Source organism: Chionomys nivalis, chromosome 6 (assembly GCF_950005125.1).
Source record: "Chionomys nivalis chromosome 6, mChiNiv1.1, whole genome shotgun sequence".
In the NCBI taxonomy this organism is placed as follows: Eukaryota; Metazoa; Chordata; class Mammalia; order Rodentia; family Cricetidae; genus Chionomys; species Chionomys nivalis.
The window spans coordinates 101116067-101260245 of record NC_080091.1 but is presented as its reverse complement, the minus strand read 5'-3'; the positions used below and the strand labels follow the sequence as shown (position 1 = coordinate 101260245).

General features: G+C 43.7%; 1 protein-coding gene across 19 annotated transcripts; it reads right to left on the bottom strand.

The window, feature by feature from the left end:
* Positions 1-49398: 49398 nt before the first annotated feature.
* Znf644 (zinc finger protein 644) lies at positions 49399-120739 on the bottom strand. 19 transcript variants are annotated; one of them, XM_057771987.1, is made up of 9 exons: positions 120469-120739; positions 120155-120258; positions 108017-108124; positions 92094-92154; positions 66006-69001; positions 65224-65829; positions 63355-63477; positions 52086-52188; positions 49399-50996 (listed from the first exon to the last, which is right to left on the bottom strand). In XM_057771987.1, the coding sequence occupies exons 4-9, from the start codon at positions 92135-92137 to the stop codon at positions 50804-50806; spliced, it is 4065 nt and encodes a 1354-aa protein (XP_057627970.1). In that variant the 5' UTR covers positions 92138-92154; positions 108017-108124; positions 120155-120258; positions 120469-120739; the 3' UTR covers positions 49399-50803. The 19 variants fall into 19 exon arrangements, with proteins under 19 accessions (XP_057627970.1, XP_057627968.1, XP_057627972.1 ...); XM_057771985.1 differs by lacking the exon at positions 120155-120258 and adding an exon at positions 119396-119623; XM_057771989.1 differs by lacking the exon at positions 120469-120739 and adding an exon at positions 119396-119623 and having other exon boundaries at positions 120155-120260.
* Positions 120740-144179: the final 23440 nt, after the last annotated feature.

Genomic DNA, 144179 nt, shown 5'->3' with positions numbered 1-144179 from the left:
TGGAGATAGGGTTCTACCCACGGACTCTTCTGGAGACAGGGTTCTACCCATGGACTATTCTGGAGGGTCTGCTATGGTGGCATGGATGTCATAAATAGAAAATCAATGCAGCCCCATAAAATCTTCCATTAAAAAGTAGGGAATCTTTGCTTTTCCCCACTTCGTCCCTCAGGTCAGGCCCCTGATAGCTTTATGTTTCTAGAAGAGTGGATGGGGACCGTGAGGAGCTGGACGCAAGCATCCTGTTTGCACCTTCCTCTGCCCTGCACCATGTGCCTTCTTTCTTCCTTCCCCTGAAGATGACCTCAGTGAACTCAGAAGATGGGTCCCAAGTCCACCCCATTGCCCTCGCTCAGCAACAGCCGGACTGAACCAGCTTGGTTTGCCTGTGATCTCACAGCCCACGTTTTCTTTGTCACCTGCCTCCTTCCTGCGCTTGTCAACCGCGGCACAAAATGCCCTTCTCACATATCTCCCAAGGCACAGTCATGCACCTCAGGGCACGATGCTGCCCTGGCAGGTAAACGAGAGGCTATTAAAGGCCAGGTGATCAGCAGTAGGTCAGGCTACTCTTTCCTATTAACCGCAGTTAGGATTTCCTAATACCTTAAAAACTGAAGTCTGTATAACAGCACAATTTTTTTTAGAAGTATAATTATCCAACCTTGTATTCTCTCACCACAAAACTAGTATGGACCCAAAACAAAACAGCAGGGACAGAATACAAAACAATAAATACAAAGCACATTAGAACCCCTAGTATGGACCCAAAACAAAACAGCAGGGAGAGAATACGAAACAATAAACACAAAGCACATTAGAACTCCTATTTCCTCAGTTTGTGTTTTCAATTAATTCATTTCTTAACTCCTGAGAGAAAATGGGATTTTATCATCCAATTACATTAACACCAAATAAAAACATCAAAGTTGCTGGGGTGGGTCCTCTCCTGTTTATTCCAATGTATCTTTTATAACAACACTAACCTTCAACTTCTGACTATTATAGTTGATTTTTCTCATGTCTTCCTTGAAGCTGAGATACACAGACTCTCAGTCTGAACAGCAGAAAGGGGGAAGGGGCTTATTACATGGTTTTTTAAAAGGTGAAAACTACAGGGTTTATTTGGAATCTATAGCTTTCTACCTGCTGTAGTGCCTAAATACTAAGTAAGCTCAATTTCCCACAGTTACAGAGATATTCTAGTTTTATTCTGAACAATTGACACTAAACGTAAACAGATCGACCCTACTACCCTACAACACACTGCTGGTCCCTGAACAGCACAGCAGTTTAAGGTGTGGTAACCCTGACCCTAGCCTATCTAGACCCAGAAGACAACACGTGTGCGTGTGCGCAGGAAGAACTCCTTCCGACTACCGAGGTGAACTATTCCCAACTTTATTTATTTGAAAGCACTGATGGTTCTGGTTGGCTATTTGCAGCTGCTCCAAGCCCTCTTCCACCCCTTAGGCAGCCACTCATCTGTCTGGTTGATCTTCCACTACATTCCTACAGGAGACGGTGCAGCTTTTTAAGAGCAGCTCTCCTTGTCCCTTGGAAGCATCACATGAACTAGTTTACTGAAGGTATCAGGCACCATGTCACTATGTCCAAACACTCTCCCCTATAATCCCTTCAGTTTAATGGGACAGGCACAACTGTATCCCTAAGGCTACAGGACCTGAATCTCAAAAGTAGGTCTCAGCACTGACCTAGGCCCCTTTGGATGATGAGCCTGGCTTAAGAGCTGGTACTCTCCACTCTGGCTCTACAGAACACTGTGCTGTGTTCTGGTCACTCCTTCTGGTTGCTAGCTACAGTGCCCCTCACTTCCACGCTGTAAGGCTGAGCTCAAACCTTACACAAACTCAGACAGTCCCGTATCTGCCTTGACACCCTGGACTACCACACAAACTCAGACAGTCCCGTATCTGCCTTGATACCCTGGACTATCACTCTGCTCCTTGGCCAACTACTGACCTCTTCAACATCTACAAGGCATCACGTGGCACCACAGTTTGCTGCCTGTGTTGTTGGTTTTCTTTTAAACAGACTCCTCCAACCACAGCATAACCTTTCTGAGGAGGAGACTTGGATATCTGTGAGATAGCGCCCCACTGTCCACAGATTATAACAGTTCTTCTGTCAATCATTCACTTGGTGCACACACTTGAAGTACACACTGTCATTGTTACCAGTTTGTACACAAAATGAGGCTCAAAGAGATTAAGGAATTCACCAAAGGGCTGGAGCGACGGTTCAGTGTTAGAAGCTCAGTTCCCAGCACCTGCATGTCAGCTCCTCATCTCTCACACCTCTAGCTCCAGGGCACCCCACACCGTCTTCTGGGCTCATGGGCTGCAGGCACACATGTGGGACACAAACACAAAGCATCCATACACACAAGACAGGATCCTCTGAAGCCATTCAGCTAGAGAGCAGAACATTTCACATCCAAACAGGAAGCGTCTGATGCGCCCCTGCTGTAGTTACTACACCGTGCTGGCTCAAACACACCACAGTGTGAGCTGCTGGAATGTTACTGTCGCAGGGCACTGGCCAACTTTAGAAAATACCGTGTTGGGCAGGACCTCCAACTGACAATGGGTGCTGCTTTTATTGTGCAGTGCATCCGATCCTGAAGCTCACAAAGGGTAGGTGTAGACCAAGACATTCCAGGACATTCTGTCCTCCCCGCTTTCCTAGGATCCTCCTCGCATCTGTACTGTGCTTCTATGGGACACTGGAAAGGGACTATTCCCATTGCATCATCGGTGTCTTCTCAGTACCCGGAAGAAAAGAAGAGAAAACGAAAGCAGAAGATAAGACGTTGTGGGGTGGTTGGCTTTGCTCCATTATGGTGTTTGTTTTCTTTTTTGGTTTTTTGAGATGGTTTCTCTGTCGCTTTGGAGCCTGTCCTGGAACTAACTCTGTAGACCAGGCTGTCCTTGAACTCACAGAGATCCACCTGCCTCTGCCTCCCAGAGGCCTCCCAAGTGCTGGGATAAAAGGAGTGTGCCACCACCACCCGGTTCATTTTGTTTTTGAGACAAGGTCTCATGTAGCTCCAGGCTTGACTTCAATTTGGCATTTAGCTGTTTTAAAATATTTACTAATACTGTGTGAAGACATGTCACTGTGATTGGTTTAATAAAAAGCTGATTGGCCAATAGCTGGGAAGGAGAGATCGTCGGGCTTCCCAGGGAGAGAGAGGAAGAGGAGGTGGAATCTAGGCACACGAATTACACCAAGGAGGCACAGTGAGACCTTTCTTTCTCTACCTCAGGGTGTGGCAGCAGGGCTTAAAAGACTTGCTGAGGAGAATAACCTTCAACAAGAAAAGAACAAGATCTAGACATCTCAACAGCTCTCTCTAGGAGATGGTTCCTTCAGCACTGACATCTCAACAGCTCTCTCTAGGAGATGGTTCCTTTACTACTGCTACAGATCTGGACTTTAGGTATTAAGGAAGCTCTTTGTTTTCCTTTTATGTAGCAGGTCTTTAGAAAATGTGTAAAAATAAATAAATAAATAAAACAAACCACCCTCTCAATATGACAAGCTATTGTGAGCCCGAGAAAGGAAGTACAATGACTGTCTTATGTTAGTCACTTGGCTCTAGAGTCCTTGATAAAATTAGTCTAGTCTCCTAAGTTCCTAAGGATGGTTCATCTTCTATATTTTCTTTTGAACACCTGGGTAAACAAACCTTATCTCGACTTACAAAGACTGTGTTTCAGCACACAATTCTGCCCGTCCACAGCACTTAATAAACTAAGTAGTTCTGTTCGCTTCCTCTCACAGGAGGAATAGACGATGGATATTACTACTGTATACATTTTGTCTTTCGGGGAAATCAGAATATGCCTCTGGCATTAGAACTGGGACATGATAAGACCAGTCTTCACTGCTGAACCAGGACTTTCTTACACCTGGTATTTTGCATTTCTTAGGGCTCACTTATTTAGGATCTACATGTGAATTTTGTAAACTTAAAGTCAGTAACTCCTCCATGAGAAAGAGATGGATTTCAAGCTATTCCTACTGAGTTTATTACCTTACCTATAAGTAATAGAAAGTACAACATTTAATATTTAAAAGCATTTGGTTGACTCTTAAATCTTAAAAAAAAAAGGCAGACATAATTCTCAGGGTATCTGAGAAGACTAAGGTCTCACACCTCCCATATGAGGTGGGGGTGCCAGTTCTTCCCCGTTACTGCTAAAAAGGCTGTTTTTTTTCTTAGCAGGTAAACAACACATGGAAGTCCCACAGAGAAGAATTTAGAATTGGCCTCTCAGGTACACATTCCTCCTATGTGGACCAGGGTGGTCCATTTCCTAGCAGATACAGAGAAAAGTTCTGACTTTCACACGGAGATGAAATAAGGATATTCCTTTAGTCTAAATCATGTTCGGAGAATCCTTAGCTCCATCTGACTTTGGGCACTTACTTGTCCTTTCTCTGTTGACCAGTCTTCCCAGGGATAGGGCACCAGCATTTGCAACACTCTGTTTAAGCAGAGAAGTTCCTTCATCTTTGTCCAGTGCCCTCAACCCTCCCTGGTCACTGGATGTGGTGGTTTGAAATAGAATGACCCCTCATAGGCTCATAGTTTGAATGCTTGGTCCTCAGTTAGTGTGACTGTTTGGGAAGGATTAGGAGGTGTGGCTTTGTTGAAGGTGTTTCACTGGAGATGGGCTTTGAGGTTCCAAAAGTCCATACCAGGCCCAATCTCTCTCCCTCAGCCCCACCTGCAACTTGCTGATCATGATCAGATGGAAGCTCTTAGTTACTGCTCCACTGCCACACCTACCTGCCTGCCTGCCTGCCTGCCTGCCTGCCTGTCTGTCCTGCCTGCCCTGCCTGCCTGCCTGCCTGCCTGTCTGCCTGTCTGTCTGCCCTGCCTGCCCTGCCTGCCTGCCTGACTGCCTGCCTGTCTGCCTGTCTGTCTGCCCTGCCTGCCTGCCTGTCTGCCCTGCCTGTCTGTCTGCCCTGTCTGCCTGTCTGTCTGCCCTATCTGCCTGTCTGCCTGCCCTGCCTGCCTGTCTACCATGCTCTTCACCAAGATGATCATGGACAAAACTTCTAAAGCTGCAAGGGAGCCCTGAGTTTGATGTTTCCTTTAATAAGTTGCATTGGTCATGGTATTTCATCACAGCAAAAGAACAGTAATTAAGACATTGATATTGGCACTAATCACTCATAAGCTCATAGCCCTCTCTATAATACTAAATAAAAGTACTGGACCTGAACTCATAAATATTCTTACTCAGCTAATTATATTTTTTCTTCTAATTATATTTGTATGCTTTTTTTGATCTCCCAGTCTCAGGCGGAGTTGAATATGACTTATTTATACAACTTCTAAATTTATCCCTGGGGTTTGGAAGAGCAATTCTAAGTCCTTCCTTCAAAGGAACTAAACTCCTTCAAAGCCCTGACCACACACCTCTTTTCCTTTCCCTGATTCTCTTTTCCTGTGCTTCCTCTACCCCATCATCCACACTCTGGTCTTGAAGATCCTCAGGGTTTAAAGTCAGCAGGTTAGGAGTTGCATGCTTCTGTGTTTTTTTGTAGTAGGATGCTATTAGTTATAGCAATATATAGTTATTACTACATACATATTTTATGGTTTATATTATTCATAACAAACTTAAAAATTACAAATGGTTTAGTTCACAGTTTAGATCTACTTACAGTCTAAGGATGGCTGGGGATTTTTTTACTCTTCTTCTTTTATAGTTCAAGGAATGTATAATACCAATTTAATGTGACATTACAGTGCAACCTTATTTTAGCTAGGAGATCATGATTTAAAAAAAAAAAACTCAACCACATATTATAGTTTAAAAAATCATGCCAGAATTATGAACTCTTATAAAAATACAAAATCAATTAACCAGTCTTTTTTTATTTATTTTCTACTTTTTGAAGATAGGTTCTCACTGCATAACCAGGAACTCACTGTGTAGACCAGGCTAGCCCCAAACTCACACAGATCCGCTGTTCTGCCTCCAAAGTGCTAGGGTTAAAGGTGTGTGTCACTACGTCTGGCCCAACCAAAGTCTTCATAGTACAGCTTTCTGATGTAATCTGTCTCTACAGTGTATGGCAATGTACTGCTCTACATGTACACGACTCATAAATGAACACTTCACTGACATTGAAGACAACTTATATTCCAGATGAGAGCTTCCCTTCAAACTGCCCCTTGGTAACTACTCTCATGCCAAGGATGGCGCCATTCTTCAAACCGTATTGGTAAACTAACCGTAGAACTAAGTTAAAAGCCACCCAAGAAAGCAATCCAATTCTTTCAGTTTGTTTTGGACTCAGATGGCTCTACTCTGGTTTGGTTGTACACTTTCCCCTTCAGGCGCTAAAGGAAGAAATAAGTGACTTCTCAAAGTCTTTTAAAACAAGATGTGTTCGTGGGTGCCAGTGGAGAGCTGCAGAAGATGTCTGAGTGACAGAAGCATCGTTCTAACATGGCGGCTTCCAGCGCAGTTAGCTGAACAAGAGCACACTAAACTATGCATGCACATTGTACCTTAGTTACAGACTTTCAGCTCGATAGCACAGGATTGGGAATAAAATCATCCCTAACTCCTTTCATTACTGAACTTAACAAAATTTTACATTAAGTACATCCTTCAGATTTCACACAAAATGTTTTGATAATCCAGGGTGACATTACTGGTGAGAATGATTTCAAGCATTATCTAAGAAAAATTATAACTAAAGATCAAAGGAGCAAATATCCTGAGTATGCTTCCTATTTCTGCTAAACCAGTTCATTTTAATCAGGTGTGTGCATGACTAGCTAGGATGTGTTTTAGTTGCATGACTTAATTGTATGCAATTCTTATTTGGAGTTGGGCTTAGAAAACAAAGCTAAGTGGCTTCAATTTTAACTAAAGATTTAGAGCTTTCATTTACATATAGCTAAGCAGTCTAGCAGACCATATAAGAAAATTGCATTCTAAAATAGCTAATGGAATATTATAAGCCCATAAGTCAGGTACATCTATTAAACTTTGTTTATGAAGTTTGAGAAAGCAAAACTCACAATGCTGTGACAAGGACACAGTTGGAGAGAATTTTCTGACTCCTAATAAGTTTTATTCCTTTAGTGCGCATAAATTTCCCATCGGTATAAATGAGAGATCACAGGGTTTAGTTCTTTAATAATAATGTTCCTTGTTTTTTTTGTAACCAGGAAATAATGTTACATTTTAACAACTATTAAACGATCATTGGCGAAGCTGAGTAAAGAGTGTAAGGCCACTTAAAGAATAGCGTAGGGGAGTGTTCGTAGAGTTCACTGCAACAGTAATCCCACCATTGGCATTCCCCAGGATTTGGTCCATGGAAATACCACTCTGACAAACAGGTCTTAAATCTGAGTTTAAATGTTCCGGCTTTTCCAGTTTTAGAAAGCATTTGGTATCCTAGAACTTTCTTAACTTCCTGTGGACTGTTCAAGAGGCCACATGACGTTATACCCGCCTGCTCCTTACTTGATATGAATGGAAGAAAGGCTCCTTCCTATGCGGCTCCAGTGAGTACACAGATAAACACTTACAAAATGGTAAGTGTTCCTACTTCCTTCAACAACTCGGAAGATGTCGACCAAGCACAAAATACTTTTAGTGTGTGAACTAAAATCTCCTCTGACTGATAGCCTCAGATGTTTCCTTATGAGATTCTGTGTCGAAACTGGTTTATATATTATCTGTCTTTCCAGAACACATTGATATCACATTTCATAATAGCTTGCTATGATGACATCTCTGTCCTAGAGTGATGTACTGTATTAGCATGACGGTATCTAAAACAACAGAACAAAACCGAGCACCTGGTGAGAGGGCCGGTTTGGAGCGCAGAGGTAGACTGAGGGACAGCTAGGGGAGCCTAAGGGACTCCTTGCTTCTTGCAGAGCGCCTCCTGGAAGGTGCCGGGGACCGTCGAGGGTTCGCGACCGGAGGAGGACAGCAGGTTTCCCCAATTCCAGCCCCATCCAGCAGGTCTACTCCACCGTCACCACGTAACGGTCCACACGCGAGCTGGGGTGGCTCAGCGGGCGACCCCGCGGTGACCGGGGTCAAGCGCCCGAGGTGCAGGGACCGTAGTTCCGCCTGGGCCGACCAGGGTGGGTCCCGAGGCGGCTGAGGGCCCGGCATCCCCGAGGCAGCGCTCGCACCCACGCGCTTTCCCGCCCGCGAGCCCGCGTCCGCGACGCCCTGCTCCCCAGACCGCACGCGGGGCTCAGGTTGGGCGAGCCCCGCGTGCGAGCACCCGCCCCAAGCAGGGCCCCGGGGACCACGCTCACCTCCGACACCCGGCGCCGCCGCCGCCTGCAGCGGGAGACAGCGGCCGGGGAGCGCCGCGCCCGGCCGGCCGGCCGTGCGGGGACCTCGCCGGGCAGCCGAGCTCAGCCGGCGCCGTCTCCCCGGAAGGGAGGCCTCTGCTGTCGGGCCCCGGAGCTGCAGCGGGCGAGCGAGCGACGCCGTCCAGGCCCCGCCCGCTCAGAGGCCACGCCCCTGTCACGCCCCCTCGCTGCCTAGACTCCGCCCACCAGCTGCCTCCACGCGGGTGCCGCCCCCTCCCTGCTTCTCAACCCGCCGGGTGTAATCGGCCCTCTTCCGGAGATGAACGCGAAGCGACGTGGAAAGCCTTCCACCAAAATGAGCTGTGATATCCTTTTGATGGCTATAATTTATTCCAAATAGTCCCTGGACCGAAACGATCAATTAGCAGCCCGAAACGCACTGTGAAGTAAATTGTCACACTCTCTATTACAGGGTGGTTATCATATATTTATAAGGTGTGTTTTCTGCAATCAGAACCAACAAGGTGTTGAGCGATCAGTCATAAACTCACTTCTTAAAAAAAAAAAAAAGGAGAGAGCGAAAGAGGGAGAGAGGCATTGTGTGGCAGGGGAGAAAAATCCTTATGACAGTTATCCCTCCCTCCCCTCCTGACGCTTCTCTTGGCAACTGGAAAGAGCAGCAAGGACTCTGCTCTGACTTCTCTGAGACACACGCCACCCGGGGAGCAGTTGGGGCTGCGGGCTAGCAGGATGGTATCCCGGACCAGAGGTTTCCGTACTGCGGACACTGCAGGCCAGGCATAAGGATTATTCTTCCCATTCTCTCCCATCCCTAACCTCTTTCCAAGCGACCGACCGGCAGAATGGTTGCATTCCAACCACAAGCGTTCCTTCTTCCTCAGGCCTCCAGGTCCTTTAGGGGTGCTCAGGGCGATGTGGAGTTCCCACTATGGGAAACATGGTATCCTGAATTGAAGTTATCATCAGCCATGAACAACCATGGCAAACAGTTCTAGGAAAATCATAAGAAATGCTGGTTCCGTCTGGTGGGCTGTCGGCACTGGCCCAAACCGTGGAGGTACTGCTATTTTCCTCATCGTCATTCTGACTTGTTAGAAATCTACACCCACACATTCTGAATGTCCTTTAGCAAGCTTTCCAGCAGGGGTTCAGGAGCAAACTATAATCCTTTTTGGAAGGATTCTGGTTTGTATCGAAATAATATTCTTTTTGCTTGGAAAACAACTCTAGGCATTCCTGTTGACAAGGTACCCCATCCCAACACTACTCAGTTATGGGACAAAGGCGGCCTCCAACCCTCAGGAGCCAGTGACCTGCTACCATGACTGCAGGGCCCAGCCTTTCAGGTAATGCTTTGGGGGTGTCAGAGCCCCGACAGTCTTGAATGCTCATGCTTTTCACCCCAACAACAGACCAAAAACTTAAAACAATAATGGTCATTGATTGATCTTTTCTTTTTTCTTGAGTTCATGGGTGTCATCTTCCTGCCTCACCCTTTCCAGTGCTGAGATTAAAGGTATGTACTGCCTAGAAAAAAAATTAAAATTTTAATTTAGTGGATTTTTTGTGTTTGGTTTTTGTTTTTGTTTTTTACCAAAACTGTTTTAGTGGGCTATGATAAAGAAAGCTGGGCATGGTAGCTCATACTTATAATCCCAGCACCTTGGGACAGGTAGAGTTAGTAGCCAGTCTGGACATTCTAGTGAGTTCCAGGATAGCCTGAGACACCTCCCCCCCTTTTTTTTGGAAGGGGGGTGATTTGCAAGAAAAAGCCCCAGTGGGAATTCCCTGATCTGGGAATATCATCTCTTCTTTCTTCCCAAATCCAGAATCTCTTTTTCAGGGTTAGTGCCTGAAGTTCACCCACACTGTTTAGTCAAGGTCAGTGGTGGGGGAGAGATGAGTAGTGGGGGGAGGGGGGTAGTGGTGGGGGAGGGAGGATAGTGGGGAGGGAGGAGCAGTGGGGGGAGGAGAGATAGTGGGGGGAGGGGAGGGGAAGTAGTGGGGAGGAAGGGGAGTAGTGGGGGAGGGAATAATAGGGAAGAGGGGGCAAGAATAGAGAAAAGAGGGGAGGAATGGAGGGGGGATGGGGAGGAGAGGGAGAAGGGGGAGGAATGGGGAAGAGAGGGAGGCATGAGAAAGGGATGGTGTAAATGGGGAGGATAGGGGAGAGCCTATAAAACTCCAGAACTGCCTTCTTGGGAGAAGCCTTAAGTGGAAGGCAGAGGCCAGAGGCCCTTGTCCCAGACACCCAGCTCTGAGAGTGAAACGTGGCTTCCTAATGAACTTTAAATTACCAACATCGCTAAACTCTCCCTTAATAGACTTGTAAAGATCTGCTTGCTACCTTCCCCCTTCATGTAGAATTTGTAATCAAGAGCCCAATTTTGTCATTTGGAAATACTAATTATCTAATCACGGCATGCTGCATAACGTACTTGTCTGCCCAATTAGCTAGGACAATTATTAAAATTCAGAGGCCTAATTATGTCTCAATTTAATGCTGGCAAACTTGCATACAGAGGAGTAATTAAAATCCTCTCTCTGCCTCTGCCTTTAGGGCACGGGATGATTAGGCCCTGTCAGGGGGTGGACTGAACCAAACCAGTGAAGCGTATTGTGCCGCGTGACCCTGCATTGTTAAGTGTGTCAACATATTAACCTGAATTCCCTTCAGCCCCCACATAATCACATTTGGTGCAGGAAGAAAGGAGCTAAAACATGAAGCATTTTATTAAAAAAACATAAATTCTTTTTAATTAATGCGATGAGGGTTCTAGTGAATTCCATGCTTCCAAGTGCTGGAAGACATAAGACTGGCTCATCTAATTACTGGCAAATTTGCTCTTGTTAAAACTCCTTAAAAAAAAAAAGAAAGAAAGAAAAAGAGAACCCTCATTTAATGAAAATGATTTTGGGGTAGAATATATCGGGAGGGGGAACCAGCTAGTTCAGTAGCACAGTTGAATACTAGCTTTGATGAGAGAACACAAGTAAATGTTGACTTCCAAATGGTTCAGCCCAAGACTGCAGGCATCGAGGGGCTATACTTTAATGGTTGAAAGACGTTAATAAGAGTGGAAAATTAAAAATCATAATATTGAAACAAATTCAAAATATTTATCTTTGGGATTCCTAAAGTTTGATATCTGAAAGCCAACCAGCACGAGGGGCCTTCACGCTGAAAAAGTCTACAATGCTTTGGAAGCCCCTCAGTGTCTGAATCCCGGACGGCACAGCCTGTCCCCTCTGCTGTCTTTATATACCCTCCTCTACAAATTAAGGAGACATGCAAAGCCTACTGAGACTTCTGAGCTTCCTCCTGAATTCTGGGTTTCATTCATGGTGGCTTTTCTTTTTAAGCTCATTTTTATATTAAACAAATGAAGGTCAATGATCAATCTAGCCCCAGAATAGCTAATTTACTACAAGGATTTTTTTTTCAGTTGCTTCCAAACTTTTCAACACAAGATAGTTTCTAGAGAGTAAGACAGAGAGACAGACAGACCGATACGCACACACCCAATGGCGGATTGACTGAGAGGTGTCCTCAGTCTTTGGCATTTGAACACTTGGTCCAGAGTTGGTGGCACCATTTGGGATGTTTAGATGGCGCAGCCTTGATGAAGGAAGTGCCATTGGGAGCAGGCTTTGAGATCACTCCTGATTCATGCCTGTTAGGATGTGAGCTCTCAGCTTCCTGCTCCTTGCTGTCATTCTCCCTTGATTAATGAGATCTTACCCCTCTAGAACTGGAAGCCCAAATAAACCCTTCGTTCTATAAGTAGCTGTTGGTCATGGTATTTTATCACAGCAACAGAAGTGTAAGGAACAGGCAGCCTTACTTGCATCTTACAACCGTGTGATGCAGTAGGCTTGGCAGGGAAGCCTCTATTTGACTGCATAAGGCAGCTAAGAGACTTGTCCCACGCTTACCACCCTATGTCCCACTTCTGAATCACAGCAAGGCAAGACTAACCTAGCCATCCTGGCCATCCTGCCTCCCATTGCTTCAGACAGAGGGCTAGAGATTCAGACACTGGGCAGGCCTGTTAGTTTGGTTAACTATCTCCTGTTGAGACTAAAGTATGGATGATGTTAAGAGTATCCAATAGATAGAGCAGATGCAGCAGGCTTGAGGCCCCTCTGTCCTCAGTCAATACCCCTTTGTAACATGCTTACTCAGGTTGGCTAGACAGGTCTGTTTTCTCCCTTTTACCTAGTAAAAGCATTTTGTGTACATGTGGATGCATGTGTACAGATTCGTGTGTGCACATGTGTGTGCACATGTGTGCGTGCATACGTGCATGTGTGCATGCGTGTGTGTGCGAGTATGTGTGCATGTGAGTGTGTGTGCATGTGTGTGTATGTGTGTGTGTGAGTGTGTGTGTGTGAGAGAGTGTCTTCTATCACTCCCCACCCTACTTTTTGAAACAAGGTTTCCTACTGAACCTGGCATTTATGGAGTCATTAAGAATAGTGTGGGCTGCAGAGATGGCTCAGCAGTTAAGAGCACTGACTGCTCTTGCAGAGGACCCAAGTTCAGTTCCCAGCACCCACGTGACAGCTCACAGCCATCTGAAACTCCAGTTCCAAGGGACTTACCACCATTTTCTGGGCACACACATAATATATGTGGGTATGACACACACATAATATAGTTACATACATGTAGGCAAAACACTCAGGCACATACAAAATTAAACCAGACTTTAACAAGACAGACAGACAGAAAAGCTGGCCAGTGTGTTCCCATGATCCTCCTGTTTCTGCCACTCCAGCACTAGGATTTCAGGTGTTCACCCCCACACCTGGCTTTTAGAGCCTCATGCTAGCACAGTAAGCGCCCCCCCCCCCGTCCTTACCCACTGAACATCTCGCCAGCCGTCTTCTTTTCAATTTTTGTATTCTGCAACTATGTGCAGATTCATCACACTCAGCAACAGAGGGTGCTTTCCCCGGTCTTGCTCTGGATGCTGTGTGGTCTGTTCCGAGACAGTTCTGGCTGGTTCCTTCACCTTCTAACAAAGGTACTGACTACAGAGAAGTCATTACGGAAGCCAAGTGTCCAGAGCCAGAGCAGGCCCTTAGGTGCTTGTGCTAGCAAACCAGGGGGCTTAGGCTGGCCCCAGACCTCCCAAGGAGTGTGCCCTACGTCTTGACAATGTCCTTGCTCTGAATCTCCTCGGATAGCAGGCTGAAGTGCAAATCTGTGTTCTGACTTGTCCCCGTGCCTGTCAGCATGTTTTCCTCCTGTCAGCAGCAATTGACTGGTCAGGCTCACCCCTGTACAGCAATTGTAGCAGCTCATTGACAGACCAGTGACCCAGCTGGACCTGATAATGGAAAACTATTGATTTTCGTGGGTTCCACGAATCTCAAATGAACGACCGATGTAATGTCATCAATTGTCTCAGACTCTTGATAACCCAGGGGGAAAAGTTTCAGGGCTGCCTGGATTTCCTGACAACAGTGCATTGGGAAGAAGCAGCCGGTATCCTGCGTGGTTCCCCTGGATGATCCTCGATTAATCCATCAGAGCATCGGCCCCAAGGCTGAGACATATATTGTCAAAAGGGGAGTAGCGGAGAAATAGTGGAACCGAAACCTTACACCTCACCCAGTAGACACCTGTGGAGAGACCAAGGGAGGACTGTGTTTAAAACAGGTGTTTGTTTGGCTATGAGAAGAACGCAGGGCCTCCCACAGGTAAGTGTCTTACTGATGAACCACGCCATCAGCCCCACCCACTTGTTACAAACCTGACTGGGCTGTGGTGGGGAGGAGAAGCTGAGGGAAACTGAAACTATATTGCCTCTCCATGGTCCTGATGTACGAAACCGGGACAGAATTATTGCCTCTGCTTGCCTTTGCTGATGTGCTTGGGGTAGAAAGGACATCTCGACAATTGCACAGCTGTGCATTTAAATGCCTTGTGTGAGTGATGGGAAACCATTGTTTCGATTTTCAAAACTTCCTTCTTTTATCATTTTAAACCCATCCAATAGACTGGAAAGCTGCCTGAGCCATCAAGAGCACCTGCTGTTCTTGCAGAGGACCCCCGTTCAATTCCCAGCATGTTGGCGGCTCACAGCTATCTGTAACTCCAGATCCAGGGAGTCCCACACCCTACTCTGACCCCTCGGGCACCAGGCGTGCACACAACACACAGACATACATGCAAGCAAAACACACATACATAAAATAAATCAACTTTTTTAAAAAAGCAAAAATAAAAACTGTCAAACATTGCCTTGTGCATTTCAAAGAGTTATTTCTTTTAAAGCCAAATTAGCAATTTTTTCCCAGTAGAAAAACGGTGACAACTCTGTCTTGTATGCTGAGTTCTGATGGACAGAATGTCCATTAATGGCCTCTGTCAAAAGGAACTTCCTTTGAAAAGAAGAAAAGCGGGAAAGCTATTGAAGCCATTGAGCCTCCGTGTTGACCCAATGCACTGAGTTCACAGTCTACTTGTCGTGAGGACATAACCATCTCATGGTCCTGATCAAATTGAGACACCATAAGAAGATGGTTCTAGGGGAGCTAGAGGAGCAGATCAGAGGGTGCGGAGATCACAGGCTCACCTCCCTGGCTGTGGCTCAAAGCCTGCTGGAGAGAGAAGTCACAGCAGGGAGGCGGAAAAGACAGACCTCAGGGTGATGAGCCCACGCCTGGCAGGGTCTTGTTCACACTCTGCTGTAATGGTCTCTCTTCTGATTAGCTTCACCCCTAAAACACCACACCTGGTCTTCCAGCGCCACCGAAGCCAACACTGCTCACTGTCTGTCACTCTGTGAAGGCCTACAGGAGGAGGCCTGGGAAGAAATGAAGGCAGACAAAACAAACTCCTGCCACCTGGGCTGCTCTCAGCCACACAGTCACCTGGCCGAAGGAGACAATTATCTGCTGTTGTGACAGGAGGTCAGAGGTCGAGGCTGGGCTTTTTAGGGCAGCACCAAGGGTGGACAGTAGGATCAGGAGCCAGAGAGACCTTGCTTTTAAATTGTTTGACTTCTATGGAGTTTGTTCTTTGGCAATTTCATACACAGACAAAATGCATTCAGGGGAATTCTTAGGATGGGCCTTTTTTTAAAAAAAAAAACAAAAAAAAAAAAACATGTCCCAGGAATTTGTTCTGATTTTACTCCCAGCTTTATCTGGGGCTGTGCCCCAAGCCTATTCCTAAAGCAGTTGCAGGCAAGAGGAAAAGACTGTATAACTCTGACTTGGTTATTGGATCTCTGCGCATCGTCTGAGAGTAGGAGACATAGGGGCCTTTCCCAGACCACACCACACCTAAAGATCATCCCTGGGTCACCGTGTGACAGTGATCAGAAGCGATGATGAGCAAGCCTGCACCACACAGGGAAGCACTGACATGCCAGCCACTGCCTTGAGACCTGACTGGACCTTCCATCTCTGCTACAGATAGATGGCAAAGGCCACACCAATGGCCACAATCAAAGACCAGAATTGCTCATCCAAGCCCTGACATTTTTTAACCAAAGATTCTTAAGAGATAGTGCTGGGCACAGTGGCTCACAATGCTAATCTCAGCACTTGGGAGGCAGAGGCAGGCAAATCTCTGAATTCGAGGACAATTCCAGGGCAGCCAGGACTATGCAGAGAGACCCACCCATCTCAAAATACAAAGAAATACCAACAAAAAAGATCTTAAGAGATTGGTGGTTGTTTTAAGGTTCTGAGATTTGGAGTAGCTTAGTTATTACAATACCTGTATGATGTTGAATTCCCCTCTGAGGGTGTGAATATGCTGTATTACCATTGGTTAATAAAGAAGCTGATTTGAGTCTATGGCAGGGCAGAATATAGCCAGGCAGGAAATCAGAACAGAGATATATATAGAGAGAGTAGATGAAGTCAAAGGGACACCATGTAGCTGCCAAAGGACACAGCCATTGGAACTTTACCAGGTAAGCCACAGCCTTGTGGCGATACACAGAATAATAGAAATGGGCTAATTTAAGATATAAGAGTTAGTTAATAAGAATCCCAAGCTAATAGGCCAAGCAATGTTCTAATTAATAGAGTTTCTGTGTGATTATTTCGGGTCTGAGTGGCCGGGAAACAAATGTGCAGTCTCTGCTTACACCACAAGCATCTTAAACATACCAAGATGTGGGGCTAGATCAGGACAGTTTCTATACAGAGGCACTACTGGGTTTGGTGTTCAAGCCTTCCTGATGCTGAGACCCTCAATACCTTTCCTCATATTGTGGTGACCTCTCAACCATAAAACTATTTCTGTTGCTACTTCATAACCACAATTTTGCTACTGTATAAATCATAATGTAAATATCTGTGCTTTCGATGATCTTGGGTGACCCCAGGGAAACTGTCATTTGACCCCCCCACAGGTGGGGACCCACAGGTTGAGAACTGCTGGTTTAGACGAAAAGGCAGGGAAAGGGAGGTTATACAAGCAGCAAGCATGTGACAAGTAAAATTGGTACCTTAATATCAGATGAAAATAAACTTTTAGACCAACACCTTAGTAATGTGTCCATAATAATAAAAGGGGTAAATCCAAGAGAGATTTTACAGCTGTGTATCAAAATTAGAGTTTCAAAACACACCATGCAATAAGTGCTACAATGGAAGAGAAATAGAACATTTAGATTTTAATGAGAGATTTAGTAATGTCTTACAAGTAGGCCCTGCCCAAGTCGTTAAGAATGCAGGAGAAATGGATGGTACCATCAAGCCGTCCAGACGTGACTGACATCCACACAACACCGCACACAGCAGCAGAGTCTGCGCTGTTTCCAAGGACCCATAATGCTCACCGTGAAAGACCATAAAATATGTCTCAATAAATGTGAATAGACTGGAGTCATACAAAGTAAGTTTCTTGAGTAAAATTAGAAATCTAAGATCTTTTTCAAAGGTCGCAATATTTAGAAATTAAATGGCAAACAGCTGATCCTTTGTATTAGGGTGTGTGTGTCTTGGAGTCAACCAGCCGAGGTTTCAAAACATTTCAAGGACTTTGCACGTGGGCCGAACACACGAGAGAGACTGGGGTGGAGTTCAGCCGCTAGAGTCCTTGCCTAGCATTCATGAAGCCATGGGTTCTGTCCTTAGCACTTCATACACTGGGCAGTGGCATCACAGTACCACACCTGGAGATCTGAGACAGGAGGATCAGAGTCTGAGGCATCTTCGCTTACAGAGCGAGGAATATGGGTGATGTGCAAATACCACAGCATTCCATATTTTGAGCAAATGATGTACTATGGCTTCCGTTTTTTTTTTTAAGATTTATTTTTGGTTTTATTTATGTGTGTGTTTGTATTGTGCCACATCAGCGCAGTATCCTTACAGGTCATAAGAGGAAATCTGTCCCCTGCAGCTGGAGAAATGGGTAGTTGCGAGTTAATGCTGCTGGATGAACTCAGTCCCCAGGAAGAGCAGTGGGACTCTCAACTGCTGAGACCTCTCTCCAGCCCGTCTGTAACGTGTGTTTTAACAGAGTGACCGGACTGAGCTGTTGGGAATAGGCCAAAAGGAAACAAGAAGAAAGAACCGCAGCTTATAAAGCCAATTAGCGCATGACAGTGATTTCCAACAGGAGGTTAAGAGTGAAGGCAGCAAGGAAGAACTGTATTCTAAAGGCTTCCCCCTAGACTTTATGGAGAGGTAATCTGTACACATAGCAGAGCCCGTTAACCACGTATCTGAGTTTCTGGATGAAGTTGTGCACACCACGCTCAGCACCCGAGAACCTCCCTGGCATCCTTTGCAGTCAGTGAACTCCATTCCGCCCCAGGCTATTACTGGAATGCTTTCTGCTCTTAGGTTCTCTCTCTCTCTCTTCTCACATGTGTTAGTAGCTTACCTTCCCCAAATGCGATTCCATTGTTTGTGTGAGCCACAATTTGTTTATTTGCAACTGTTAGTGACTATCTAGGTCATTTACAAGTTTGAATTTCTAAGAATAAACCAACTGTGCACATGTGCACAGGTTTTTGTGCAGACACGTTGCCTATGAAGGTGACTATTATGGGATGTCACGAGTCATGGTAAGATGTTTAAATTAACCTGACAAAGGTGGCTGTGTTATTTAACATTCTTATCAGTAGTGGGAGTTCAACTGTTCTTTATCTTTTTTATTCCAGCCACGGTGATGAGTGTGGTTTGAAACGACACACCCAGGACGTTCCCTAACAGATCCTTCTCTAATTCCCTGTCCTTTCCATACAAGTTGAATACCTCGACTCACTTTTAACTTTATCTCTGCAGTCTTGTACATACGCAGGACTGCTGGGTGTTACTTTGGTGTATGCACAGATCGCATTTGTCTAGATCCCCATTGGTGTCTCTTAGGTCGCACAAGTTTCGGGCTATTATGAGAAAGGCTATTGTGAAAAATTCATCTACAATGTTCTTTGTGAGTTTATTTCCAGTTCTTTCTCTTCAAGGAACTAACAAATTGTTTTCTGAAGTGGAATTTTTCCTTTTACTCCTACCACCAATATGTGAGGCTTCCAGGTGTTCCACATCCTTGCCAACACCTTTATTATCTTTTTAAAAAGTTTAATGTTTTTAAATTGTGTGCGTGTTCATGTGAGCATATGCCTCGCTACACAAATAGAACTTGCTTGCAGGGGACATTTTTGGGGGGAGAGGTTTGAGTCTCTCCTCTACCATTTGGTCCTAGGATCAAACTCAGATGGTCAGGCTTAGCAGCAAGTACCTTTACCCTGAGTCATCTCACATTGGTTTTTAATAATTTTAATCCACTTTCCATTGTGGCGTATAATCTTATATACTGCTCAATTTTTGCAAGTATTTTGCTGAGATGTATAGGAGATATTGGTGGGTGATTTTCATAATATCTTTAGAATGAGTTATAAAGTGTTACTCCTCTCCTTCTCCTTGTGACGATTGATGATCACCATCAATTATCTTTAATGTTTGGAAGAATTCACCAGTGAAGCCATCTGGTCCTAGGCTGAAATTGTTGACATTGTTTTGATATTAATAAACAAATATGCTTAATTTATTCAGGAGCTCAACTAGAAACAGGACTGTAAGCATCATGGTAGATGGTGCTTTCAGGTACGCAAAGGGAGATGGGGGATTTTTAGGTAAAATGAAGGGGTGGCAGGAGCTGTTTGGAGCAGTGATCCATCCAGTAAGGACATGCAGTCTCCAGGCAGATGTCCTCACAGAAGCAACTGTTGTGCAAGGCCAGGCTCTGTCAATCTTGTTATCGCCATGTCTGCTCATGATGCAGGATCAGTAGCAGTGATGTTTCTCTCATCGCTGATTGTACTGACTGGGCCCTGTTATCACCAGGTCCTCTCGTGATGCAGGATCAGTAGCAGTGATCTTTCTCTCATGGCTGATTGTACTGACTTGGCCTTCTCTACTATTGCTACCTACAATTTTGATGATGTTTTAGATTTAATTTTAGGCGTGTTGATTTTCTTTGAGCCAAGAGTGATTACAGTTGTATTGACTTCCACATATTTGTGAATTTCCCAATTTTCTCTTGCTCTGCTCCTTTGTTGTTGGAGAATAAACTTTGTGTGACCTGTTGAGATATTTTCTGACCCAACACATGGTCTGTCTGTCCTGGGGGAGGCTCTTGTGCACTTCAGAATAACATGTATCCTTTGTTGAGCAAAGGAGCATTTGGTTTGCCTGCTTTTGTGTTTTGAAAGCAGTTCTTTGTAGGTGAAGACTGCTCGTTCATTTCCCAGTCACCCAAACTCAAATAATCTCACAGAAACTATATTAATTACAACACTGCTTGGCCAACAGTTTAGGCATATGCCTAGCTAGCTCTTACATTTTAAATTGGCCCATTTCTATTATTTTGCATTTTACCACAAGGCTTGTGGTTTGTTAACTCTTGCTTCTTGGGCAGCTATGTGGTGTTTGTCTCCTTTGGAAGCTACATGACATCTCTTTAATTCTGCCTACTCTTTCTCTGTATCTCTTCCAACCTGGCTATAGTCTTCCCTGTCATAGGCCAAAGAAGTTTTATATATTAGCCAATAAAAGCAACACATATGCAGAAGGGCATCCCACATCAGCTCTCAGTGCGTAGCTCTGGCTGGCCTAGAACTCACTCTGTAGACCTGATGGCTTCAAGTCACTGAGATCCACTTGCTGCCCCTAGGTCCTGGAATTACAGGCATGTGTCCATGTTTGGCTTTAGTAAAGTATCCTATAGACCTGTCAACTCAGTGCTGCTCAAATCTCCCATTTCCTTGTCGATGTTTTATCTTGCTGTTTGTTCTGATTTTGGAATGTGAGGTACTAGAAGTTTACAATTACTACTTTATTTTTTCCTTCTGTTCAGTTTCTGTCTCATGAATTTTGAGATCCTGTTACATATGACCATGTTGTTTGTGTTCACAACTGTTACTCATTCTTGATGGCTTGACCTCTTACTCTGCTTTGCCCCCATTAACGAGTTGTTGTCTTTAAGTTTACCATGTGACATTAGTGTATGCTCCCCAGATATGTTTTAGTTGTTGCTCCCAAAGTCTACTGTCCAGAGGGCTTAAGTGCATACCATGGGAAGTATATAGTCTTTTTATCTGCTCTGTGAAAGGTCTTCCTTTAGCGTTTCCTATTCAGTCTGAAAGCAATATAGTCCCTGTTTATCCAAGATTGTCCTCATCTCCCCTTTTGTTCATTACTTGTGTGTCTGTGTAAGCCTGTGTTAGTGCGTGTGCATCATACGTGTCCAGGAGCCTATAGAAACCAGGAGGGGTGACATCTTTTGGAACTGGAGTTTAAGATGCTTGCAAGCCACCATGTGGGTTCTGGGAACTGAAGCTGGGTCCTCTGTAAGAGTAGAAAGTGCTCGTAACCACTGAGCCATATTTATTTATTTGTTGTATATGTGTGAACGCCTGTATGTATGTATGTGAACCACGTGCATATCTGGTGCCGAAGGAAGCCAGAAGAGGGAGTTGGATCTCCTGGAACTGTAGTTATAGGCAGTTGTGAACCACCTGATGTAAGAGCTGGGAACCTAACCCCTTCTGCCAGATACAGAATTCTTAGGCTCTCTCTGTCACCGCACTGCTCCTGACCTCCAGTGTTTCTGAGGACATATCAGATATTAGCGTGATGGGGACCCCTTACATGTGATGAGTCACCTTTATCCACCTTTTCGGTAACGAGTTGCTTCGAATTTACAGCTTTAAGAATCGTTCTTGTGCTGTTTGATAGAGAAAAAATATATATTTCTTTAGTGTGGTAGACAAAGTCAGACCTTGGGGAACTTAGATTATTTACTATGGTCATTTTATTCATATGTGTGTATTGCTGGAGATCAAACCCAGAACCTTATGCATGTCAGGCAAGTGCTCTACTGCTGAGCTATATCCCAGCCATGGTAATTTTAGTAGTATTTTCATTTGCATGAATTCTTTTGTTTTGTTTTGTTTTCTTTTAGAGCAATTCTGCATTATCTTATTTTAGTCTCACAGAAAAAAAAAAAGAATCGCTCTTGTGGATAATGATGTGTATCTGTGATGTGTATGTCCATGAAGGGTCTGTTGTGTGGGTCTATGTGAATGTCTGTGATGTTTGTGTTTGTGATGTGTGTGCCCATGAAGTGTCTGTGATGCTTGTGTTTGTGGTGTGTGTGTCCATGATGTGTTTGTGATGCATGTATCTATGTGAGTGTCTGTGATGTGTGTGTCTTTTTGGGTTTAGACAACTTGGGATTTTTTAACTTTTTAAATGCAGAGGCTAAATTTTCTCCTATCAGTTCTGTCCTTTCTGTCTTTCCTCCTCCTTTCTGAATTCCACGACACTTTTAACAGCATCTTTACAGTGCCCCTGCAGCATGTTCAACAGAACCCCTTAAGTTTCTGAGGCTCCTTTCATTTTCTTAATTTTTAAAAACAAATTTCCTTCCTCAGCTTCCTTAGCTGATCTATTTGCTGATTCTCTACCTCAATCCTATCATTGAGTTCTTTCATTGAAATTTTTGTTTTGGTTACTGTACTTTTCAAGTATAGCATTTGTGTGTTTACTTTTAACTTATTCTCTTTGGTTATACACTCTGCGTCTAAGACAAGTTCTTACACGTTTAAAACATTCTTTGGAAATGGTTACCTGTGAATGTATTTAAAGTAACTGATATGAAATTTCTGTCTAGAAAGTTCAATGTTTCCGCTTCTTGTGGACATTTCCTATTATTAATGTAAGCACGAGTCTTTTCTTTTCTGCTTCTTTGCATGCTTTGGAAATTTGTTGCTGAAGACTCGACAAGCTGGATAATGGAAGTTAGAGAAGCTAGTCCCCTTTTCTTCATTGGCTGATTATGTGGTTGGTGCTCATGGCTTTCTGAACTAAGCCATGAAGCAGCATCTCTGTTGTTGGAAACGGCTACAGTCTTTTCTTTGTTTAGGGCTCAGCCGCTGTGGGATGATCTTTTTGTACACTGAGAAGATGTATCTTTGCCAAGGAACCTTCTGATTGGTTTAATAAACAACTAAATGGCCAATAGCTAGGCAGGAGGTACAGGCAGGTGTGGAACAAACCGGATACACAGAATGGAAGAGAGGTATAAGTCATGTGGTAGAACATAGATTAATAAAAAATATGGGCTAATTTAAGTTATAGGAGCTAATTAAGAAGAAGCTTAAGCTGTAGGCTGAGCTTCCATAATTAATAAGAAGTGTCCATGTCAATATTTGGGGGATGATGATCCAAAGATAGCCCAACAAGAAAGCTTGCTACAGTCAACACTAAGATTTTCTTAACTATCTGGAACAAAAGCTCACCTATCTTTGCTGAGGGAGCTGGGATTTACGATTGTGTTTAGTTCATGTTGAGACACCACTCCCATGCTCAGTCAGTTATACCTTCTGACTCGGGACTGAAGAGATGGCTCAGTGCACGGCTGCTCTCCCAGAGGACCAGAGCTCAGGTACCAGCACCGCATCAGGCAGCTCACAACTGTCTATAACTCCTGCTCCATCTAGTGAAATAAACCGTTCGGACGCTTGGACAGGAAGTAGGCCCAGAAATACACTCTGCGGCCTCATTTAGCAATTGCTTTGTCTGCGATGTGACAAAATACCCCAGCAAAAACAACCCAAGGGGTTCATTTGTCTCAGTTTGAGGGTGCGGTTCTTCATGGTGAAGAAGCCCTGGAGGCAGGGGGCAAGCATCAGGTCACGTGGTTTCCAGACAGCCCAGGCAGGAAGCAGAGAAGAATGGTGTGGACAGCTAGCTCTCTCTTCCCACCTTGACAATCTAATCTAGTAAACCCTCCCAAGTGATCCTGTCAGGCTGACAGTATTAACTGTCACTCTCACCACCTCTTGAGAAGATGACAGAGAGCCTAGGAGAAGCCAGGGACTATAATTCCCACACAGTGACATTCAGCTCTGGTTTAGGACTTGGTTCGTGACGGATTTCACAGTAGATGGGACAATGGCTTTTGTATGGCTGTTTCTCCTTCCTGAATGACTTGTTCTGGAGTGCCGTTCTGTCCCACACCTGTAGAATGGTGAGTGCAGAGAAGAGCAGTTTGAGTTCGTGTGTGTCTTCAGGTGACTTGTTTCTGAGTTGCTTGGAGGGCTCTCGCTTGGAGTCAGACTCAGGTGGTAACTTCTTGACTTTGAGCGGAACCCCGATGCCGATATCTGTAGGGGCTTTAGGGGCGCTGTGGGGACAGGTGAGGGTATTTAGGAATGTAGGTGACCCACAGTGTGGTTGCAGTTGATGTTTTGATATGCTCGCCTTCCTCTACAGAATAGCACAGGATGCTGACACATTACTTCCAGCTCTGACACTAGAAGAGAAGTGAAACACTTTCTTTTTTTCGCTTTTTTGAAACAGGGTTTCTCTGTGTTGCTTTGGAGCCTGTCCTGGAACTCAATCTGTAGACCATCTGCCTGCCTCTGCCTCCTGAGTGCTGGGATTAAAGGTGTGTACCACCACTGCTCAGCAGAACACTTTCTTTAATATATATATTCATATATATTTTAATATAAATATACATTTTATATATTTAATATATATGAATATATATTAACATATTCATTTTACATACCAACCACAGTTCCTCCTACCCCCTTACTCCCCAACCACTCCTCAGAGAGGGTAAGGGCCTCCCATGGGGAGGCAACAAGCCTGGCATATCAAGTTGGCAGGACCAAGCCCCTCACCCCTGTATCAAGGCTGAGCAAGGTATCCCACCAAAGGGAATGGGCTACAAAATGCCATCTCATGTACCAGGGATAAATCCTGGTCCCACTGCCAGGGGCCCCACAAAAAGACCAAGCCACACAAATGTCACCCACAGGCAGAGGGCTCAGTTCTGTCCCATGCAGCCTCCCCAGCGGTCAGTCCAGAGTCCATGAACTCTCACTAGCCGTCTCTGTGGGTTTCACCATCATGATCTTGACCCCCACCCCACCCCTGCCCTGCTCATATGATTCCTTCCTCCTTCTCTTTGACTGGACTCCAAGAGCTCAGCCCAGTGCTTGACTGTGGATCTCTGCATCTTCTTCCATCAGTTACTGGATGAAGGTTCTATGAGGACAAATAGGGTAGTCACCAGCCTCATTACAGGAGAAGGCCAGTTCAGATAGCCACTCCACTATTGCTAGACATCCTTGTGGATTCCTGGTGGTTTCTCTGTGTAGCCCTGGTTGTACTGGAACTCGCTCTATGGACCAGAATGGTCTTGAACTCCCGAGTGCTGGGGTTAAAGTCATGCACCACCACCGCCCGAAGGAACACTTTCTAACTAGTTGTGACTGTTGGGGTGCCTGACTCTTGGAGCCTAGCAGTGCTGAGGGGATTTGGGTTCTGGCGAGGTGATGTGAAAACGGGCCCCCAGTTTCAGCTATCCTCCCAGCCAACAGCTACCAGCAACTGCCAAGCAGAGCAAACGGGGCTGCAGACAGTCCCAGCCCTGAGTCCAAGAGATCCGGGCTGGAGCCACGGGGAGCAGAGGTGGGCTATGCCCAAGGCCACCCCAGTTGGCAGAGATACATGAAAAAAACATATTGTCATTTTAAGCTGCCACGTTTTGGGCTGGTTTGTCACATAACGCTAGCTAATTGGAATAAGATGGTGGCATTAATTTGCATCTCCCCGATGGCTGATGATGCTGCTCCCTCTCATATGCCAACTGGCCCCTTAAATCTTTCCTGGTGAAGCAACTATTCACATTTTTGCACATTTTAATTAAACACTTCGTTTTTTAGTTAGTTGTAAGAATTCTTTATTATTCTGGATTCAAGTCATTTAAAAATGTCTCTAAGACAGTCTGATTTTCTTCCTTCCTACCTGCCCTTTTTTCTTTCCTTCTCCTCCTCTTCCTCTTCGAGACAAGTTGTCACTATGTCCCCTCTGCTGACTTCAAATCCCAGTCCTCCTGACCCCACTGTGATGAGATTATGAGAGTATGCTACCAAACTTGGCTTAGAATTTCTATTTATTTTTTTACTTATTATCTATCATATATCTATTTAATATTTTATAAGAAAACAGATTTTAATAGTTTTATATATATTTCATTTTAGTTGATCCTCCTCTCCTCTCCCTGCCCCCTTCCTTGCTTTATTCTTTTGCCCCAATCCCCTTTTCTACTTGGCCCTGTTGTCTTCTTAACCCCTCCTTTACAGTCTCTTTGCTCCAACCACATGGGCCTCTTCTCATTTCCTGGCTTGTATATGTGTTTATATATATTTACAGCCAGAGGCTGGGATCCACACATGTGACAATTATAGTATTTATACTTCTGAGCACATGTTACCTCACTTAAAATAAGGTTTTGCAGTTCCACATATTAATTTCAAATTTTAATAATTTCATTTTTTTACAGCTGAATAAAGGTCCATTGTGTATATGTACATTTTCATTATCCATTCATCTTTTGTTGGACATCAAGCTGATTTCACTTCCTTGCTATTATGAAAAGAGTCACGTAACATTCAGTTTTTAAAGTTTTGAAAGTGCAAACAATGAAACCACTTGGGAAGAGAATCACCGTGGGGACCTGTCTGGATCAAGTTGGCCTGTGGGCATGTCTGTGAGGGTTATATCAATTATGTTAATGAAAGTAGGAAAGCCGCCCACTGTGGGTGGCTCTATTCCCTAGGCAGACCACAAGTATGCGCGTATCACCTTATTCCTGCTTGGGACTGTGGGTGCAATGTTCTCTCACATTCCTGCTGCTGTGAGTTCTCTAACAAGATGAACTGCAACCTGGAATTGCAAGCTAAAATACTTTCTCCCTCAAGTTACTTTTTGCCAGGATGTTTGATCACAGCAATGGGAAATGAAATTGATAATTATAGACATGTAACTGTCTCTACAGTAGGATCCTTCTGATCTATGCCCAGGAGTCATACTGCTGAGGTACATGGTAATTTGACTTGCTGTTTTTTTTTTTTTTTTAGAACTTTCCAGACTGATTTCCATAGGTAGCCATAGTATACACACACACACACTTTCCCCACATCCTTGCCAGCATTTGTTGTCATTTGTTTCTCTAGTGACCATTACTTTGCATTTCTCTGATGAGTAAAGATGTTGAAGACTTCTAAAAACACGCAATGACCCCTTGCATTCCTTCCTCTGAAAGCGGTGCAGATCTCTGAGCCACTTGCTGACCGGAAGCTTTGTTTCTTGATTTCTGCAGCTCCTTTATGCATCGTGGATATCAATCCGCCTGCAGACTGCCCGCTTATCTGCTTCTGTGCACCAGTTTTCAATTTCATACAGCCCACTTGGGGCTGTTTCCTGTGCTGGCTTTGACTCAGAAACTTGCCTATTCTTACGCATCAAGTATCTGGTTCATTGTGAATTGATGTTTGTGCAGGGTGAGGAAATGGGTGGAACGCCACTCTCCTGCAGGGGGATACCCGGTTTTGCCAGGAGCACTTACTGAAAAGGCCTTTCCCCCTAGTGCTGGTTTTCAGTGCACTTTCTTGACACCGACTTTTGAAAGGCAGAAAGTCTTAATGCTCTTATAAAGCAAAATTCAGCAATTTTTAATATCTGTTGGCAAATACAGAAAACTGGTCGTATGAATGCTTAGGGTTGACCTCGCGGAGGTAACAGAGAATGAGGAAACAACAGATACACAGATAAAGCTGGGATCGGCGGGTTGTGAGCTCTGGTTAGATGCACCGACAACAGTGGCGATGCAGACACAGGGCACACTTATTGCATGTGTCTGAACCAATGAGGCAGGTTTACTGCACAGACCAGAGTTGGCAGGCAGGTTAGCTGGTCTCAGGAGGCCTCTATGGGGAGCAGCGTCGGGTTGCAGCAATCCAGAAGGGGAAGCCCTGCTTGATAATTTCTGTACACTCATTCATCATTCCTACTGGGACAAGGAAAAGGTCTAACCATGTCCCTGGGTCTGAAGCATTAGTGTCCTTGACAAGCTGTGCCCTGTCAATAACGCACCTCCATCCACCCCACCCTCCCAGGCTCACACGATGAACCCTAGTAGGAGTGATATGACCTGCTCAGGCAAAGGTCACAGCTGTCAGGCGGTGGGGTACGGATGCCATCCTGTGCCAGGTGTCACTGTGTCAGGAGACTGACACTCGCGGAGACTTTAGAGTCGGCTTTCTCCAGATTCTTCAGTCGGCAGCGCTGCATGGGGACAAATTTCTTCTTGGTTAATAGGAGACTTGTTTTCTTTCTAAACTTTCTCAAATCGTTCCTGGGTGTATGGATAGTAATTTGAATTAAAGATCATAGCCATTTGAGGTTAGTGAGTTGACTATATAGGCTTGATTTTTTCTTTAAAATTATTATCATTGGATAAACCCATAATGCATATGTGGGTCCACACGCCACAGCTCAGGAGTAGAGGTCAGAGGACAACTCTGTGCAGACAGGAACCTGTGTGGGGCAACCATGTTTAGCCATTAAGCCATTGTCTTAGTCAGGGTTTCTGTTGTTATGAAGAGACACCATATCCATGGCAAGTCTTAACAGGAGAAACATTTAGTTGGGGTGGTTAGCTTACACTTCAAAGATGTAGTCATTATCACCATGGTGGGAAGCAAGGCAGCATGCAGGCAGACATGGTGCTGGAGAAGGAGTTGAAAGTTATTACGTTTTCTTGAGGCAACAGGAAGTGGCCTGAGACACTGGGTGTGGCTTGAGAATATGAGATCTCAAAGCCCGCCCCCGCAGTGACACACTTCCTCCAACAAGGTCATACTTCCTAATAAGTGCAACTTTCAAACCACAACAGCCATCAAGTCAGTACTACATTGGTTTAAAAACAATTTTTCATAAAAATTATTTATTTTTATTTCCTTTGTATGAAAGTTTTGTCTGCATATATGTATGTACATCACCTGTGTGCAGGGACTGAGAGCAGAGAAGAGTAAGTCAGAGCTCTTGGAACTGGAGCTACTGCCATTGTAAGCTGCTATATGGGTGCTGAGAATCAAACATGGGTCCTCTGCAAGAACAGGAAGTGCTCATAACTGCTGAGCCATTTCTCCAGCTACTGTGTACTGCATTTCCCCACCGTTCTGCTACTGTTAAGTCAAGGGATGACTGTGATTTCACGCTGTTAAGTTTCAAAGCTGGGCCTGGCCTGCAGCTCCTCCTAGCATCCCTCAGTCCCTGCCTGGCATAGGGTATGACCGGCATACCCCGCCCCTACCCTGAACTCCACAGACCAGAGCCTGGACCACTCTTCCCCCAGAGACTCTTTCCTATAGAACCCAGCCATTTCAGTTATCTGCCCCCTTTGTACCTTTGGCCTACTGGCTGCTGCACCTGCTTCCCCTCTCCCCCTCACCTCCATGGCTCAGGGTCGCGGCCACTCTGGACTCTCTGGGGGGGGGCGCCCCTGACTCTGGCTGTGCTCCCTTCTCTCTGCTATGAACGCTCTCCTCCACCATCCTAGGAGTAGTTATGTCCCTTGCTTTCCTTTTTATTCCCTTTTTCCACTCTATATTCCAAGTTCCTATGGTTTCTAGATTAAAAAATTGGTATATATTCATTGTAAAAATAGGTTTCATAATGACATTTTAATTCAAGTCTGCCATGTACTCTGACCATATTCACTCTCCACTGTCTCTTTATCCGTGAGTTTCTCTCAACACACACTCCACACACACACACATACACTCCATACATACACACATATACTCCATACACACACACTCCATACATACACGCATACACTCCATACACACACTCTCCATACACACACACACACACTCCATACATACACTCCATACACACACACACACTCCATACACACACTCTCCATACACACACACACACTCCATACATACACACATATACTCCATACACACACACTCCATACATACACACATATACTCCATACACACACACTCCATACACACATACACACTCCACACACACACACTACACACACGTTATGGCAGAACAAAGCCATCACACACACACACACACCATATTTTCTTAGCCTGTTTGTCTATTGATGGGCACTTTAGCTTTGGTACATTGCCTGCTGTGAATTGGTGCTGCCATAAACAAGAATGTTGCAGGAGTGTCTGTGGTGTGCTTAGATTATTTAGACATTATACCGTAGGTGATAAGGTTGGCATGGCTTTCTATCTTTAGGGGGTGTGGTGGTATGGCCCCCATAGACTCATGTGGGAGTCTATATATAGGGAGAGGCATATTAGGAGGTGTGACCTTGTTGGAGGAAGTGTGTCATTGTGGGGGCGGGGTTTGAGGTCCCACACATGCCCGAGCTATGCCTAGTGTGGGACACAGTTCACTTCTGTTACCTGTGGATCAGGATGAAAAGTCTCAGCTCGTTTCCAGCAGCGAGTCTGCCTGTGTGTCATCATGTCTCTACCATGACAGCAATGGACTACACCTCTGAAACCACAGGCCAGAACTAATTAAATGTTTTCTTTGTAAGAACTGCTGTGGTTGTGGTGTCTCTTCACAGCAGTAGAAACCCTAACTAAGATGGGTGTTTTATTTTTGTGTTTTAGTGTGTGTTTGGAATTTCTATACTTGCTGAAGTAACTTCCACTCGCAGTCTATGAGGGGTGTCTTCCCCTATGTTATTGCCAATATTGGTTATTGTTTAGTTTCTTAATGACAGTCATTCACTCTAGGGCGAAAAAGAATCTCAAAGTAGTTCTGATTTGATTTGCATTTCCATAGTGGCCACACACACACACACACACACACACACAGAGAGAGAGAGAGAGAGAGAGAGAGAGAGAGAGAGAGAGAGAGAGAGAGAACAGTGCTTTGTCCATCTTATATATGGGCACCATGTATGCGCCTGGTACCCACAGAAGTAAGAGAGGGCATTGGATCCCCTGGAACTAGAGCTATGGGTGGTTGTGAGCCACCGAATGAGTGCTAGGAACAGGCCTGGGCCCTCTGCATGCTCAACAAGAGATCTCACCTGTGCAGCCATCTCTCGAGCTCCTGGTGGTGGTGGTGGTGGTGTTTTGTTTTGGCCTCAGATCTGCAGTTACCTGCCTGCTTCTGCCCAAGTTCTGGCACCTGCTTTTGTTTACCCCTGTACTTGGCCTTTTGAGATCTACCCCCTTCTTCACTCACCTGCTGACTTGGTGGAAGCACACAACACCCCCTTCTGCTTCCGATGCATTTCTGACGTCTTCTCGTCCTGGCAGGCTAATCTTCATTACAGCTTGATGGGTTTGGAGTGAGCATGAAAATGCAACTCTGGATGTGCATATGAGGGTGGGGTCCAGTTCTGAATGGAAAGAAGAAAGCAAGCTCATTTCCCATTGCTTCCTGTGGGCCCCACGTGAGCAGCCTCCCTCGGAGTTCTGCCACCACACCTTCCCAGTCCTGCTGAACTGCATCCTCAAACTGAGACAGAATAAATCCTTCCTTCCTGGAGTTGCTTTTCAGGCAGGGATTTTGTCAAAACAAGGAAATAGTAATAGTTAGACCAGCTTAATATTTTTTCATTAAGATTTACCCCAGCCTCTTTCCCCCCGACAGTTCAATGATTATTTCAGTCTCTCTTTGAGATCATTACATCTTAGTTTCTGAAAGATCCAGTCATGTTCCGGATCACACTTGCCAAGCCTACAATGGCCGTAACCATTTACTCTCAAGCTGTTTAAGGAAGTGGGCTTGGGAGATGGCTCTAATGCTGGCCTGAAACTGTGAAAAATATGGACTGCTAGAACCCACAGAAAAGTAGGGTGGTGGCCACCTGTAAACTCAGGAGGCACAGGCAGCATTCCCAGGGCAAGCTGGCCTGTTAGACTAGCTGGCATTGGCAAGCTCCAGGTTCAATCAGAGACATTGCCTCAATAAAGGAGAAACTGAAAAAGACATCTTACACCAGCTTTGGGCTTGTGTACACATGTGTGCATGCACACACAGAGACCAGACAGACGAGAGTGCATACACACACATACACAGAGACAAGATAGAGAAATGGGAGCGCATATGCACACACAGAAACAAGAGACAGACAGACATAGAGAAAGTGCACACACATGCCAAAAAAAAAAAAAAACCAAAACAAAACAAAACAAACCCTACCTTTTGTGAACTAAGGTAAGGAACACACACCTTGGAAGGGGTATAAATGCTTTCTTAGTCCACACATACCGCCATCTGGTGGTTCTACACCCAACCATGCCGTTTCCTCTGGCCTCCATTTGTAAAATTTGGGATATGAGAAACAGAATTACAGCTCCAGATTTGGCTGCATTGTGTTTGGGAAGAATATTCCTACAACAACTTTCCCTGGCAGTGGCCCACCCAACCATGCATTCTAGAATGTGGAACCCTCCAGGGAGGCAATGTCTTTGTGTGATTTAAAAAAAAAAAATTGTATGTGTTTACCTTTGTGATTTCATGTGCACCACATGTAAGCAGGGGCCCTTGAAGGCCAGAATAGGGCACTGGGTCTGCTAGACATGGAATTACAGGTAGTTGTGAGGCACTGTGTGTGAGAGAACTGACCTCAAGTGCCACACAAAAGAAGAAAGCACTCTTCCCTGCTGAGCCTTCTCTCCAGCCCAGGACTTAATAGAACTCTTCTTAACAATGTCTACCACTGAGGATTAAGAGCGGATAAGAATTGAAGACACTGAGGTCGTCAGTACACCCTTGACACCAAGGAGAGCCAAAGAATAAAAAACATCACCCTACCCTAACACCAAAATTGTTAATTTTATTTGGGCACAAATCCTTCTTAGTGGGAAAGAGAATTTCAGGTCGTCTAATGTGTGTATTTAACTCCTGCCCAGCCTAAGTCAAACACCCCTCACCACAGGAAGCACTGATCTACATGAAAATGTCTGGACACTGGTTGAGCATTGTGCTGTGCAGTCAGAGAATGCAGAAGAAAATCCAGTATGAGCTGGCACTGGATTTGGACCTCTGTTCTCCTAAGCCTTTCTCCTGATCTCAAAATGTCATCTGAGGATTATTAAAATCAGTGCACAAACATGGCGATGTGTTAGTATCGACATTATCAGTAACTCATCAGTGGGGATATCGTGGTGATCATGTTCTCAAAATTCATTGCTTTCTCCTCTAAAGTTCAGGGGGAGGTTTTTGCAGCCACTGAATTTTTTTTTTTTAAATCAAACTACAGACATTAAGAGTTCAAAAGTACATGCATATGCCTGCTAGCTTTATGTAACTTGACACAGGACAGTCATTTCAGAAGAAAGGACCTCAATTAAGAAAAGTCCTACCAGAGTAGCTTGTGGACAAGCCTGTAATGCATTTTCTCGACTGAGAATGTGGGCGGGTTCATGCCATGGAGGGAGGTGCCGCTCTGAGCCCACGGTCCTGGATGGTATGAGAAAGTGGTTAGTTAATCCATGAGCCCACGGTCCTGGATGGTATGAGAGAGTAGTTAGTTAATCCAGACACGAGCACCAAGCCAGTAAGCAGTGCTCCTTCATGGCCTCTGCATCAGGTGTTGCCTTGAGTTCCTGCCATGACTTCTCTGGACAGACCACAAGTTGTGACGTGAAACATATTCTTTCTTCCCCAAGTTGCTTTTGTAGAAGAAGGCCATAGAAAAGATAACTGGGAATTCTCAATCTTACAGGAATGATTTGTAGGTAGGAGCTCAAGCCATTGGGCCTTCCAGCATTAGGGAAATTGCAAGTGATATCTCTGCAAGCCGACAACCAGCTCTGCCATACTTAAAATAGATACATTCCCAACCGGCCACTAAATGTGTTTCCAGATAGGCTTTTAATCAGGGCAGTGTTGATTAGTGTGCTATGACTCTTTTAAACACCAGCATTTTAAAATAAAAATAAAACATGCTTTCAAACCTCTCTTTATAAGATGGGGAGGTCTCCCTGTGCTGTAATGGGAGGTTTCTCTCCCGCCCGTCAGTTCATGAATAACCACTCTGAGGCTTACTAATTAATTACAAACTGTTTAGCCTATTAACTCAGGCTTATTACTAACTAGTTCTTACAACTTAAATTAACCCATTTCTATTCTGTATTATACCATCAGGCTCGTGACTTGTTACGTCACACTTGTTTCTCCAGTGACTGCTGGCACTGCCCAAATTCCAACTTCTTTTGCCCTTTATCTCTGCTTGGATTTCCCGACTGGTTCTATTCTGCCTGGGATTTGGCCAAATCATCATCTTTATTAACCAATGGTAATCAAGCATATTCACAGCATACAACAAAAACAGTTATCAAGCAAAAATTACAGTTACCATATTTGGTCTATTTGTATTTGATGAAATTAAAGAAAATACTCTGTTCTATCTTTGTAAGTCTAAAGTTTCATATCCAATTATCATTTACCATAATAAAAAGCTACAAATATAACTATCTAGTCTTCATCTCCAGAAGGATATAATATTACCTAAGTAACCAAGAAGTGCATGGTAAGCAATTTCCAAAACTCTAGAAATGGCAGAGATATCTGGCTGCCTGAACAGTCACCCAAAGATCTTCTGTAATATTGGGGTATACATCCTCAGCCTAGAAGCCTGGAGTGTCTGGCAGATTTTTCAGTGAAGCAGGAAATTCAAAGGACTGTCCTGTCTATTTTGGCAAAATCCATCAGTAGCTTTCTTTCCATGAAGCAGGAACCCTGGAGGACTGTTCCATCTTCTTTTAGCAAGTTCAGTAGCCATTTTCCCATGGGTTCTGCATGTTAACTTTATACAGCATATAGTCAAGCAGTACAGGCAAGAGCAGTTTCTTGCCCAAATGGCTAGTCTCACCACACTGAAAGCAAATTCCATAAGGAGTCTCTTCAATGTCCATCATCCTCTGAAGTAATTGGTGCTGTCAGGAGCAGAAATCTCACGTCCAAAGAATATAAGTTATTAAAACATTTTAAATGCCATATTCTGTAAGTATTTGAAGTGTTTGAAGATTATCTACCCCATTTGAAATATGTATCTGCATATCTAGAAAATCTAACTAACATGACAATAAGCTTGACTATTATAGATGACTATTAATTTGTATTTTAACTATATATTACATTTCTAAATAAGCCGCATAAACATAATACCTTAAACAAGAGTAGAAATAAACATATAGTATAAAACTGACTTTAAATTTTTATCAGTAAACCAAAATCCATACCAGTGTGATATATTTTGAGATTAAGAGCTGTTTTTGAATTAAAGTAGATTTAATAATCTACTCTTTATCATTTCTATATCATATCCTCCTTTTTTATTTAGAAAAATTGACTATGACCATGAACCATTTTTAACCAACCCCGTTTAAATGATAACAAACATTCATAAACAATATTTTGGGAATTTGGGCATAGTTCTCTAGACTACTTCCTGCTGACTGGGGGTGCTGATAATCTAATGGGAAACCTGATAAAATTTGGAATTATGGTTAAATCTTGGCTGTAGTAGCCTGTAAAGCTGCACTGTCTCAGCCAGTTGCCCTGAAGCTGTTCCAGATATTGGGTCATCTGGGCCATGGCTCACATAGGAGACCTCTCAGGGGGTCATACTTGATCAAACCATATTAGCCTGGAAGGAATTCACAGATTCTCATCTTCCTTGAAGCAAAAACATAACCTCTTTTCCAAAGTAACACATGCTTAGACCCAAATTTTGAAGTCAAGACACTTTTGTTGGCTTAGCTTAGCAGCCCCCACAATCAAATGTCTCTCTTCAGTTAGCTCATTAACAGTAAAAAAAAAAAAAAAAAATTAAAACACAATAACATACATAATCCAGGTTCTGTGAATTTTCCATTTTATGTGGCTAATTATAATTTTTTTTACTTTCTTTTTTAAGTACCCCAGTTTATCTTTAGTCTATGATTCTATCTGTCCTTCATTCTCTCTCCCAAGCTATGCAGATTTATCAAACACATTGTGACCAGTTTAGAGCCTTTTTCCCCCTGAATCTGTTCTTATTGAGCATCTGTAATCCTTTTTTGACCAGGAGAGGTTTTTTAAATGCTAAGCAGGCATGGTTAGAACCAACTCAGAGGCTTTGGTTGTTGGCTCTGCCCCATTTAGCTTTCCACCAGCTCTGGGAGCCATGTTTACTGCTTCAACTCTGGGAAGCAGTGAATCCATGCCACCACCAAGCAGCTTATACTATGCTGCCCATAAACCCGTTTTGTTTGTATGAGTAAAAGCTAAATCCACTGTGTAGTGCACAAACTGTGTTGTGCTTGCTCTTCAGCATGCTGCTGTGCTCTCAAGCCTGCAGGCAGAAGCTGGGAGCCTCTTTACAGCAGCCTGTGTAAGAAACTGTGGGAACCACCATGCAGCTCAGCCCATGGAGGTTGGCAGCTGGCTCCATTTCTTGGGCAGTTGTCCAGAGATGCATCTGTGCCATGGCCAGCATGAGAGGTTAGGAAGCACAGTGTGGCTCTGTTTCTCTGTGCTTAAGAACCTTTTTAAAGTTTTTGTTAGGCCTTATGTGGAGCTATAGCAAATGGTGGGTACCATTTGTAACTGGAAGATTCTCTCCTTCCCACCAGTTCCCAAACGACTGTTTGACATATTAGCTCAGGCTTATTATTAAACTAGCTCTTACAACTTAAATTAACCCACTTCTATTATTCTATATCTTACCCTGAGACTCATGGCTTGTTACCTCACATCTTTTTTTTTTTTTTTTTTGGTTTTTCGACACAGGGTTTCTCTGTGGTTTTGGAGCCTGTCCTGGAACTAGCTCTTGTAGACCAGGCTGGTCTCGAACTCACAGAGATTCGCCTGCCTCTGCCTCCCAAGTGCTGGGATTACCTCACATCTTGCTTCCCCAGTGGCTACTGGTGTCTGGCTTCATCTTCTTTGTTCTGATGTCTCTGTTTGAATTTCCTGCCTGGCTATTGGCCAAATCAGCTTCTTTACTAACCAATGGTAATAAAGCATATTCATTGCATATGGAGAGACCTAAGCTGACCTCATACTGTGGATTCAAGGAATCCCCCTGCCTCAGCCTAAGTACTTACTGTTCCTAAGCATCAGATCTTTTGATTTGTAAAGTCAAAAGGTTTCATTTTCCTCAGTCAGACATGGTAAGGGCTTAGCTGACATCACTACAAGGAGTAGCATGAAGGACCAGCCCCTCCGTAGAGCTGTTAGGATTTAACAAGCAGACCTCTGAGAGCCACACCCCTGCCTTGCATCTGCAGCTTTGTCATAGGATGAAGGAGAAGTTTCACTGCTGATGCTGATGCTTCTCAAGTTCGACACTCCGTGTTCATGTGACAAAGGACCCTGGGGAACTGCAGCAATGAGCGCTGAACCTGCACAACCCAGAACGAAACCTTGAGTGGTTTCATGTCTGTGTCTTATAATCAGTCGCAGTGAGATTTACACTACTAAAATCGGCAAGCTCTACAAACCAGGTACCCGTAACCACATGAGAGCACCAGATGGGAAAGCACACATTAAGTATTTACTAGCACACCACTGCACAGGACTGAAGTCTCCTGACACTATTATCATACTGAATTAGTGATTCTGTAGACAGGGTTTCTTTGTGTTGTCCTGGCTTCCCTGGAACCTACTCTGTAGACCAGACTGGCTTTGAACATACAAGAGATCCACCTGCCTGAGTACTGGGATTAAAGCATGCACCACCACTGCCCGACTAAATTAGTGATTTCTAAATTAGAAAAGGGCATAGATTGCTTGTATGATACCTGTGATTCTAACCGAGTGGACATTCTATGAAAAGTACAGTTTAGGGGGAAATCTAGTAAAGAAGAAATAAAATTTGTAGGTAACTGCAGTTCTCACCTTCATCAAAGAAGCTTTCTGTGCAGTTGGTGGAGACCATTACAGAAAGTCACACTGGTCAGAATGCAGAACTGACCACAGGGAGCCCATCCCCAGGGGATACATCTACAGCACAAACCCTACACTTAAGGCTCAGGGAACACTGTGGAGAAGGAGGTAGAAGGATGATAAGAGCCATCTTTTACCACCGGGATCAGGGAGTCTTCTGCAAGATTTCTGTAAGATAGCGGCACCCGTGAAATCTAACAATATGGCTGCCTTAAACAAAACCTGAACAGTGACGGCATCAGTTGCCATGCCCACGTGGATGGAGGAAATCCCACAAGGCCCTGCTCTAAGGGAGCAACAGGCAATGACTGCTGAGAGGAAGAGTCCTGGATGAGACCCTACTCAGACCGATACCAATGGTCACCTCTGAACACATCACACAAGCAGACACAGCAGGCTGTATTTATGTCTATGTGGGTCTGTGTAACAATTATCAATATTAAGAGGCCCTCAATTTGAGAGGGAATGGGGGTGCACAGGAGTTGGAAGAGGAAGGGAAATAATTCTCAAGAACAACTTCTATTGATGCCAGTGTCTGTTTAGAAACAGTCTGCAGGAGAAAGTTGCTCACAAGCAGTGCAGATAGATGCCAATGAGAATGATTTCATTCAAAACTGTGTTAACCAAGAAAGTCAAAAGTGAAGACTCTGATGCTCTCCAGAAGCAGTTTCCCAAGAAGCTAATTAGCTAAATGCCAGTCTTAGGCTAACGCCAAATGCTCCCCCTCCTTCACTCTTACCTGGTGTCTGTGCTGACTGGCCAGGCTACACATTTTCTTTCTGTATTACTTACCATCCCTTCCAATAGGGTTCCCATGTCAAAATAAGACAGTATGTGTTTTAAGGGATAGAATGTTCTTTAAAAGATTTTTAAAAAACTTACTTCAGTCACTAATATTCTTCCAATTCTTGGCCCAAATCCCTCATACAAAGCACACATTCAGTCTTATTGTTTGGAGCTCAGGGGAGATAGAGAACAGCTGGTCACCGTCTTCTGCATAATGCCCTTCACATTTCTATCTGAGTGGGGTTTACATTCACGGCAGAAGCCTTGGGGCTCTATTCAAAACTATCACCCAGTCTCTTGCTCTTGAATTTTCAATGTGTTATGAATTTTGCCCCCTACACCAATGTCAGTGGGTCCCACGGCCAAGTGATGTTGCACGAGTCTCTCCTGCCATCTCCACTCACCTCATCAGCTGGTACCTTTTGACTCCAGTTATTTGGGTTAATTCTTTCTGCACAGTAGACGAGGCAAGCTATCCACGCAGTTCCGAAGTGGCCCAGCTTATGAAGTCGTTCTTCAGGATTCTGTCCTATTTGCTTCATTAGTCACGAGCCTCATTGCTGTTTTCTAATCAACAATTCATATAAAGTAAATGGCAGTCAACCCAGAAGTTGTTTTCCTATATTGGTTTCTGCCTCTCGTGGCAATTTTCTTTGAGTCTGCTGAACTTACAGAATGTAGTTTATATTTTCCCGTTTCTGTTAACTGCAGCTCAGCTCCCAAATAAGGCTTCATTCTATTCCAACAAAGGGTCAGATGCATACGACCTCATACAACAGCATGGTTCATCTTTCCCCTCAGTGTGCATATACTCCTACATCTATGGCATCTATCTTGTCAGGAAGGTAACACAGACCATGGAAAGGTGTCTTTAGGATTAACTAGGGATCTGCAAGACTAGGGGGGGCTTCTTAAATCATAGGTAGACAATATATTCAGTTTCACTCCTTCCAGCAATCAGGAAATATTTAGTGGTCTGACAGGACCATCGCTGCTCCTGACATGCAGTACTTCCAAAATAACCTGAAGGAAGTCCAGAGAATCCACTGAGGGACTGAGTCTGGGCGCGAGAGCCACCCCTGCAGAGGACACCTGAGACCAGGTCATGGTGCCACAAGGGAAGCTCAAATGAAGGTGGTGACAATCTCAGCACTCTTCTCAGGAAGATGCTGCAGTGAGCCAAACACTGAAACCGTTTTGCCATAAAATTTTCTTCTATATTTTACCTCACAGAGGACAGGCTTTCCGGCAAATGTAAGAGCGCTGAATGTTCACAGGTTGATCACAAGTCTTTTTGGTCAGTGTTGTCTTAATCCCCACAACAAAGTTTGCAGAAAATCGGGGCGATGCTCACACCTGGTAGTGGGAGGAAGATGCGCTCATATTTAAGCATACTTGGTGCATCCCACCGGGGTGTGGGCCACTCGGTGAGACGTGTTCTTGAATGGGGACAGATGGTGGCCGTGGTCATCTCGTGCTAAAATACACTTCCATAGAGGATGATGTCGTATTCAGCTCGGGGTCCAGGCTGACACTGACTGCAACTCAGTCACGGTATTTAAATCACATTAAGACGCTCTTTTGTTTATGGCTTGCCTTGTGATTTTGTCTGGCTTTTAAAAAAATACCTGCCAGCCTCCATGTGGCGATTATGACGTGCTAACAGCGAGGCTTTTTATTTTTGCCAAAATGAACTCTGCACCTCTTTCAGAAGTACTGTGTCCAAAAAAGTTACATAAATGAACTATAATTAAATGTGAACAATTTCAATTAGACCTAAGTTTAATGAAAAGATCCCTTTTCATAAGCCATTTTAAATACTCTTGACGCTGTTACGCTGGCCTAATTTTAGAGGAGGGACGAGAAGACACGTGGAACATGCCCCAGCTTGAGAAAAACTAACTGCAGAGTGAACTGGGGGCTCCACATTTGGCTAGCACAGGGGCGGCACCAGCTCCCTCTCCCGGAAGCGTTCTCCCACCAACTCCTGTCTACAGACTTCTGACGCGGTCAGTCCTGCAGTCACGACTATGCTGCCCTTCTACTGTCAGCAGACGGCAGTGACGCGTATCAACAGTGATGCTACTGACTTCACAAACGCTCTACACGAGGACACAACCAGCTTGGACCCCGTACACATGAACTTACACCAGGGTCCTCCTTCAGCCTCTGGAGCTCCATGATCCCATGTATAAGACCATGCTCTGGTTAGCTATCTCAAGTTCATGTTTAGATGATACAGCCCAATAAACTACCAAGAAAAACAACCTAATTGAAGCACCCTAGACCCAGAGGAAGAAAATCAACAGAAAATGCCCTCAAGGGCCATAGAGCAGGCCCAGCAATTCAGAGAGCATGCTGCTGTTACAGAGGGCCTGGGCTCAATTCTAGGAGCGACAGAGTGGCTCACAACTGTCTAGAGTTCTAGTTCTAGTTCTGCAAGTCTCTCTCCCAGTCTCCACACGATGGCACACAACATACACATAAAAATTTAAAATGTCCTTAACAAAATGCTAGAAAAAACACAAACGAGAGCATTTCAGAAGTTTGAAAGGCCTGCACACACATGAACACACACATAAAACTACTTCCAGAAGCCTAGTGATGCTATTTATAAGATAGAATTTTGTTCCAAAAATTAAGAATCCCCTGCCCCCCGTATGTGCACATGCGTAACTTTACATACACCACATATGTGCAGGGGCACTGGAGACAGGAGACTAGAGGACATGGGATCCCTAGCAGTGGAGTTACAAGCCACTACGAGCCACATGGCTGCTAGCGGTAAAGTCTGGGTCCTCTATAAGAGCAGCGAGTGCTCCTAACTGTTTAGCCCTCTGAAGTACAGTCTCAGGAGGGCTTTGAAAGCAGATCGTTCCGGTAAGCACAGAAATGTCTCAAATACAAAGCAGAATCGAGGAAGGTAGAATAATTAACAGATAACGGGGGTCTTAGAAGGAGAAGAGGGAACAATGGGGGTAAAGGTTATTCATGAGGCAAAGGCAGAAAATTGTATCTGAATAAAGGAAAGCCTGGAGCCTGCTCACCCAGTTTCAGGCTAGTCTGTCTCTCTCTCTGTCTCTGTCTCTGTCTCTGTCTCTCTCTCTCTCTCTCTTTCTCTCTCTCTCTCTCTCTCACACACACACACACGCACCCCCCCCATCATGCACTATGAACGGTGAAACTCCTGCAATCTTGTAAACACCAGGCAGAAAGACGAAATTACTTAAGGAAATAAGTCTAACTGCAGCAAAAGAAAAGCAGAAAGCAGAAATGAAACCTCACACAGGATGAGACAGGAATACTGGAGAACTGGACAGAATGAAATCAAATGTAAGTTTCATCCAGTAGTGGCCGCACACAGCCTGGTTAGCAAAGTCATGGAGTACATTGAAAACACAGCCAGGAGTCCAATTTTCCAGTTATGAAACTGTAACGATATAAATGCTGTTTTGATTTTACAAAGAGAAAGAAGGTGGACAGAACCCGTCTCAGAGGCGGAGCCCAGGGTACTGGAGAACTGGCTGCAGGACCGGAATGAACACACGTGCTGCTGCTGATGGTCCACTTGGAAGGGGTTTCTAAATGAGAACCAGCACAGAAGCACCAAAGCCCAGCCATGAATGGGAATGTCATTTGTCTCAAAGGGAGGGGACAGCAAAATCCACTGCATGTCAATGACAAAGGGCAAGGCTGGAAGACATCCCTCAGGAAGGAGAGAAAGACATCTTTTATTTTGGTATCTGAAACACCAAATAATTAGATTAAATAGTTAAGAACTTCTGTTCACTGGCACACAAGAGAATCACAGTCTTGCATCCGAACAGCAAAACCATGAGAAAATTTGGGGAGGAACCCTTTATTTACAATAGTAAGAAATCCAAAACAAAGATAACTTAAAAGAAAATGGGTCATTCTCTATAAAGAAAACATAAGACTTTTCTGCAACATCTTAGCAGGCTCCTACTGTGCAGACTGTGACTTCAGCATCCCAGGTTACAGAGTCCTTCCAAGTGTCTGACCAGGGTGCTGCACAGCCATTTGTCACGGGCAGAACAAGGAGAAATGGATTTTACAGCTCTTTAAATTTGCCTTTACGTAACTCATTTGCTTTAACGTTGCTCAGGGTTCACTAGGTGTGAACTAAATAACAAAGCTCTTTAAAGAGAATGGAAATGGAAAAAAAAAACACAAAATCCCCACTCAGAAAAATTTTATAAGAATTTCTTAAAATGCTGGATCAACAGAGGCTGGAGCGCTTGCTCTTCCATGGGACTTGACTGGTTCTCAGAACCTAAAACAACTTATAACTCCAGTTCTAGGGGATCCGATGCCTTCTTCTGGTCTCTAAGGCACCTACACTCAAGTGCACATAAACAAAAGTAAAGCTTTAAAAAATGCTGGATTAGTAAACAAAAACTTAACACAAGCATTAAGAACAAGATAGTGAAGAAATATTGAACCAAAATCTAAAGAAGAGAAAGCAGTTTAGCTACCTCTAGTGAAACCTTTGTGTCTTTCTTAGAAGACCTAGGAGAAGCAAGCTCCGACACTGTATTCCAATGGTCATAGGGGACCAATCAAGACAAAGCTACACAGAACATAAAAACTAGCCTTGCTACAATGGATACCTTAGTGCCTGACATCTTGAATTAAAGTATTCTAAAGCAGCAAGGCCCTGAACACTTCACAGCAGTGCAGGCTATGATGCTCCTGGGGGGCAGAAAGCCAGCTCAGTGGCCCAGTGCTCTTGCTGTTCTTGAACAAGACTCAGGTCTGATCCCCAGCCCCCACGCGGTGGTTCACAACCATTCCTAACTCGTTTCAGGGTTCTGCCACCCTTTATTAACCTCCACTGGCATATATAAACACATGCAGGCAAGACATGCAACCATAAAAACAAACATTTCTTTAAATGGTTTATCTTTAAAAATATGCAAGACAAATAGTTTAAAAATGTAATGTTCACCATATAGGCAAGCATTTGACATAGAGCAAGACAAGACCATAGCACATGGCACAGCTTGCAATAGAATCTTGTCCATGGATTTCTCAGTGGTCAAGTACAATCTGACCCAAAGGGGGACGTGTGCTAAAACAGTAAAGTTATCTGAAGAGAGATACTCAGCAGATGCTCTAGACCTGAGTAACTTTCCAGAAGCAGGATGGCAGTGGGTGGCTTTAACAGTAGCTGTGAACATGCGTAAAACGACAAGCGACGCAGAGAGAGAAAAGACAAATGCCGCTAACACGATGGCGACCTAGGTCCACGTGGTAGGAGATAACACGCCGTCCTGTGGTTTGAGCACCACACAAGCAACACACACAGAAATATTAAAAATGAGGTTGAAAAAAATCCCACAGACACAATGAGAAGGACTTAGCACATATTTACCTGGAATCTCAAAAGACCAAGAGACAGAAAAAAGTTTAGAGATAAGAAATACCCAGAATTCAAAAGAAATCAAGCAAGGTTTAGTGACACACACCCTTAATCCCAGCACTTAGGAGGTAGAGTTTGAGGCCAATCTGGTCTACAAAGTGAGTTCCAGGACATCTAGAGCTATACAGGAAAGCCTGTCTCAAAAAAATAAAATAAAGGAAGAAACCCCAAACTTGACAATAGAAAAAAATCCCCCCATACATATATTATATATATTACATATATTATAGGAAATGAAAACAATTAGCAGTACATAAGTATCTTAGGAGTGGCCAAGACATTTAGGCCAGCCTGTATCCCCCACCACACACACACACCAGATAGGGTTTCTCTGTGTAATCCTGGCTCATTATATAGAGCAGGCTGGCCTCGAACTCAGAGAGATCTGCTTGCCTCTGCCTCCTGAGCGCTGGAACTGAAAGTCTGCACCACCTTGCCTGGACCTGTACCTTATTTTAAAATGACCAACAGCTGTCCTGGAAAGAACACACGGAAGATGGTGGTGTAATAGCCAAGTTCAAAGTAGAGTACGTGGTAACTGCCAATCTACAATTCCATACCCAGTAAACATATTATTCAAGAATTAAGCTTGGTGGTGGTGGTGGTGCATGCCTTTAAGCCCAGTACTCAGGAGGCAAAGACAGGCAAATCTTTTACACCAGCCTGTACATACTCGGGTCTCAGCAAAGAACTGGTTAAGTCACACACTGCGCTGGTAGAGAACCAGAGTTTCAGGAAAGCACCACACCAAGCAGCTTCAGCCAGGGAATCAGAAGCCTTTACCCTCCCCAGACACCTGCATTCATGTGCAAATAGCACAACCCCAACCAAAAAATAATAATAATAAAAATAAATCTTAAACGCGTGTGCCTGCGGAGAACAGAAGAGGCATCAGAGCCCCTGGAAAGGGAGCTGTGGATGGTTATGAGCCAGCACATGGGTGGGTACCACAAACTGACCTTGGTTCATCTGTGAGCACCAGGTGGTTAACTGAGTTTTCTCTCCTCCGAGAACCCTTTCAGCATTTACAGCATTTCTTTGAACATTCCACATCACAATTCAACAATCTGGGACACACCTTAACATTTTGAACATTTTTCACTATTTAAGTCATCTGGCTTATTAGACTTGTATTAGCCTCTACACACAAAATGAGTAGTCACTCCTAAATTATAATTGCAAAGTAGATATTTTATTAAGTTATTTATGTATGACACATTGAAATCCCTGATAGAATTTAAAGTTAAACGCACTGAGTTGACTATATTTATAAGAGATATTTACGGTCCAGTGGTGGTGGCAGCGCTTGCCTTGAATCCCAGAACCTGGGAGGCAGAGGAGCGTGGATCTCTGAGTTGGAGGCCAGCCTGATCTTCAGAGTGAGTTCCAGGACAGCCAGAACACAGAGAATCTGTCTCAAAAAACCACCATCACCCCCCCCACTAAAAAAAAGAGGAAAGGAAAGAGAGAAAGAAAGGAAAAGAAAAGAAGGAAGAAAGAAAAAAGAAAGGAAGGGAGAGGGGGGAGTGAGAGAGAGAATGGAAGAAAGAAAAAAAATATGGTTTATGTACTTGAGCTGCCCTTAAATCGGGGAGCTGAAGTTCCTGAAAAAGGAATCGAATGCACAGCTTAGAATATCTGTAAACTACTATGTTGTCCCAAGTTCCTTAAAACAATTGCAAAGTGTGACCTTAAAAGCATAAGAACGAACTTTTAAATTTATATTTTAAACCATTTATAAAAGAAAAAAAAACCATGGGAGGTGTTTTGTTTTGAGACAGGGTCTTTCTAGGTAGGCCAGGCAGGCTGGAACTCCCGATTCACACTCCTGAGTAGCTGGGGCAACAGATGTGTGCCACTGCAAATTTCAAAAACTCATGATCAGAAGACACAAACAGCTCACAGTTGATAAATTTCCTTTTTTTTTTTTTTTTTTTTTTTTTTTAATTTTTGAGACAGGGTTTCTCCGTAGCTTTTTGGTTCCTGTCCTGGAACTAGCTCTTATAGACCAGGCTGGCCTCGAACTCACAGAGCTCCACCTGCTTCTGCCTAGCAAGTACTGGGATTAAAGACGTGCGCCACCACCGCCCAGCCAGTTAATAAATTTCTCTGCTGGATCCTGATTTAATAATAATCTGCCTGGAATTATACTAAAAAAAAAAAAAACAAAAAAAAACCTACACTTAGTTTTGAAACACATGGGGCAATGTGTGTGACTTTCTTCACTTCTGGGGTGACATGCTCACTGGCTAACCTGAGCATGTGACAAGTTCTACAGAACGCCCAGGAAACCAAACACAGACTGTTATCAGCCCAAGTGTCAGAAGCTGAGTGTCTTGGAGAGGCTAACCCTGAAAGTGCAGCTGACATTTCTCTAGAAAAACGTTAGAAACATTAGGTGCATGGTGCGGGAAGTCCCTCTGCATACGTGCTGTTTTTATTGGTTAATGAATAAAGAATCTTCCTTGGCCTGTGATGGGGCAGAATACAGCTAGGGGGGAAAACTAAACTGAATGCTGGGAGAAAGAAGGTGGAGTCAGGGAGACGCCACATAGCCGCTGCTGGGAACAGACAAGCTGGAAACTTGCCATTAAGCCACATCCATGTGGTGATACACAGATTAATGGAAATGTGTTAAATGAATATGTAAGAGTTAGCCAATAAGAAGCTACAGCTAATGGGCCAAGCAGAGATTTAATTAATACAGTTTCTGTGTGATTATTTTGGGAGTCTGGGTGGTCGGGAAACAAGCGGTTCAACAGCAGGTGGCACTGGGATATCGCGCACACACAACACAGCCGCAGCACCGAGCCAGCACTGCAGGTGACACTGGGGTACCGCGCACCCACACAACACAGCCGCAGCCACCGAGCCGGCACTGCAGGTGACACTGGGGCAAGATGCATCTGATCCCTTCTACAGCTGGAGTTAGGGTGGTTGTGAGTTGCCCAGTGAGGGTGCTGGGAACCCAACACAGGCCTTCTACGGGCGTTGCCATGCTGCCTCTTTAGCCCTGGAGCGATGCACTCCTGACTTATCAGTGGGTCAACAAAGCGATCAGGAAAGCTGTTTAGAAAATCCCTAGAATCAAATGAATTTGAAAGCACACTCTGCTATAACCTAAAAAGGTTATAGCTGGGTCAATTCTAAGAAAAAATTACAACTAAGTGCTTACATTAACAAAGTAAGCTGAGAATGAATTCAGCCAAGGTCCTAGAAACAAGACCAGGTCAAACCCCAAAGAAGCAGGTGGCCAGAAAAAATAAAGATCAGGCCAGAAATTAATAGAGGCGAAAATGATAACACATATCCTTACCTAAACTAAGGAAGAGAGGAGACCTTGGCAAATGCCAAGGAAAGACTCTGAAAACCTAAAACTGCAAAAGCCTGGAAAAATACAGTAAAAAACAAAACAACAACAAAAATGGATAAACTCCTAGACACTAAGACACACCATTAAATCAACAATATAAGCAGCATAAATCCATAACAAGCATCAAATTGAAACAGTGATAGTTTCCCTACAAAGAAAAGCTCCAAATCAGACGATGCACTGTTGAATTCTATAGAACTCTTTTTATTTACTTATTATGTATAAACACGCCAGAAGAGGGCACCAGATCTCATTACAAATGGTAGTGAGCCACCATGTGGTGGCTGGGAACTGAACTCAGGACCGCCAGAAGCACTCTTAGGAACAGCGGGCAATACTCCGCCCGCCTCTCACTTCTCGACTAGCCTACAAAAGGAGGAAAAACCACTCTGAGCCCATTTTATAGAGCCAATCATACCCTGACGCTAAAGCAGGTAAAAGCGGTTTGGGGAGGCAACTGCAGCAGAGACCACAGGGAACACTCTGCTTCTGGCTTCCACGGTTGGCTTTCTCGTACAGCCCAGGACCACCTGTCTACAGATGGTACCACCCACAGTGGGCTGGAGTCTGGGACATTAGTCAGCAATCAAGAAAACGTCCCACAGTCGAGTCCACAGGTCAATCAGATGGAGGCGATTCCTCAACGAAAGCTCCCTTTTCACAGGTGTGTCCAGCTGACAACCAAAACAGCCACCACAATGCGGACGTTCTCAATAAAATCAGTGCAAACCCATCTACGAGAACAAACACCCTGACCAATCTGACTTCATCCCAGATAGGCATCAAGACTGGCATAACATATGTAGATCAATTAACGTAAATACGACATATACTTATAGGCAGATGCCACACAACTGGAGAAACTCTGACAAACTTCCAGACTCTTTTCTGATAAATAAGCCATGACAGAAGGAACATAACAAAGGGTGTTTACACAAGTCCATCCCCAACATTATAAACACATACTGGAAACCTCAAAGTTTCTCCTTTTGAACCAGGATCGAAGCAGGTGTGCCCATCCTCGTCACTCCTATTCAATCCGTGTTCAAATCTGGGCTCGAGCAACAGGATCCCAGGGCAGAAGTGGGTTTGGTGGGGCGGCAGAGGACGCTTGTGACTTGTGACAAGGCAGGCCACCTGAGTCTGGAATGAACTCAAGCAAGCATTCTGACTCTCAACAAGGGTGTTGTGATCCTGTCACAAAAATACATGAATAAATGTTTTTTTTTTTTTTTTTTTTGGTTTTTCGAGACAGGGTTTCTCTGTGGCTTTGGAGCCTGTCCTGGAACTAGCTCTTGTAGACCAGGCTGGTCTCGAACTCACAGAGATCCGCCTGCCTCTGCCTCCCGAGTGCTGGGATTAAAGGCATGCGCCACCATCGCCCAGCTTAAATGTGGTTTTTAAAGTAAATAATAAAGGGGTAACTAAGGGAGAGACGCCCATGCGTCCGTACTCGTGAACGGCATAATTCTATACTTAGGAGGCCCTGAAATGTGTGTTTACACTAATTCTACCGTCACACGCCTACATTTTGATAGCTGCCATGATTAAGAAAAAAAAATTTAAATTACATCAAAGAGGCTCTAAAATTCACAAGTCTTCTCATTTTCCCGCTAAACTTGAGAATTCTACTTGCTTTGTTAGCATATGGTTCGATTTCAAAAACTGTATTGAGCCAGGCACAGTGCCACACTGGTGTGGTCCCAGCCAGGCCAGAGGCTGAGCTGGGAGGGTGCTGAGCTCAATGCCAGCCCAGGGAAATGAGTGAGATTTTCTCCATCAAGTGAGCAGACAACAGGACAGACCCAGACTGAAATTTCACGGAAACTCAACATGACAGACATCTCTAGGAGAGGTAATCCATACTAACCCAGACTTGGTAAACTTTCAGTCAAAAGTAATGGAATGTGATGTAATTCTAAACATTAAATGGCCCTGTATTAAGAGTTTAATAACATATATATATATATATATATATATATATATATATATATATCTCATATTGACCAATGTAGTGTTTCTAGAAAAGCAAAGTAACATGGTGAATATAAAAAATCTAAATAAATGAAACAACCTCAGGGACTACGTCCCATGATAAAAGATGAGAAATGCTTCGTGTTTGAGGCATTACACTTCTTGAAGTCTTTTTATTTAGCGATTTTTGGTAAGGAGATATACCATAGAAAGTCATTTCACTGGCGGTGATGTATGTATATACTCTACCCCATTGTTGGAACTGTTTTAACGTTCTTTACAAATGAAGAAAAGTATCAATGCATATCCATATCCTTGGTTGACCGATATTAGTAACTACATGAAATATTGCGGAATGGGTGCTTGCACACGAAGGATTGCTAATTCTCGAACACAGGAACAAAGCTGCTTGTGGAAGGGTTTGCGAGTCATCACGACCAAGACACCTGCACGGTTTCTCCACTCCTCACAGCACATTTATTTCAGTATTCCATGTCGGTCCTTAGCATGAGCATAGTGTTACACAATTTTCATACATATAATCACATCCAAAACAAGCTCTAAGATTGAAATTGTAAACATTCTCATCATATGTAGAAATATTTTGTGTATTAATAGTTTTGCTAACTGATCAAATTTGGAAGATAATATAAATGAGAAAGTCTATTCTAAATTGTGTAGTGAGCCTTGTTTATTAATTACATTTCTACAATGTTAAATAAAGAGACAACCCTGTCCTGTAAGCATGTCAAACTGTACGTAAAACATTACAAAGAAACAAGTCTGTTAACAAAAGTATGTCTTGCAATAAAGAACATTGGATTTGTAAAATCTACTATGATACAAAGATGGAAAGGGTAATAGCATCTTTGTTGACAAAGTAGGAGGTAGCATGGACGCACCACTTCATTGTCTGAGAAATGCGACTGGAGGAAGACAGCTTCCTCACTGCAGGGAATTTCCAGGACTATGTACATAGTTCTTTTAGAAATACTTGTTTAGACAAATCTCCCTCCAACTTTTTAGTATAAAAAAAAAACAAAAACAAAAACCATTCCATGTGATTTAAAAAAAACACTTACACATCCAGACAGATAGTTCTCTGCCCTATCCGGGTGAACAGTCTCAAACTATGAAGTACATGATATTTAATGCCCTAAGTTGAGTAAATTTAGTTAGCAGTTCCTGGTATTATACAAAACACTAAATACATACCAACAAAATATAATATCTTAGTTTTCTATATAAGTGTGGGGAAAAAACAGTCTTGATTCTGGTAACACTGCAGAGAACGTAACTGTCAGTAAGTCTGTCTGTAAATTCATGTGCAACACTTTACAAATGGCTCTCAAATGTAAGATCTTTGAGTAAACTCAGCCAACGAAACTCAGTAACCCTTAAAAACACATTATTCCACCCTATATAAAATATATATATAGGCTACTCACTGTCTCAAGTACTCAGATGCTCTGATGTCCTGTATTCATGTCCCCCACTGTTCCTACTTTAGCATTTATAAATGGATGTGGCTTACAAAAAAAAAAAATTTAAATTTACATCCAATTAAATTTGCTATTGAAAAGGACTCCTGGTTCTATGAAGCTGCTTCTGCCATCAGTAAAGAGAACGAGGCTTCTGTAATGGAGGCAGGCTTTTTAAGTAGTGACGTGACTTCCACCATGCCAGCTCCAGTCCGTGGAATATTAGCGTTTACAATGTGTCGTTGTAAGTGCTTGATCCAGTCTTCCTGAACAGACAATGGTCCCCGAAAGACTAGGCCACAAAACCTACAAAAGAAGAAGCGGATAATGGTAGTTCTTTTCATATAACTAATTCTATTTAAAACTAGTTCACAGAAAGCCCCTAATGCAGGAAACGAATCTCATCGTACACTACACAGAGCACTTGTTTAATAAATCAAGGGTTCTCAACCCGTGGGTCGCAACCCCTTGACGGTCGGATGGCCCTTCCACAGGTGCCGCCTAAGACTGTCCTATGCATCAGATCTTACATTACAGTTTATAACACTACAATTACAATACTGTCGTTGGGAAGTAGCAATGAAAATAATTGTATGGTAGGGGGAGGGTCACCACAACATTTAAGTTCTATTATTAAAGGGTCACAGAATTAGGAAGGTTGAAACCACTGGTTTGAATTAAGTAGACTCAATTTACACCTTTATTAACAGCTTTAGTAAATGTCCTTAATTTTTGTAGTGGTTGTAATATTATCTGAGTTAAAATTAAGTAAATAGGTTTCTTAAAAAGCAATCTAGGTGCACTGATATTTCGTCGGCCTCTAAGCTTGTGCGCCATGTGCCTAAAGGGTACAGGGCCCTGAGCCTGGAGTGCCATGCCTGACCCATGTGGGTGCTGAGAGCCAAGCACGGGTCCTCTGGAAGAGCAGCCAGTGCTCTTGGCTGTTGAGCCACTTCTCCTGCCCCACTAAACTCTTCTCTACCATCTAAATTCATCCACGGGAATTACTCCGAAGTGTCTCTCCAGTGCAGAAGGGCACTGCATCCACACATGCATCCAAACATGCATTCATGAAGGTGCACGGAAGGAGGAAAAGAAAATGTGTTTTCAACAAGCAGGAACTTAAAGACAGTAGAAACAATCCAAACTAAACTGATCAAATATATAAAGCACAACTAATAGACCACTTCTATAAATTACAGGCATCTGGCTGATATACAAACCCAATCTTACATGTTGTTGAAGCAAACCTAAGTATATGATGAAATAAGATTCTACCTCTGCAAAATCCTAATTTATATATATATATATATTGTTCAGTATGCCAAAAAATAAAACTGCCAACTAAAATAGTTACTGTGTCTCAAAGAAAACCTAAAGGGACGAGACAAATACCTGCATCGGAGAATGTAGACCTCGTCAGCACCATGAGGCAATGTCAGCATCTTCTTCTTGCTTCCAGATCTTGACCTGGACTTCTTTTGTTTACAATCTAAGGCTAAACAAAAGAAGAAAAAAACTTAACATTCCCCGTATGTTTAAAGCACACTTATGCAACAGAGAGACTGCGCCACCTACGCCCCATCAGAGAAGTCTGTGCTCCATTCCCCATTTGCAGGGCATGCGCTAACTCATGGGGCCTCGCCCCCACAGCGGCATCTCATCTGCACATGTGCTCTGTGACGCTTTCCAGATACAGCTCTCCACGCGCACAGAATGGAGAAAATGTGGCTGAAGAACCAGAAGCTCAGCAGGTCAATAATAGCAATAATGGGAATCTTTACTTTTGATCACACATAATTTTAAACATCTTTTTTTCCAGGAAAATTACAACTTTTTAATGTTAACCGATTAAATTAGCATTTTATTACTAATCGATTAAATAGATCTAGCAAACTGAGCAATGGAATGTCACAGTGTAACAGAAAGCTCAATGAAAAGTCAGTTTCTGTGAAATTCAAGAGCAAACATAGCTCAGTTTTCATTTTTAAACTCAACTTATACTACATGTACAATCATACAAATGTGAATTTTATTAGAAAATAGCTACAAATCTGTTCTGAGCTCACAGTGGATTCAGTGTTTGTTGCCCACTACAAATCTGTTCTCTGAGCTCGCGCTGGATTCAGTGTTTGGCGCCAACTACAGATCTGTTCTCTGAGCTCACAGCGGATTTAGTGTTTGGCGCCCACTACAAATCTGTTCTCTGAGTTCACGCTGGATTCAGTGTTTGTTGCCCACTACAAATCTGTTCTCTGAGCTCACAGTGGATTCAGTGTTTGGCGCCCACTACAGATCTGTTCTCTGAGCTCACAGTGGATTCAGTGTTTGGCGCCCACTACAAATCTGTTCTCTGAGCTCAGAGTGGATTCAGTGTTTGGCGCCAACTACAGATCTGTTATCTGAGCTCACGGTGGATTCGGTGTTTGGCGCCCACTACAGATCTGTTCTCTGAGCTCACAGTGGATTCAGTGTTTGGCGCCCACTATTCTTTACAGTTCTCATCCCATGTTTTCTCCAGGAGTTTATTTTAAAAATGTGATTTAAGAAAATACTTTTTTTAAGGGTAGGCAAAATTGTAGGCTAGTTTTGACATTTTTCCATTACTTAATCTTTCCCTTTAATTATTTACTTCAAAGGTATGAGTCAATAGAAGAAGAGATTTTCATCAGTTGAACAGATAGGACACAATGCTCTACAGTCTTTGGGCAGAGCTACAATGTTCCTTTGGACAAAGGGATGATGGGAAGTGCGGGTGCTGCTTGGCAATAGCAGGAAGAGAGAGAGTTCATCTCTAGGGGTCCAAGCGTAACAGAAGACAGCACCACTCAGATGGCCTTCGTTCTTCTAAGGAAACAGGGCGGGCTGCTCAACGAGCCTGTGAAGTGGGCTCTTCAAGAGAACAGGTGCTGCCATCACAACACCAGAGACCACAGTTCCTCATGGCAGCCGAAATGCACACGGCAAACTAAAAACTGTAGGAACCTAAATCTCAGTCACAATTTCCAACTTTTTGCCTCTTGTCTACTTTAAAGTAAAATCCAAGACTCATGGTTTTTTTCTATTTATTATTAAAACAAGACACCAGTAAACAAAGAACGATTAGAAAGTCAGGCATTGAAGAATATCTAATTCAAAGCTAAATAACCCAGCTCTAGAAAATTCTTTTAAGATTCTCCTCAGTTATTTGAGATGAGAGTCTGATACTCAGCAGGGACTCAAATGCTCTGGACCAAAAACAAAGCAAAGTCCGGCAATTTAACCGTTGGCATCCAGAGGAGGCCACAAAGCAGTCTGGGCAGCGCTCCGCTCTGATGCCACCTCACCCTCGTCTACACATGCGGTGGCAACCAAGGGCTCTGCACTGGCTTTGGTATTCACCAAAGGTCTTCACCAGACCTAGTAGGAATGAGCCAAACACCGCACACTTCTTTCCCAGAGCTGCTACAGTCATGTGCACTCGGGAAGTAGAATTCGGAGAACTTCTAGCTGTCAGCTGCTCCCTTCACCTATGAGACATGTGACGTCTGCCTCTGTGATGTAGGACACAAGGTTTAGCTTTAGTTACAGTCTTTCAAACTTGCCATACTCTATTCACAAGTCCTTGTAGAAGGCAGATAAATGACTGCAGGACACAAACAGGATGTATTATAATGACCCCTGCAAAACATCCAAGACTGTGAACGGTCAAAGGAAGTCAAGGAATGTGTGGCAAGCTCCCAAACTCAGTTCCTCAGACATGCTGTGACACCCGGAAACTGAACAGCCAGCATCTCTAAGATATTTTACTTAAATGAAGAAGAACAATATTTTCTGAATTTTGATGCTGTATGTACATACTCTCAGAAGGTGTTTTATGAATGACAATATCTAAGGTTGTAAATGAAGCCAAACTTCAGCACTGATATTTGGAGGTGGCATGACATCAGAACACTGGGCGACCATCACTGTGCAGCTGGTAATTTCTGGTAACTAGTTTTCCAAGTCAGGTTACAGATGTTCTTGTGTTAGGAGTCCTTATAAGCTTAAGATTAAGATATTTTAAATCTCACACCCCGGGCAACAAAATCTGAAAGTCTAAAATGTCTTAACATCTTCATTATTTGAAAATTCCTTGGTTCCCAAAAGCATTGTTTAGTAAGTGAAATGAGCACATTGAGCACACAACTGCCCCTGTAATGTAGGCCACACATTTATAAAACTCTGTAAACAGCTGAGTAATAGGAACACGTGCACAAGGACATCCACACAGCACTGCTGCATCAAAGACAACTTACACAGAATGTTCCGTGGAGAGCAAAGGACAGCACCCATGCGTGTCTGTCACAGAACACTGCTGCTGCAGGAGCACAGAAGCAGACCTGGCCACACAGGCCCTCACGTGCCTGCTCAGACTGCAGAAAATGTGCAGGGAACCAGACTCATCCAAAAGACTGCTTAGAAATCTTTTTAACTCAGGTTATCTGAGTATGTGGAAGAAGGACACTTGTTCCTGCAAAATTACTCACAAAGACAGTGAACTGAGCTACAAGGACATATACAAAGGCTCGACAACCTAACTTTTTAGTAAAACAGCTATGTTTTTACTAAATATAGAAAAAACCCAAAAGACCCCAGTGTTATGAAAATACAGTCCAAAGCACAAAACAGATGACAACAAGCACACCATTAGATGACACACAGTCCAGAGACAAGCCCGTTTTCAGAACAATTATTTCATTTTATACACAGAAGAAAAAGAAGTCACTTTTGGTACTGACGTAATTATATAAAATCTTTTGCTTTTTCCATTGTTCTGTTCATTGTATACAGTAATTTTTCCAAGAAAATTTTCTTTTCTTCATTATACAAATGACTCCAGAGGACGAGGATTTATTCGGTGTTACCTGAAGCTTCTGTGGCCAACAAGTACATCGTGGCTAAACTAATGTTCACCACTAACATTTCAATTGCACTCAGTCATCCCTGCCCCATCTGCTCCTTCTCTGACTGACGACTGGTCTGTCTATGTGTCTCAGTGTGCTGTCTGCTGCTGGAACAGAACACCGTAGACCGGGTGAATGGAAACAAGAGAAGTGATTGGCTCACAGTCCTAGAGGCAGGAGTGTGGCATCCACTGTGGCGAGGGCCTTCCTGCTCAACAATAACATGGCAGGCAGATGGGTATGTGCTCAGAAAACCAAGAGAACACTGGGTAAACTCATTCTTACCATTCCTATGCTAACCAGTCCATTTGTAAAGTACAGCATCAGCCCATTCGTGAGGACAGAGACTTGTAGCTTCTGATCATCTCTTAAGCATCTGGTCTTCAATAATAAGACAGACATTCCCATTTCAAAAGACAAGAACAAAGAAGAAACTTGTCCTATGTAACTGTAAAAGCTACTAAGAAAAGCACCAAGGCGGCTCTTGGGCTGCCCTCCCCTACAGCTTTGCGGATCCGGGCAGAGCAATCTTCTGCTCTTAGGTGCTAGTCCTGTGCCTGTACTTGTCCCAGGCTTGTGTCACATGCTGGGGGCTCCCACTGCAGGGTCCTAGAGGACTCTGACTCTCACAGCCCACAGCTACCCTGGTGGGGACTCACTGTTCAGCCCCCATGAAAGGAAGCCATGCTCCTGCTGTTCCTAGGTTCTGGGGCTTGGAGATTTAACATCACCTGGAAACAGCACAGGCTTCCCACTTGTATCTTCTTAAGTGGGTCTGCTAGATCACATAGTCACTTAAGCCAAAGCTGCCACAGTCCCACAAGCCCTCGGTCCTTACCATACTGACTCCCTCACAGCTGAAACTCTTACACATTTAGGCTTCTCTCCTGAACACCTTCCTCACTCTGTCCATCATCAGCCTGACTTGGGCCTCACTTTCGTTACAGTAAGCTGCAGCTCCTGGCAACAGTTGTCCTCTGGCAGCTGACAGCAGCTAAGGCGAACACTCAGCTACCCAATGCTTTGCTGTCAGGAAATGTTACGCCCCAGATAGCCCACTCCTCCATTCCGTGTTCCACACAATTCTGCCCAATTCTTCACAACAATATAACAATGTAACAAGGATGACCTTTACTCTTGTTCCTCATTTTTGTCTGAGCATTAACAGAGTGGCCTTTTCTGTCCACATTTCTACCACTATTCCAATCACAACCACTTAAGGAATCTATAGCTTTCTTCCGATCCCACACCAGAATTACTCAATGTTCTGCACATAGCAGCCCAAGCTTTTTTTGTAGCACACTCACTTAAATCTTCTTGCCTCCACCGATCCTGTAGCTCCAAAGGTGGTGCTTCTAACAGTCCTACTTCTTGACAACAACTTAACTCTCCAAGTAAATACACTCATAATTCTGGAGCCTGGTGAGTGAGGGCCTTTGTGTTGAACTGACTGCATCATGGCACCAGAAGAGTGAGGGGGTGGGGGAGCAGAGGAAACTGGACAAGCCGTTCTTCCTAGAGAAACCAGCCCTTCAGTAGCTAGCCTCCTCCCTGCATTAGTAAGGCCTGCATGAGGGGTCAGCCTTGACGGCCTGCTTAGGCCATTTTAAAGCTTAAAGACCTCTTAAAGCTACACATCTTATAGTTACAATAGTAATTAAATTTCAGCCCAAGTTTTATGGGGGATCTTCAAATGATACAGCCCTGGGTTACGGTGAAGCCTAATGGTCACATTATACAGACACCAAATAGAAGCGGTTAACATGTTCAATGTGGGAAAGCAAAAGCAACTACAGGTTTATTTGGAAAAAAAGGCAGGAATTAAATTGTCGCCCACTGGTAAGCCACCATTCTGGCCGGCACCACTGAAAAGCTGATGGGGACGGCGCTGGTGGCAGCTGAGGTGGGAAGAGGACCCACGTCCCAAGGATATTCAAGTGTGAGTCTGAGAAAAAAACTCAACTCTAAATACTGCCTCTAATCCTCCAAGGCTCATAGACTCAACCATATACAAAATTGTGCACACAAGCATTTTCTCTTTCTCAGTTTCAACAGAAAAAGAACTAGGCTTGGGGTTATTTTTGAAGAAATTAAGGGAAGCAGGGGATCTTTTGCTTTAAAAACGAATCTGTTTTTCACTTAAGCTTTCTGTGTGCATAGATGTGCAGCTGCGTAGGGCTCCACACTTGGGTTTCATTCTGTTACTACAGTCTTGAAATTTTTAATAATTTTCAAACAAAGGCTACTACATATTTATTTTGCATGGGGCCATACAAATGCACTCAGTGTCCTGTCCTGAATACCTAGTTCCATAGTGGTGCTGGGACTATGAGTAATTGACCCCAAATCAAAATAAACAATCAGGGAGGGGTAAATGTACCTGGAAACATTTTACTATCTCACCTGGAAGAGGGGATATGCAAACAATGTGGAAAGGAGCCTTTAATTACACTTGAGTCTATATGGAGAAGAAAAACCAGCACAGTTGTAGATGCCCCTCCCAACTGCTTCAATGCTCAGCTACAGCCAGGCACAGGAGGAAGACCCAGACATGAACACAATAGGACAGCAGATATTACTTCTCTGTGATAACAAGGAAACAAAGTTAAAATTGTCTAAAGTGAGTTGGGTTCCATGCTGTTTTATTCAGCAAAGCAAGTGTTTGTCAAGAAGAGGAGTTACTCCTCTTAAACTCAGACATGCATAAAACACAGAACAAACATTAAAACACACAGTAATGAATCTGTGAGTCACTTCAGCATCTGAACCAGACTCCTGCCCTCCACAGGCCTCTGTATTTCTGAGACATCACCTGAGGGACGATTACACAGACGAACAACAAAGTCCAGTTACCTTCCCCATAGTCACCTTCAGCTTCAGGAAGACAGACCAGTCTGGCTTTTAATCATTTTTTGAGACTATATATTCCAACAAAGTTCAGAACTAAAAGCAGACATGGTGCTCACCAGATCATTTTCTTCCAGGGCATCTTCTAGCTGAGATTCTCTGTGTGTGTTACACATCCATACAACACTGGACAGCAAGAATTCGCGTTATTCCTCAACTTCTACACAGAACAAGGAAACAGCATATCCTACTCTGCGCCTGAGTAAGCGAGGAAGGAACCCCAATAAGCCCGCTCTTGGCCCACTCTCACAAGAGGCAGTTAGAGCGCACTCGTATTACGCCTGTCTTGGGGGCTCTGTCGCTGTGAGGAAACACCATGACAAAAAGCAACTCGGGGAGGAGGGTTCGTTTTGTCTTCCAACTCTCGGGTCTTCACTGAAGGCGTGTGGGGCAGGAACTGAAGCAGGAGCCCGGAAAGCTGCTTACTGGCCTGCTCCTCATACCTCCTGTGGCCACGAAGCTAAATATACAGCTTCTTTATACCACCCGGACCATGGGCCCAAAGGTAGCACCACCCACAATGGGCTGAGACCTTCCTACATTAATCAGAAAGAAAAACTGAACAAAAAAAATCCACCATAGGCCAATCTAGGTTCTTAATTGAGGTTCCCTCTTCTCGAATGGTTGTAGCTTGTCTCAAGCTGACAAAAAGAAAAAAACTAACCAGGATAATCCCCATCCTGTATATACCATATAAGGTCAACTATGGCAGAACGCCTACATTTAGTTCTGGCTAACAACATATTCTGTAACCATAATCCAGATCATAAACATTCAAAAATTCATGTTAGACGAGAAATCACAGCAGGCTCAGAGAACACAACTGAAGATATTTTGGACACATTAAAAATTATTAACATAAAAAGCAAATCCTAAAAAATTAGTAAGTAGGGATAGCAGGATACTAGAAACTGACAAGCCTGGCTCCAGGCTGGCAAAGCACAATCAACAGAATTAAACTTTGTAACCAAGGACAAGCAAAACAAAACAAAACAAAAACAAAACCTAGCTGGGCAGTGGTGGCACACGCCTTTAATCCCAGCACTGGGAGGCGGAGGCAGGCGGATCTCTGTGAGTTCAAGGCCAGCCTGGTCTACAAGAGTTAGTTCCCGGACAGGCACCAAAGCTACAGGGTTTCTCTGTCTTGGAAAAACCAAAAAAAAAAAAAAAAAAAAAAAACCAAAAAAAAAACCACAAAACCTAATAAACTCAGGCGTTTCATCTGCAGAGGTATCACCTAGACAGCTAGGTGAGGAGGAATTGCTGGACGAGTGACCGAGGGCAGCCGTCCAGGGGGCATCTGTAGGCCCCTGCCTCTTGCCCCTTCTAACAAATCTGCCAGGCTCCCCTCACACTGGCCGTCTGTCTGTGTCCCCACCTCACCTTCCTGTGTCATTCATTACTCTAGCATATGACTTGTAAAATGAATTTTTCCTCTCCCTAACCAAATCTTTTATTTAAAAAGTGTTTTCCAAAGCATCAGATAAATGCTTTTAAAAAGTATCTATGAAAGGGATTTTGAACCCAACCTTTAATCCCAGTACTCAGAGGCAGAGGCAGGCAGATCTCAGTTGCAGGTTGTCTAATCTACAAAATGTGTCCCAGGAGAGCAAGACCTACATAGAGACCCTGTCTCAACACACAGAGAAGGGTTAGCCTCACTAGTCTGCCCCAGCACTCATTAGTTTCCGATGTCCTCTACTGATCTCAACCATACAGATCAGTACTAGATCTAACTCCCTACCTCCCAGGACTTCTAGGAACTACCTCAGACTTCCCACATTACCCCTCCTTTTCCAAGTACGGTTCCTTTCCTCTCCAGACCCTACCTTTCCTTTTACACTTGCTCTCCGTGAGGCTAACATCAAACTGACACATGCTGGGATGGGGTGTGGCTCCTTTTTGGTACATGTTCTTAGCATGCAAAAAACACTGGATTCCAATGCCAGCACCTAATGAGCCAAACCTGGAACCAATTCTGTAAGAGGCTCGCGGGTGGTTCCTAGTAAACTCGCTACAGCGCGTTCTTGCCTCTGTGCTTGCCCAGTGCTTCACAGCTCATCCGCCTTGCCTCGCGGGTCTGCCTATCTTAGGATCGGATGCCCATGTACGTGTTTCTGACTCTTGACTCTGTAGTGTCTAGCACAAAGCTTAGACCACAGCAGAAGTTGAGGGGATGCTTGCCGAATCAGTGAGGAATCAGCCAGCATCTTTGGGTGTAGCGGGCAAACTGCCCACGCCTTTCCTTGCACAGTTTCTCGGTTCCTTTATAGGTTATGCTAAATGGGCACAAGGCTACCTACATTTCTCCATCTGTTTCACAAGGCGAAAATAACAACCAAATGGCTGGGGGAAGACAAGTCAAGTTAGGCACTAAGGAAGTAATCTCAGAAAATGTACTCAACCAGAACCATTCACTTTCTTGTTTGAATAAATAACACATTACAGCCACATAAACACAGATACGTTTTTCTTTTTATCCCATCTACCTCATAACTGAGGCAAGTTACAGCTAAGAAAATATGGAAACTGTCTTGTGGACAAGTCAGAATATCCCCTGTGCTCTTTTCGTGTTCATGCAGGGACGTAGGAATCAAACCAGCCCCCTTCCTTCCTAGGTCTGCTCAAAAGGTGACCTGCGCTAGGCAAACCACCTGAACACTGGCCCCCTGTGCCCCTACGGCAGGCTCTATCACCTGAACAGCAGGCTCTGTCACCTGAACACTGGACTCCTGTGCCCGTAAGGCAGGCTCTATCACCTGAACAGCAGGCTCTGTCACCTGAACGCTGGACTCCTGTGCCCCTACGGCAGGCTCTATCACCTGAATGCTGGCCCCCTGTGCCCCTACGGCAGGCTCTATCACCTGAACGCTGGCCCCCTGTGTCCCTACGGCAGGCTCTATCACCTGAACGCTGGCCCCCTGTGCCCCTATGGCAGGCTCTATCACCTGAACGCTGGCTCCCTGTGTCCCTATGGCAGGCTCTATCACCTGAACAGCAGGCTCTCATCACCTGAATGCTGGACTCCTGTGCCCCTACGGCAGGCGCTATGCGGTGCACACTGTTCTCCAAGGGCTGCTGTCGCCAAGGACCCACCCAAAAACTCATTTCAAAGCCAATCCCATCGAGAGAATTACCAAGGTTTCTGCCTTTGAGTGAGAGTTGCTTTAAATAGTTTGAAGATCAACACTCTGCTTCTACTCGACAGGACGGAATGACAGTGTCATAGGAGAAAGCACTCCGACAGCATTCTCAGAGCACAGGAGTGACTTTCCCAACGGTTTAGGAGCCCATTCAGCACCTGGCTGAGTTCACTGGCACTTGTAAGAGTACTATATCACTAAAGCTGAAAACAGGCAAAATACCCATTCATAACATGCAACCTACAATTGCACTCTAAAAATAGATCATTTGAAAAATAAAGTCTTTATTTTTTGAAAAGTAGGTACTTGACAACGAACTAATGTTGAAAACCTTTTTCTCATTTCTTAATTACGGTGGGCTGGTCACTTTAGAAAACTGGGTCCTTGTTTCTAATTAGACTCATATCTAGACTCCACTAAAATGTTCTCCACTTTAAATCCGCTTTCATTTTGGAATTATCCAACAGAAAGACTTCTTATATATAGCAGAGAATAGCGCCTGGGGACAGCCTATGTAGGGCAGTCTTGGTCTGAACCCCAGCTGTGCTATGAGTAACTCTCCAAGTGTGGACAGATGACTCCGGCTACAACAGGAAGAAAGCCTAGACCATCGCACAGGCTGTCCCCATGTGCCATGCTTGGGAGGGCACAGCAGTGATACTGACAGTGACTTCCCACTCTTACCGCCTCCCGTCTTCAGTGTCTACAAGTGCATGATCAAAGTGCAGCTGCGTGAGAACTGAACCCTCACAGCCAAGCTCTGAACAGTAAACTAAAGCTGGCAGTTCTTCTCCTTTTCAGACAGACAGTGCTCCGCCGTCTGCAGATAAAGTCAAGAAATAGAGTGAAGAAGCAGAAGACAGATAGCATAGACCAAGAATAGACACAGCACACAGCAAGGCCATAGATGTAACCTGTAGAACATGAGGAGGAACGAGAAGCTGGGCCAACAACTACTCAGAGAAGCAGAAGAGCAAGAGAACTTAGAGAAGATTAGGAAAGGATCTTAATAGAAAAAAGTATATTTTAAGACTTGAAAGAAATGGTATTTGCTAAAGCGGGCAGTTTGAAGGAGTACAAAGCAAAGAGCAAAGCATTTCCAAGGTGTGAGAAATGCACTATGAGTAGGTAAGCCGACATGCTCACAAGCATCAGTACAGAGATTGCTGACAAAGCTGGACCAGCCAACCAAAACTAGCACAGAAATGTGTACCTTAACACTTCTATTTACATCTAGGTTTAGGAATCCTAAATGAAGGTGAGGGGCACTAAAGGGAAAATATTCTTAAGACTTTCCCCCTTGAAGATTCAATCTATACACTAATGAATTATTCTACATATTTGAAATTTCACTGTGAATTCCTTTCCTATTAAAGCATCTTTTCCAAAGTAGCACTATTGTCTTTTTCATACTTTTTAACCAAAGAGGTGTCTTTATTAAAATCTATTAATAAAAAAATAAATTTGGAAATAAAAAAAATAGTATAGTTTTTAAAAGAACAGAATTAATAGAGACAAAGTTCACCTCCGATGGGTTATTTTCTCCTAACCAATCAGCATGAGCCAGATGAAAACTCATCACTTCAGTGCGTGTTCAAGCGTTGCTTACCAGGGGGGCTCCAGCTACCGTCTAACATTGGCACCAGAGCACTGCACCAGGCAGATGCATTGATGTCTGTTCACACATACCTGTGCCCGTCACAAGGGCAGCACTCTTCCTTCGTGCACAAGCGTGGAAGTGGCTGGACAGGCTAACAGCACTTGTAGACGTCGTATTGCAATGCACACATGTCCTAAGCTTCACAGGCACACCTATCCTTCAAAAAAAAAAAACTATAATCCAGTTCTCACTTCAAAAAGGGAAATTCTCTTAGCTTAATGTGTGTAGAAAAGCACCACAATAAAGATGATTTTTAAAGCGCTCGTTGAGTTGGCTTAGCTTGAATTAAAGAAGGGAGTTAAGGGTGAGCAGTTGGCAGTTAGTATTCAGAGCTGGGCCGTGCTCCTTGGAAAGGTAGAAGGCGGCCTGACCTCTGAGCTCCTCAGGAAACACCCACTGTCACTTTCTGGCAGATGTCTGTGTTACGTAGATCATTTCTGAAGCCTACAATAATTCAATCTTGTGATGTGAACAGCATAGCTCTGCTGGGAAAGTTCAAAGCTTACAATACAGCAACAGAGAATGACAAAGTCTAGTGGACAAAGTGGTAATCAAAGTGTTGTGCCCACAAGGCACGACTAAATTCATCTTTCCAATGAAGGCTGGAGAGGAGGTGGTAGAACACACCGCTGAAGAGCTGTTAGACACAACATTTTATTCAGGGCATTTTATGTTCATTAATCTGAATGCTCAATCAATAATGCCAAGTCAATGATTTAAAGTTTTTTGCTAAAATCTTTGTGCTAAATAAACGATCAATAAGTCAATACCACCACAGGAAAGGAAACGTTGAAAAAATAAGAAACTCTAAACTTTTCAGACAACCCTCACTTCAGTAGGTGTCACCGACACTATCATGGCGGTCACAAGAAATTCTGTATCACGGTGAACACAACTAACATGCTCTCTGTGCTTCATCCTTCTTAAAAGGAGAAAACTACGGCCTTTGAAAGACTCTTTACTTGGAATAAAGCAGTCTACTATCCAGAATCCTGCATCAGAGAAAGCATTGTTTCAGGCTATTAATATTCCCCTAAATCAAAATTACAATACAAATATTAGAGATATTTAGTGCTTGCCAAGAGGTGAATCAGAATTACAGTACTTTGATTCTTTACTAATCCACGGGCCAATTTCTATTAGCTAAGACACGTCAACTGGGACTCACATACACAAACCTTTCAACACTCTTAACTTCAAAACAAATAAACCCAAAACACCCTTCTAGTGTCTGAGTGTAAACCAGACACATCCTTTCCCAATACATTCAAAATATCCCTTCAACAGAAACTTGGCACACCAGCACTGACAGAGGCACCTGCTCTGCTGCAGAAAAACACAACTGTAAATTCCAAAGGCCACGCAAATTTTGTTCATATTGACTACAGTTCTCAAAAGTCACACCATCCCATAATACAGTGAGCTTCCGAGAGACGCTTGTTTGGGTTAATGGCATCGGGCACCAGTCCTTTGGTCTAAGAAGTTGTTCTGGACTGCCTTGCCTAAGCAGCAGACACCAGCAGCTCAGTTCTGAAAACAGCCCTCTGCAGCACTGGCAGAGGCGTGCCAGGTCTTCCCTTTCAACAGTGCAGTGCTGATACACGTCAGCCTCCCATATTACAGCAGCGCCGCTTTTCCCAGGTCAGCTGGTCTGGTGTAGGGGTGTGTGTGTGTGTGTGTGCATGTGTGTGTGCATTTTGCTTTGTTTCTCGACTTACATTCAGACCAAGACATGAGGCAGAGACTCAGTGCTGCCGGGCATCCACCTTGGCCACAGCAGAATAACAAGTGTGCACTGCGAATGTGCAAACAGAAGATGCTCAGGAGGCACTGCCCAGAGGCTCCAGCTCACAAAGCCCTCAACTGTGTTCAAACAACAGTCACAAGCGTCCTCTTACCTGAGTGCACAGTCAAGTCCATTTTTTGTGGTTGATACATCAACGGACTGTCGTCGTTTAGTGGAAGAACACATTTCTGAACAAATCTCTTCCTTGCCGTCTGGTTATGAATCTTCTGAGGAGAAAGTGCAGAATTCCTTTCGTCCCCCATCCTTTTGTTTCTAAGAAGTTCTATCAGTGTAAGAGACTGGTTCTTTCTTCCACTGGGCAGTTCGGGTTTTGTTTCGTCACATTCGTTTAGGAAACTCAGGCGTTCTTCCTCTGAAGCAGACACTGACAGAGCCTCTGTCTTTAGGCCGTTACGGTATTCATCGAGAGGTAAAACATCCTGAGACAGGAAGTCGTCACCTGACGTGAGTGTCTGAGCTACAAACGGTCTGGGGATGATGCGGCGATTGTTCAGGGCCTTTAAAATCTTTTCGTATTTCTCTTCGTTCTGCATCATCTCATTCAGAACACAGATTGGAGACTTGTGAGCATCCCACTTAGTTTTCCCAAGTCTTTTCAGATGGCCTCTGACATGATTTGATAACCCAATCTTTGTGTCAAACCAACCACCACAGAGCTGACAAGTGTGTTCAGAAGTAGTCTCAGCCTTCTCTACAGCTAAAAGAGACGGTTAAGAGTGGCATCAGGCTCTTTCACAAATCCCCATCAACGAATTAACTCTGAAATATGAAATTCTGGGATTTCTAAGAAGGACCAAACTCAAACACAATTTTCAACTCCTCCGAATCTCAACAGATTTATTAGGCCCCAACTGTCTCGACAGGTGAACTTACCTTTTCTAACACGCTTCACAGGCGTCCCTGCGCCAGCTCTTTTGAAATGCTGCATTTTGTCGCTTGTGGCTATTTGTTCTGGCGAGACGACATGACGGGCTTCGTAGCTTAATCCTGCTCTATGGAGATGCCCTCGGACGTGATTTGACAGCCCAACACCTGTTTCAAATGTGGCTGGGCAGTAAGGACACGACTTCTTCTCAAGGGACAGATCAGTCCAGTGAAAAACGGAGCCATGCTTTGACAAAGGTGTTTCTGCATTTTCCAAAGGCTGAGGGTCATGTATCTCAGGCAAAAAGCTGTCAGTGCCACCGTCTTCATAATACTCAAAATAAAAGCCCTCGTCCTGATTGTAACTGAGGGCAGCACTGTCCTCAGGACCTTGGCTTTCCATCTTGCTTTTAAATAGAGGCAGTAAGTTTACATGTTCTTGACTAAGACCACTGTAGGTTTCTTCTTCCACAGCCTGTGTAGTGTAGTCCCCTAACTCAACATTATCCCAGGAGCTGTCATCTTCTGTCTCGTAACTGTCTTTCTTTTCAGCAGAATTAAGCTTTTGCAAAACAACAACAGTCATTTTATGCAGAAAGTCAGGATAGCTATCCAAGTCTTCTCCACCAGAACTTTCCTTCCTGGAAGCCTTAACTACTCTTTTGACAGCCACACGCTTGTGATCTGGTCTTTTGGTATCTGGGCAATGAGGGTCTGAAATAAAATTATGAGAATTATTTGATGATGAAAACAGATGTAAAGAGTTTAATGAATTAACCTCTTTTTTGAAAGGAAGTGGGTATGATTCACCTGACTTTTTGATCATCCTGTGGTTTTCATACTTGTGTCTATATAAATAACTGTTTGCCTTGGCATTAGACTTTTCTTTTGCTACTTGATGGAGATACTTTGGCTTTTGGTCAGTGCTGCTTTTAACCGTAACATCCTTGTGGGGAGAGCTGTTTGGATTGCACGCGTTTGCACCAGACTGGGCAATACTTTTCCGGGCTTTTTGTATTCGGTGTGGCCGCTTATGAAATTTTGAAAAATGACTTGATTGTGAGCTTGATGCAAATGTCCGTTTGACATCTTGTTTTAAAGCAGAGTTCTTTGGAAACGTGGCTGACTGTTGTCTTACTAATGGCTTAGTGCAATCGAGATCTACAGACTCCTCAAGGACGTCATTTTTTCTTTTGTCAAGTCCAAGAGGATTACCAAATGAGTCAACACATGACGGGGAATGCAAATACTCCATGTGCTTTTTCAGAATACTTCTGGCTGAAGTAGTGAAGGGGCACATTTTACATAGGTACGTAGCTGGTTTTTTGGATGAACCTGTAACAGAGTCTTTGATCAAAGTCTTTTTTTGTGTTTTCCTCTGAGTTGCATCTGAACTGACGACAGGACATTTCACTGCAGCTCCGTGGGCGATGCCCCGATGGCACTCCAGTTCGTTCTCGGTGACAGCCATGAAGTTACACTCCTCACAGCAATAGTACCTTTTGTCCTTCTCATGGGTCTTAGCGTGCTGCACGAACGTCTTAGGGCAATTGGTACCAAACACACACTGAGGGCACTGCAATCGTGCGCTTCGTCCTTCATCTTGAAGTTCTTTCAATTCCCGGATTTCTTCCATCAGCTTCTGTCTCCTCTCCTGGTGAATGATCATATGCTTCAGCAGTGAGTTGCGGTCCCGAAACGTCCGTCCACATTCTCTACAAGCATACGGTCTTGGGACGTTGAGGTGGCGGAAGTGACTGTTGCCGTCTAGGTGGTACATCATATGCCTGTGGAGGTGCTTTTTCTCCCTGAAGTTCACATTGCACTTTGTACAGGGGTAGAAGGATGGCTCCTCAGCACTGAAGGTAGCAGGTGACTCAGAATCACGCTCTTCACATTTCTTTTTCAAGGTATTTGATATAAAAGTGCGAGTGTGAACAGGAGAACTATCTTCTCCACATTTATCTGAGTTATAAACTAGATGCTGGAAAGTGTCCACAGACTCCAGGTCATCAGCAGATTCGGACTTCACTTTTGATAAAGCATATTTCTGTGCGTCTGTTGCTGGTACCTCCTCATTTTGCCCTACAAAGTCAACCTGTAGCATCTTTGACTTTCGGGGTACCCGATTCGCATCACTGAAACAGTCCTCTGTATAGCGAGTGATTCTGCTCACGTCCATTTTCCGCTTTCTCCTCTTCTCTACACCTGCCACTTTAGGATGGACCGGGGCTTTATCCACCGCTTCTTCATTCGTCATAAGAAACTGAATGAACTCTTTCTGGGGATCCCAGTTTGTATCATTTTCTGGCCTAAATCCATCTGTACCTGAGGAAATCCCTGCCAATGCACCAGCACAATCATCTTCACTACCCTCCCCCGCCTCTACTTGGTTTAGTAAAGTGCCCTCTGACTTCACACTATTCCCTGCTGAACTCGGAACACCACAGCCAACTAAGGCAGAGGTAGGTAGTTTTTTAATGGAATGGGCTGTATTCTTAGTATGTGCTACATCTGATAACAAAAACACAACTTGGTGCTGACTTTGTTTTTGTGGTGCAGACAGCTGAAGATCAGCTGCCACCTTCAAAGCTGAACAAGATTCTGTTGCTGGCTGATCCACAGGCTGCCCAGTGGTTAAAGAGACACTACCTTCATTCATACTGGAAGTCTTTGTTACAGAGGAGTGTGAAACTGGTCCATTACTTGCTCCTGTAGGCAAGGTAAAGTTTTCACTAGGGGCAGCAGGAGCGCCGGCAGGAATAAACAAAGCAGACTGGCCTCCACTTAAGGCTTTTTCTGATTTATCCTCCGACGATTCTTCAGACAGAGTCAATGAGTTGTTTCTCTGAAATGATGTCTGACAGTCTTTTGGTTTATGAACTCCACTGTCTTTCTCTGAGATAAAACTGCTGTCACCTTGGAGTTCTTCTTTAGCACCATGAATATCGGTGTTTATCTTCAAATCATCCATATTGTTGGCAAGATCATTTAACACATTTAGTCTAGAAAATGGAAAACAAAAATTTAGATTTGCATGGAAGACAAGCTAGTGGCATGAATGGAGAGCTGGACGTGCACATTCTCACTGGCTTTTCTTTATATTGAAGACACTGATAATTTTCTAGGAATCAAAAGCATTTCAAAGAAAATGGAACCACTTTAAAAACTTTTCAAAGCAAATGTTGTTGTTCGAGCTCTCTAGAAATTCTGTGTTCCACACACAGACCACCTAGGGAAATGCAGCATACACTCACACACAACATCAATGAATGCATTACACACTGAAAAAGTTTTAAAAATCATGCATAAATTTATAATAAAAAGAATTCTCTGGCTTGAACAGACTAAGGACAGTTTCTCTACACAAGAGAACTGGAGTTATCAACTGTTGTAAAGAACTGTCTTGTCACCTGGCAACGCATTCCTGGAGCAAAGTAACAATTATTACACAGTAAATAACTTTATTTAGGTCAAATATATTATTTGCAATCAATATAAATGGCTTACCTATGTATAAAATAGTAATTTTTACTTCTAAAAAACTTAAAACTGTTTTGCTGTAAAGAAAGTGTTCTGTCAAAATTCTACCAACTAGAAAACTGCTTTATTCATAAGGTTCTAGTCATTCTTTATTCAAGTTATCATTAATTATAAGTTACTAATGTTAAAATTAATCAAGTTTTATGCTAAAATTTCATTCAGTGAGATCTCAAATTCGAGGCATTCCCTAAAAGCAAAGCAGTTACAGCATTTATAATCTGACAAAGTGCAGAGACCTAAAGCTTTGTTACAATGACTCGTCACAGATACTTAGTTATTTCATTCATAATGCGGACTGACATGGCAGAGTGCTTTTGATTATACGCTGAGTTGTTCTAAGAACGAACAGAGTTTGAAGAGGAAGGAGGTGGCTGTGAGGGTCACAGGGCCCTGAGGAGTGGACATACTGTACGGCAAGGACACAAGCTGGCCACCAACATGTTTCACAGAACCACATGGCAAAGGTGCAAGGCGGAGTTTGTTAAATAAAGGACTAAGTGTTGAGCAAGTAGAAATGCAATTGTAAAATCAAAACTGAAACAAAAATAGCTTTTTCCTATGAAACCTAGACATACAATTTCAATACAAGTCCTACCACGGCTCTGGATCTGGAGTCGGCTACCACGGCAGCAGCCGGGAGCACGGCTCATGCGGGCGCCACCTCTCACTCAGCGCCCGCTATGTGCCGGGTACATGTGCAGTTCTGACACACAGTAAACAAGACAGACTTCGTTTTGATTTGCAGATAAAAATAAATCCTTCACAATATCTTTGCAGTATTTAAAACTGGACAGTGAACAATACTATTTTATTTTAAGTCAGCAGGGCTCTAAAATTCAATCAGAAACTAAGATATTTTATGTAACTTTCAGTTGGAGTGTAAATTTCATGCTTTATAGAACATTAACTCTAGCACAACAATAAAAATCTGTAATAACTGTCTCATTTCATAACTTACAAAACATTATTCTTTCGACAAAATATTTAATACATCAAAGATTACAAACAAATATCATACAAGATCTCTTTGGCATTATTTATACCAACAATCATTATTCCTTCTCTCACACATTTTAGAATTCTGCTTTGAAACTGGCAAACTTCCACAGTAATAAAAATAGACTTCCAATAAGATCATATTCAATGATATCACTCCAAAACGGTGCTAATGCAGCACCCAGCGGGAGGCTGCAGCACAACCCAGAAGTTAAAACAGCAGCACATAAACACGTGCGGGGAAGCGGGAGTGGGGCTGGCGCTGTCCTCGTGCCCGTTCCTGAGATCAGGACGGAAGGAAAAGCCTCACTATTAACTACTGCCTCTTAAATCTGTGGAGAATGGCAGTTCTTAACCAGCCTAGAAGACACTCTGTGTTTCTATTTGGTGTAACCACAGAAGTAGACAAATATATGCTCAGTCAGTCTGAAGCCTGTATTAGCTTTTCTCAACAGGAAGCAGCGTCGCTAACGAAGTGGTGAATTCAGTGTTAATGAGTGGTACAGCCTTCCCTGTTCTGTGTCCCACCCATCTGCTGTGGTGTTAGAGGTGACGGATGGAGCAGCCGCTTTCCATTTAAAGCAGCCTCACTGGTACCCCCTGCACAGCAGGGGACAAACCATGAGGATGTCGTGTCCTTTCCGAGGCTGCATCCTTGTTACCAAAATGGCTGAATAAGAGCCTCTAACTTCATATTTGGAAGATACCAAACCAAAGACGTATGAAAAGTACATGTGTAAAACATAACTGGTCCACACAACATAGCTAGTTAAAAAAAAAAAAAGAGAGCGAGAGAGAACTGAATTACACTGCTAAAACCTTTACCAGTCAGTGTTTCCTTATGTACACATAGTGAAATGTGGCAAATAGTTGTATTTATGAACAACTAACATTTGCCTAGTTGATCCTCACACTCTATTCTGACTATAAAATGCTCAAGTATTTTACACGACTTCCAGGGCACAGCGAGCAGCACTGCGTCATTACTCGGTCCCACGGGTCATCTGCAGGAGTGACGTCATTTCCTTGGATTCCTGGAGGAGTTCGGTCACCCAGCTGAGAAAGTACTGGACTATAAACCAAGCCTGCATTTTTCCAGACAGTTCTTCAGCACTTCTATATGGACACATGCAGCTGCGCCACCGCAGCAGTTTGTCACTAGAACACGGAAGAAACCAATCTGGAGATAAGCCATATTTATTCAATTTAAAGAAGTTAATCAGTGCTAGAGACGGCTCAGTGGGTAAGAGCACTGATTGCTCTTCCAGAGGACCTGAGTTCAAGTCCCAGCACCCACAGAGCAGCTTATACCTGTCAGTGTCCAGTTCCAGGGGATCCAACACCCTCACACAGAGAAACATGCAAACAAAAACCAATTCATTAAAAAGTCATATATATAATTATATAACTATACATAATATATTATAGTATATATAATATAAAATATATGTAATATATAATATATTAAAAATAAAAATAAAGGAAGCTAACATTTAAAACATACTATAATGGTATAATATTTAAAAGATTTCAATGTACAAGAAAACTTGAATTTGATTAAATCAAAGTACACCTTAAGATTCTTTAAAATAATGTTTAGATGGCACTATTAAAATCCTTCTATAATCATAGAATCACAGACTCTTCTTCTTAACTGAATTTAAGCATGTTCTTTAAACAATTCATCCACTCTTTTTACAGCTGCAAATGGGGATTAGAATCTCCATGAAGCGCATTTCAGCGTCTAGAGAGCATAATGAGCTCTCCAGCTGTACCCGCCTCTAGTTACACTGCGAGCACTAGCAGTGCAGAGGTCAGAGCTGTCTTCAGGATGACAGATCATCACTTATGTGCCTCCAGCTAGGCTTATTGTCTCAGAAATCTCAAACATCAGTATTTTTGCAAACTATCAGCACTTGCTATAACACCCTCGCTACACTCCATCTTGAGGTTACTCCAGAAGAAACGAGGTGATAATTGCATATTAACATAATTATTCTGTAATCCCTCTGAGCAAGCTTCCTAGGTCACTCAGTGATTCAGATTAGATACAACCTTCCTGTCATCAGATCTATGCTGTCCACTTTCTGTTCATGAATAATTCTTTTTAGATAAAAATTAGCTTAATTTCATTCTCTTATGTACATTATTAATTGTATTTATTGCAAGTAGGTTAACATTCTGTGGTTACTTTTTACATAATGCCAACCTTTGTCATATAGCATAATTTCACATAAAATGTAATATAATTCTGCCCTCATTCTAAGTTAGTTCATTAGTAATTGTACTACACAGCTATAAATAAATTATAATGCTGCCCACTAGCTGAGCTCCAGCCAGGCTTTCTCAAACCCTATGTTCATTTATGTTAGCTCTCGAATACATGACAACTTCGGCCAGCAATCTATGAGACTGGGTCCAGAAGAGAAGACCATTCACAAACTGTCATCTTAACTACAAAATAAATCCCAATTAACTATATTTAAATCACTATAGTAGTTAAGTCTATAAGTGCTACACACAATGTAACAACATACAAACCTAATTCTCACCCAGATTCTACTAAAGACAAAGTATAATACATATATTACAAAGTATATCACAGAGACAAAGTGTATTACATATCACCCAGGTAGTATCTTAATGTGGGTGTCACACCAAATGAAAATACTATAAAAAGTAAATAACACTTATACAAACAGAGGTTAACACTAACCACAATGCTACATAACAACAAAGAGGCAAGTTATTATGTTTAGCCTCACAACCCACTCGGTTTATCATCTACACTACCTGCCAAAAACACCGAAGAACAGAGCCCAAGGTTGAAGGTCAGGAAGACGATTTCTAAGGTCCTCTCTTACATGTACAACACAATTTAATTTAATTACATTACTAAACTGCAACACTATTTGGAAATAGAATGAAGATTTAACTACTGGACTCCAAACACTCTAATTTCACAGTTACTTGGAATAGTCTTTTAATAATCACTTGTAACATGTTGACACAATGACCCTGGGTTCTAGGTGACTAACACATTGAAACTACAGAGCTACCTCTTAGCACGAAACCTTTCAAGAATCCTAAGGCCAAATGGCAAAGACACAAAGATAACTACAAAAATATGATTGGGTACAGGCATGAAACTAAAGCAAATCATCTAAAAAATAAATTTGTAGTCTTTGTTTTGTTAGTAACAGCCCAAGGTCCAATTCAGTGCATGTTTCTCTCTGTGTGTGCTGTGTTGCGCATGGCACAGATGGCGTACAAGAGTTATTTCTCTCTTCCCACCATGTGGGCTTGGGGGAAGGAACTCAGATCTTCAAGCTGATAGCAGACACCTTGACTCTGAGCCGTATCACCAGCTCTCCTTTCCTCATCTCAGAACTAAGACTAATCAGGATTATATGTTGGTATCTGAGGAAATGTGCATCTGGTTCTGCAAATGTGACAAGACCCAGTTAGGGAGCTCACAGGCCCCAGGACTGAACTCACTGCTACTATTCTGCTAAACAGACATAGTATCAGGCTGTCCTCTAAAATTTATCTCTGTACTCAGAGATTAGAGCAGCTCTCCAAGTAGATGGGGCTGACAGAGAAGCTCGCAACTGCTCAGAGTGTGAGAATCAGCGTCTGTGAGCTCAGCCACAGACAGAACACCCACGTCATCACCACCACTTAACGGCGCCACGAGTCAGGGAGAGAGGACCACTGCACTCATACACTGCCTGCGCGAGACCTGTACGAGACAAGCGAGTCAGCACTTACGCTGAAGGGTCTTGACAGATGACGGCTTCTGTGAGAAGAGTCAATTCTCTTTAAATAGGTGGGCCCTGGCAGGTAGATCAATTCTCTTTAAATAGGTGGGCCCTGGTAGGTGGATCATGGTAAATGGATGACCTCACACTCTTAAGCCATATTCAGTGGAGGTGAAACTAGGAGTTATGAGGAGGAGGAGAATATTATGATCAAAATACCTCTCTGGCAGAAATGTTCTCATCTCAGCTGGTCTTCAATTCATACAAAACTGCAAAGCACCCTGAATAGTAAAACTAGTATAAAAAGACAAGTGAGGTGCTTCCTGATTTCAACCTACTATAAAATTATAATAGCAAGTGGCAGAAAGGCAGGTGTGTAGGCCAATGGGATGTATTTCAGAGTCCACCAATCAATCATCTACAGCAAGCCAACTGTCAACACGGTATAAAGATTACTCCACAGGGAAAGAACTGTCTTTTAAACCAGGTCAGAAATCAGAAATTAAAACAAAAACAATCAACAATCTGAAAACCCAGTACTCAGAAGGTAGAGACAGGTGGATCTCTATGAGTCCATGGCCAGCCTGGTATACACAGTGAGCTTTAGGCCAACAGGACTGTACAGTAAGACCCTATCTCTAAAAAAAACAAACAAAAAACAAACACACACACACACAAAAAAAAAGTTCAATGTGTAAAGGTTCCAGAAGACGGCATGAAATATGGATTCTTTGGCATCAAAATCATGGGGACGACAACAATATGGACTTTATCAAAATAAAAGATCTGTGCAGGGCACCCATCTGTAGTCCCACACTCACGAGGCAGAGGCAGGCCTGAGACCTCTAAATTTGAGGCTAGCTTGGTCTACAGAGTGAGTTCCAAAACAGCCAAGGGCAGGGAGAAGAGTCCTGTCTTGAAAATGAATGGATGAATGACTGAATGGCCTGTATATCAAACAGTGTTATCTAAATGTTTTAGATAAATATTAAATATTCAATCATGATATAGAAACAGGTCAACAAGAAAGATAACCAACAACCTGGTCAAATTGTCTTTAAAGAAGATCTACAAATAGGCAAACCTCAATGGAAAAATGTTTCACTTTATGGTCATTAACGAAATAAAAATCAAAGCCTCAAAAAGATAATTCTTCATACCCATAAGATCTTAGCTTTCACGACGCACTAGCAACAGCCAGCACAGACTCTCAAACACTGACGATAAGAAAGCGAAGTGCCCATCTGCAGATAGCAAGCTTGGCAGTTCAAAAAGGACTAAATAGACCCATGCGATCCAGTTCAACACCTAGATAATACATTCAGCAAAAACGAAAACTTACCTCCAAACAGATTATGTTTTTCAATGCTGGCAACCGAACCCGGAGCTTAATACATATTAGGCAAATACTATATGCTGAACTAGATAATATCCCCAGCCTCTTGTCTTTACTCATTGAGAAAAGGGACCTACAGAGTTGCCTGGGCTGGCCCTCAGCTCACTTGGCAGTCCAGGAAGTCCTTTAACTTATAATCCTCATGTTCTAGCTTCCAAAATAGCTAGTCGGACAAGTTGTACCACCAGACCTGGCTCCCAGAGCAACTTCTATTGAAACATTTACAGATGGGTTTTCCACGGGCCGGCGAGTGATACACAGAGATATGCCGTGTCCAGACAATGGAAGGTTCCTCAACCTCAGAGAGAAACAAATGCAAGCTACAATCTGGATCCATATGCCAATGAAAAGTACCGAATCACAAAAGGTCATTAACTCTGACTTTATAAAATATTCAGAAAAGGCAAATTTATCCTGAGACAGAGTAAATATACAGGTAATAAAGGAAGACAGGTATACATTTTACGGATACTATAAGCTAATGGCTGCCCCACTGTGAAGGCACCACACAAAGAATCATACACTAAAAATGGTTAATTATATGTTTGTGAATTTCACTTCAATTTTTAAAGAAAAGAGCAATCATAAAATATGATTTATCTGTCAATACCAATGCAGAAAAAAATTTTACTTCTTAAATCTCTCCAAAATCACCTAGCAAACAGCAAGCCACATAATGGGTTCTTTGTAATGTCAAATTAACAAGGTGACCCAGGGGTCCCCAAAATGCATGGTCTTTCTCACTGACACAGCAAAAACTATTTTCAGTTGGGTTTTGCCTCTCTTTCTGGCTAGAAAGTTCTCAACAGAAACAACAGAAGCCGGGACAAAGGACTAATATCCTAGTTAAAATAAATGCTAGGAACAGTCGGACAAGGGGGTAGAGCTTAGAGGCAAGTGTCTGCCTGGTGTGCACAGGACCCTGGGGTCCAGCCTCCAGCACAAAGAGAAGAAAAACCTGGAATTGGGACAGGAGAGAAGAGGAATGGAAGAACTTCTCAGCGGTACACTAACGGGTGTTCCTCCAAACAGGAAAGACTGCACGCAGAGAACTGAAGACACAGGACTACATTTTAAACAGGGATTTGAAACTGCTAGATATGTGGGTGGCTTGAGTGTGTCCCCTCAGCTCTTGTGTCAGAAACTCTATTTCTCACACAACAGCATTGGGAGGTGGGCAAGAAGAGAGAGGATTAAGTAGTGAGGACCAGATGCATGATGGCATCAACACCGAGTTATCCTGGGAGTGGGTGGATTCTAAGGCAGAGAGGTCAGGGCACTGTTTTCCCTTTCCCCATGTGAGCGTCAGTTACACCATAAGAAAGGCGCTCAACAGAAGCAAGCAACCTAAGTTCTGGCATTCCTAGTCTCTGTTGCCAAACAGATCTCTGTTCATGAGCCAACCTGGGATTCTCTGTCACAGCAGCGAGAGGGAGGGAGGGAGGGAGGGAGGGAGGGAGGGAGGGAGGGAGGGAGGGAGGGAGATCCTAATATTTCCTTGATGACTAAACATATCAAGTTAAAACAGGACCACAATGCAAATGCTGAGTAAGGAGGAAGGAATAGAAATGCTAGGAAAGTATTTTAGATCCTTGCGTTCTCTAAAAACATTAAAACATTAAAGTAATTTAATTAAATTAAAACCTTACAGAGAAGAATGCATTTGTAATCCTCAAGGGTAAGTTTCAAAAGTGTGCTCTGAGGACTACTGGGGATCGCAAGGCTCTGTAGAGAGTCTTCAGAATTAAAGCAATTTTCATACTAACACCTTCCTTGCCTTTTCCACTCTCTCCTAAGTGTCTAAGGGAATTTCACAAAGGCTGTATGACTTGTGATAACCCAACATAGTAAAATAAAAAGCAGGTATAAGAACACATAAAGCTTCAATTAAGACATTTAAAAGATTTTTCAAAATGTAAAATAATGCTACTCTTCTTACTAAATTACAATCTAGAAAGTATATTTTATAAAACTGCACCATTTATGCTAATGTGTTTCAAAATACTATCTTAAAAGAAAGAAAGAAGAATGTGGTTTCTGCTCACATTCTAATACAACAGCCATCAGTTTCAACCACGCAGGGACACCTTGGCTGTCTCACTGGGTGAGCACGGTGTGGACAGCTAAGCCGCTAAGCATTTTTCAAGACACAAACACCTTATGATACCTGGCCTGAAATGTCAACTGTACTGAGGTGCAGAAACACCAACACAATCTCATAAACCAACCAGAGCTTAAAGAGACCTAAGAACAAATAATCTGAGCCTCACTGATTTAAACAAATAAAAATGACATTCATAAAAACTGAACAACTTAATACCATATCATGAAGACACTGATTCTACCTCACAGGAGTGAATACATTCAATTTTTATAAAACTGACAATGTAACCAAACATTTATGCAAGTGTAAAGAGCAAGAGAAGAGGGCAACACACTTGTCTGTAAGATCTCTGTGATGTGGCACTGGTACCAAGATAAACTGATCCACATGTGTATGTATGGTCACCTTATTTATGACAACGTGACACATTATCAGCGCAGTCTTTTACACACACAAAATGTATAATCATATCAAAAGGTGACATGGTATGTAAAAATCAGTTCTGGCCAAACAATAAAGCTGCTAAGACAGTTTCTCAACCGACTGCTAATGGCATTGGCTAGATGACTCCCCCATGTGTTGCAGGTGCTTAGCATTTGGTAGACTAGCTACTGGGTGGCATCCCTAGCCCAGTGCAAGGGATGCCAAAGAACTCTAGCCATTCAGCTGCGAAAATAAAAAATGTCTCCAAGCACTGCCAAGTCAGAGGTGTGGGACTAAAGACAGAGAACTGCGTGCAGTTGAGAACCACATCCTCACAACAGAAAAAAACAAACACAGAGCACAAGAAGCCAGGCTAGAAAGCAGAGCAAAGACCACCCGGACTACACTAAGGTTAAGGCCTCTGTTTCACAAAGGACGGCGACACAATGAGAGCAGACCATGGCTCTGTTTTTGTAGGAAATGGACGAGCAGTTCAATCTAGAAGTAAGCTTATGAAAGGGGCAGAAGACGAGCAGTTCAATCTAGAAGTAAGCTTATGAAAGGGGCAGAAGACGAGCAGTTCAATCTAGAAGTAAGCTTATGAAAGGGGCAGAAGACGAGCAGTTCAATCTAGAAGTAAGCTTATGAAAGGGGCAGAAGACGAGCAGTTCAATCTAGAAGTAAGCTTATGAAAGGGGCAGAAGACTGACGAAGAAAAGGGAAGATTAATTGCAACTAAAGCAGAAGCAAAGGGGCTGGAGGAACTGCTCAACAGTTCCACACACACAGGGCTCCTGCTGAGCCCGAGTTTAGTTCCCAGTACCCACACAGGACAGCTCACAACTGTCTATTAACTAACTCCAACTCCAAGGGATCCAATCACCTCTTCTGGTTTCCCTGGGTACTTACTTGTACAGTATACACATGCACACACACATACACACAATTTTTTTAAAATACACACACAATAGGAAGGTTTCATAAAAAGAGAATAGCTAATTGAGCAAGTAATATACTCAGGCAGGGTGCCCAGTCAGGAGACAAGACCTCCAGGAGAACCAGAATTAAAGAGGTCAGCAGACCAAGCAGTGGCTAGGAAACAGGAACCACTACAGGCAGCTGGCGAGGGCACACTTGGAAACAATTCTGGTGTTAGCTTCTAACTCCAGCCGAAACACACCAGCAAAACAGCATCAGTTAGTCCCAAAGTCCTGTAGTAAAAGACAAACCAGTATACTAACTCCAGGTGACGCTGCTACACCTGACAAACCCACAGACCTCCCCCACGCACTGTTGATGAAAGGATCCTGGGATAGGAGAGTGCGACTCTACGCCCAGGAACGCTGTGCGCCAGGCACAAAGAGCTGTCTTCTCCCAAGTACTCTGAAAGAAAGGCCTAGGGACTGGGAGAGGAACAAACGCAGGGTGCTCCGGGCTGTGGTGTCCTGTCCTGTGGACTGTATGTGCTGAACAATACACAACAACACTTTCTTATAGCTATCTATGTCTTTGTTGGGAGTAAAAGTATGTCTGGAAATACAATTCACTTCTCACATTTCAACTACACTTTGTCTAAATACAGAAAATAAAAGATTTTAGAGATCATTACTGGAGCCTTTAATATGCTGTAAGACTTCATCAAGAATATTTAGTTCTCTTTGTTTTCTAAATACACTTACCTTGATCACCTAAAAAATAAGTGTTTCTTAGCTTCATAAAAAAATAAAACGCTCACTTTAAAAAATATTACTAATAAAAAACTGAAATATTTTCTAATATAAAAATTACTAAGGATGAATGGTAAATAGTATCTGAACTAATGGAGGTTTCTTGCAAAAAAAAACCCTGCATACTTCCCTACCCACTTAGATTTTTTATGGAATTTTAGTAAAACCCTATTCTAGAATGCCAGTAATTATCTTATTTAAAAACAAGAACGAAAACAACATCAAGTTTCTCATCATAAGCAGTTTCTTCCCTGAATGTAATCATGTGTAACCATGTACAGCTAACATCACAATCTAAATTCATTTGTAAAGCCATGTAGTGCCACCAAGTGGCAACAATTATTTTTTTCTAAAACACCTCAAGTAATGGAAAGTTAGATTGCAATATTTTATCAAAATGGGGGAATCAATCTTATAATTCTAGTCTAAGTTTAGAAATCAAGCAGTGTCTTCTGTTTCTGAAAAGGTGTGCACGCCTTCTGAGAGCTATAAAGTTACAGCTTGTCTCTCAGCTCCAGTGTCTGCTCTCCTCCCCCAGGCCTGGATGACCCAGCTCACTGAGCCCCTCGCATTTCAGGGTCTCCTTGGTCTGGAATCCTCTACTCTCCTCTCTTCGGCTCTCACTCACACAAATCTAACTATCGTTATCCTTAACTCGTGGAGTCCCTCAGATCAGCTCCAGCCTGGCTGCCCTCCGAGCCTTCTTTGTCACACGTCCATGTATAGCAGTGTCTCTCAGAACGGCCTTCGTCCCACTCATGGCTACTGACCTAACTGTGCTATAAAATCCAAGAAAAGGCTTACCTCAGGAGGACACAAGACAAGCCTGCTGTATTCATTGCACTTTGAGCCATCAAATGATATGTAAGACAGCATAAATGGACACACAAAATGAAGTAGGCTAAGTATAAATAAGCAGTAACAGCCTATGATCGGTCAGGAGTTAAAGTTTTCTTTGCTAATGTCAGATACGCTGAGTGTTTCTAAGAACTCTCTAGCTCCCAGTGTGCACACAAGCTCCAGCTTATCTGATAGTAAGGAAAATAGGATAGGACAGTGCACACAGTACACTCCACACAATGTACAGGATAGGACAGTGCACACAGTACACTCCATGCAATGTACAGGATAGGACAGTGCACACAGTACACTCCACACCATGTACAGGATAGGACAGTGCACACAGTACACTCCATACAATGTACAGGATAGGACAGTGCACACAGTACACTCCACACCATGTACAGGATAGGACAGTGCACACAGTACACTCCACACCATGTACAGGATAGGACAGTGCACACAGTACACTCCACACCATGTACAGGATAGGACAGTGCACACAGTACACTCCACACCATGTACAGGATAGGACAGTGCACACAGTACACTCCATACAATGTACAGGATAGGACAGTGCACACAGTACACTCCATGCAATGTACAGGATAGGACAGTGCACACAGTACACTCCACACCATGTACAGGATAGGACAGTGCACACAGTACACTCCACGCCATGTACAGGATAGGACAGTGCACACAGTACACTCCATACAATGTACAGGATAGGACAGTGCACACAGTACACTCCATACAATGTACAGGATAGGACAGTGCACACAGTACACTCCATACAATGTACAGGATAGGACAGTGCACACAGTACACTCCACACCATGTACAGGATAGGACAGTGCACACAATACACTCCACACAATGTACAGGATAGAACAGTGCACACAATACATTCCATACACACAATACACTCCATACAATGTACAAAGTCAGGACTTTACCCTGACATGCCCTAACCAGACTTTATCAACATGTGATTTACCAAATTCATAAAGCTATATGAAATGGGCTTTACATGTACTCAAAACTTTGAAGGCTATGTAATATAATTTAAAACAGTATAAAATAAAGACAAAAGACTATGTTGAGGCTAAGTTAAAACTATATTAATGGTCTAATTTCTCTTCAGATAAGAATGCTCTCTAATGTAATTCAGTTGGGGGTTGAGTTGTTTAATGTAAGTTATGAGAAACAAGTGGACTTTAGACAATGGTTCTAATATTAACCATTACTATTTCTTGAGAAATAATTTAAATCTTTGTAGTATTCATGTTCTATCGGTAGCCTTATAAAACAATCTTATGACTGTCTCCAGTTCAAATTTTATAATCTTGACAAATAGTGTGTTTTTCTCTTATGTCGGCATCATAAGAATTGAAGAGGCTCAGGATGAACGTGCTGGCTAGGGATGTAGCTCAGTGACCAGAGTACATACTAAGCATCCTCAAAACCCTGAGCCCAATCCCATAACAATGCCTCCAAAAATTATCACAGATGGTATAAAGTGAGGTCATACTAGGACTGCCTCAAATGGATGACACTTCTAAACTCTTTAGTACGCCTCCAGACACGGAGACGCAGACACATAGTTTACTGAGCACAGTGAACCAAAGGTCACAAATCTGACCATGGCATTACAACTGTCATCACATCTAAAGGTTAAACACATATTCATTACAAAAATCTAAGCAACCTCTTTGGCAGACATTTTTAGTAAGCAGTATCTATATCTAATAAACAATCCCGAATAGTTACTTCAGTACATATAATCATTCAGTTACAGAGGAGAATATTTTGAACCATACTTAATCTGTGTCAACCCCAAATTTACATGCTGAAAGCCTGACCTCCAACACCTCGATGAGATAGCTTCCCGAAAAGGCCTTCAACAACTGAAGGACAGGCCCTAATCCGGCTTGAAATATCTCTTTAAGAGCAGATGAGCACACAAAAAGGGATATCAAAGAGTGGGTAAATACAGAAAAGTTCAAAAACAGAGCTGGACAGCGACTATCTTCAAGTCAAGGCAACAAAACCCAGGAAAAACTACACAGCAACAAATGTCTTGATCTCAGAAATGCGAGAAAGCAGATTTCTGCCGCTGAGGTCGCCATGCTTGTGGCGTGTTCTTACAGCAACACAACTGTACAATCACACTTAACATGTTTGCAACCAGACTTTGTATGCATGTTCAATTGTAACGTAAACACATTAGCCATTTCTCTTTTCTCTCCTTTTCCCCGAGGCAGGGCTTCTCTGTGTAGTCCTGGCTGTCCTAAAACTCACAATATAGGCCAGGCTGCCTTGAACATAGATTTCCTTGCCTCTGTTTCCTGAGTGCTGGGATTAAGGACAAGTGCCAACACACCAGGCCCAATACATCAGTGCTTTCCACCCTCGGAAACACCACTAAAGTCACTTCTACCACACTAAATGTCGATATAAACGAGTACCTATTAAAACATATGAACTGATTTGACCAAGGGAAGTGGTGGTCCCTGCCTACAGGTATCCCTACAAACCCAAACAGCATGAAATAGATCCCAACTTGGATAGGCAACCATGTCAATTTCCTTAATCATAAAGAATAGCTTAACTTTTAAATATCTGATATAAAAACCTACGAACATTCTCTTGCCCACAGAACAGAAAACTTAGATCTGGACTCCACACTAAAGGTCATTTCTATGCTGAGACAGCTGGACATCAGTATTACAATCTCCAGGTGTGCTTCAGAGAGAACTTCAGTTCCCCTGCTCAGAGATTAGAGTCTATGCCATTAGGGCCTCAGACAGCCAACTGACCTCCAACTCTTGGGCCTCTCTAGCTTCTGCTCCAGAGTGCTGATACTTAGTCCTTCTCTGAAAAAACATACAATCTAAATCACTCTCAAAATGGTGTGTATGCATACAAGTGTTTTTGTGTAATCTCCCGTAACGGCAGCTCCGACATCTAAAATCTCGGGATGAAGTAATTGTGATTAATGTGAAGGACGCCAGGTAAGGGGTATTTATCAGAAAATGCCTTTTCTTTCTTTCTTTACTTGCTTTTCGAGACAGGGTTTCTCCATGTAGCTCTGGCTGTCCTAGAACTCACTCTGTAGAGCAGGCTTATCCTTGAACTCATAAGAGATCCGCTTGTCTCTGCCTCCTGGAGTGCAGGGATTAAAGGTGTGCACTGGAAAATATCTTACATCCTGGCAAATGTATTTCCCTACCAGTAAAGACCAGAGTAAAAGAGTCTATGGCACAGACTGGCGTCACTGCTAAGGTCAGCTGTGAGCCTCACTCAGGAGACTGAAATGAGTTACCAGCAAAGGCGGGGGCAGCTGATTAAAGTAATCACACATCTTGACCAAATGAAATTAATTGTTGAAATTTAAGGATAGTTTAATATAAAAATTAATGTAGCTCAACATGTCAACTTAAAAAGAGTATAGAAAAACATTTAACAGTCTCCTTCATGACAAACACAATCACCAAACCAGAAATGAAAGAAATCTATGACAAGATTACAGCTAACTTCACACTCAACTGTGACAAAGCCTTTCCTCAAAGACCAGGCACTGAGCAAACACGCCATCTGTCATTCCGGCTTAATAGAAAGCAAAGGAGTAGACGAGGAGCGCAGGAGGGGAGGTGAGGGCAGAAGCAGAATTACGTTTACACGTGATGTGGTCTTCCATGTAGAACACTCTGAAACATACCCAAAACTTGCTAAAATAAAAGAATTTACCAAATCCCTACTACACAAAATCAATACACAAAGACAAGCTGTTTCTATCAGAAACTAACCATGAGCAAACCAAAAAGGAAATGAACACAATTCTACTTCCTGTAGTATCCCAGAGACAAAAACACTGAGGAATAAACTCAACCAGCTCACAAGCTGAAAACTGTACAACAGCACTAAGGAAATTAAAGATGATAATGAAAACAGGGCTGTGAGACCGATTATTAAGAAACTGTATTAGTCAGGGTTCTCTAGAGGAACAGAACTGATAAAGTAAATATATAAATATATGAGATTTTGATTATAGCAGCTCACAAACTGTGGTCCAAATAACGGAACAATGGCTGTCTACCACAGAAGAGGCAAGAATCCAGTCGTTCAGTCCGCAAGGCTCAGTGTCTCAGCTGGTCTCCAGCATACGCTGGAATTCCAAAGTAGACTCCAATGCCAATGAATAAGTGGACTTGCCAGTGCCAGGAGGACCAATTGCAAAGAAAAGGAACCACCTTCTTCCATATCCTGATACAGGCTGCAAGGTGTGACCTAGATTAAAGCAAGCTGACGGCCAAGAACAGCCATCACAGAAGTCAACATTATACAAATAAATCTTCCAATTCAATGCAATTCCCCATCAGAATCCCAATGACACTTTTGTCAGAACAGAGAAACTCACCCTAAAATACATATAAAAATCTCAACAAACACCAAACAACTGAAACAACTTTAAAATGAACAAGGTTAAATATACAAAAACTAAAAATGGGGCTGAGGACTTAGGTCAAGTGGTAGAATGCCTACCTAGCAGGATCAAAGTATATTAACTGGATCAATCCCAATTACTGCATAAACCAAGCATGGTATAACAGGTGAGAGGCAGCAGGACTGATTACAAGTCAAAGTGAACTTCACTACACAGCAAGTTCAAGACTGGCCTACAGGAAAACTGTGACTCCAAAACAGACAGATGTGAAAAACTGTTCAACAACAGAAACAGTGAACAGTGAGGGAACCCTTGCAATGAAAAAATTTTCAAATCATGTATGTGTCAGGAGGTTCATAGCCAGAATATATAAAGAAATTTCAGGACCCAGAAACAACATTCACTCCAATAATCTGTTTATTTAATAAGCAAGGGATCTGACATTTCTCCAACACTAATCCACAAATGTCAAGAAGCACATGGAAGACACTTAACATCCTGATCACCAACCAAGCCTCCACGAGACACAGGCATGGCGGCTCAACACTACAGAGGCCACAACAGAACCTCTTGACACTACAGCAAGACTCCATCTCAAACAAACAAAACTGCACTGAGTCATCACCTCATTACCGTAGTCAGGACAGCTGCTATCAAAAGGTAACAACACATACCACCATACACAGACACAGAAAAGAAGCTTCAGTGAGAAGTTAGAGGCAGCGTCACATGTTGTAGCGGCTACAGAAAACAATGTGGTTGCTTTCAGAACACTGAAACTACATTCACCATGTAACCCAAAATACCCAGAGATAGTCCCAAAGAACAGAAAGTAGGGTACCAAAAGAAATTATAAACCTGGTGTGGAGGTCCTTCTGTCTATGTGTTGCTTTCATTAGTTAATGAATAAAGAAGCTAACTTGGCCTGTGATAGGGCAGAACTTAGGTAGGCGGGGAGAACCGGACTGAAAGCTGATAGAAGGAAGGCAGAGAGAGGACCCATGGACCCACCGCCAGAGATACACGTGTCGAAACTTTGCTGGTAGGCCACGACCTCATGGTGATACACAGATTAATGGAGATGGGTTAAATTAAAATGTAAAAATGCCGTGATTTAATTAATACAGTTTCTGTGTGATTATTTCAGGGCTAGGCAGCCAGGAATGAACAAGCGGCTCTCCCTCCTGCAACATAAACCTATGCTAACTGGAACATACGTCCTCCCATGGAAAAGCTGATAAAATGTGGTACATACACACAACAGTCCTAAAAGGAAGTTTGGCAAAACACCACAATATGGATAAACCTTAAGTACAAAGTAAGAAAACCAGTTATAAATAGGCAAAAACTTAATGATACTATTTAATTAATATCAGTTAAAAAAAAAAGTCACCAGTTCATGTGTATAGAAATCAATAACATAGTTTTCCAAAATAACCCGGGGCATGTGCATAAGCATTTAAATGAGATTAGCAAAAGATTTTACTTGTGTAAGATTCTTGTGGTTTTTGTTGAAACAGGGTCTCACTATGCAGCCCAGGCTGACCTTGAACTCAAAGAGAGATCCACCTGCCTCTGCTTTTCAAGTACTGGTATTAAAGGTCTGCACCACACCACCCATCCCATTTTAAACATTTTATCTCACATCTCTTTTACTGCTATAAGCGTGGTATAACATTTTCTATCTCAAACAAATGTCTACTAAAACAAGGAGTTGTATCAGATGCTTGAGCATATATTAATGTATATTAAGGCACAGCTAGGACCAGGGCTGCATCGCACACGACTATAGTTACATATCCAGTCATCATCCTCCCTGACTCTAACATCTACTACCAAGGATGGACTAAAAATAATTTAACTACAATGATACATTCAGATAACATCAGACAACTGATATTTTAAAACATTTTAAAGATAAATAGTCAAGGAGTAGAGAGGACCACAATCTCAAGACTTACTAGATGTCAAATATTAGCTTTCCTGGTCTTCTCAAAAGAATACTATGAAGAGGTCAGAAGACCTAGGTTCTTGCTTTGCAATTACTCACCTAGCCTTAAGCCAGTCACTTACTATTTCTGAACCTCATGACGATTATCTATACAACTGAAATATCTGAATGAAGACTTTCACCGCATTACTTTTGGTGAGTTCAAAATCAGACTTGTCTAAACAATGTGAAAAAGACAGGAAACAAGTCACACAATGAATTGCTATGCTGCAGCAGTGTGAACACACCTAAGCACGTCTGGTAACCGGGTATAGTGGTGCATGCCAGAACCCAGCACTCGGGCCATTGAGGCACAAAGACCACATCAAGTCTGAGGTCATCCTGACCACACAGTGAGACCTTGTCTCAAAACCACAGAGAAATAAAATACCAATAAATATGGCAACATGAATATCCAGGTAAATGAAATAAGTGAGACAAAAACATTTCTGAAATTCAAATTTTGGTGCAAACCTCCCTCTGCCCATAATTTTACACCTCCAACCAAGGAAAACAGTTCTTTTTTCCAGGACCCCACTCAAAAAAGAAGAAACTGAAAGTGAGGGACATCTAGAAACTGCTAAAGAGAAAATTGAGTCTAAAATCCAAATCAAGGAGTTAGAAATATGCAGACAAGCAGTGTCAACAAGAAGATCACACACTTTGCATCCAGAAGGAAGCACAAGCTAATCAAGGTTATATGTTCAACAGGAGCAACAAAACCCTTGTAGAGAAAAGTACAGCATGAGAGGGGGTCAGTAGCCTACTGAGCTTCCAGCCTTTATCGCAGAAGCTGCAATGAGAGAAGAAACAAGTTGATCCCAGTGGGGAAGAACCTCTTCTTGCTTTGGACTTGCTAACAGGCAGTCTAGTTGCAGGCATAAAACCCCCAGGTGACTGCAACAGCCAACCCAACTAGCCAAATTTCAGATACTAAGGAGGAAAAAAAAACTGTCAAATGTTTTATATTTTTAAAAGAAAGCATTGTGTGTGCAAGTATATATACATGTTTTCTAAACATGTTTTTATATGTATATATATGTTTATAATGCTAAAACAAGAATGCTGATGGCCAGCTGCCTACGCTACAGTGACCACCAACACCCACAGTTCTAGACCACAGAGCTGCAGTCTCCCCATGTTCACCCTCAGGGAAATGTGGGCGCTCCCTTCACCTTGACAGATGTGCCCAATCTTTCTGCTTTTTAAAACTTATTAGCAGCACATCTTTTTAAAGCTTCAGATTAAAGAAATAAATAGTGAAAAAAAATCAAAGAGAATATTTTGTCAATTCCTACAGAACAGATTTAATACCTTTGCATGGAAACAGTAATCAAAATCAATGATATTTGGGGACTGGAGAGATGGCTCTGGTATAGGAGGTCCTTTTGTCTTTGTGTTGCTTTCATTGGTTAATAAAGAAACTGCTTTGGGCCCTTGATAGGGCACAACTTAAGTAGGCAGGGAGACAGAACTGAATGCTGGGAAAAAGAAGGGCGGAGTCAGAGAGAAGTCATGCATCCGCAGCCAGAGTCAGACTCAGAACCTTGCCGGTAAGTCACAACCATATGGCAATACACAGATTAATAGAAATGGGTTAAATTAAGATGTAAGAATTAGCCAATAAGAAGTTAAGAGTTAATGGGCCAAGCAGTGATTTAATTAATACAATTTCTGTGTGGTTATTTTGGGGCCAAGCTAGCCAGGTGGCTGGGACAAACAAGCGCGCCCCTCCCCCCCTACATGGCTCAGTGGTTAAGAGCATTGACTGTTCTACCAGAGGACCTGAACTCAATTCCCAGCATCCACGTAACATCTCACAACTGTCGGTGACCCTGGTTCCGGGGGATCTGACCCTTTCACACCAATGCACATAATAAACAGCAAACAAACATTCACTGAGTGCATGCGTATCTCAAGGGTCACATGAGATAAATGAGACATGGACAACAACGGGAGTGTCTGATGACAACGGCCCCACAGGCTCACATACTTGAAAGCTTGGTCTGTAGTTGGTACAACTGTTTGGGAAGGATCAGGTGTGACCTTGTTGGAGGTGAGTCACTGTGAGGGTAGGCGTTGAGGTTTTAAAAGACCATGCCATTCCCTAGTAGCTCCTTCTCTGTCTCAACATGTGAGCTCTCAGCCACTATTCCAGCAGCATGCCTGCCCTGTCTCACGCCATGCTCCCCACCATGATGGCTGCGGATTAACCTTCTGGAACCGTGTGCTCTAAATTAAATGCTTTCTTTTATAAGTTGCTTTAATCAAGGCGTCACTTCACAGCAAAAGAATCAATCTCACACAGCACCTACTACAAAATGCCAGGCCTGGCTCCAAGTTTATGAGACAATCCATGAAATAATGACTATTTCTGAAAAAAGGGCTGTACCTAGTGGAAAGAATATTGGCAATGTCTCTTAACTGTAGGCAGCCGGGCACAGAGGAGTCATCATGTATGACGCAGAGAGCTTACACTCTCTGAACTGTAGGCAGGCGGGCACAGACGAGTCATCATGTATGACACAGAGAGCTTACACTCTCTGAACTGTAGGCAGGCGGGCACAGACGAGTCATCATGTATGACGCAGAAAGCTTACACTCTCTGAACTGTAGGCAGGCGGGCACAGACGAGTCATCATGTATGACGCAGAGAGCTTACACTCTCTGAACTGTAGGCAGGCGGACACAGGAGTCATCATGTATGACGCAGAGAGCTTACACTCTCTGAACTGTAGGCAGGCGGGCACAGACGAGTCATCATGTATGACGCAGAGAGCTTACACTCTCTGAACTGTAGAAGTAGAGGGTAACAACTGGCAACTGAATGCAAAAGCTTATGAACAGCACACAAACAATGCGTCACATTCATACAGGAGAATATTCCTCAATAATAAAAATAATAAATAATAAAAATAATAAATAATAAATAAATATTCTCATAATATAAAAAAACAAAAACACCAAAATAAAACTTTTTTTAAAAAGGTATAAACTATAATTTTATGTACATGAAGTTCAAAATTAAATTTAAACCAGGTTAATGAAATGTAATGAGGCTTACCTCAGCAGAAAGCTATCACACTGAAAAGAATTAAGGAACTTTTGGGAATAATCTAGAGGAGTGGTTCAATGTCAATTACAATACAGTCATCAATTCTGTACTTTAGGTTCACACACCACTGAAGGTTAATTATAACGTGACAAAAGGAAAGTACATATCTGACTTCTGCAGAATTTTAAATACAACAACCCTGCGACACTACAAACATGCAACCAAAAAGAGGGTTCTAACGCAATGCAGACTTAGTGAGCCACCGAGATACCGATAGGACCTTAAAGTATAGTGTAAGCTGCTTCTGAGTCAAGACAGTCCACAACTTGACAGATGAGCTGTTCTTTTTCACTCTGTATTTTAAGGCCATGTTTACTGATAATGTGTTTTTATCATTTCAAAAGCTTACAACTTAAAAAGCATTCTTTCACACATCAGACACAAAATAACATCAAAATTAAGTTTTTGTTTTTGTTTTTTTTCTTTTTCAAGACAGGGTTTCTCTGTGGTTTTGGAGCCTGTCCTGGAACTAGCTCTTGTAGACCAGGCTGGTCTTGAACTCACAGAGATCCGCCTGCCTCTGCCTCCCAAGTGCTGGGATTAAAGGCGTGCGCCACCACCGCCCGGCAAGTTTTTTAAAAGTCAACCATCTTTAGAAGGCCAGTCAGAATGAAGTACATGAGAAAGCCATCCATGGGGAGGCCCTCAGGAGACAGAATGCTTGCCACGCAAGTCTGGGCTCGGAGGGCAGGCAGCTGACCGGCTGGAAGAACCCTCAGGGAAGGAGGACACCTGCTGTAGCCTCTGGCCTCCACACACATGCACATGTGTGACCAAAACATACAGGCTCTCAACATCACAGTAAGAGAGAAGTCATGGCTTACAAATTCTGTTAAAGGAAATAAAGCAAAAGCCACAGAAGAGAACTATGTTCTCTAGACCACAGAGAAGACAAAGCAGCCAACACATCTTGCACTAACTAGTGAAAGATCAGCAACTGTGCTTAGCGCGACACTAATCTGAGTTTCCAACATGGTCCAACAATATTAGGACAATTCCACAATGTTAGCTTTAGCCTCAATACTAAAGAAAGAAAATTAAGATTGTTTCGTGTTGTAGAATATTAGTTTAAATGTGTTACATTCGTTTATGCACGGAATATTTGTTTAATGACAGAAAGATGTGTTGCATTCTTTAACGTTGCATTTGTCTAACTCTGTAAAGTTGTGTGACTTTGCCTGCCTAAAACACCTGATTGGTCTAATAAAGAGCGGAACGGCCAATATCTAGGCCAAGGATAGGCAGGGCGGTCAGGGAAAGGGAATAAACAGGAGGAGAAATCTGTGAAGAGAAGATCGAGCAGCAAGAAAAAAATGGAGAGGAGAAGGAGAGAGGACGCAGGAGCCAACCTCCCAGCCACACAGCCAGCCACGGAGCTAAGAAGGAAAGAAAGATATACAGAATAAAGGTAAAAAACCAAGAGGCAAAAGGTGGTTAAAGAGAAACAGGGTAAGTTGAATTGCAAAAGCTGACTAGAAAAAAGCCAAGCTAAGGCCAGGCATTCATAAGTAAGAACAAGCCTCCGTGTTTTCATTTGGGAGCTGGGTGGTGGCCTCCAAAGCACCAACTATAACGTCACCATTTTATAGCTACTTCTTTACTCCTACTAACTGGTCAAAACGTTAATACAGCATATTGCAAAATTTTATTAAAACTCGTTAACTCTAGACTTGTAGGCATGTTTTCAAAATATAAACTATTTTTTACTATTCCTACTTTGATATGTGACATTTAATAAAGTGGTCTACTTACCTAAATTTTGGCTTAATAACATCTCGATGCAAGAATAATCTCATCCAAAATTAAATCAATCCTAAAAGAACACATGTAAAAACCATCGTTTAGTTTTGTGATTCATTCAGATAGGACAAACTATGCACAATACACTATTTTAAATTAAAAACTATAAACTTATTTTATTCATAAAACAACATCTAAGTGTTCAACAACTAAGCTAATTAAATGCTCAATAAACTATTAAGTACCTTTCGAGGGGAGCGATAAAATTGTAGGTGGCTGGAGAAATGGTTCAGTGGTTCCAGACACTTGCTGCTCTTACAAGGGACCCAGGCTGGGTTTCCAGCACCAACAGGGCAGCAACAACTGTCTGTGACTCCAGACTTTCTGATGCCCTCTTCTGACCTCTGTGGGCACTGCACACACAGTACACACACATTCAGGAAAAACACTCACACACCTAAAAAAATATTTTAAAGAAATATAATTTGTAGTTTTTAAAATTTTTTATGTAACTTGCTTTCATCAATTTTAATAACAGCAATGTTAATTCTGTCTATAACCCTTCAAGATATGAACATCTGCACTTGGTCAGATCCCTTATATAAAATGGCATGATCTTTGTGTGCAACCTATGTCCATTCTCACATGCAGTCTAGATCACTGTTACAGTGCTGATACAGTGCAAATGCTGTGGACACGCGTGCTACACTGAGAGACTGGCAACAAGACAAAGGCAGATCTGGAGACACCTGCGCAGACACAATTTCCCCCAACAATTTTAACACAGGCTTTAAATATTCATTCATTCATTCATTCCATTCATTCATTCATTCATTCATGTTTTTCGAGACAGAATTTCTCTGAAGCTTTTGGTTCCTGTCCTGGAACTCACTCTGTAGACAAGGCTGGCCTCAAACCCACAGAGATTCACCTGCCTCTGCCTCCCGAGTGCTGGGATTAAAGGCGTGCGCCACCACCGCCTGGTTAGGGCTCTAACTATTTTAATAACAGTGCTTGTTAAATTCATTTATGCAGAACCAGGTATGAGGAGGTTATAGGTCAGGTCCCTGTTTATCTAATAATGTATCCATACCATGTAATAAAGGATACAGTGATAGAATGACATACAACACATCAATGATAAATGGTAACAGCTAACAGAGACGAAGCATAAAGACTATGTTAAGCACCATTAGAGACTTAGGAATCAGTTTAATATATAACACTTTTTATTACTAATTATCCACTAAAAAGAGACTCACCAAAAATCCATTTCTACCAATTCTGAAACTCAGTATCGCCTTACCCAAAATCGATAATATCTTCCCCTACCAAAGGGATCTATTATTTTAATTTATTATTCTCAAGGTGGAAGCACCATACTTACTCCAATTTCCAACCCAGATTATCCCCGCTGTTCCACTTCCAGACCTACCAGCATCTAATCCTGCCTCCACAACTACCCCGTCAGTGACTTCTACCATGGTGGTCATATCCTGGTAGACTGGATTTTAATCCCATCGGCTGTGTCAAATAGGGTTCTACCAGTTATTTCACTGAATTATAAAACCTGTATAATTGTAACTAGTGAGTGCTTTCCGTGTGCGTGTGTATTTTCTGACCTACAGTGTAAACAAATCAGAGACATAAACTCACTTATTTCAGTTGGTTGGCATGGTCTTTGGCTTTTTATTTTTGTGGTTTTTGTTTTGTTTTGTTTTTTCGAGTCAGGGTTTCTCTAGTGCAGTCCTGACTGTCCTGGAACTCACTCTATAGACTTAGCTGGCCTTGAACTCACAGAGATCCATCTGGCTCGGCCTCTCAAGTGCTGGGTCACCATCGCCCAACTGACAGTTTTTAAAACCCTAATAATGCAGACTGAATAAGATTCAAATTTTGGAATCCCAACTGTTATTGGATATTTATACACTATGTGAAAATGTATTCTATGATTAATGTAATAAAAAAACTAAATGGTCAATAGCTAGACAGGGAGATGGGCTGGAATGAGAGGCAGAGAGGGTCGAGGGAGAATTCTGGGAAAAAGGCAGAAGAGTCAGCTGAATGCAGCGGGAACAGACATGCAGGAGGAAAGGTAAAAGCCGCGGGTCCCATGGCAGCACGTAGGTGAATAGAAATGGGTTAAACTAAGTTTCAAGAGCTAATGGGACAAGCCTAAGCTAAGGCTGAGCTTTCATAACTAATAAGTCTCCGTGTTGTTTTTTGTGAGCTGGTGGTCCAAAGAAAAACCCGACTAGACCCTACGTGTATCTGAAATAAAACAACCAAGTAAAACTTTAGTTCACATTTCAAGAACTAAAAAAAAAACTGACTTGCATTTCTAGACATATTAGCATAAGAAATTGGTGCGGGAGAATTGTCTGTAATCTGTCAATCATGTTTTAAATAAATGCTGATTGGCCAGGCAGGAAGTATAGGCAGGAAAACCAGACAGGAAGTAGAAATGATGTAATGAGAACAGGAGAATTCTAGGAAGGAGGAAGTTAATTCCTCCCACTCCTGCCCAGACCACGGAAGCAGCAGGATGTGATCTGCCCCGCTGAAAAAAAGGTACTGAGCCACATGGCTAACATAGATCAGAAAAATGGGTTAATCAAGATGTGAGAGTTAGCCAGTGAGAGCCTAGAGCTAATGGGCCAATCAGCTTATAATTTATAGAGATCTCTGTGTGATTTTTCTCTGGGACTAAACAGCTGGGGTACCAGGCAGGACAGAAAACACAAACAAGCTAGCCCTCCATGTAACAAGAAATAACCAAAACTACTCAAAATGAGAGCTGACAGCCTCACCCCAGGGGTGTTAAGGGTGCAGTCCATACAGAAAGCCTGTGAGCAGAAATCCTGACCTGACATTAGTACTAAGCAGGAAAACCTGGGTGCCAACTGCTGTGACTCAGGATGCTGGTCTCAAGACATGGGGCAGAGACAGCGATACTTCCATAGCTCCAGATGCACGGAGTTACGGGAATGATTTCTATAAGATGTGGTGCATTCTTACAACCATTCAACTTTGTGTGTGTGTGTGTGTGTGTGTGTGTGTGTGTGAGGGGGTGGACAGACTGGATCATCTCAGTAGGTTCTAAAGTATATATAACTGTGTAAGGAGGCAGGAGAAAATCAGAATACACACAGAAGACGAGAATACACAGCATAGAAATTTGTAAATGCTGGCCTTGACAATAGCCACAAGCAGCGACATCACCAGCAGTCTCATGAAGAGGCAAGAGACAGACACTCGCTGAGAACCTCCACAATGAGGAGAGCTGGACCCGTAACAATGACTGCAGACCTCTTCTCCCTCCACATCCCTAGGCACTGAACAACCCCCCACCCATGCACACGCCCATGTGCATGCGCAAGCAAACACACTGCACTGAAACTAGGACCTCATGTTCTAGCACTAGGCACTAACTTACCTCACACTCACGCACTGGGCACCGAGCCCGCTGCATGCTCAAGCACTGGGCACCGAGCCCGCCACACGCTCACACACTGGGCACCGAGCACACTTCACACTCATGCACTGGGCACCGAACCCACCACATGCTCACGCACTGGGCACCGAATCCACCGCACTCTCAAGCACTGGGTACCGAACCCACCACACGCTCACGCACTGGGTACCGAACCCACCTCACGTTCACGCACTGGGCACCGAACCCACCTCATGTTCACGCACTGGGCACCGAATCCACCTCATGTTCACGCACTGGGCACCGAACCCACCGCACGCTCACACACTGGGTACCGAACCCACCACACGCTCACGCACTGGGCACCGAATCCACCTCACGTTCACGCACTGGGCACCGAACCCACCTCATGTTCACGCACTGGGCACCGAATCCACCTCATGTTCACGCACTGGGCACCGAATCCACCTCATGTTCACGCACTGGGCACCGAACCCAGTGCACGCTCACGCACTGGGCACTGTACCCACCGCACGCTCAAGCACTGGGCACCGAATCCAGCGCACGCTCATGCACTGGGCACCGAACCCACCGCACACTCACGCACTGGGCACTGTACCCACCGCACGCTCAAGCACTGGGCACCGAATCCAGCGCACGCTCATGCACTGGGCACCGAACCCACCGCACGCTCACACACTGGGCACCGAACCCACCTCACGTTCACGCACTGGGCACCGAACCCAGTGCACGCTCACGCACTGGGTACTGTACCCACCGCACGCTCAAGCACTGGGCACCGAATCCAGCGCACGCTCATGCACTGGGCACCGAACCCACCGCACACTCACGCACTGGGCACTGTACCCACCGCACGCTCAAGCACTGGGCACTGAACTCACAACCTCACACATACAGCAAGTGTTTTGAGCTAGAGCCCTAAGTGGTGTGAGTTTGGTTGTTTTATTTTTTTTTTCCTCCAGCTTTTCAAACAAGACACTAAGTTCCTTAGGCTGGAGTCAGACTTGCTCAGCCAGTTCTTACACCTTACCATCTTGACTCCAGCCTCCCAGCCTCCAGAGCTGACATCTGTCTTTCCCCAAAGGTGACTGTGTGAAGGAGGAGCACTTCAGGAAGCAAGGGATGACATGGGTGCTGAGGGGGAAGCCACAGGCCAGCTGTCCCTACGAGGGTCAAAGACTACCTGAAAGGAAGGCCTCTGTAGGGAAAACGCTGCACATTCTCATGGCCTTCCCGTCTCTGTCACTGTGAACAAATGCGTTTCTGTTGTTTAGAAGACCTGCTGTGGGGTATTTTATTACAGTAGTCCAAGTAGATTAATACACATTAAAGGGTACATATGGTTTACAATTAAATTCTGCTATATACGTGTACCATAATAAAAAATAAAAGGATTCAAACACCATAACACAAATAACTCCTGAATTTTTTTTATCTTGTTCTGCTCAAAATCAGAAAAGAAAAAAACTTCCAGATGTATCTGTTCACACAAAATAATCACACCAATATATTTTAGAAATACTAAAATTTTTTGTTTTTAATTAAAAAATAATTGTACATACTATTGCTAGGCAGTTGATATGGGATTCCCCTCTGTATGCTGTGAATACCACTGGTTAATAAAGAACTGCTTTGAGCCTACAGCAGAGCAGGGCAGAACAGAGGTAGGCGGGGAAGTTTGGACTGAATGCTGGGAGGAAGAAGGCGGAGCAGAGAGAAGCCATGAAGCCGCTGACAGAGACAGATGCCAGAACTTTAGCCAGTAAGCCATGTGGCAATACAGATTAATAGAAATGGGATAAATTAATATGTAAGAGTTAGCCAATAAGAGCTAGAGCTAATGGGCCAAGCAGTGATTTAATTCATACAGTTTCTGTGTGATTATTTCAGGACTGTGCAGCCGGGAACCAACAAGCGGCCTCCTCCAACATAAAAGAATCTGCTTCACCCTATGGCAGGGCAGAACAGTCAGGCTGGAAGGGATATAGCAAGAGAGTAGGTGGAGCTAGGAAGAAGCCATGCAGCCACTGCAGGAGACAGGTGTTGGAGGCCAAATGGAACTTACAGGTAAGCCACAACCACATGGTGATACACAGATTAATAGAAATGGGTTAATTTAAGATATAAAGAGCTAGCCAATAAGAAGTGTGAGCTAATAGGCCAAGCAGTGTTTAATAATACAGTTTCTGTGTGGTTATTTCGGGTCTGGGAGGCTGGAAATGAACGAGCAGCCTCAGACAACAGGTAGTGGTGACTCACACGTTTAATCCCAGATACAGACACAGGATCTGAGTTCAAGGCCAGACTCCTCTACAGAGTGAATTCTAGGATAGCCGGGGTTACACAGAGAAATCCTGTCTCAAAAAACCAAACAAACAAAAAATTGTGCATATTACTTCAGGGTACATGTCTTGTTTTAATTTGGGTTTACACTGTCAGATGATTAAGCTATAATAATAAGTCAGCACAAACTTAGGTTTTTGTGGTGAAACATTTAAATCTACTCTTAGAACTTTTAAACATACAAGGTGTTGCTATTATTCACTGTGCTGTGTAATACATTGTATTTCTTATTCCAAAAAAATGATCAATATTCAATGCTATCACCATCTCATCTATACCCAGCCCAAGGTAAGCCCTATTCTGTGAGTTCAACTTCCCACAACTCCTCATTATGCAAAGTCACATGGTGCTATCCTTTCATTGGCTGAAGTCCTCCACGTTCATCCGCTCTGCCCTGGGTGACATGACTGCTTTCTTGCTAGAGGCTGAAAGAGCAGTTCGCCCCGCATGTATGCGCTTCGTACTTAGCCATCTAACTGATGACAGACGACAGGCTTTCAGGTAGATGTCTTTTTGGTTTGGTTTGGTTTGGTTTTTCGAGACAGGGTTTCTCTGTAGCTTTGGAGCCTGTCCTGGAACTCAATCTGTAAACCAGGCTGGCTTCAAACTCACAGAGATCACCTGCTTCTGCCTCCTGATGGCTGGGATTAAAGGCGTGCACCACCACCGCCCGGCTTCATCTATATGTCTTAACCGTGGTGATCAGGACAGCTCTTTGCATTCTGCTTCATTCCTGTGGACATACACCCAGCAGTGGGGACACTGGACTGCGCTGATAACCCTGCTCCTGTCCCCTACTCTGTACTCTTCTCCATAAAGGCTCTATTAAATTACATTCCCCACCACAGTCCACAAGCATCCACTTTTCTCTGTACCCTTACAAAAGTCAACAGCCCCTACCTTCAACACTTCCTGTTTTGAAAGGATCGTGTAAGAAAGTTTGATAGACAGTACTTCCAAGATCACACCTAACTGGATATAGAAGGAGAATTCTAGATGAGCACTAGGAAGGGGACATAGGAATGAGGAAAGCAAGAGAGGGCGGTACAGCTCATTCACCTTAGCAGGGTTTGGGAGGAGACTAAACTGTCAAATACATCTCCCTAGTGCCCCTTATACCCCACTGCCCCCTACACCCCACTGCCATCTGCCCCCTGTATCTCTAATTCCCCCTACACCCCGTTGCCCTACTACATCCTAACCCTGAGAAAACACATTCCAACAGAGATCTTCTAATGCAGTCAACCAATACTCAAAACTGAAAAGTCATTGAAAACATGTCATGAGCATCTACAGAAAATAGCAACCAAATGTGAAGTGCTGCAATGAACAAGAAAGAAATTTTGGGGGGAAAACAGAGGAAAGGGGAGGTGTCTTTAGTTAATATTATATGACAATATTGGCTCCGTAATTATAATAACATCTGGTATGAAAAGGGAAAACATGCTGAGGAAACAAATATATTTTAGAAAATGACATATTTCAGAACAGTAATCAGATATTCAGATCCACACAGCTACAAGTGTCAAGAATTTCAGAGCCTAAAAGCATCTGTCTGACTTTAATACAATGAAACCAAAAGCCAGCAGCAGAGGGAAGCAGGGAATTTACACACCAGTGGGAAGTTAGCATCTTGCTCTCTCAGAAAATTCTTTGAAGGATACTTTCAGGATAATACCTTGATGTGTAGTCTAAGCTACCTCAAATGCTACAATTACAGGCATTTGCTGTACCATGGAACCAATGCTCACTCCCAATCAATCAACGCATCAAAACCGATATCACTGGGAATTTAGAAACCATGCCTCAATGAAATAGAAAAGAACTAAGCTAAAACAAGTTAGAAAAACGGGAATGATAAATATTAAGACATAAGTATTAAAAAGATTCACAAAACTGAGAACCAAAAGAAGACTACTGGAAACAGAAATGAAGAGTATCCTGCAAAGGAAGTCATGTCAGGAACCACAATGGCCAACAAATGAGAAACCCAGAATTGAATAGATTCTTAAAGATATAACTACTTTGATGAGAGCAACTAACAAAACTTGCTGCTTTTCCAGAGAACCAAAGTTCAGTTCCTGGCACCCAGTCAGGGTGACTCAAAACCACCTGTAACTCCAGCTCCAGGGGATACAATGCCCTCTTCTGGACTCTGCGGGCACCTATACCCACAAATGCACACATGCACACACACAGAATATATATGCATAATTAAAAATAAACCTCTGTGTGCCACAAGACAAGTAAAACCTCTGAATAATTCGTAACTAATAAAGGAGATTAAATGCTATTATGGTTGAATCTGAACTGTCTCCCAAATGCTTGAGGCTGTGGTCCAGCAGTGATGCTGTTTTCAAAGGCTGTAGGACCATTATTACATGGAGCCTGACTGGCAGGAGTAGCTCACATGAAGTGGGCCCTTGAAAACTACAGGCCTCAAGTTCCTGCCACAAACTACTGCCATGAACTGGGTGGGCTAAACCTCTAAAATCATTGGGCCATCATATTCTTGTCAAGTACTTTAGTCCAGAGACACGAATAACACAGATGCAGCCATTCAAAGTTTTCGACTAGAGATAGCTTAGTGAGTCAAAGCACTGGACACTCTTGCAGAGGACCCAGGTTCAACTCCCAGCACACACAGTGGCTCACACTGTCTACCTCCAGTCCAGGGGATCTGACATACTCTCTTCTGGCCTCCACGATACACACATATACATGCAGGCAAAATACCTAAACTTATTAATAATTTTTTAAAACTCTAAATTTTTTCGAACTAAGAAAAGCCCAAGACCAGATACCTCCTCTAGAAAATTCTACCAAACACTCAAGAGTCAAATTCTCCCAAAGAACTGAATACTTCAAACTCATTCTATGAGGTCAATTATCTTGAAACCGAATCAAGACAAAGGCACAAGAAGAAAACTAATCTAGTATCTCTAATGATGATGTAAATAACGAGTAAGTATTACCAAAACAAATCCAACAGTATAATAAAGAACTATGTACTGCAACAAGTGAGTCATAGCCTGGACAGCTCACATAGCTCAACACAAGAGCGACCACTGTAAACGACGGTAATGGGGGAAGGGTCAGAACTTCATCTTAGTTGATGTACAAGACCCACACAACCAAACTCAGCACTACTTTATTATAGAACTAAATATAGAAACCACTTCAACCTGATAAAAACTACACAACTAAGGGGTATCCACCTTTAGACACCACTGTCATCTACAAACACCCTAGCATTCACAGCTGTCCTGAACACTTGCTGCCCACTGACCTCAGACTGGAATGCTCACACATGTGATAAGTCTACAGTAAACACAGGAGTAAAGACTGAGTGTTCTCTTAAGTCCGGAAATAAGACAATGCTCCCTTTTCTTACCACTCCCATCCACTGCATCACCAGAAATGTGTGCATAGAAATTTGACAGGTAATAAAAGTGCATTCAATTCAGAAAGAAACAGGAAAATGATCTTTGCCTAAGGATGATAGGTTGATCCTAAATGAAGAATACTCTATAGAATTCAAAATAAAATCCTATTGCTGCTGACAAACTGAGCAATGTAGCAGAAAACAAAGTCAACACATTAAAAACATTTGCTATTCATATACACAAAAAATAAAAAAACTGAGGAAACAATTTTATCTATAATAGCATTAAAAAATATTCAGGAGTTAACAAAAAAGAAATTGTACTATGGAAATAAGAAAGGATTAACGACATTAAAGACATAAACACGTGGCTAAAATGGCAAAGTCAGCTAACGCGCAGTTTTGTAGAAAAGGAAACAGCCACTTGAATTGTTAAGACAATTGTCAACAAGACTTGACGCTTCCTGATTTCAGAACATACTAAAAATCAGTAAAATCAACAGAATGCTATGACTTACTGACAAACGCATGAAAATCAATGGAACAAAACAACCCAGAAAGAAACCCCAGCATAAGGTTAAATGGTTTTTCATAATGGTACCAAGAATACAGAGTGGGAAAACATCTCTTCAAGGAAAGATCTTGGTAAAGCCCAATATCCACATACAAAACAAAAAGACAATTCACACCACATACAAAAATTAACTAAAAATGGACTAAAAATCAGGACGTAAAATGTAAAAACATGAAACTCCTAGAAGAAAACTGGAGAAAAAGTTCCAGGTTGTTGGCTGAACAGGGCTTCATCACTGCAGAACTTCTGCACCCGGCTGGGCATAAGATGTCATGAGAGAATCCAGAGCGACTCTCAAACTACAACAAATAACAAATAGCCTAACTCTTTCAAGGGCTAAGGACTTGAAAAATCAATTCTCTAAAATCAAATAGAACATGAGCCTACGAAAAGATGATTCAATATCACTTATTACAGAGAATTAGAGGTCAAACCCATGTTGAGATGCTACCATGTTACCCCCCAATCAGAAGGATGATTACTATAAAAATAAACAGAGAGCAGCACTGTGGGGACACAGAGAAGCAGGGACCACTGGTACACAGTCAGCAACAGAAAAAGGTGTGGCCATTCTGGTCAACAAAAGCAGTACCTCAAAAAACTTAAAATTAGCATATGACTAGCAAATGCATTTGCATCTCCATATCTAGAGCAGTATCCACAGCACTCATACCACGGAAGCAACTCAGCTATCCACTAATGGATAAATGAACAAAGAGTGTATTACATATAATGAAATACTATATAGTACATAACAACATGGACAAAACTTGAGGGCATTATTCTAACTGCGATTAGTACAAAAGTTAATATGATATAATTCTCCTCCCATGAAATATCTAGTCAAAACCACAGTAAAGAAAAATGGTTATCAAAATCCAAATGGAGAATGGACATAAAAAACAAGAACTTAATGGGCACGGAGTTTCAGTTTTCTACTAAAAGTTCAAGAGATCTGCTAGTGAATTTCAACCGTGAGAACATTTAGGATGGATTTGCCTTGTCGTTATGTGTTCCTGGAGCCGGAGAGATGGCTCTGTAGTTAAGAGTGCTTGTTCTTGCAGAGGACTCAGGTTTGAGCTCCAGAATCAACATGGTGGCTCACAATCACCTGTAAATCCAGTTCCATAGGATTCAATACCTTCTTCTGGTCTCCTTGGACACCAAACACGTACATGGTACACAGACATACACTCAGGCAAAAAACACTGATACACACAGAATAAGTAAGTCTTTAAAAAAATTAATATGTTACATGTTCCCTAACGCAAAAAAAAAAAAAATCACACAGGAGAAAGAATACATATAATGGCCTAGGTGGAATAACAGAGATGAACTTTATTCTTCTGCAAGAATAGCCTAAAAACCAAATATATTCAAATGCAGCACAATCGTCTTCAGGGTGAGCATAAAAGGGAAATAAATGAAGCAACAATCTAATGCCTGAGGAAAAGACATACATACCCCATCACACAAAAGACTGAGCAGCGAGCCCAAAACACATAACCAGTAACTTCAAGGCAAAGTGTACAGGAACTGCAAAGAGACAGAACACCTACCTGGAAGTGTCTAGCCATAAGTTATGCAACCCTACACAGAAACCAGTCAAAACTACATCATCCAGAAGGGTGATAAAGAAGACTGCCCCTGACTCAACAAGAACCAGAGATCATGCCCACGCCGTTCAGACAGAGCAGAAAACACCACTGACTAGCTAACCATCAGTACAGAACAGAAAACACCACTGACTAGCTAACCATCAGTGCAGAACAGAAAACACCACTGACTAGCTAACCTTCAGTGCAGAACAGAAAACACCACTGACTAGCTAACCTTCAGTGCAGAACAGAAAACACCAGTGACTAGCTAACCATCAGGACAGAACAGAAAACACCACTGACTAGCTAACCATCAGGACAGAACAGAAAACACCACTGACTAGCTAACCATCAGTGCAGAACAGAAAACACCACTGACTAGCTAACCTTCAGTGCAGAACAGAAAACACCACTGACTAGCTAACCTTCAGTGCAGAACAGAAAACACCAGTGACTAGCTAACCATCAGGACAGAACAGAAAACACCACTGACTAGCTAACCATCAGGACAGAACAGAAAACACCACTGACTAGCTAACCTTCAGTGCAGAACAGAAAACACCACTGACTAGCTAACCTTCAGTGCAGAACAGAAAACACCACTGACTAGCTAACCTTCAGTGCAGAACAGAAAACACCAGTGACTAGCTAACCATCAGGACAGAACAGAAAACACCACTGACTAGCTAACCATCAGGACAGAACAGAAAACACCACTGACTAGCTAACCTTCAGTGCAGAACAGAAAACACCACTGAATAGCTAACCACCAGGACAGAACAGAAAACACCACTGACTAGCCAACCACCAGGACAGAACAGAAAACACCACTGACTAGCTAACCATCAGTACAGAAAGGGTCCTGACTCAGTAGAGAAAGAAAGCAATGCTGAAGGGCAGGCTGTGTAAAAATAGGGAAAAGTGGGGAGGGTGCTAGAGAACGGAAGAGTTTCAAAGAATTACAGGGCACAAACTTTGAGGGCACTCAGCTGGCACTGGGTACTCAGTCACCAAGAGATTAAACCATAGAGCAGGATGTGCATACGTTAAATGCTAATACTGTGGCATTGCATGTAAGACACTTGAACAGCACATGTTCCGGAAACTTACAAGGGCTTATCACGAAGACTACAAGTAAGTGTGTGCTTTCGTCGCCTGTTTCTACACTTTCAACAGAACAGGAAGGAGATTGGAGTGTCCTTTACTTCACCCGAATGACTAATATATGAGGATATATGGCACCCTTTGTCACTAGCTGCAATAAGACGCCACTACACAACTTTAAAACCAATCATACAGAGTGCTGGCGATGTGCATGTCTGAATCTCAGTATGCTGTGTGAAAAACTCCATGCAAAAGAATTCTCATTTCATTTAATACAACTGCAGGGTGTGCAAACTATCCCATAATGACAATGCAACCCATCATTTCCAGGACAAAAGGGACGGACAATAGGAAAGGATCACAGCCATGGGATATAAAAAGAATCCTGAAAGTAATGGGCATGCTCATTTGCATGACATAAGGACAAGTTCATGTGTCTACAGTTACCAAATCTGTCCAAACTTTAAACATGAGACTTGACAGCTATTTGTCCATAACTTAAAACAGCCACAACATGCCAAATTTGATTTTAGGAAAAAAAGATTCCAGTTTCAAATTACAAACATTATAATGGCAATAAATTTTCAAAAATAATGTAATTGACAACAAAGATGAAGTACAAATGAATTACCAACATCTATACAACTGGTAACTCAATATATAAACAATGCTTCCAAAATCTCATAGCGTATTTTTATGAAACAAACAGCAGAACCACAGCACTATTAAATGGACAGTGTGGTTTCTGTTAAAGTAATAAACACCTGCTCCTACAGGCTGGCTAAAATCACAATGCAGGAGCTGGAGAAATAGTCTGCCAACTAAGAAGACCAGACTGGCTACCCCAAAGGCTCTGGAAAATGACCTAAGCATGCCCTCTTTGAGGACTAGAAGGCACCATGCAAGCTTCCAAGGCAGGGGTGGGGGGGTGGGGGGGGGTGGGGGGGTACCCAACAGTCCTACACAGCTACGATGCCTACAAACTATATCAACAACCAGCAGGGTACCAGAACCCTAAGGGAGCAGTAAAGGCAGACGCGCATACTTTAGCGGTAACCAACAACTCTCCAATAGGACTGAAGACACATTCAACAAGAGGGGAATTATGCTTTGTAGTGTTGGAAACCTAGCTAATCACCCTCACAGTTATGGAAGACAATCTATAACCACTAATTTATTAGGCACTATAATACTAACTACTTTCTAAATATTTGTCCTTATACCTACAGGTAAGGGTAGTCCTCAACCCCTCATCAGGGAACTTCTCTTTGTAAGAGATAGAGACCTGTAGTAGGAGCTGCGGGCTGCGTTCCTGCCACCCAGCTCCAGGCTGCCTGCAGCCACCACAACCGGCTGTAGCCACGTTTATTGCCACAAGTCTACGGTGTTTCAAGGTCCCTGCCAGCAAGCAAGCTGCAACAGTATGTTCACAGACAACACTCAAGTCCTCTCTCTGTAGCCAGCCCTCCTGCCTCAAATAGTCAGAGTTTGCCCTGGCAGGATGGCCCAGAAAGCCGGAATTTTTAAACAACTCAGCTTTTTTCCTGCTACTGCTGAAAACAAATAAGCATTCAGTCGGCTTTTATCAACACCATTTAAGTGTTTCGTGGCAGGACCTCTTAAGAGCTGCAGGGGTTTTTTTGCAGCTAAAGCTGAGTCAGGAAGCCTCTCTTAGATGAGAGCGCTTGCTTGCCTCTAGCAAGCAGAGCAGACCCAAGAAATTGCTGCTACCAAGAAAACATGCTGTACTCTTATTCTTTCCCAAGCTTTCTCAGGCTTTCTGTGGATCCAGTTGTCCACGTCTGGGCCATCCTGCCAGGGCAAACGCTTACATTCACATGACCCTTCTACAAGGATGACATCACATTCGTGAGACTTTCCTGCTAACAACTGCCCAAACTGACTCAAGATATGAGAATCTTAGCAGACCTTCCAGAAAGGAGTTAGCGTCACTCCTCATACTTCCTAACTCTTCCAGCATGAGACCCACCATCCCAGAGCACACAGCCATTAAAGAACTTCAACTACCCTACAAATACAGGTCACAAAGCTTCTACAAACAGCCCTAGTCCAACACTCTGAAATCTAGAACCTCTAAATCCAAAACTTTGGGGGCGTCTGATGCTGTTGGTAAATTCCACTTAAATATTCAAAACAAACAAGCAAACAAACATAACCTTCTGAAATCTGAAAAACTTCTGGTTCCAGAGGCTTGACAGAGGCTCAGCAGATAGGAACAATTGCTGCTCTTCCAGAAAACCCAAGTTCAACTCCCAACATCTATACTGTGTGACTCATAAGCATCTCTAATTCCAGCTCTAGAAGCATCAAAGGTCACACACACACGCACACACACACACACTTAAAAATAAGACTTGAAATAATTTAAGTTCTGGTTGGAAGCATTACGGCTTTTGGTTTTACCTGATGACCACCTCCTGCCCCAAATTCAATTGGTTACTCTCCAAACCCTTGCATTCTTGGTTCTGCCTCTACAGTCTCTGGAGTTTACGCCAGCGTCTTTTGTGCAGCACACGCCTTTCAGGAACTCCCTAAAGCACCTGAAGGAGACTCTAAGCAGTTCTGGGACTTTACGGCTGCTCGCACACGTGACAAGGTGCTGGAGTGAAAACAAGTCACACACAACAACAGTTTTCCTTCAGAACTGTGAAAGCATCATCTCGCCGTCAATTATTTCCAATGTTGATTCATAATCCTTTTTATCAACACTGATCACCTTCCCTTATTCCTGGTGTCTAGAACTGCAACATGGACGTTTCCAAACACTACGTTAAGCATTCTGTAAGTGGTACGTGTGTTTTCCTGGGGATTGAACCCAGAGCCTCGGGCATGCTAGGCAAGTGCTCTATCATCAAGCTACAGTCCAGCTCCTGACCCCTCCATCCTCCCCTTCCCCCTTTTCAATTTCTGAGACATTGTCTTGCTACACCACCCAGGCTGAACTTGAGCTAGCCCAGGCAAGTCTCAAATTGGCAATCCTGCTTCAGTCACACTAAAGCACAGGTGTGCACTCCGCAGGTGTGCACCTCTGCCAGGCTTCCCTTCTTACGTAAAATTCAACTGGGGTTCAACCACTAACTTCTTCCATTCATTCTCTAGTCTGTAACTATCTTTCCTGTGCTGAGCCTCCACACATGATCTGATTCGATTTTCTCTACGTTACATCCCTGACCACCCAACTTTCTATTAAGACTCTGAACTAACTTTTCTATTAAATGTTCAGGGCTCTGGACTTGCCACCCTATGACTTCTATTCTAACTCCTAAGCTCTCCCTTGTTCTCTGCAGATTTCAAAGGCCCCGATAGCCTTTCCTGCAGCACCGCTCCTTCCTCCTCCAGCAGTTTCTGTTATTCTCAGCATCTGGGGGTCCTCAGACCTAGAATCAGGTATTTAAAGTCAAGTAGGAATTGTCTGTGGGCAGGTGCCACTATAATAAACCAATCTGAGTCGTTTACCTGGGTCTTCTGTTATCAACTGAGCTTTTGTTTTTCCTTTCTCACACCAGCTTGCTGTAAAGGGATGAATTTTCCAATCTTGCTTCTGGGAATAGGATCCTGACAGAACTGAGGAGAAAACAGGCTGGTGTTGGTTTCTAGTTCAACATGCAGTTATCCTCCCTGAGTTTAGGTCCGTACCCTTACCCTGAGCTCTGCCTAGTTATTCTCATCTACACAGATCTTCCAGTTCAGTGTAAGAAAAGAAAACTGAAGGTAAAAGATCCCAAATGCTGCTTGCTTTACAGGTTTTTACAAGTTTCTTTCAAAGGGACCTGCAGCCACCAACTCAGGACCAGGCGCAGGCCCCTCACTGGGTGAGTAGTCGCTGCTTGTTGCCAGGCTTTTTACCTCATGGCCACTCTCCTGCTCCTCTGAAGTCCCAGAGGGATGCTGACAGCAGGCGGCTGTTTAGCCCACCATGCTCACATAAAAGTTGATCATCTTTCCTTTTTCTGCTCCAAGTCTGAGCAAAGCACAGCAGTGAAGTCTCAGTGGCTACTCTGGTTTCTATGACCTAACATCAAGTTTTACTGCACACTATAGCTGAACATGACCTAGAGGATTTTTCTTGTGTAAGATTAAAACCCCTTTTGAGGCCAATATATAACCTTTTAAAAAGGATTTATATGCAAGATCAATATGTGCTCTTAACCCATGAGTCATCTCTCCGGCCTCCAATATACTTATAAAAACATATTTTAATAAAAAGAATCACAGCAATTTGAGAAAATAAGTACTCTATTGGAAATATTAGGAATAACCTATTACATAAAGCACTGCCATTCAACTCTAACCAGTCTTTAGTTGGTGTTTGACTTGATTTATAAAATTCTACAAGGTGAATTAAGATCCAAGGCTAGTGTTACCAGCTTCTTGAGGAAGTTGTTTGCATCTCAAAGCTATTTGTCAGTCACACAAATTTAAGCCTAACGTTGTGTTTAGTGCACCGAGCTTTTTAATGAAACAATCCTTTCCTCAATTGTTTTGGCACACAAGTATCATTCACTTTAGTGTTTTTTTTTTTTTTACATTTTTTGTTTTCATCATTTGTTATCACTGTCTAAAAACACACCAAGGCCAGGCAGAGTGGAGCAGCCTTCAATTCCAGCTTCGGGGGTGAGTGGATCTCTGAGTTTGCAGCCAGGCCGGCCTGGTTTTTATAGAGTAAACCCAAAGAGCAAAACAAAATCCCGCAAATGTTTAATGAAGATGAGCAGAAATCAATACTGAGTAAGTTTCCAGGTAACTACAATCCAAAGGAAAACTAGCAAGTCAAAGTCAGGTTTGGAAAGCAAGGCAAGCTGAAGGCAGCCCGAAAATTCCCTACCAGGCGTGTCTAGGGTTTCTAACTCTATGGCACTGCTACCCTAAGGGCATCACACACTTCTCCACCTTCCAGCTCTCCTGTGTGGACGGCTAGACGGGAACCTTTACAGCAATCAGCTCAGGGCTCTGGTGTCTCTGTCCCTGCAGGCAGCCACTTCATTACCCATGGCCAGGGACAGCACCCCACACTACAGGAGTCCTTTCTGTGGTCTCCGCTTCTCACCATCCTATCTACATCAACTCCCAGGCCCTACTTGACAGCAAAGGAAACATTTTTTCGCTTTAGCTGATTTGAGGGATGATCAGTAACCAAGATAAGAGTCAAATGTAACTGTTCTCCCAACTTTCCAAAAACTCTGGGCTGCGAGCTAATATTAACTGTCAGAATGGCTAAAACGTAAATTTCACACTAACTTAAAACCGTAAAATTCCATATGCCCCAAATGTTGTTTAATTCTCTAAAAAGCAGGAAATATTTAAATTTTATTTCTGCTGTAATTTTCATGTTTTTCCCAATTCCACTTCAAGAATGGCCTACACATTACATACTTCCAGGTGTCACCAAACACAATTACATCCAATTAAGGGGCCTTAGACATTCTAGTAAAGATAAATCATATAAACTATAAAAACATGAAAGCCAGGGAATTGAGTCTTTAGGTGTATCCCCCTCATGTTGAGCACAAACTCTCTCTCGAAGGCTGAGCTCCTGCCTGCCAACCAGGACCTGCTTTCTTCCCTAGTTCAGGGGAGTGTCTATAAGTATCCCAAGTTTTTAAAACAAGTACCTATTTAATAACAGAAACCCACAGTACAGATAATTAACTTTAATTACTGCCTGGTTTTCTATCAGCTCTTACACTATGACTAATATGTACTGTTTTCATTCCAATTCAGCATTGCCTTCCACTGAACTCAAATATGTCATTCAGCATCCATCCATTCCATCACAGCATAACTTTCTTGGGTTTCAGTGGTTTTTGTTTTGGATTTTGAGAAAGGGCTCTCCGTGGCCTTGACTCTTCTGGAAATCACTATGCAGGTCTGGCTGACCGCCAATGTTCTTACAACAAACTTAACAATAACTCAAATCACCAAGTTTCTCATGGAAAAAGACTCATGTGTCATAAGATCTGTAACTCGCATGTAAACTTTACCAACTAAATTGTTGGATAGCAGGAAACAGTAACATCGTTCCACTGTGTGTGGTGTATGTGAGTGCATGTGCCCGCGTGTTTATTCACAGGTGTGCCTCACTGGAGGCTGGAGATGTCCTGGAGCTGGCCAACTCAGCTAGACTTACGCTGGCCCGTGAAGGACCTCCAAAGACCAACCTGTCCCCTCCACATCCCCACCCCACCTTACTCTTACCAGACTAAGTGCCCACACTTGTACACCCACCAGTCATTTCTCAGCACCATGTGCTCTTTCTATTGGGCTCTGTACAACATGGGCAGCGGTCTCAATACTCCATGTCATCAGTTTCTCTTTCTGGATGTAGCGCAGCCCCCTTTAAGGCCAGCCCTTGGGAAGCAGAGGCAGGCATATCTCTGCGAGTGTGTCATACTGTCCCCCACCAAGCAGACAAGCTCTGCCTGACTCAGGTCAGTCACTGCCCCAAGCGCACCTTAGCTACATTTTTTCCTACCTTTTTCATGGAATTCTGGCGAATCAATGATCAGTGAAACTTTTACTTCAAATTTCCAAGGCAAACTTCAGATCCTTCCAGTTCACGCTACGATCTTAAGTTTATTTGTGCTTCCTTTATTTTAAAATTGACTAATCAAGGATAACGCTTGCATCCTATAATTCCCACCAGTGTGATTTTCTTTTAACATCAATTTCTCCCTGATAAGTCTATTTATATCTATCTAAAGCATTTCTTCAAAATATAGGTAACCACTGTTTTTACGGAGCAGCTCCCTGACCAGCCCAGTGTGCACTCCAGTGGCCTCCAAGTCACCGGCTCTTTGGAGCGATCCTACAGATGCTGAGACACTGAGCCAACCGTACAACCAGCCCAGGTAAAGCAGGTGAAGAGCAACTGTGGTGTGCATTGTCTTCTCGTTTTGTTAATTACTTCAAGGTTTTTAACAATTAGTTATTGAAAGAAGTTGTTGGATTTACTCTAGAGAAAAATTACCTTTAGCCTGGACTTCCACCCTGCTTAAATTTTTGAAAAGTATAAGCTAGACTGCAAATTCCACTTGATGTAAAAAAAATATATATATAATACACACACGTAAAATAACTTACTGTATCACTCCAGATTCAAAACCACGTGGTAGCAGATGTCACCTGTAAACTGCACCACTTCTACTGACACTGCATTTTCAGCTCTACCATGTTTACAGGTGTGCTCTGCCTTTAGCCGGCCTGCTGTCTTCATTATGTTGTTGAGTCTCCTGCCTGCCTGTCAAGGTCGGCTGCTCAGACCCACGCACAGTTCATGGTGTGACACACTGGAGCTCTAAAACAGTGGCCAGACTGGAAAATGCAACACCCCACATACTGCAGTGAAAACATTTGTTTGTGATATTTTTTAAATATAAAGTTTCAAAAGGTTAAAAAAAGACATAAAAAGTGATGCATGCAATCAAACAACAAAATGTTTCTAAAAACGAAAGCAAATTCAGTTATCAAACTCAGCACCATAAACATGTCCAAATTTACAAAGAAGTGAATTCCAAAAACTTAAATAATATTCTATTACTTTGTGAATTCCTAAATCCAGTTTTTTTTTAAAGTCTTAACATTTAAGTCTTTTTTCAATAACTAATCTGCCAAATTGTGCACTTCACCTGTCCTACTGACCTAAGACAATCCTGCAGATACAACTGCTATCTCAAGACAGCATATCCCATATTAAACACTTATTTAAAACAAAAAACAATATTTTTCACATGGAATACAAATTTTTATTTATTAGCTCAAACACATTCATTATCTAAATGTTAATAAAATCTTTTCATGGCAATTTTTACAGAACATGCAAAACATATCCATTCTTCAAAACTAGATATAATAAAGTGTAAGCTACATTATTTCTTTACTATACACCTTTACAACTCTAAGTCCTTAGGTTTCACGGAAAAAGAAACTCTCTGATTTAACATTATACAAAAAGGCTTCCACTGCTTAGCAGTAACGCCTAACAGTGATGAAATTACTGGTTCCAACAGAAGGAGAAAAATTCAAATATTCTAAGTAAAAATCATGATCAGCAAATACATTTCTCCGTTTCTTCTTTCTGTGCAGATGAGGGGCGGGGAGAAGGGTTGAGGCAGGCTCTCACACAGCCCAGGCTGACCTCATTAACCTTGTAGCCAGAAGCTGACCTTCAACTCTCCCAAGTGCCAGCCAGCATTCCCATCACAATTCTCAGTTGGTAAAACCTCCCCTATAGGTTTTAACCATTTAGAATCTTCCAGTAAGGTAACACTCTAGTTACTCATAGGTTAACAAATGCCTGAATCTTTTAACTTAAAGATTAAGTGGATGCTGAACTGTAAAAACAAGTATAATTTATTACTACCTCCACAATTACAGTACGACATCCTCAAATACCTCGTTAAGCAGCCTGAAAAACCTGAACATTAATCTAGAAGCTACTATTAAGTCTCCAAAAGGCATCTGTGTAAGGGGACAATCCCATACTTCTTGGCCATATGCATAAGAATACTATACTGGGGGGCTGGAAAGATGGCTCAGAGGTTAAGAGCATTGCCTGCTCTTCCAAAGGTCCCGAGTTCAATTCCCAGCAACCACATGGTGGCTCACAACCATCTGTAATAAGGTCTGGTGCCCTCTTCTGGCCTGCAGGCATACACACAGACTGAATAGTGTATACATAATAAATAAATATTAAAAAAAAAGAATACTATACTGAAAGCAGACAGTTGTTCTCTGTGGAGTCATTCAAATCTCTATATTCTAAAGCTTCCAGATCCTAACACGAACCACTACACAGCTGCTATCAGTAAAAACCGAAGAGCTGCTCTCCAGTCTGGGCACAAATCACCACATCAACTCCCATCCCATCTGACTCCTCCAAACTCATGCAAGGGCAGAAACAGGCTCACTCGCTCCTCCCACCCTGGAAAGAACATGTATGCCATCACCAAGTCCAGAAACAAAACTAACCCAGCGCTGATACATCTGACAGGGAATCACTACAAAGCACCTTTTTCAGTGCAGAAACTGCTCTGCATTACTTCTTGAAAGACGGGGTTCCATTGTGTAGCTCAGTCAGCCTTGAACCCAGAGATCTGCCTGCCCATAGAGCGGTGCTGAAACTGGGGTGGGGGCTTAAAGACTGTATTTGTGTGTGTTCAGTGTATGCACAAGCACATGTGAGTGCAGTGCCCAGAGTCCAGAGGAGGGCACCTGAGTTACAGGCAGTTGTGAACCTCCTAGTGTGGGTGCTGGGAACTGAGTGCAGGTCCTCTGGAAGAGCAGCAAGTGCTCTTAACCATCGTGTCTCCTCCTCAGCCCCAAAAATGTTCATTTTCATGATCTAGATTCTAGCGAAAAGGACCTGTGTACATTATTTGGCACTGGATAGACTTGTGGTATTTCCATGTGTTTAAGCTTTGCCTAAATAAAACATTTAAAAACAAGTCACTATTCGCTAAATCTAAAATCCATTCCTCAGTTTCCAGTCTTCTTGACCAATCACCATATACTGCAAATCAAACAATAATATCCCAACATGGGAAATCTCAGAAGGTCCACAAAACTTCAGTATTTTCCCAGCATTTTTCTTAGTATGTATAGTATTAATTTTCCTAAATATCAGTTCATTGTTCATAAAGTACTAACAGATTATGCACACACACTCCACCATATAGTTATTAGTCTGTGTTTCTACCTCTCTCAACCCAACCCACAATTCCAATCTATCAGTTGGGTTCAATGTATAGCTGCTTCAATTTCCATCAATTTTTAAAGGAATATTCTTCTCACGCATTCCTTTTTCTCAAGCATTCTCTAGTTAAATACTTTCTCCAGCACCCTAAAAAGAACGTTCCCTACGTGCACTGTCCAATACAGTAACTGTGTCTACTCTGAACTCAAGTGTGCTTTATGTCTACAGTAGCACGGGATTTTACAGATTTGTTATGGATAACAAATGTAAGCACTTCAGTTATATTCACACATTAAAATAGCATTTTGGATATACTGAGTTGAACTATATTTAGATTTTTGATCTATTTCTTCTTTCAGTGTGGCTACAATTTTAAACTGAGCCTTGCAGCTCAACCCAAATGTCAGCTGTGCAGCGCTGACCTCCACAACCATTAGAAATGACTGACAAGTCAATTCTTCTGTGTCACTTCTCTCTAGCTAGGATCAAGACGCACCCGAGCTCAACGCAGATCTGTTCACTATAAAGCTTTAACTCTGAGGTGCTACCTTATATGTAAAATGGGAACATACGGCTCATTAGCATTACAAAAACACACACTAGACAATTTGACTTTATATTAACTATAACTATATTATAGTACTAGGATCAGGGGTAGCTTCTCAAGTCAGAAATGATGATGCAAGTCTGTATTCCCAGCCCTTGGGAGGTGGCAGGAAGATCAAGATCACCTTCAGCTATATAATGAATTAGGAGGAGCCAACATGAGACCCTGTCTCAAAAAAAAAAAAAAAACGATGGGGACTTTCCCTTACTTTTTATATTGCTAAAAACAACTCTTAAACATAAATGAAACAGTATTTCATGTCAACATACCTCCTTGTGTGAAATAAAAATTTCACCAGCCTGTACAATTTTGTTTAAGAATTTGTGTTTGTGATGAGGAAAGAACAGAATATCAAGGGGGAAGTTACCATTACATCAAACACATGCATGTGGGCACACAGGACGAAAGGAAAACAGGCAAAGGAAATGCTCCATGTGGAAAAATTAAAAAACCCCAATGAAAAGATCCCAATTCCTGGGATCAGACGGGGTGCATCTGCACACATATATGGAACCAGAGGTCAGCATCTCTCACTGAACCTGAGCTCCAGGGTTATAAATCTTTACCAGCCCAGGACTGGGGTTGACCCGCGGGCTCACGCCTCGGCTGCTTTTACATACATACTGACAGTCTAATTTGGGGTCCCCACGCTTGCACAGCAGGCACCAACTGAGCCATCTGTCTTAGCTCCCCTCGCTGTTACCTAGGATATACATATATTACACTCAAGCACACAGAACCAATCCACCTTCTCTCCTCTAAAGGTTGCTGTCACATGGCCACAAAGGCCACAGTGAACCAGGCCATCAGCACTGAAAAGCACTTACTCCCAAGTACATCTGCTCACCAACTTCCAGTTACAACAATGGAGCTCAGTGAATGGCACACTTTTGTGCCTGCTCCAACATTCTTTAACTCTCAGTTTTAGATACAGCCTAAGACGGGGCACTTACAGAAACAATTCTAAAGCCAGTACAGGAGAAAAGCTGATTTACTGTCGGAAGACTAAACCATGACAATAACCACTGTTTATTGGGCACCATTAGCTCAGAATAACGGTCCAGAGAGCTAACTTGATGTGAATTCTAGACTTCTAAGAGGGCACTGCTATTATATCCACTCAGTGCACACTGCTAAATCTAAACATTACCAGTGTCACCTGAGAGCTCCCGTTTCTCAGCTTTGCCCCTTCCTGCCTCCACTGTGGTTCATATGCGTGCTGACCCGCACACTCTCTACCTGTCGGCATTAGCAAGTGAAATCATGTCCAACTCCAGCAAGGCTTTCCTCTACCTTCATACCATTTGCAAACAAATTCGGAATCGCCCTCCTCCTCTCCAGAGAACGGTGATCTAAAGGTGCCAATTATAGCTAACATGGACAGGAAACCGATAAAATGCATCAATGTGCACATTTGCAATAAACACTCTGGAAGAAGATTAAGACAGTAACCTTTAAAAAAGTAAAGCGACTGAGCCAGGACTGGTATTGTAGGCCTTTAATCCCAGCACTTGGGAGGCAGATGGATCTCTGTGAGTTCTAGACCAGTCTGGTATACACAACGAGTTCCAGGACAGCTAATGCAAGAGGGAGAGACAAGAAAAACAAAAAACAAAAAGCCCACAAAAATGTAAAAAAAAAAAAAAAAGAATAGAGGACGCCATGTTTGGCAAACGGTACTTTAATTGTAAAATTCACCCACCTTGGTCTCCCTATCACTGCACATTATGTATATGTATGTGCTGAGACACACATAATACATAAAACCTGTATGCACCATTCCAATCAACTTCGGTTCTACCACAGCCTGCACGAAGAGAACTGAGTTTCATGGAATAAATCACTTATCTGCACTGTTATTCACAAAGCCACCGACCCGAGAATCCTAAATGATTCCCTACTGACAGGAGTCAAAGATTAGCACAAAGGTGATTTCTCAAGACAAACTCATCCAGCCTCCCTCCCCAACCTCAGCTACATCCTTCTTTTTCCTCTTGAAATCTCCGCATTCCTCCTCCTGGAGAGAGCAGCGGTCACCTCACCAGAGTGCTGTTTTTCTTGTTAACACCTCTCAACTGGAGGATTTTGGAGGGTGGAGGGGCTGAGGGTCTTACTGTATCTGTAACTCAGGTGGCCTCAACTTCACCATCCTTCCTCAGCTACAGCAACAAGAGGACTTCAAGTGTGGCTTCCAAGCCTGGCAAGTCTCTAATCTTGGAGATCTTCAATTAAGAAACACAGATGCATACAACCCCATAATCACGCAAGAGTCAGGTTAAGTTCAAGCAAGAAGCAACCCCACAGGTCAGCTTTGGAGGGCTGAGAAAAATCTAAGGAGCAGAGAAATTGAGACCTTAAAAGACAAGAAAACACCCTTTCACGTGGACTTGTTCCTAATGGAAGACTCAACTGAACATGGTGGAGTTCCACCCTCTGTCTGGGAGAGGGGAGGAGACACTGCAGCCCACCAGGAGGCTGAGCTACTGCTGGAAGCAGTTATTTAAACCCCAAACTGAAAGGCCGAAGTGGCGCTATTAAAAGAAGCTATCTCCTTCTACTTAGCCCTAATCACAAACAGCACTTTCAGGACAACACCTCATAAACTGTTCAATGTTCACAATTTCCCATGTACCAAACACATCTCTACACCAGACAAACGCAGAAAAACATGAAGACCTATGAATATCCAAATTACGACATCCACCATTCACTCCAATGTTTGATTTTACAAAGACACCAATTTAAATTTTTCTTTTTAATTTTCTATAAGGACTGCTAAAACTCTGTGCTCTGCAGATTCGGACCGACAACTCGACAAGCCGATTTCTACACGTACTACGGCCGCGTCCTCGTGTGTCAGACTAGAGCACTGGTCCTCCCAGAGTAACAACAGTCCAAAGCACTGATCTGCACAGCCAGCAGAGCCTTTGGCATGGCAGACACACCACCATTTTCTCTGCTTTCCTTCACTCCTTCTGCTACCCATTAGTCTTTAACTCCAACGCTCTCCTAGAACTTGAAGAAACCAAAAAACCTGGAAAGCATTCAAGATGTGCAAGTGACACTCACTTTATAATTACAGCTCACCGTGCGGGAACCCTAATTACCACAAGACTAAGTGTGATTACATCTACTCAGTGCTGAAAACTACCAACCAGCCGTTCAACGCTCTAAGGGGGAAAGGGTCATTTAAAAAGCACTTGATATGACCCCTAAGAGGCTTCTGCCAATTTCAACTGTTTCTGCGCAGCTGACAAACTCGGACGGCTGCAGCACTTGTTGCATCCCCAGACCTGTGCTAGCAGTAGCTGGTCTGAATAGCAGCCTAAGAGGCTGTTTCCCAACCAAACAACTTAACAAAATGCAGGGCACTAGGATGGTTTCCTGCCCCTATTTCATTTCTTAGCGATTTCTAGCAATAATGGCAGTTATCTCCAACTTTCCAAGATTTATCAAGCATACGGTTTTGGTTTTTTGTTTTGTTTTATAATTTTTACATTTCTGGGTCAAGTCTGCTTTGAAAAAAGTCATATATTTTGACTTTGGCAACACTGCTCCAAAATTACTTAACAGTACATTTATTGTCACAGGTGATCTCACTAATGGCACTACTTAACCAGGCCTCCCCAGTAATACCCTTTGTTTTTAGAACCACTAGCAGTGGCTAACAACGAGGACTAGGATAGGAGTTGAAGACCATCTTCTTACACCACACACTCATACTCAATACACTGCTAAGAGGATGAGAAAGGGTGGCAGCTCTCTTACAGTTCCTCCTCTGGTAAAACTGTCTGATCCAGGAATACAGCTGATGTTAGCTGCTCTCTATGAGAAAGAAACTAAGGGAGGGAAAATACATAACTGCAAAGAAACAAGGAAAAACCAAAGTTTTAAGTAATGTTGAAAAGTTAAGATTTAAATGATCTAAATGTGTTTGAACATTCCTTCAGGTAATTACATTAACGGCAAACACGAGGCACCAGCTCTTTTGAGATTCACATCATTTCTTCCAACACAATGCATGACGTAAAAAACTTATAGCCATACTTTTTAGCAGTAATATACAAACCACTGCATTAGTACCAGTCAGGCACCCATGTTTCACTAATCTAAATGTCTACGCTGAGTTATAACTTCATTATAGCAGCTCAGCTTCTTTCTTACCAAGCCTACCCGAAATACAGTATAACTGATATAAATTCCCTGGGCACGGACACACGGTACTGATGCAAGTTTCCTTGCTCTGGGGAACTTTCGTTGTTTATGTTCTGAAATGCTTTCCAAAAACTAACTAAACTACCGACGACACGTTTAAGACAAATCCAGTACATCCCCCCCCCCACCCTCATGTAGTAAGCTTGGCATCCATCAGTACTTGCCCGTACAGAAGACGGTGTAATGGAAATTAACTTGTACACAGAACAAGACCATCATTTCGGGGACCCCCAGCTGTAAGTATCCCCTCATTGAGTTTATCACATAAAATTTGAAATCTACTATAAAAGTTTTATAAAAACTATATTTAAGTCAGTATTACTTCAACAGTTGAAGAAAACTTTTCCACTAATGTCGCTAAACCATGGACGGATCCCGACACGAGAGTCGTCTGTGGCAGTCTCGAGACAAGAAACCACCTAAGTTTCCAATCCCGGGGAAGGGTCTGAGACAACTCATCTTCATGTTCTCGGGAGAGGTGGATGGAGCACACCTGCTTTCCTCGGGCACAGATTAAGCTCCCAGGGACACAAAGGCCAGGGAATCAGACCTGGAGAGGCAAAAAGCTTTAGCTGGATACCCACCAATCATCTCCTGGCAACCCAAACACTTCGAGTGATTTTTTTTTTTTTTTTTACCTCTTGGAGTTACTTCCCAGGCACTTAGCAGCACAAGATGTTGCGGACCAGTGGGAAGGAGGGGAGGGCTATGTGGTCAGGTCCCAAAGTCAGGGGAGGGGTGTGGACAGTTAACGCCAGAGCCGGAGCTCCACGGCCCCGGACGCATTAGCCCCGCACCCAGCTAGCTCCGGCTGAGGCGCTCTTGGCCCGCCCCCGTTACTCGGGGCATTACAATGGCGACCGCCAGGCTCCCCCCACGGGGCCTCACCGATCTCGGCCCCCTTCCCCCTACCGCTCACTGGCTGCTCCGCTGCATGTGACTAAACAAAACCCCCCAAGTCTAGAGCCCGGCTCAGCCCCTTTGTGTCCGCCACCGGATCCTCCGCCGCCCGAGCGGAAAGGACCCCCCCGCCCGCCCGCCCGCCGCCGAATCCCGCCCCGCGGCGGCCGCCGCCGCTCACCTAAGGTTCCGCGGCCCCCCGCGGCCGCCGCCTCCCGGACCCCGCGGCCCGGGCTCCTTGTGCAGCAGCAACTCCGCCTCCTCGGCCGCCGCCGCCATCTTAGCCTGTGCGGCAAAACGCGTCCTTTTGGATGGTTGGGAGCCAGCCTAGGGCGTAGCTCCCCGGGCCCGAGCGCCGCGGGCCGGGTCCCCCCACAACTTCTTCCGCCACCCTCGGTCCCGCCACCGCCTGAGCCCGGACGCCCGACACCCGGCCGGGAGGGGGGGAGGGGGGGCTCGGCTGAACCCGACCAGAGAAGACCCCCCGAAACTCACAGTTTGGTGCCGTGTGCGTCAAACCGGGGCGACGTTGGGAGCGCGCGGCGTCCCCGCGTCACACGCTGCTCTGTACGCTGCTACTCGGCTCCAACGGCCCCCCTCCGCTCCCCGCTTTTCGCCTCCGGCCTCGGTTCCCACGGCGCAGGCGCGCGGCTTTCCCGCCTCTGCCTGGCCGCGGGCCGCCGGGGGAGGCCGGCGAGGAGCACCCGGGCGGTCGGGGCTGCGGGGTAGGGGAGGGTGGGGGGCGGCAGGAACAGTGCACCGCTGTTCTCGGGTGCCAAAGAAACCAAACAAGGTCACCTCCCCCAGCGGTGACCTAATCACTCCCAAGGAGGTTCCCGCCCCAAAGTAGGCATGCTCCAAATATGGTGGCGACCAAACTCTGCAAGACCCAAGGACTAGGCATGCCTGGGCCCTTTAAGGTGGAACAGGCCCGTCTTTGGCTTCTACAATCACTAGTTGGCCAAGATTCCGTTTCTCTTCTTATCTATTGAAGGAAGGAACCAGCTAAAGAAAGCAACATATGCCAGCTCTGACCGTGAAGCCCTGGCAAGGAGAGGTTTTAAACGGCGCCACTCGGAAGATGCCTGGTGGGCAGGCATCAGGTGTAGCAACTCAACTTTACCCAGTCAAAACACCCTAAAAGAAGCCGAGGATTGGGGCGACTTGGAAGCTGCGGAGATAGTTTCTGCCTTGTGGAGCATGCCTGGATTGTTCAAATTGGAGTCACACAAAGAAACATCTGATATGCTGGTTACCTCTTCAAATAATCAATAGATTCCCCAGAGGGTCTTCCAAATCTCCCTTTTAACAAGCATTCAGCCATAGGCTTCTGGGGAAAGCAGAGCACTAATTAGACTTTGCTTCTCAACTGGGCCAACAAGTCCCTAACCTGTTGAAGGTGAACTAACCGTCCTAGAGCAATCTATTAGGCCTGCCCTACTAAGTGCTTTGGTTTCTCTGAACTGTTTCCTCGTGGAAAAACTTTAAAAGTTTTCATTAGTTAAGCAATAATCATGAACTGTGCACTTCCAAGCTTCAAGATATGATTGACGTTCAGAGGAATATTCTGTAATTGCATTCATTTGGCAAGAATGAGAGTCTAGTGGTATATTATCTGTGTTTTAATAAAGTTTGCCTGAAGATCAGAGGGCAAAGCAGCCACACTAGCTAGTCACATAGGCCAGGGAGCGGTGGCACACACCTTTAATCTTAGGGTTCAGGAGATAGAGGCAGACAGAGCTCTGTGAGTTCAAGGCTATCCTGGGCTGCACAAAATCGATCCAGAAACAGATCCGGGTGTGGTGGCTCACACCTTTAATCCCAGTGTTGTGGGGGGGGGGGGTCACACACCTTTAATCCTAGCACTAGGGAGTGGAAACAGGAGCGGTATTGCTGGGCCGAGAGAGAAATATAAAGGGGAAGAGACAGGAACTCAGTGGAATCTGAGGATTTGTGGAGAGAGGACCTTGCCCCTTTGGTTTGAAGATTTCGTAGAGGCTGGCTTTTCTGATCTTCAGGTTGAACCCCAATATATGTCCCTGGGTTTTTATTACTCATGCAACGTGAGAGTATCTTTCACAAAAAAAAATGGTACCTTCAGCAGCAGCAAACATATTTCAAATAACAGATATTTTACTGTCCACACTAATTATTTCACTAGCTAATGACGCCGACACATGGATACTTGCCTTGTGTGCATCAGGCATTATTCTAACCTGTTCAAGTCAACTACAACCTCAAGGGGCAAAGAGAGATTAGACTGGCTTCTCAAAGTCATGTGACTCTTTGGGCCGTTTCAAAATGTAAACTGGCTTTCCCGTACATGAATGGAAAATCAGAATATAAATGTGTATATATTTTCTAGGGTGAAACACTTTAAAGATTTAGTTATTTTTATCTCATGAATGTGGATCGTGATTTTGTCTGCATCTATGGCCGTGGACCATACGTCATGCCTGGTGTCCAGGGGAAGATGGGACCTAAGCCTGGGTTCTCTACGACAATATCAAGTGCTTTTAACCAAGAGCCATCTCTCTAGTCCCAAGTGATTTACTTTTTTTTTTTTTTTTTTTTTTGGTTTTTCGAGACAGGGTTTCTCTGTGGTTTTGGAGCCTGTCCTGGAACTAGCTCTTGTAGACCAGGCTGGTCTCGAACTCACAGAGATCCGCCTGCCTCTGCCTCCCAAGTGCTGGGATTAAAGGCATGCGCCACCACCACCCGGCCAGTGATTTACTTTAGATTAGATCCATTAACCTGCAAAATTCAAAGGCCCATTGACTGGAACTAAGCTTTTTATATATGAGTCTTCAGGGCACATTTCAGATATATCTATATATAGATTGATAGAGATATATGGGGAGAGCGCCTATAAATACATTCCCTATATCTTAAAATCTATATATCTTTAAGTTCTATATAAACATTCACATTATATAAACAGTGTTGAATAAATGAGTTTCTATAGTTCAACAAAAGTTGACTCTTAAAATACCAACTTTCAATTTATTAGGGATTGGGGGTGAAACAATAAAGATTTTAAAATTACAAACAAAACCTCATGAGAGCCAGGCATGATGGTGAACACCTTTAATCCTAACACCCAGGAAGCAGAGGCAAATGAATCTTTTTAATTCAATAACAGCCTAGTCTATAAAGAAAGTTCCAGGGCAGCCAGGACTACACAGAGAAGTTTTGCCAAGAAAAATAATAAATGAATTAATAACCTCATGAAACACAGTAGAAAATAGATTCAGTATACAGATATTATAGTGATTATTAATTATATTAATTATATTAATATCATTATATTATAATGAATGTATTAATTATATTAATATTATATATAGTTGGGTGGTGGTGGCACATGCCTTTAATCCCAGCACTCAGGAGGCAGAGACAGGTGGATCACTGTGAGTTTGAGGCCAGCCTGGTCTACAGATTGAGTTCCAGGACAGGCTCCAGAGCCACAGAGAAACTCAGTCTCGAAAACAACAACGACAACAACAATATACATGTATGTATGTGTGTGTGTGTATATATATATATATTCTAAAACTTAACCTGAGCTGAAGTTGGAGAGAGCACAAGCTGTGCAAGGTGCAAACGTGAAGACTGGATGGAGTTCAGATCCTAGAGCACATGGAGAAGCTAGAGAGACATGACATCCATAACCCCAGCCCGCAAGAGGCCGAGACAGGGCAACTAGGCTCCAGGTTCAGCAAGAGACACTGCTGAACATGAGGTAGAAAGCAACGGAGGAGATAGGAGCACCAACGTCAGGTCTCCACAGGCATGCGCACCTCACACACGTGCAATCACTCATTCAGACACCGCGGAGAAAAAAAATGCATCTGCTGCTCTACTCCGTGAGATTATAGGAGCCTGCCAAGAAAGAAAACAGTGGACCATACAAACTTAATGTCAGATATTTAAGGACTGTGTAGAGAAGCACATGTTAGCTTTGAATCCCTTAAGGTACCTTAGAGAAACAACTTAAGTCACAATCTTACTCCACGGCTCTCGGGCTCCACTGCTGGATCAGAGAAAGGCAGAAACGTGGTGGGATGTCACATGAGGGAAAACTACCTTACCTCATCACAGTCAGAAAGCAGACAGAATGAAAACATGGGGTGGTCAAGATATACTCTTCTAAGACACACCTCAGCGCCTATCAATAACATCTTCAAATCGTGAATCTGCCAATGGACTGACCTACTGATGGAATTAATCCTCATAATCCAGCCATGTCCCAAAGGCCTCTCCATCGTCGAGCAAGCCTCTGATATCTGAGCAGTCGAGGGACAGTTCAGTTCCAAAGAGTAGCAAAGCACAAGAAAATAAATGAAAGGACACAGAAATAAGACAGACAGTAGCTCCAGAGGGGAAAGGAGCCCTGTTAGTCCCAAACAGCAGGGTCTAACGATAGCAACCTCCATGTTTTCCTCATGTCACATTCCACTGCAGTCTGTCGGGAGAGCAGGGGAGGCCTCGGAGTAATTGTTCAGGGAACTGCAGTCTCGTCAGCAGACACTGGCAGGAAACACGTCCAGGCATGTGGTCAGACTAGAGAATGTGGTTTATCATATGCCATGGAGGTGAGACTTCTGGGGAACTAGAGACTCTACTTTCCCCATCGTTGGTGACTCTAGTAAGTTCCCTGTGAATGACTCTTTCCAGTGCAGCGGTTTTGGTAACAAGTAAATAAAGGGGGGGGGGGGAACTGGGACTGCCAATTATAGAAAGTTGATGTGTTGGTTTGAATAACAATAGTCCCTATAAGCACATAAATTTAAATGCTTGGCCATCAGAAAGTGGGAGTACTTGAGAAGGATCAGGAGGTGTGGCCTTGTTGAAGTAGGTATGGCTTTGTTAGAGGAAGTGGGTTGCTGGGTGTGGGCTTTGGGGTTTCAAAAGGCAAAGCCAGTTGCAGTGTCTCTCACTTCTTGCTGCCTGTGAATCTGGATGTAGAACTCTCAGCTCCTTCTCCAGCACCATGTCTACCTGTTTGCTGCCATGCTTCCTGCCATGATGACAATGGACGAATCTTCTGAAACTGTAAGCCAGCCTCAATTAAATGCTTTCTTTTGTAAGAGTTGCCATGATCCTGTGTCCCTTCACAGCAGAACACTGCCTAAGACGTTGATTGGTGCGGGAGAATTGTCTATATTGTGTCAATCATGTTTTAAATAAATGCTGATTGGCCAGGCAGGAAGTATAGGTGGGAAAACCAGACAGGAAGTAGAAATGATGTAACGAGAACAGGAGATTCTGGGAAGGAGGAAGTTGATTCCTCCCACTCCTGCCCAGACTGCAGAAGCAGCAGGATGTGATCTGCCCCACTGAAAAAGGTACTGAGCCACATGGCTAACATAGATCCGAAAAATGGTTAATCAAGATATAGCCAGTGAGAGGCTAGAGCTAATGGGCCAATCAGCTTATAATTTATGGAGACCTATGTGTGATTTTCTTTGGGGCTAAACAGCGGGGGTTACAGGGCAGTACAGAAACCCTCAACAAGCAGGCCCCCCATTCATGTTACAGTTGATGAAATCAAGCTGTTGACTCACCCAACTGAGACTCAGATACAAAGTAATAGGTAAATACTTCCTCCCAGAGATTCTCCACAGCTAACCAGCCAGCCCTCTCCTGGTAAAAAGTTGCCTTTGCTACACTTTCATCAAATTCCCACACACACAAAGCTTGACAGACTCCTTGGTTATTCTTTTTTTCCAGTCAAAGATTCCAACTACTCTGTAATATTTTCTTGACATCCATCAAAGGAAAGAAGGCATCTGTAATTTCAGCTATTCCATCTGCTTTATTTATAAAGAAAAAGAATGTAAAAGAGTAAGCCAGTGAATTAGATCACATGTACTGATTTTTCTTGTAATCAAAAAATGGGGAGATACTGTAGAACAAACACATTCCTTCAACCCCACAGCAATAACCTGAGGTTGGCGGTGTAAATATAGATGAGATTAATCCCTTCCAAAGGAACATGAACTCTCCAAACATCATTTATACTTATTTCTTTATTTATATTTGACACAGGGTCTTTATAAGTTTAGACTGGCCTCAAAATCCCTTTGCAGTCAAGATGACCTCACAGTTCAGACCCTCCTGCCTCACCGTCCTACGGGCTGGAATCATTGCATTTCCTACCACATCCTGCTTAGACAGTGCTGGGAACTGAACCGAGGCTTTGTGCATGCCAGGCTAGCACTCAATAAGCTGACCTATATTTCCAGCCTCTACCAAATACCATTTACCTAAAATTCTATAACCATGTTGAAAGAAAGAGTGATAGTTATAACCTTTTGTCCTCGTTAGAGTGACTATTACTGTGATAAAACATCACGACCAAAGCAACTTGGGGAGGAGAGGGTTTATTTGGCTTGTACTTCCTTATCTCAGTCCATCAGTACAGAAACCCAAACTGGGCAGAAATGCAGAGGCAAGAGCTGATACAGAGGGGTGCTGCCTACTGGCTTACGCTCCCAGGCTCGCTCAGCCTGCTTGCTATAGAACCAAACCCCACCAGCCCTGGCAAGACACCACCCACAATGGACTGGGCCTGCCGCAGTCTCCGATTAAGAAAATGTTCTGCAGTCTTGCCCACGTCGTGATTTCAAAGAGGCATTTTCTTAATCATGGTTCCACCCTCTCGGATGACTTTTGCTGTATCACGTTGACATAAAACTAGTTAGCACAACCTATCCCTTGTCAGCTTGACACACAAATACATCACTGTTAAGCCACAACCTTTCTTCATCCCGATAGTCACTCATTAATAAAGACATGACAATATAAAACACTTACAAACTTAAAAAGACCCATGGTCTTTAAAAAATCAAACACTTAAAAATTCAGTCCCTTTTAAAAACCCAAAGACTTTTAAAATATAATGTGTCTCAACTGTGGGTTCCTATAAAATAAAAAGTAAATTAAATATTTTCTTACTTCAAGATGGAAGAATCAGGGCACAGTTACAATTAAATCAAAGCAAACCCAAGCTCCAACTGTGTAAATAACACAACGCCCTGTGTCTGGGACTCATGATTTTGGGGGGCTGTCCCCAAAGGGTTTAGGTCACTTCTCTGGCTCTGCACTCTGCAGTACACTTGTCTTCTAGGCCCAGCATGCTCCACTCCCCAGCTGCTGCTGTCCTGGTGGCGACTCCAGAATGCTAGATCCCTTCTTACAACTGGGCATACTTTCACCTTCAGCCCTGCTACACAGCACGAGGCTTCCACTGCTCCCATGACCCCTTCATGCCTTTAAGACCAGCACCTCCTGGGCGACTCTCACACTACCAAGTTTGGCTGCGCCGTGGCCACCCCTAGAGCACAGCTTCTGCATATGACCTTGGAAGAAACTCTTCCCAGAAGATTTCACCTCAGTGATGCTGATCTCTTAGTCCCCATCAATCTCTTAGCTCCAGCTGAACAGCCATCTGTTGTCCCAGGAACTCAAAGGCTTTAGCTCAGTGGTTCTGGTCTCTTGTTAATCACAGCTGATTCTTCAACCTGAGCTAACCAGAACCACAAATTCCTCACTCAAAATAACAAACGGTCCTGATAACTTAAACTTCCCTCTGAAACGTCACAAGCCAGGCCTCCATCATCTGCGCTGCTCCCTACAGTCTTAACTTTCAAGTCCCACGGAAGAGCCAACTAAACTCCCAGTACTCAAGGGCTTTTCTGGCCCAAAGTTCTAAAGTCCTTCCACAACCCTCCTGAAACTATGATTAGGTCTGCCAATCAATAACCCACTTCTGGTATCAAAATCTATATTAGTTGGGGTTCTCTAGAATAACAGAACTTGTAGAATGAATGTCTGTCTAATTTAATATCATTTATTTTTATATATTTACTTATCATATATTTGTAATATATGTTACATATTAATTATAAGTACTTATTAAAATGACCTACAAGCTGTGGTCCAGCTAACCCAGCAATGGCTGCCCATGAACAGAAGGTACAAGAATCCAATAGTTGTCCAGTCCCTGAGGCTGGGTGCCTCTGTCGGTCTTCAGTGTACGCTGGAATCCCAAAGAAGCAGGTTCTAATGCCAGTGAAGGAATGAACCTGCCAGCAAGAGCAATAACAAGCAGGCAAAGATCAAAAGCTTCCTTCTTCCGTGCCCTTTATATAGACTCTCAGAAGAAGGTGTGGCCCAGCTTAGAGATGGGTATTAGTGCCTCAAAAGATCTGGATTAGAGGTGTGTCTTCCCACCTCAATGCTCCAGATTAGAAGTAGATCTTCTACTTCAAATGATTTAATTGAGCAAAATTATCTCTTGTGTGTGCAACTGTTTTGGAGTTTTAGTTAATTCCAGATGTGGTCAAGTTGAAAACCACAATAGCCATCACACCTTTAAAGAATAAATTTAGTAAATGTAGTCAGAAATAGAAAAATAGGTCTAACATACTATTGTGATATTTTTTTCACATCCATGTCTCTTTTTATTTCAGAATGATAAATTTATCTTACAAACTATCAGATATCTTTCTGGTTGCCCTTTTATCTTTCCGGCATGGTCTCCATGCAGCTAATGAGTGGATTCTTATTTGTCTAGTACTCGGTGCCTATAAAGATGCACGCATCTCTGACCTCCAACACTAGGGAAGAATAGACCAAAAGCCTTATGCTTAAAGACCAGGTCAGCTTGTTATGTATAGCTAATGTCTCCCCTGTCACTACAGTTTGGATCTGGAATGTTTTTGCAAAGTCTCATGTGTTGGAGGCTTAGTCAAACTTAATGATGTTGAGAACCGGTCCAAACGGCATGAATAGCACTTTGTGAGAACTCTTCCCAGTCTTAGGGTTGTGTCCTTAAACATCATAGTGGAGTTATTGACTGTCCTCCTCTTCTCTTGGCTCCCCAGGCATAGAGTGAGATCTTCATCTCTCAACATGCTCCACATGACCCACAGCGGCAGAACCAACCCATGAAACTGTGAGCAAAAATAAGTGTCTTGCCGTGTGGTAGCACACCAGAGCTTCTTACTTCTAAGTTAGTGTCTATCCATCAACCTTCCCCCATGGCTTCTTTCCTTGTTTCTCTATCTCAGATAACCACCGTGACCACCATTCAGTAGCATCAGCTCACTTATAGTGCCCATATCAGCAAGAATGTGCAACACGTGCCTGTCTGAGCCTGGCTGGAGTATGGGGTGCAGATGTGTGTGATGAGCATCTTCCTGAGCCTGGCTGGAATGTGGGGTGCAGAAGTGTGTGATGCACATCTTTCTGGGCCTGGCCAGAGTATGGGGTGCAGAAGTGTGTGATGAGCATCTTCCTGAGCCTGGCTGGAATGTGGGGTGCAGAAGTGTGTGACACGCATCCTTCTGAGCCTGGCTGGAATGTGGGGTGTAGAAGTGTGTGACCAGCATCTTCCTGAGCCTGGCTGGAGTATGGGATGCAGAAGTGTGTGACGAGCATCTTCCTGAGCCTGGCTGAAATGTGGGGTGCAGATGTGTGTGACATGCATCCTTCTGAGCCTGGCTGGAATGTGGGGTGCAGAAGTGTGTGACACGCATCCTTCTGAGCCTGGCTGGAATGTGGGGTGCAGAAGTGTGTGACACGCATCCTTCTGAGCCTGGCTGGAATGTGGGGTGAAGAAGTGTGTGACACGCATGCATCCTTCTGAGCCTGGCTGGAATGTGGGGTGCAGAAGTGTGCAACACGCATCCTTCTGAGCCTGGCTGGAATGTGGGGTGCAGAAGTGTGTGACACGCATGCATCCTTCTGAGCCTGGCTGGAATGTGGGGTGCAGAAGTGTGCAACACGCATCCTTCTGAGCCTGGCTGGAATGTGGGGTGCAGAAGTGTGTGACACGCATCCTTCTGAGCCTGGCTGGAATGTGGGGTGCAGAAGTGTGCGACACGCATCCTTCTGAGCCTGGCTGGAATGTGGGGTGCAGAAGTGTGTGACCAGCATCTTCCTGAGCCTGGCTGGAATGTGGGGTGCAGAAGTGTGTGACACACATCCTTCTGAGCCTGGCTGGAATGTGGGGTCCAGAAGTGTGTGACACGCATGCATCCTTCTGAGTCTGGCTGGAATGTGGGGTGCAGAAGTGTGTGACCAGCATCTTCCTGAGCCTGGCTGGAATGTGGGGTGCAGAAGTGTGTGACCAGCATCTTCCTGAGCCTGGCTGGAATGTGGGGTGCAGATGTCTCTTCCATGTTTTGAACTCTTTTTTTTTTTTTTTTTTGTCGTAGTTCAGATCTGAGAGGTCATGAAAACTTAGGAAATGTGGCTTTTTAGAAGAAACAGGCTATGGGGGGCAGCACACAGGGGCTCTCTGGGGCCCTAGGTCAAGCAAGCCTTTGCTTTCCATCACCAGAGGACAGGCTCTACTTCACTACTCCTCTATGACGTGCTGACACAGCTGAGTCAAACCATGTGGACTGAAAAAGCCATCAGCCAAAATAAATCTTCCTTTTTCCTCTTTGTGAATCTTTGTTGCTTTGTTTACAAAGAGTTTACTGAATTACACTGTAAAAGGGCAGTGGGCTAGGCAGTAACTAGGACCCTCTGTGCAGCCAATTCTTTCCATTCTAAAGATGATTGCCTTGGGTGTTGTGTCTCGATAGGAACCTGACACTGTTTCCTTGGCTACATAATGGATAGACACTGGAATTTTCTGTTTCTATATAAATGTTAGGACCTTTTTCTAGTTCTTATGAGGGATTGGCGTTTTAGTGGGGATTGCATAGTCAGTGTTGGGTCATCCTGTCTTCCTCTCACAAGAACATGGTCTACCATGCCTGTTTTGTTGTTGTTCTTTTGTTTTGTGTTTTGTTTTAAGATAGAGTCTCACAATGTAACCCTGGCTGGCCTGAAAATCACAGTGATTCCTCCACCTCTAACTCCTGAGTCCTGGGATTAAAGGTGTGCGCTCCTATGCCCAGGTGTGTGCTCACAAGCCCAGGTGTGTGCTCCCATGTCCAGGTGTGTGCTCATAAGCCCAGGTGTGTGCTCACAAGCCCAGGTGTGTGCTCACAAGCCCAGGTGTGTGTGCTCCCATGCCCAGGTGTGTGTGCTCCTATGCCCAGGTGTGTGCTCACAAGCCCAGGTGTGTGTGCTCCTATGCCCAGGTGTGTGCTCCAATGCCCAGATGTGTGCTCACAAGCTCAGGTGTGTGCTCACAAGCCCAAGTGTGTGTTCCCATGTCCAGGTGTGTGCTCACAAACCCAGGTGTGTACTCCAATGCCCAGGTGTGTACTCCCATGACTAAGTGTGTGCTCCCATGCCCAGGTGTGTGCTCCCATGCCCAGGTGTGTGCTCACAAACCCAGGTGTGTGCTCACAAGCCCAAGTGTGTGCTCCCATGCCCAGGTGTGTGTTCCCATGATCAAGTGTGTGATTACAAGCCCAGGTGTGTGCTCACAAGCCCAGGTGTGTGCTCACAAGCCCAGGTGTGTGCTCAAAAGTTCAGCTTCTATTGCTTTGTTGTTATTGTGCGTTTGTTTGTTTTTTGGGGACAGGGTTGCTCTGTGTAGCTCTGGCTGTCCTGGAACTCATTCTGTAGATCAGGCTGGCTTTGAACTCAGAGATCCACCTACCTCTGATTCCCGTCTGTGTGCTGGGATTAAAAGTGTGCACTGCCATGTCTGGCTTACTTACTCTCCATTTTTTAACTTCAGGCACTTAAAACCCCTTTGAGTCTCTTGAGTCACAGCGGAAACAGGTCTTGTTAATCACCCAGCCCCCATGCCCAGCCCCTGTTAGGCAGGCTCTGTACAGTGGCCTCTGTGAGCCTTCTGCTGGCTCTCCTACCATCACATGCCAGGAACCTGTGTAGCCACAACTCAGGACCTGAAGTAAACTTGCCCACAGGCAGTGCTGAGCTCCCGAGGCTGAGCATTTATTTTCATACACTAGTCTATCGATATTTGACTATTCTATAGAGGTCTTAGGGCCACCATTCCAACTAAGTACCCCTCCCCCGAAGGGCCTTCCCTTCACCTCACTCTCAAGCAGCACTCAGTGCTTCTGTTACACTTACTTACATTAAATCCCACCATACTTAAAATATGGAGCACAACCCAGCCAGTTCTGTTGGCAGAGCTGCGGGTGCGCCAGCTCTGAAGTTGTGAGCAGGGGAGAGCTGCCCCCATTTTTCATCTGTGACATGGTGGCCTGGGCAGAGAAGTGAGCCTCCCTCCCTGTCCCCACCCACCAATGCCTGAGGCAAGAGGGAGAGTTGCCCCTGAGGTTGAAAGGTCAGGAGAGTTGTCCCGGGGCTCCACCACCTGCAGCACTTGGGGGAACAGGTTCTGCTCCACGCCTGAGCGCCTGAGCGGTCCAACAGAAGCAGCCCTCTGGGCGGCAGTGTGGGCAGGTCAGTCTCAATACTGTGAGCATGGAAGAGCTGCCGCGTGGCAGAATAAGAGGGGGGTCCCCCATTGGCTGCAGCACTTGGGAGAGTGATCCCCACTTGGACAACACAGCAGAACTGGTTCTGAAGGTGCAGGTGTGGGAGATCTGCCCTGAGGAAGTGAAAGCAGGAGAGCTGGCCCCGCCCTCAAGGCTAACAGGGTGCACTCACCGAAGCCGTGCCGAGAGTTCACCCTGGAGCTGAAGACAAGGGAAAGCTGGTGGGTTGACCAATGCTTCAACTCCCCAGGCCTAGAACCAGGGTTATGGGTTGGCTAACGCCAATATCTACTCCATCTGTGTGTGATCTGCTAGGGCACAGGAAGGGCTGTTCCTGCAGACCCAAAGCTGCAGGATCTCCACGACACAGGGCATTGGCAGGATAATGAGGAGGAGTCCCAGTGGGCCCAGCACCAGTAGCTTAGCAGAAGCCAGAGGCCGCAAACCAGACCAACGACTTGGGCAAGGAAAGATAGATGGACAAAAGGATTTACTGTGTGACTCTCTGTGTCACACTGCAGCTTCCAGACTGAGATTCCCACATCTGTCTTTTCTTTTTTCTTTCTTCTCTCACATTTTATCTGGGGGGTGGGGGGGTGGGGATTTCTGCAAGGTCAGAGAGTGGTTAAGCAGGGACAGGAAATGAATGGAATCGAGATGCATGATGCGAAAGACACAATAAAGAAAAAGAAAGTTTTAAAAAAAATGGGCTCCATGAATTCAGTTTCAAAATGTACAAAGTCATTTCATTGTGAGATTAAGGAAGCGTTTGGAGTAAGTCTGCCTACCAGCAAACTGTCTTCTAAATACTAAGCTTATACAAACAGATAAAAACAGTTCCAGCCTCAATCAGAGAAGCCTCTTCTAACAGACACAGCGGCAAACGCAGAGACTCGGGGCTTCCTAAGACACAGAAAATAAACAATGGATGTAGACCCCAAACAAGTCACTCACACCAGGTCCTCACACACTTGGGCACACGGTAGAAGAGGGGGTGGGAAGTGTGTGAAGGCCGGAAGACAGGCCGAAGGGTTTGGAATATTATTGTCTAGATTCCGAGCATTAACATTAACTCCCATCAGCTGTAGCTATCTGCCCTGCACCCACACAAGACAGTCAAGGAAGGGGGGAGGGGGACCCGGAGTCCCACCCTTAACAGCTGAACTATCAGCAAAGGAGAGGTTCTAGGAGAGGGAGAATCCATATCTTTAGCTGGGTGCCCTTTGATGAGCCCACCAGGCTCTAGCAGATAGTTCCGAAACCCACAATTATACAGATGGGCCTGATTACTCTTGGTGGGGAGGGGTGTGGGTGGATGGCCTCAGACTGAAACAAGTAGACCAGGATGTGTTTGAGTGCTTTGGGAGGGAGAGGGTGGACAAGGTTGACAGGGAGGTGGGAAGTAGAACGGTCAATATGGAAGGTGTGCAAACGTGACATTGTAAACACTTAGAAGTGGCTCTCAGAATTAAAGTGAAGCTTAAGGGTTTTGTTTTGTTTTGGTTTGGTTTTGCTTTTTGGTTTTGTTTTAGAAAAACAGTTTGTTTTCAGACAGACTGTCCTGTTACTCAGGCTGGCCTTGACTCCCAAGCCCAGCATGCCTGTACCGAATAGAATCCAGGGCTCTGTGCACACTAGACAAGCATTCTCCCAATCAAGTACATCCCTAACCTTTGTTAAAATGGATGTTGGGGATGGAGAGATGGCTCAGTGGTTAGGAGCTCACTCTGCTCTTGCAGAGGACCAGAGTTCAATTCCCAACACCCAGGTCAGGTGACCTGCAACTCCAGCACCAGGGGTCCAACCCCATCTTCTGGCTTCTGTAGGCACTGCTCTCACTCAGACAAACATAGATGCAAATAATTTTTAAGTGTTAAATTTTTATCTCACCCACAGTTTGGATAACAGATTGTTAGAAAGTTCCTGCATATCACATAACTCATTATTATGCAACAAATGGGAGCAACAGGTTAAATTACCAATTTGTCCTCTCAAAAGAGGGATGTTAGGGGCTGAAGAGCTGTTTTATGTACTCAAGCTACTAGAGTTTCTGGGTTCTACCCCAGTGATAGAGACAGAACAAATACAAGAGCATTTGGAACCTGGTAGGAAATCCCACGTGAGATGGTAATTCTGGGCAGGAATCTAATGTCTTGTGACCAGCTTGTTGGCTGTCCAGTTACTGCCTACCAAGGTAACCAGAAGTGAATTAGAAGCAATCAGAAAAAAAAAAAGTATGTTCATATCTGTTGGACACTCCTGTCCTCCAGCAGGGCTACCTGCATCTACATGAGTTCAGCTGTGCTTGGGTGCAAGGGATCCCACAGCTGGGCTTGTTGACTGAGCCCTCACAGCAGCAGAGCCAGGAAAGGTCATGGGACCCCAGCCCACCCGAGTATCCAGCCGGCTCTAATTAATTCCACCTAATTGCAGGGTGGCACGGGTCTGAGGGATGGCCTAGAGTGCTGCCTGTGGGGAAGCCATGGTCCTTGCTGGGTGAAGACTTCCCCATCTTCTTGTCATAACCCCTCACCCATGCGCTGTAAGCCCAGTAAACTCACTGGTTCCCTAATGTGGAACTTTGGTGAATGGAGCATTGGTTAGGATCTTACAGAAGGGAGAGAGTCATTGCTGAGTCTCCTCCTACCCCACCCCATTCTGAGAGAAAATTCTAGAAACAATATTCTTTCTTCTTCAGTTGTTAGTCAAAAAAATTAAAATATGCACAAACACATAAGGGATAATTCTTTTCGTAAGGAGGAAAATAAGGCATATCCCCAAGGGTTGGGACCAGAAATTGATGAGTTTGGCAGGAGGCTTTGGAAGTGAGCAGCAAGAGCCGATCTGACTAACAGGAAAAGAATGTTGCACAGAACCAAGAAAAGCAACACAGTTTTTGAATTGCTCAAAAGCAAAGCAGTCTGTGACAGCTTCTGCAGCAGTCCTCTGGGGGGTGGGGGGGAATGACAGATTTTCCTGGGAGGGAGCGTAGCAGCAGAGAGTTAAGGACGGTCTCAGGGTCTGGAGATGATAGAACAGTGGCTCTCAGCCTTCCAACATTGTGACCCCTCAGTGCAGTTCCTCCTGTCGACCCCAACCATAAAACTATTTCAGTTACTACTTCATAACTGTAATTTTGTTACTGTTAAAAGAGTCATAAAGTAAATATCTGTGTTTTCCAATGGTTTTAGGTGACCCCTTTGAAAGGGTCGTTCAAAACCCCCCCCAAAGGAGTCGTGACCCACAGATTGAGAACAGCCGAGATAAATCTTTCTGGGGGTGATACTGATTGTTGTTTAGTAGTTAAAGTAGCCATGGATCAGATAGCTGCTTGAGGCAGGCCAATTCACATTCTCATTTGGTCATGAAAAGCCACCTGGCCAGAGCATCCAGGCTCCTCACCCTCCAGGACCAACTGTGATTGTGAAATCTAACCCAGGCAGCACTGCCTGGCTGGCAGGTAGACGTGCCAGGAGAAATAGCTGAAATCGGGAGAGAAAATAAGCAGGGTCCTGTGCGCGAATCGGCCCTTTGAAAGTGAAGAAAGGCCCGCTGGGATTCACGTTCTCCTCCGGCTATTTGGAACGTTCGCTTATTTTTCTTAGAGATGAGATCTAGGACTTGGCTGTAGCTCAGTGTCAGAGAGCTCGCATAGCACGCCTGAGGCCCTGGGTTCATCCCTGGTCCAGGAGGAAGTGGGGAGAAAGGAAAGGGGGAGGGGAGGAACGGGGTGGGGGAAGGAGTGAGGGAGCAGGAGGGGAGAACCTCACCTTGCAGACCCTTTTCCACTGACTCCTCTGCAACTTGAACTGCAGGCTTTTGAGACCGCAACTGCTGAGATAGGAGATCTTTGCCGCATTCAAAGCGTGCTCAGTGGTTTTTCTGTTTAGATAATGGAATACATACTTACAGAAACGACTCAGTTCCTCAAGAGTTTGTTTTGTGATTTATCTGTGATGTCCCGTGAAGAGTGCCTCCCCCCTCCCGCAGCACCTTGGCTCCCTCTCTTCACCGAGGCTGGGTTGATTGACGGTCTTGAAAGACTGGCCTACCAGGTATTTCAGGCTAACCTTGGTGAAAACGGAGTTTCTCTGCCCCCAGCTTTTGGTATGGATCTGGTTACTAATTCAGCACCCAGCTCTAAAGCAGACCCACACGATCCCCGATGGACCCCACAGTTCAGATCGCTGACGGGACACCACACTAGGTGTTGGTAATCCTCTATGGGACTTCCAATTAAGGAGCCAGAATCCGCTGGGGCAGGCAGGCTGGGGCGAGGGGCTGAGCGGGAAGCTGGGGCAGGCAGCGCAGGAGGGGCCCCGCCAGAACAAAGCATTCTTGGAATGAGAGCAAGCAGCAGCCTCGAGAGCTATAATTTGAGATAAGTTGGGAAAGCAGCCAGTTTAAAAAAAAAAAAAAAAAAAAAAAAAAGTCTCCACAGATGTCTGGAAAAGTGTGAGCGGTTATTTCTTCAGGGAGAGGTGGTGGTTAAAAGCCTGGGTTTCGGGATCAGCGGGTCTGTCTGCCAATCACTCCCCGCAGTTTACTGTGTGTCTTTCTTAGGAAGAGTGACTTTGTTCTATTAGCTTCAGTTTCATTGTCCTTGGGAGTAACTATGCCCCTCGGTGTTTGGTTTTGTTTTAAAGATTTATGTCAGAGGCTGGAGAGAAGGCTCAGCAGTTCTTCAGAGGGCAAGAGTTCAATTCCCAGCACCCATTTGGTAGCTAACAACCAACTCTAACGCCAGTTCCTGGAGATCCAGCGCCCTCTTCCGGCCTCCTCGGGAAATGTACACACGTGGTCTATGGATATACATGTGGGCAGAACGTTCACTAACACAAAGTAGAAATAAGGAAGAAGAGGGAGAGGAGGAGGAAGACTACTTCTATCAGTGACTGAGGAGATGGCTCAGTGGATAAAGTATTTGCTCCTGAGCCCGAGGACCCGAGCTCCAGCCTCAACACTCACGGGAAAGCCTGTGGTAGCAACAGCACACATCAGCAGCTCCAAGGCTGGGAAGTGGAGACGGGCGGTCTCCAGGGCTCATGGGCCAGCCCAGCTGAAACCTCAGCCCTGGGTTCAGTGAGGAGATTTTGCCTCAAAAAATAAAGCAACCAAGCCAGGCGGTGGCGGTGCACGCCTTCAATCTCAGCACTCAGGGAGGCAGAGGCAGGCACATCTCTGTGAGTCTGAAGCCAACTTGGTCTACAAAACAAGTTCCAGGACAGCTAGAGATACACAGAGAAACCCTGTCTCGAAAAACTAAAACAAACAAACAAACAAAACAAAACAAAACAAAAACAAAGTGTGGAGAGCAGTGAGATGGCTCAGCACTTAAAGCCCTCGCCACCAAGCCTAGTGTAAAACCCTCGCCACAAGCCTGGTGTAAAGCCCTCGCCACAAGCCTGGTGTAAAACCCTCGTCACCAAGCCTGGTGTAAAACCCTCGCCACAAGCCTGGTGTAAAGCCCTCGCCACAAGCCTGGTATAAAGCCCTCACCACAAGCCTGGTGTCGCAGTTCAATTCCAGGACCTGCACAGCAGAGAGGAGAGCACCTGAAGGTTGTCCTCTGACCTCCACGTGTATACAGTGTGTGTACATGCATGTCAGTTCCCAGCACCCACACGGAAGCTCACAACCATCTCTAAGTCCCGTTCTGGGGACCTGAGGCGCACCGTAAGAGGATGCAGTGTCCTGACTGTATGGTGTACCTCCTGAACGCTAGTGGGCAGCACTGTCATGTCCTTCTCAGTGTCCCGCATAGGGTCCTATCTATCGGTGTATGTGGGATCCAGGGACCCCTGAGGGGCTTCCCCCCTCCCATTGTCCTCCTTCAGGCTCTCATCCAATGCCCGTCATTTCCTGGGGGTGGCAAGGGCCATTTTCATGGTGTCAAAATTTTTATTCACTTGGCAGATCTCCTGTATGAATTATCTCTGTCTTCAGCTGACTTGTATTTTCAGTTGTTTAGGGGCAAACTTCTCTCTAAATCTCTTAACGAATGCCTCAAGATTAGGATTTTTAAACCTCACATTTCATAGTCCCTTGAAAGCTCCTTGTGGTGCCCACAGTCTCAGTGAAGTCACCACCGTCCACCCAAGTGCTGATCTGTCCTAATTCCATCCCTCCCTCAATGGTCTCACTTAAGCAGTCTTCGGGACTGTTTCTTGTACCTCTTCGGTTATGGATAACCAGAGTCCGTTCCTTTCTTTACCCTTGCTGCCCCCACCAGGCTCTACCTAGACCACTGTGGTGCCTGCCTTTAAACCTCCTCTCCCACCAGGCAGGAAATGCCGATCTGAGCGTGCCTTTGTAAAAACCCTTCAAAGAGTGTCAGGAGTATATTAATGGTGGAGGGTTTGTCTAGGATAAGTGAAGCCCTCCAAGTGATTTCCAATACCACATTAAAAACAAAGGAAACAGCAAAAAATCCCAAGGGCTCTTCCACCATTGCCCTTAAGATAAATTCCATCGCTCTCCTGGCTCCCGTCACCCTCATGCTCAGCTCCACAAGGCGCGCTGTGCGACTCCATGTTCATCTCTTACGTTTCCCATGTATCCGTTGTTCCTCCTGCGCTTTCCCCACATCTGAACCTAACTCCGAATCTCGGCTCTCCTTTAAAAGTCATCGCTTCTGTTTAATTTTTGGCACCCCTCAGTCCAGTACCAACGCCTCGACCTGTCCCTGGCATGTCAATATGACAGACCAGGAACCTGCAGCCAGCTGTGATGTCTGGAAACAGAGATCTGCCTTCATCACACAGCTCAGAGCCTAATAGACAGAGGCTGCCAAATGATCATACATAAAAATGAACTTTAGGGTCGATAAGATTGCTAGGTAAAGGTACCGGCTTCCAAGCCTGATCGCCTAAGACCTCATCCTGGGAAACAAACTCCTGCCAGTTGTCCTCTGACTGCTACGTGTGCGCACACACATAAATAAGGACATTATTTTTATTTTTTAAATGTGAACTTAAGAAAACTACCATGAAATGGAAACGCATGATGCTCTGAGAGGCTGGAGTGGTACATCATCCCTGAGGAGAACATTAGCCTACACCTGGAGATTGAGTAGGAACTAATGTTAAGAATTGCAAGCTGGGTCCAGTAGTCCACACCTTTAAACCCAACCCTCGGGAAGCAGAGGCAGGCAGATCTTTGTGATTATGGGGCCAGCCTGGTCTGTATAGTGAGTTTCAGGACACTAGAGCTACATAATGAGACCTTGTTGAGAAAAATCAAAAAACAACAAGAGTTGCAAAGCTTTGGGAATGTGACCCAATGCTTGGCTAGACCCTGGTTTGATCCCCAGCACATACAAATTGAGTGTGGTGTTATAATCAGCACTTAAGAGGAGGAGGCAGGACAAGGAGCAGGAATTTAAGGTCATCTTTAGTTATATAATGAGTCTAAGGCCAACCTGGGCTACGTGAAACCCTCTCAAGAGCTGGAAGTAGGAAATGAGGCCCTGTCGAGATACAGGTCATAGCTCTTCGACAGGAGAGATTCAGTGAGATTAAGAACTGAAAGAGCCCATGGAACAAAAGCTCACGAACTAGGGAAGCTACTAATATAAGGCTATGGAGAAACAGATATGGTCAGGATTTACAAAGAGTCTGAGTCTTAATGCCAAAAGCCATGGCTAATCAGGAAGGAGAAAGGTGTAGAAGCCATGATAACCAGGAAGGAGAAAGCTATAGAAACTATATAACCAGGAAAGAGAAGGTAGAGAAGCCATGGCTAACCAGGAAAGAGCAAGGTGTAGAAACCATGCTAACCAGGAAAGAGAAGGTAGAGAAGCCTTGCCTAACCAGGAAGGAGAAGGTATAGAAGCCATGGTTAACAAGGAAGGAGAAGGTATAGAAGGAGAAGGTATAAAAGTCGTGGCTAACCAGGAAAGAGAAGGTAGAGAAGCCGCGACTAACCAGGAAGGAGAAGGTAGAGAAGCTGCGGCTGACCAGGAAGGAGAAGGTAGAGAAGCCGCGGCTGACCAGGAAGGAGAAAGGTGGGAGGAAAGATGCCATCAGGTTTGTACCGTGAAAACACCGTGGGGAGGGTACATGGATGGGTGGCTTAGAGGAGGTGAGGACGGTGTTTCCAGTAGCTGAGCAGGTGAGAGGTGCTGTGATATATACAGGATGTATCAGGGGGCTGTATAGAAACAAGGCAAAGCCATGATGTCCAAGAGATTTGGACATAAAATCAATAGTCTTTGATATGGTACTATCTTTAGGGGGGAACAATTCTCTTCTCTTGTTTTCTTAAAAATCTTTTCTTTGCCTTTCCCTGACTTTGCTAGACATGGTGTCACACTTGCACTAGAGGCAGAGGTAGGATGGTTACTCTGAGTTGGAGGCTAGCCTGAGCTATAAACGCAGTCCCAGGCTGGCCAAGCATGTAGAGTGAGACTATGTCTCAAACAACAAACAGTGTTCCTCGCTTCATCCCTCATTCCTTCCTCCTCCCGTTTGGCCGATGAGTTTGGGAGGGATCTGGAGTTGGAAGAGTTAACCTTCCTGCCTCCTCTTTAAGTGGTGTGTCTGCAAGGAGGGCAGGCATATTCTTGGCTGCAAGGGGCCAAGTTGGTTCTTTTTCTTTCTTTTTATTTATTCAATGTGTTTGTCACATCCTGCATCTTGATCTCATGCACTTCCCCATTGCTTCGAACCTACCCTCTGCTCTTGCAATGCCCCTAAAATAAAATAAAATTTAAGAGAAAAAAAGGAAAAAATAAAGGCTCTCGTCACAGAAGCTACAGTGTGACACAGTGAGTCACGCAGTAAACCCCTTGGTCCATCTGTCTTTACTTGCCAGTGTTCATTGCAGAGAGTTGTTGGTCTGGTTCGAGGCCTCTGGTTTCTTCCACACCATCGATGTTGGGCTCTCATTGTCTGTGCTTAGAAAGGAAATCTTGAGCTTTGGGGGCTTTGTGCCTGACCAAGCTGCATCCCCACCATGGGTAGGAAAATCTTCCAAAAGCTGAGGTTCAAAGTTTGGACACTGATATTCCCTACACATCTCATTAATCTGGATTTCATCAGGAGCAAGCCTGACATATTGATCCCTGTTGTCATAGTGAGGGTTTCTATTGCTGTGAAGAGACACCATGACCAGGGCAATTTTTATAAAGGAAAACATTTCATGGTGGCTCAGTTACAGTTCAGAGGTTTAGTCCATTATCATCATGGTGGGAAACACGGCGGCATACAGGCAGACATGGTGCTGGAGAAGGAGCCGAGAGTTCTACATCTTGATCCACTGGTGGCAGAAATAACTGTGTGCTGTACTGGGTGTAACTTGAGCGTATAAGACCTCAAAGTTCGCCCCCACAGTGACACACTTCCTCCAAGAAGACCACAGCTACTACAACAAGGCCATACAGCTTTTAATGCCATTCCCTATGGATCGAGTATTCAAACACACGGGTCTATGGGGGGGCATTCCTATTCAAACCACAACACCTATTTTCCTGATGACTCATCCACTCTTTAGTTTATTTAGATCTCAGGTGGGGGCCGAGGGGAAAGAAAATCAGTAACGAGAGCTCCTGGGTGATTCCCTTCTGGGTGGATGTGGGGGTCTTCTCTTCTTCCTTTTCTTTTTATTTCCTTTTTCAGATGGGTCAACTGGATGTCACACCTTCAGTTCGGGGCAAGCTGAATTCGAGAAAATGTTAAGGTTGGAAGTGGAAATGCCAAGCAGGCAATTGTGTCTGCAGGTCTGGGGCTCTAGGGATGGAGACAGACATCTGGGAGCTGTCAGTCTGTGGATCACACCCACAGCCATAGCCGATGGCACTCGGGAGGGGCTGTGGGGAAATGCAGGGAGCTAGATCTGACCTCCGACAAACTACACTATTTGTCAGGAGAGTGAGTCTGTGAACGAAGGCCAATTGCTGACAGAGAAGGCGTTCCCCTTTTACCTGATTTCTAAACATCTCAGTTATTCTGTTTGTTTTAGAGGAGTTTATATGTTTAAGGGATATTAATCTTTTGTTGATAGTATATTGTAAACATCTTCTCATTTTTAGAAGCTATGGTAATGTTACTGCAGTATTACTAATGAGTCATATGAGAACTTGAATATTTCTACAAGAAAAAAAAACAAGGAAAATATTCCATATATTTAATAATTTTTATGAAAAGGCTTTGACAATAACCGAGTGATAATTAATAATTGTAACTGAAAAGGAACTTTTATAAGAAGAGAGAAGATAATTGGTAGATAACGAGGTGGTTAGCTGCAGCTTGGTGAAAACACAGGTACAATGTCCCATAGTAGTGAAAATACAGGTACAACGTCCCATAGTGGTGAAAATACAGGTACAACGTCCCATAGCGGTGAAAATACAGGTACAACGTCCCATAGCGGTGAAAATACAGGTACAACGTCCCATAGCGGTGAAAATACAGGTACAACGTCCCATAGCTCTGTACCTTTGCCTGTTACCAAACTAACTATGGATCATACATTAGGAACATAAAAATGTCTCTGAATTTGTCAATGAATTATGGAGGGAAACACAGAGGGAGAAAGAGAGACCAGGAGTGACAGAGAGCCACAATATATCCATTGCAATGCCCTACTTACCTGTGTATGGTCAGAACACATAATCCAATAAAAAAAATGGAGTACAGACCTAAACAGAGAACTCTCAACAGAGGAATCTAAAATGGCTGAAAGATACTTAAGGAAATGTTAAACATCCTTAGTCATCAGAGAAATCCAAATCAAAACAACTCTGAGATTCCAACTTACACCTGTAAGAATGGCCAAGATCAAAAACACTGATGACAGTTTATGCTGGAGAGGTTGTGGGGAAAAGGGAACACTTCTGCATTGCTTGTGGGAATGAAAGCTGGTACAACCCTTTTGGATGTCAATAAAACCACTTTTGGATATATATCCAAAGGATGCTCAATCGTGCCACAAGGACATGTGTTCAACTATGTTCATAGCAGCATTGCTTATCATAGCCAGAACCTGGAAACAACCTAAATGTCCCTTGACTAAAGAATGGATAAGGAAAATGTGGTATATTTACACAATGGAGTTCTACACAGCAGAGAAAAATAAAGACATCTTGAATTTTGCAGGAAAATGGATGAAGCCAGAAAACATTATTTTGAGTGAGGTAACCCAGACACAGAAAGACAAATATCACATGTACTCACTCATAGGTGGTTTTTAAACATAAAGCAAAGAAAGCCAGCCTACAAACCACAATCCTAGAGAACTTAGACAACAATGAGGACACTAAGAGAGACTTACATAGATCTAATCTACATGGGAAGTAGAAAAAGATCTCCTGAGTAAATTGGGAACATGGGGTCCTTGGGGGAGGGGTTGAAAGGGAGGAGGGGAGAGGCAGGGAGGGGAGCAAAGAAAAATGTAGAGCTCAATAAAAATCAATTAAAAAAGAATATAATGTATAATTAAGAAATACAGATTAATAGGTAGTCATCTATAATAGTCATATTAGTTAGGTTTTCTATATGTACAGATATATTTCAGTTAGATAATCTTCAACACTTCAAAGACCTGTGGAATATGGCATTTTAAATTTTAGACTTACAAAAATATTGGAACTGTAATTCTTGTTTGATACCTATTTTGTTATATGTAATTTTACTATGCTAAAGTTAAAACTTTACTTTTTATTTAGACAGAAAAGGGGAGATGATGTGGGATGTCCTCTGTATATGTGATGCTTTTATTGGTTAAAAAATAAAGCTGTTTGACCAATGGCGTAGCAGAGTAAAACCTTGGTTTCTTCATTCCTGGCTTCCGTTCCTTGGAAATGGCTACAGGTTTGAGCTT

Bases quoted from the DNA above. Each gene is read 5' to 3' on its own strand.
- Znf644 (XM_057771984.1), bottom strand. From the start codon at position 120,252: ATGGCGGCGGCGGCCGAGGAGGCGGAGTTGCTGCTGCACAAGGAGCCC. The intron at 65,830-66,005 runs GTAAGTTCACCT...CGTCTCTTTTAG, and splicing joins TGTGAAGCGTGTTAGAAAAG to CTGTAGAGAAGGCTGAGACT. The intron at 63,478-65,223 runs GTAAGAGGACGC...TTTGAAGGATAG, and splicing joins GGACTTGACTGTGCACTCAG to GTGTGCCTGTGAAGCTTAGG.